Raw genomic sequence first — 121,896 nt, 5'->3', positions numbered from 1 at the left:
ACATGGCCTCCAAAGATTAGCACGCATATGGATTTTAAATTGTCTCACTAATGATTTAAATATCAGTCATTATTCAATTTGTTTTCAAGTCAGTGAGTTGAATTCTCCCAAGAGAAAATATATATTTTTCAAATATTAAAAAATGTACCTTCACTTTTCTGGGTCCATCTGATTTTGCATGAGGAACTGACTGTGGGGTGACAGTGTTTTTTCCATCGAACACTGAGAAAGTAATTGTTTTCAATCTGCATTCTCGTTTTTTGGAGCACATTTATGTTCAGGATGTGAAAATACTACCAACCCTCAAAGAATTCCAAAAGTTTGACGCATGGAATTTGAACACGACTGCAATCGCAAACCCACAAATGTGTCATATTAAGTTGCATACCTGTAAGTGGTGCATGAAAACTCTGATTCAAGTATATTTCATGTAAATTAGTTTGAATTCTTACGACTTCAAACAAATTTGTGCTCATAAGTTTACATACCCTGGCAGAATTTATGATTTCTTGGGTAGTTTCGGTTGTCATTATGATATAAAAAGAGTAAACACAGTTGTTTGACAATAAATGGCTTCACCCAACCACTAACCATGAGTGAAAAAAAAGTTTTTCTCTTATCTTTCATATTCTCTGAAAAATGGCCAAAAAAAATCCCAAATTCTGCCAGGGTATGTAAACTTATGAGCACAACTGTAAATTGGCACTTTTGTAGATTCAGCTGCAATTTGCCTCCTAAACAGTAACAATGCTAGAATTAGCCTCGCAGCAGTGTTTGATCAAGTTACCCTCAAGGTTTAGTCATTTTCAAGTCTTCATTGCTTTGAGTTTCCCTTGTAAGTAATCTTGGTCCAATCATAGGACCAGGTCTGTCCAACCAGGAAGTGACACCCAGCTTCAGCTCTCCAACCAGGCACCGACATGTTGTTGTGGATGTACAAGTCGGTCCAGTCATGGGAAGAAGTGTCGCAGGAGGTCCTTCTTGTTGACCTTGCCCATCTGATTCCTCGGCATCTCCTCCACCAGCAGCAGGCCTGTGGGAATGGTGTAGGGCGCCATGTGCTCCCTGCAATAAGCACTGATGTTAATACACTTAAGACTGTTTACTGCAGAGGAAGATAAACACAGGCATGCACAAGGACACACACACAACAGCGAGCTTAGTGCACACATGGATGGGAATACGCACACATATGTACAGACACAAAAAGGATAAACAAAACAGAAAACAATCGCTAAACAAAGGCTAGCCCTGTGGCAGAGTGGTGGAGATAAGGAAAGAAATGTCCTTCATGCATGCTGCAGCTCTCCTCTCTAATACCCACAATTCGCCTTCCAGACACAGACAATTCCCTTCGTACAAAACAATATAATCACTGTGAGATGAAATAAAAAAAACAAATAATAAAAAGGAAAAACAGAAGGCTGCGATAATTAAAAGTGTTTTATTTTTTCTGTTTTGAATGCATGGTTGTTACGTCAAGTCTTGAAGCCCGAAGCTTTTCTATTATCTTCTAACCTAGTTTGTTTGTTTGTGTCTGAGTGTGTGTGTGTGTGTGTGTGTGTGTGTGTGTGTGTGTGTGTGTGTGTGTGTGTGTGTGTGTGTGTGTGTGTGTCCCTGTGTGTGTGCGTGTATGTGTGTGTGTCCCTGTGTGGTTGCAAGTGAGCATAATGACTCATACTGCTGCCATCAAACTCTCCTTACAGCAGATGTCTCCGTCTCTCCGTCTCTCTGAGTCACTGAGTAAAGTGTGAGTGAGTATATGTGCGTACATACACGTCTCTGTAATGGGGATTTGCTCGTGTCACCAATTTCTCTGGGGCAGTGCGTGTGTGTGTGTGTGTGGGTATGTTTGTGAGTGCATGAGCGTGTGTGTGTGTGTGTTGACGACAGCGCGGGGTGCAGAGGGTGTGATAGAGATTCAGACTGACAGCTGAAGCCAGGGCACTGAAGAGTGAGCATCCATCTACTTGTTTATGTCTCATTTTATCTCTCTCTCTCCCCGACAACCCGGCCGCAGCAGTGGGCCGTGTGCTGGCACTGCCTGTCTGCTGGCAGCACCCCTGGCAGCAAACACTGTGTGTGAGAGTGTATGTGTGTGTGTGTATGTGTGTGTGCAAGTGTGTTAACCCAGGTCACAGGCAGCAGTAGTAATCCACCATGTTGGACCAGCAGGCCACAGCAGTAGCATCTAACGCCCCCACACCATATGGAGCCCAGAGCCCTGACACACACACACATACGAATACACACACTCACACACACACAATGCACTAACAGAAGTCAGAGATGTGAATACACGATAGTGATGGGTGGAAAGATACAAAAGTAGATGATGCAAAAGGTGGACAAATGATATTTTGAGTGGAGGAGGAGGAGGAAGAAAACGCCACAAAGAAGAGGAGTGTTTGTGCTTTTAGTCCATCAGGGACTATCTGTTGAGACAGACAGTTCTAACATTTAAAAAAGGGACAGAAAAAAAAATAATGGCATTGAAGACAGAGTCCTCTGGAACAATAACTTCTGCTTCCCCCCCATATAATTTTTTTAGTCATCTCTTGTCTTTCATTCAGCGTCCCTCATTAGTCATCCTCTGGCCTCTCCTTCTCCAGCTTCCCTTTCCATTGATCTGAGGTCCTCAGGTCCGGTCACTATGGGGATGTGTGCTGAGCCGCTTTGAGAGCTGCAGAGTTTGCATTAAGGGAGACCTTAAGGAGATCTCATTTGTTTACCACGTTTGATAAAAGGATGAGGAAATTATCCCCAAGAGAAGGTCAGCACTGCTTTGTGAAATTGGGAAATGGTGTCAAGTTTGTGTTTTGGTTTATTTCTAATTTAGATTGGTGAAACAGTGCAAAGTCTCTCCTGGTGTCAACGTTTAAAAGAGTGAGAGGAGTTTTTAAAAGCCTGAAAACTTAAAGAATAATTCTGAAAGAAACTGAATGATGAGAATAAAAATACTCAAAATGACGTCTCAGTACCTAGCCCAGATCTTCAGCTCAGGCAGACTCATGCTCCGCCCCTCCTTCAGCTGCACCACCGCAGTGACCTTTGCACCCCAAATGGCATCAGGGGCCCCAATGACAGCCACATCTACAAGAAACAAAATCCATAAAAAATTTTAATACAAACATGTCACTTAACTTCAGCTGATTGGATTTTGTATTAGGATCCTGCCAAAGATATGTTTTTAAATGACTGATAATACTTGGATTTAAAGCTTTGACTTTTGTCTGTGATTACAGTGTGTCTACATGAACAGAGACTGTGCTGCCGTTCTAGTCTGTTTATTGAATAATGATAATAATAATGATAATAATAATGATAATAACAATAATAATAATATTGATAATAAAATGAATATAAATAGCAATATCAATGTAATAAGAATAACAATAATAATAATACAAATAATATAAATAGTAATAAATATACATAATGATACATATAGATAATAATAAATATGAATATGAATATAACAATGATAATAATAATAGCAATTATTTTTATTTTTTTTACCAATAAAAGAAAACACAATTAAAATGAAATTAAGTAAATGAGAAAAATATTTTATAATACTTTTAGAAAATTAAGAAATTAAAACAGAACAGCAGGGGATTAAGAAACATGAAAGCCACAAAAAGACAGAAAATGAGACGTTAGTAAAAAAGGTAGACCAAGAAAGATGAGAAGGACTAAAACAAGTTAAAAAAATGCTAAAAAAAACAACAATAGATTTGAAAGAAATAAAACAAAGCTAGAAGAATAAAACCAACCAAAGATTAGACATTAAAAGAGAAAATATATCAAATATCAGATATAAAATCCTGCCTTTGTGTCTGTCTGCCGTGTAAGGAGGATTAAAACACGCTCAGAAATCATCTCCTGTAAAAGCACATTGAACATTTTTTTTCTAAAAGAGATTTCAAAGAGGATCAATATGTCTGTTCTCCTCTGGGAGGTAGTTCCAGAGGGTCTGGGCTCTGACAGAAAGGCTTGCTCTCCTTTGGTCCAAAGAACAATCCATTAATTTTAGGGGACAGTTTAAAAAATCCCGGCTTAGTCATAAAATCTAACCTGATCTTCCAGTTTGTTTAGAATAACTGTCACACTGCTTAGAATTAAGTTGTAGATTTGTTGTAGATGCACCTTTTTAAAAGGGCTGTTTGACCTATCATAGATGTGAATTTTCCAGTTCCCTGACACACAAACCAAACAGTCAAATATCTACAGTCTGAACTTCTCTCACCGATGATGTCTGGATGAGACATCAGGTGGCGCTCCACTTCGAGAGCACTGATCTTGTAGCCGCCGCTCTTGATGATGTCGACACTGGTGCGTCCCATGATCCAATACACGCCGTTTTTGTAGACCGCTGTGTCTCCTAGAAGACCGGGCAAAGAGAGGGAGATTAAGAGTTTACAGGTGTGTTTGGTCTTTAAGTAAAATGCTAACATCTCCCTGTTAACACGCTTTGGTTTTCTTTTACAAGCATTTTTTAAACCAAACTGCACTTGACAATAAGTTCCTCTGATTTCTGTGAATGGTTTCCTCCAGCATTAAATATTCTGCCATAGATCTTCCCTTTAAACTTTTTCCTTGGTGCAGAAAATCTTAGTATAAATACCCAAAAGCAGAAAAACCCAGCGTATATAAGACGATGTGTAACTCATGTCATAATGTAAGGTCAGTGAACATGGTTGGAAAGAAGGTGTGTGTGTGTGTGTGTGTGTGTGTGTATGAGAGAGAGAGAGAGAGAGAGAGAGAGAGAGAGAGAGAGAGAGAGAGAGAGAGAGAGAGAGAGAGAGAGAGAGAGAGAGAGAGAGAGAGAGAGAGAGAGAGAGATGGTGTCTGAGACAAAGTGCACTGGATGGATGATGGTTTAAGATCCCCTCCAATCATCCTCCAGAAACACACCCTCCACACATAAACACACACACTCACACACACAAATACAAACACACAGGTGTCTGGGGGACAGGTGCGGGGGGAGGATGAGTACAGTATGTGGGACGAGGGGCTCAGCTGGGCCGGGGGGATGACGAGCAGAGGAAATGGGTCAGTATGGATGAGTGGAGAGAGACGGAGGGGGAGAAAAATGGACAGAGGAGGGAAGGAGCGCACGAGGAGAAAAGACAGAACAGAATGGTGTCCTTTTGGATTATTACAGGTGGTGCGTCTGCAGCTGGGGCCGGGAAATGGATGTGTGTGTGTGTGTGTGTGTGTGTGTGTGTGTGTGTGTGTGTGTGACATTGTGATGAGGTTAAGCAGGTGCTGTGGCTGAGGTAGGATGGTTGAATAAAGGTGGTGCAGTGAGAGGTCAGTAAAGGTCAGGGTTAGGGGCTGCAGCTGTAGCTCAAGGAACGCACTGTGAGGACACGGAGGATAATCGACCGTCAGATTTCAAGGTGTTCTCATTTCAGGAAGACTTAACTCTACCAAAGCAAGAGGAGTTTTAAAGCTAAGTGTTATTTTTTATATCAAGTACCATTTGATCTGATCATCTTTATTTTCTGGCAAGCTTTTCTGCCAGGTTGAGCTTTTTTACAAACACTCCCCTCAGCTGAAGCCTGCACCTGAAATATGAAACCAAAATAGAAAGAAGTGATGGTGTCTCACCCTGAATCTACATTTCAGGGGAAGGATTTGATTTTGATGTTGGTCTGTTTTCACTGCCATCTTCCATCTGTTCTCCACTTCATCATTTAATCTCATTTGTTCTCCACTCTAACCCCGTATCCCCCTATCCATCTTCAATTTCACTCCCAATTTTTTCAGTTCCCCCCGCTCCAGTGTCAGCCAAACACACAGCACTATGTTTTCTCCTGTTTCCGTCTCTCCACCTATCTTCCCATCGTCTTCTTCTTCCCCCTCTTGCCTCTCCGCTTCAGCATCAATGGAGGGCCCATCTGTTCCCATACATCACGCACTTCATTTCAGTTTATTAGCTGGGATAAATCATAAATATTTCATTATACATCACGGGCGGCTGTCGCCTGCACACCGACAATTTATCACCGCTGCCCTCTCTGCCGGCTTGCCACGGCGGCTATAAGCTTTCCAGTCTATTAAACAAGATTGATACAGTGTGTAAATTTAGATATTGGGAATTTCTTCACAGACCACTGCTCCGCACTGATAGGCCAGGGTGAGAGGGGAGAGGGGGAGGGAGAGGAGGAGGGAGGAGAGGAGCTGGGTTGGGTGTTAACAGGGCAGTTGCAGATTCTTCTATTCTCCTCCTTTTTTTTAGGATGAGGGGACAAAGAAAAAAAGTGCAGGAAGGATTCAGACTCTGCCTTGTTGCTCACCTCTGTGGAGCAAATAGAAATAGAGTAAGAGCAGTTAGGATGCACATGATACGCTGTCAGCGTGTCATACATGTGCATGCATGAGTCATGAAAGATATAAACACCATCACATGCAAGGATTTCTAAATGCAAAGAGGAATCAGTATTAATGGAGCAATATGTGACAGAGGGGTTAAAAAGAAGCACTCAGACTACATAGTTGGAGTGAGTCTGAAGTACTTCTACAACACTCTTTGACCTTGTCTCTTTGAGGAGAGGGAAATAACGAGGGATAGAACAGCATGTTTGGAGAGAGGCACAAGAGGGAATAGCGATTGGAGAACACAGACTGATAAAAAGAGGAAAGAAGGGCGGGAGAGAGATTGTAAGGAACTGTGTTACTAGGACGCACACTCACAAGCTTGTACACTTACACATACAAATACATACTGTATGTACACACACAACACATGCATACACACACATATTCACACACAAACACTACTTCAGGCATCAGAGACTCTGCCATTATGTGTTATGGCGTCTGAGGCAGATATGGCCGAATGGCTTTCTTAATTAAAACGATAAGAAGCCTAATTGCACTGGGCTTTCATCTCATTCGGAGGCATTAAAGAAAGTGAAGGCACACAGTGTGGAAAAATAAAGAAATAAAAACAGATCAAGACTTCTACTGGAGGATGGAGGGCAGAGGAAACTTCCATGATGTCTTTCAGAAAACAAGAACACCACGTTTGTTGGCTCTGCAGCAGAGTTCATTATGTTGCAGCGTAATTGAAATTCCCTGAAAATGAACACTAAATTATTTTAAGTCATTAATTATCATATTCTGACCAGGGGGAAAAAAAACAACACTGTGCATGGCAGCGTGTTATCAACTTCTTTTAAACCCAGCTACAGCAATTGTTCACGGTGCTGTGATACAAAATTGACTTTAGGGGAGTTTCTACTGAAGTGTAACGTCGTGACAGAGGTTTGGTTATGGGCCTTCACTCCTGTGCCTTTTCTCTTCTTTTTTTTCATTTTTAAAGAAGTCTACCTTGCTGTCATTCCTGACAGATTTCATGGTAGAAAAAAAACAAACATTAAATTAATGAAATTAGAGGGGAAAAAATGTAAGGTATATAGAATAGAGGACCGGCTGTTGAGAAGGTAACCCCACATGTTTAACCAAATAAACTCTAAAAAAATAAGATGTATCTACTTAGTATAAAACAACCATGAAATATTTAACTGTAAAAAAATACAAAAATACAAATCTAATAGTATAATATAATGTAATATAATAAAATAAAAAAATAAAAATTCTATAATATAATATAATACAATATAATGTAATGTAATATAATATAAAATCATATGATATGATAAAATACACGATAATATAATATAAAATAATGTAATAGAATGGAATATAAAATAATGTAATATGATGTAATATAATGCAATTTAATATAATTTAATGTACTATAAAATAATACAACAAAATATACTATAATGTTATATAAAATAATGTAATGTAATAAAATAAAATGTGATTTAATGTAATATAATAAAATACAATACAGTACAATATAACATATTCTAATATAATATAACATATTCTAATATAATATAACATATTATAATATAATATAACTTATTATAATATAATGTAATATATATAATGCTATATGCTATAAAATAAATAAATAAGATATACTATAATATAATATAATATTAATAATATGATATAATGTAATACAACACAATATAAAATAATATAATATGAAATAATGTGATATAATGTAATACAAAACAATATAATATAATTATAACATCATATTATATCATATAATGTCATATAATATCATATCAAATAAATAAATTGGATTATGCAAAGTCTATTTAATATGAAGCTATAAGACTGCATGTGCTTTGGCTGTGACACAGCAGGTGAGATCCTCCCATCTGCACCAACATGCTGCCTCTCTCCCGTCACACAACACACTGTTTGCCTTTCTCCCTGAGTACCCACTCATCTAACTCTCAGAGCTGGCAGGGAAGCATCATGGGAACTCCACAGTCATGGTGCCATCTATGTTACCTTGAAAAGTACGGTCTAGGAGTTTACAAGATTACAAAAGCAGTGGGGTGTTATCAGTGCTTTCCAAAGTTATCAGTTTATTTTTATTCATGTCTTGTGTTTTTTTTAATCTTTGATTGGATACCAGGATGAAAACATGGAAGTGTTGAGGCTTTAGTTGACACCAGTGTTGTAGTACTTGAGCCCAGGAATTAGACATGGACATGAGTATTGACTGCATTGGATTTGTGTTTTCTACAAATCCAAAAGGGTCCCTTCCTTGCAGCTTCATACAGTTAATCGTTTGGAAGTTAAACTGCAGTCATCTTTCGAAATACTCGTGGACTCAAGCTTGATTCTTCTGTGGTGACCCTGACTCGGCTCGAGACATAACTTGGACTCGAGTTTCGGTGACTCAACTTCAACACTGGTCCAAACAAGTATTCAAAATGAGATGGACACACACGCACATGTAGTCTAGACGTGTTGTTTTGTTTGGACAGAGTGAAGAAAAGGTCAGCGTGTGACATATGACAAAAGGCCAACATCACAAAAACACTTCAGCCTGTCTGCCACCAGCACGGCTGCTGGAGGTGTTGGTGGAGGAGAGAGGAAGCCAGAAATGCACAGAAACAGTTTCTGTGGAGGTGACAGAAGCCGTCCATTAGCTTGTCAGGACAATCCGGCCATATAACAGATTCCTGCGGCTGCTGAAATAGACAGAAATAGCTGTTATATGAGTGTCTGGAATTGAATGGGATCTGAGTGTGACCTTGATCTAAGTACCATGTACTTGTTTTTTGTGTGAACAACCCACTCAACCCTGGAGATGTGGCTGGCATGTATCCTCCTGTAAAGTGCACTTTGAGAGATAAAATGAAAACATGTCCACAGTCACCTTATTTTCTCATCCTCTTTCCGACTTTCTCAGACTGACAAACAGTTTAGAGAAGGAAGAGCTGCTTTTATCCGGGGCTAGAAAATACACCGGGTACTTGAGACGTTGGTCGAAATTATAAAGTCTATTACATGAAAAGTTCTGTTTTCTCAGCTTTCAAAGGATTTTAAATTAAAAAATAAAGTTGGAGCCGTAAAGCCTGAAGTGCACTCCTGAGTCAAGGTGTTGCTTGAACACTGTGAGAGTTGTGTCAAATCAAGTCAAGCTTTTTGAATAATGTTTCATCAAATACAAGGTTTGAAGGGTTTTATGCATCAAACTTAGCTACAATATTAAACAAGTACAACCTTTGAGTAAATGCAAAACAAACTGTGTTAGAATCAGACTTTCAATGCAAAATTAGTTTTTTACATTAGCGCATCATAACAAGCTTAAAACTGAGACCCTGAAAGACGTGCTTGTTAGAGATGTCAAGTGCTAGCTTACATTCTTAATGTTCAATCGTTATGTCTTTTTCACAAGTGTCCCTCACTGTGAATATCTGCTCTAAAAAGTAATAGAGGCTGTTTCTTCAATGTGCTGTTTATCATCTTGTCTGACACCTACCCCCTCATAATAATACTAATAATACTACTACTACTACTAGTAGTAATAATAATAATAATAATAACTGATAAGACTTGTATGGTGCTTTTCTAGGTACTCAAAGACGCAGTACATGAAGTATGAAAAAATCAGATAAAATAAATAAAACACAAAAAACAGATGGGGAGGAAGTAGAGGTCACATGTTGTAGGCTTTTTGAAGAGATAGGTTTTTTGAGTTGATTTTTAAATGAGAGAACAGAGTTCCAGAGAGTTTGGGCAGCGATGGCATAGTCTCTTATTGCTGCTATTATGCAACTGGATTTTGCAATCTTGTTAAGGATGGCCTTGGTTGCTTTATTAGATCACAAAGAGGCATCACTGTTCATACAACTTGGCTGTTTTCAAAACCTCCTATTATACTAGCAGTATTTACTGATTTGGCTAAAATTCACTATGTAGAGTGTGAACAAGAGGAAAATCTGCAGTACGCCAAAACTACCTGGATGTCGTACTGCTTTGGTAAAATTTCACAGTATGCAACAGACCAGTCTCCCTCACGTGCGGTTTCCCACAATGCACAGCGCCAACGTTCCGCTTCTTCTTTTTCCGTTTATGGCAGGGGGCACTCAGTTCTTAGGTGCTGTGAAAACTATTAAATTCCATATAAACCACTTCTTAACTTTTTAAATCATAAGTGATGCCAAAGAAGCAGTTTCACTATCAGCTTGTACGTTGTTTACTGTTGCTTTCCGAAACTGGAAATCCAACGACGCCCGACCCAGCATCCTGCAGAACAGATCCAATGAAATACATACTACCTTCAAAAGCAGTGTGTAGTACGTAGTGCATACTACATTTGTAGGTAGTATGAAGCATATCTGACCTCATAAACATCTACGCCCCCTCCAGAGTACTGAGGTCTGCTGATCAGACGCGTCTTGTTGTGTCAAAAAGCCGACGAAAGACGAGGGGTGACCAAGCTTTTTCAGTGGTAGCTCCTAAACTGTGGAATGAGCTACCCACCCAAGTCAGAATGGTCCCCACACTGGATAATTTTAAATCACATCTTAAAACTCCTTTTTACTCCCTGGCTTTTAATACAGCGTGAGAGTTTGTGTTGGTCTCTGTTTGTCTTTAAATTTACTGTATTTTAAATTTTACTATTATTTATTTCTACTGTTGGTATTTGTTGTGCAGCACTTTGGTAACCTTGTTGTTTTTAAAATGTGCTATATAAATAAAATAGATTGGATTGGATTGGATGTAGCAGGCGGTTTCAAAAATGACTGTAGATTCATAACTTGCTAAAAGCTCCTCACAGGAGCTTTAAAGGGTTATTCTGTGACTTGTAAATTTAAAAACTTGTGATTCACTTTTGGTTTTCAAATAAGCAGTTTTTGAAGGTTAGAAGTGTTCATGATTTACCCGTTGTTTCTTTAAACTTTGGAAGCTGGTAGCTCAATGAGATATTATTTGTTGGCTAGGCTCAAATCTGCATCATGCCTTTCAGTCATCACTTAAATCACTGCTGCTTTATTGAAAGTGTCTGTACTGTGAAAATGATTGTGACGACTGAATAAATACTACTTGTACTATTTGGTTTGTGAAGGTTGCAGCCTGCCAGATTGGTCCTCCAGCATTTTCCGAATGATCAAATAATGACAGTGCAAATATTCAGTTGGCAGATTTAAAGCTAACTCAGGGTCATCTTGACAGATGAAGGTGATGGAGCGTCAGTATTCATTGAGCAGAACTACATAAAACAGAAAAGAGGAGAGGATTGTCAAGAAAGTCAGATTTTGTAGGATTCAGCTGCTGTGAAATCAATCAAGTTTTAAAAATGATATCAGCTCATCTTTAGTTAGCCTCTCTTCAGCCTGCTCCTGCTAATTCTGTTTTCACAATCAGAAATCACTCCTAAATCTAGAAAAGTGTTTAGAGTGAACCAGGTTGCATGACCTTCTTCATTTTGAGATAAGAGCTTCCATGCTGTACTGTGACCCTCTGTAAACCAGCTCTGCAGAAAACTAACTTTTGAACAGTTCCAAAAATTAGCATCTACACAAACTCAGAGTTCTCTTTACCTCCAGGAATGTTAACATTTAGAGACGCTCTTTGACATGCATGTTGTGTTTGTGCATCTCCAAACTAGCTTTATGAAGAGCTTTCAGGGAACCTGACGAGGAGATGCCTCTCCTCCTCCTCTGCGAGAATGCACAAGTGGAGTCACAGTCTTTCACCACATTCAACACGACCTGAGCCCTCACAGCACGGGTTAAAGCTGAGTGCCCTCCATCACCGAGGAGAGGAGAGTCTTATCTGCACTGGGCTGAGAGAGGTCTGAGTGTGAGTCATGCCTCTTCGTACTGTGACTGTAAACACTTAGCATATATGAATATTAATGCGCCACATTAAAGCCCCGATGACTAGATGGAAGAGTTAATGAGGATAAATAACAGACAGCCAAGCAGTGAAATCTCAGCTCTGACATTATTTATCATCCTTAACTTTTGTCACAGCTCCTTTTTTGGCAATTAATATCGTACAAGAAAGCACTTTGCACTTGGATGACTGATCTAATTTGTTTAATATAATGCAATTAAAGAAGCTTGAATTGCTTTATGTTAATGTTACTGATTATATTCCTTGCCGAGTTGCCTCTCCAGCAGCAGATAACAAGCTGAACTTGAGGATTGATGTCTGTCTCAGATCTGGCATGTTCATCAAGCGAGCTACTTAACTGCAGTTTACATGCTCGCTCTCTGCTCTGAATCACACAAATCTGATATTGTGATCGATGCAGCAACTTGCAGAAAGAAAACAACAGTGAATGTAAAGCCTGATAACGGAACAAAGCACATTTCAGAACTCAGATTGGCTTGGATTTTTGCAAAAGATCACAAGTTCATCCTGCTTTTGAGCGGAAAAGTTGAATGAATCATGGAGGAAATGTTGCATGAGTATCTTCTTCAGAAAAAATGCTAGCTGCTTCAACAGTTTGCCAAAAAGCCCTGGAGTTAAGTGTCTTTTATGGAGCGTTATTGCTAACAATGCATACCTGCAATAGGTGTTCATAAAACCAGGACCAGCATGTGTTGACACCACGCTGGATGTAAACGTTACAGGGATGTCTGGTCTTAACAAAGTGCTTGCAGGGTGGTGGGTTGTTGCTGAATCCCATAGGGAGCTCTGACATTGGAGTCAGGAGGACACCATGTGTCTCAGGGTGAAATATGACATTGGGAAGGCAGAGAGGGAAGGGATGGAGGCAGGGAAGACGAGAGCACAGCTGGGAGGTAAAAGAGCGGTGCACAAATGACTAGTGATGGCTCTGCAGGATATGAGCCACACTTCTGTCTGTCTCTGTCTGCGGACGGTTTACCCTGCAGACCTGGAGCTCACCTTTATAGCTGGGGTTACATCTCACACATACAGACAGGGAGGGGGAAGAATGCATGTTTTAACACAATCTACACATTCTCAGCTGAATGTGGATAACTTCTTGATCTTAGATTTTTAAAAATTTGATGTGTTCATGCTTATGTTTGTTTAAAGCTGCTGTTGGTAGGAATGGTGTTAAAAAAAGGTTGCTTTTTTCTGCTGGGTTTGGAGAAAAGGTCATAATACTCATAATACTCATTGGCAAGTGGAGTAATTTGAGACTATTGCGAAATCTCTGCATTTTCCAATGCTTTTGTATCAAGCAATGTTATTATTCCCCTCGTTCCCGTTATGACGGACCAATCATAGCTAATCTCATATCCTCTGCCCTGATTGGTTAAGAGGTGGCCTCTACTACGTCCTCCGATTGGTTATGAGTCCGGCACTATCATGACTGCACACGCCAATCTGTGTTGGGGGGCTAAGAGGAAATCTGGTTTGGAGGGGTAGTGTTGACATTCGAAGTCCCTCTCTCTGAACAGATGTTTACTCTGTGACTACCAACAGCAGCTTTAATGTTATATTTTAAATTGGATATTTTTTGACAAGGTATGGCATTATGAAATTAACCAGATATTGGATCTACAATTAGATGTTGGGCATACGGGCACCCTGCGGGGGGGTCAAGAGGTCTGAGCCAGATCCGGGTTGCAACTCGACACAAAAAAGATTCAATGTGTGAGTCTTAATCCTTGGGAAGAAGTTCTGAGATTAATCGAATGATTAAAGGGTTCATTTCGGTTAAGACAAGACCAGTTGTGATTCTGTGTCCGGCGGGACAGTAAGACTCTGCAAGTTACGGACTTCAGAGCAGTGAGGTGGCTGATCATTGAGAATAATCCCTCCTGATTTAAATAAATAATAAGACCCAACACTATTTACTATGTACGTTAAGTTACATAAGTACAGAGAGAGAGAGAGAGAGAGTAGACCAAATATAACTGGCCGCATATAAAATTTAAATGTTTTAAGTGTTCGCTGTATGTTTTTGTTGATTGTTACTGGTTTTGTTTTGTTTATTAACTCTGTAAAGCACTCTGAATTGCTCTTTGTATGAATGGTGCTTCATAAATAAACCTGCCTTGCCTAACATGCATGATTTGTTCAATCAAACCTTGTAGGAATAAAACCTGCTTGAAGCTTAAAAATCTGCACAGCAAACATGCAAATAAGCTCGGCAGGTGCATCCCAAAACACTCAAGCAGATTGTTTTAGTTGAAACAACAAAATTTAAAGCTGAAACTAAAAAACACTTTACCTCACTTACTGCATATTCTTAATTTAGCTCTCTCATGTGAGCAGATTATGTAGGAATAAGCTCTGTAGGGTGAGAAACAGAGGTGAATCAAGGAAGATTTAACTCCCTTGTTAACTTTCTGCCTGTGTTTTTTGTCTCAAGTGAAATGATTCAATAATTTAACTCCAGATAAGACAGGGTTAATAGTCAGACCCCAAACACAATTTCCTCTACACTGCCTGCTAAAAACCAAGCCTTCATTATTTATCACTCAAATGCAAAATTTGAGAAATGGCTAATGCCCAAGCTTCCCCCTTGTCCCACAAGTCCTTATTAATTTATGTGTTCATACATTTATTTATGCTTTATTTCAGAACATCTTAATCCATTCTGGGAGGAGAACTGGGCTCTTTGTTGACGCACCACTTTGAGTTTCTCTCTCTTTTTTCTTCTTATCTCTGTCTCCCCTGGCTTTTTGTGTTTACATGCGAACATGAAAGGAGACAACAAAAGCCCGTGCATCGCCGTCAATTTGAACCGAACCTCTGCTGCAGCTCTGGACAGCAAACAGACTGCACAGCACAATGAGTGTGAAAAGAGAGGGTTTAAAAAGGCAAGAGGGATCAATGGTCTCAGAGATGTTTGTGAAGATGAGTGGAAGGAGGGAGAGAGAGAGAGAGAGAGAGAGAGAGAGAGAGAGAGAGAGAGAGAGAGAGAGAGAGAGAGAGAGAGAGAGAGAGAGAGAGAGAGCACTCAGGAGAAGGTGACAGCTTCCCTATAGAGCTGCCAGTCATGCTACACAGCACCCGCTCGCACAGAGAAGACACCTCTCGCCAGCTGAGAACTTATTGATCTAAACTCTCACACTCCTTCTTCACTTCTTACACTCCACTTTTCTCCGGCCTTCCCTTCCCATCAGCCTGTCAGTCTCCAAGATCTGCTTTATTTTATTCTCAGGCTTCATCTTCCACACGAAGCAAACTGCAGAACATTTTTTTTAACTGCAATGGATCTTCAGTTCAATAAAATTCTGCAGGGTGACTTTAAAAGATCTGTTTCTAGACAAGGTGGATGACAGGAGAGGAGCATGTCTCTCTCCATTAAGAAGAGCTTCTCCATCCGTCTTTGTTTAAACTGATGAAAACAACTGAAGCTGAGAAGGTTTTTGCTTGGCTCTGGTTGTGAAGTTGATGCCCTTATTTAAAATTAAAGGTGACAAAAGAAGGAGGAAAAGGGCTTCATAATTACTAGGGATGATGATTGATATTATTTTATTGATGCCACGATTGATTCTGCTTATCAATCTGATTCGTTATCGATTCCTGTTGATGTCCACAGCCTGCATGCTCTGTGATAATGTAAACATAAGAAAGGACATACGTGCCGTCACTGCTCTGCTGAGACAGGGTTGATTTGTTGGCTGATGTTTTAGTTTAAAGTGTGACCCTGCTAACTGGTGACTTTTCAGTCAAATGAGTCTTTCATTAACTAATAACTTAATGAGTATGAATTGTTATCATATCAAAAAAAGAAACCAGGCTTGTTTCATTTAACTTCCTTTAATGGGCAGAAACCTTGAGCAGAACCAGACTCATGTTGAACAGCCATCTGCCTCGATTGTGTTGGGTAATATCTAAGCCATCTAAACCTTTGATTGAAAACTTTTCAGATATTATAAAGGAACTCCACAGATTTTACGCATTAAGATGAAGTGGCAACCTGCGGTTTAAAAATATTTGTCTAATGCAGAAGTGTTAAAAACTGCAGTTAATTGAGTGTCCGCTTGAAGCTGGCTCCTGAAATACCAGAAACCACATACACACCAATTCAAAAAAGCAAATCTTTACAGCAGAAATAAACATGTTTACAGCCTGGTACAAAAGACTGTTGGCAAGGAGGCTCAAACTCTGCCTCTTTACGTCACACTGGCTCAACAGCAGCAATATGGCTGAGGCCGCCCATTGGCCTCAAACAGCTCTTCAGAAACAGATGGGTGACGTCACAGATCCTACGTCCATATTTTATACAGTCTATGATTAAGAGACACATTATGTGGATCTGCTCTCCATCTATACATAGGTCAGGTGACACAAGATGGCAGTATATTTTCTGGAATATTAATTTTATCACAATAAAAAAACATTAAATTCAAATTCCAGGAACTGCAACTATTTAACAAATCTTCGTTTCCAGTTTTTCAGCTGAATGTAATGTTGTTTCCTTCCACAGTGTGGGAGCAGATAGGGTCAAGAAGGAACATTTGACACTTCAATAAGGTTCAGTTAGAGTGTATGAAATTTTGCTTGTACTCCAAAATTCGTGTTATACTTAGGGTTGCAAAGGGGTGGAGCATGTCCGGTAAATTTCCATGGGAGGTTAAGCTGGGGAATTTTGGAAATATTCCAAATTGGAATTTATGGGAATTTATGGGAACTGAGGATAATTTAATGGAAAGGTTTCATATCCAAGAATAAATATTTGTTTTGTTATAAGCAGATATCCATCCAAAATAATACAATTAAAACATATTTATTTGAAAGTAGAACTTTATCAAGTGTTAAATATTTCATTTAACAATCATTTTTTTCATTAAAGACCAAAATATGAATTTTAAGGTAAATATTACTCACCCCCCTGACCCAACCCATTCAAAAATTAGCAAAAATGTAATCTCTAAATGTTAAATGAAAAGAGCCCATCTCCCTCTAAAAAATTCCCATTCAACATACAAATAAAAAGTGCATGTAGGGGGCGTGGTCTCAATATCCCTGCAGTAAGCAGTGTGCTATGTGCATGTGATTGAGGAGTTGTTATGGTCCTGATTTTTTTGTTATTTGCCCTAACCCTCTCTCTCTCTGCCTGCAGGTTGCATGGGTAGGGGCGGGGCCGGTCTCCTCAGGAGTGAGGCTCATCAGGCACACCTGTCCCTGATTTTCTCATCAGCACTGGCTTCTTAAGCTGCCACCAAACACTCCTCCAGTGCCAGATTATTTCCTCTAGCCGCATGCTCCATGTCCCGTTGTAGCCTTGCTCCTGAGGAGATTCAAGCCAAGTTTTCTGTGAACTTATCTCGAGTGTTTTCCAGAGGATTGATTCCTAGTTTTTTTGTTTGTGAGTTTTTTGATAGAACCTTTTCCCCCTTTTTGGGTGATTTTGTGTTACTTCCTAGTTTTGTACTTTTTCTCAGTTGTTTTTACCCGCAAGGCGCTTTAGTTGAACCTTGGTTTTTTGCTTAATAAATATTTTTTTCTCTGTACTCTGCATTTGGGTCCTGGTCCTTTGCTCAAGCCGTAACAGGAGTAGCATAGATATTCAACTGTACTTGCATGAAATCTGGTTGTTTTAGTCAGGATTATGCAAAAATATATTTTCCCACACTATATTTAAGTTCCCTATTAAGAGCCAACCTTCAATTTAATAAATTACTGGTTTTATTCCTGTTTATTCCCATAAATTCCTGTTAATTCCCATGGAAAGTTTCCTACTTTGAAAATTCCCGGTATTTTACAACCCTATTTATACTGTATCAAGTGAATTTTGACAAGAAAAGACCATAAATCTTCAATCGCTCTCCTGAAAGTGTTTCATTTCTCCACCCTGACATGCAGGTTAAATCCTAGAGGCTGTAGAAAAAAGGTGAGATACAAAAAGCTCTGCGGGAAAGCAACGAGAGATCATCGAGAGTGAGTGAGGGTGACACAGAGTGTTGGAGAGAAAGGTGGGGGGAGTGTGAAATAGGCAGCAGGTGTGAGGGTAAAAAGGGTAACAGTGTGAGAGGAGAGGTAGGAAGGTAAGAGTCGGTTAACTGCATGAAGTCTCCGTCTTACACTCTGCCCTCTCAGCACATCCACACACAGAGTTTGTGTGGACATGGTGGGGGTGTGTGTAAAGAGACAACAGTAACTTGTGTGGGAGTTTATTGTACACATGAGTATGTGCTTTCCTATACATCAGCTGTCTTACTGTGCACACATGAGCAAAGAACGGACAGACTAGTAACAGAGACGTTTTTGTACTTAGTGAGTCCACATGAAATGCATTGGTTGGAAAACAAAGAAGAGAGGTGTGTGAGAGAGTTTGTAGTGATATACATTTTTGACAAATGGAGGATCACGTTTTTCATGCATCACAGGAGCTTCTTGTCTTGAAGACCATCGTTGCTTCAACAATGGGAGGGGTGAGCAGACATTTCAATCAATCAGAATCTAGCCGGCTACTGTAATAAGACAGTTCTTGTTACTTCTTGTTCTGTATTACTATACCGGTGTATTCTTCCATTATATTATAATAAGATAGTTCTTGTTACTAGACCAGTGTGTTTTTCTTTTCACCATGACATGCTTCGACTACAAACTTCCTGCAGTCTTCCTCAGAAGAGTCATGTGCATTATTGAGATGCTGTCAGCTGATTTATAAAGGTTTGGTTGTCCCACCTGAGCCTGCAGGACGACCATGCCGGTCTAGGACAGCATCCCAGGTGAGTGACAGCATGTCATCTCTACAGCCTCTCTTATCTAACGCTGGTATCTGTTGCTCTCTGAGTGGACGACCACTTCCTTTTCCCATGATGTGATTTTCTCTCCTCAGTCTGTCTGCAGTCTGAGATGGCTGATTTTAGATTTTCTTGGTCTGCTATTTGCTTTCTTATATGTTTGCCTGCTCCAGATGTTTCAAACGACTAAACCTCTATAAATCAGATTTATCAACGTCATGTGACTCTTCAAAAGTAGCCTGAAGAGAGTTCGTAGTAGAAATATATCAAGGTAAAAGAAAGAGCACTGGTCTAGTGACAAGAACTGTCTTTATATAGTATACAGTGTCAGACCTGATGAACCTTTTTGGACCAGAATCTGACCACTTCAAATTTCACTACTGAAACCTAGTGATCTAATTTTGCACTCCTGTTACGTTGTTGGACTAAACAAGGGAGAGCAGCGAGATTGTGCAGTTGTTTTTTTCCATACATTCTACTTCCTTATCCCTTCTTCATTATAGTTGATGCAACTTCACCAACAGGTTTTGGTGGTAGCCTCAAGCACAGATAAAAACTGGGTCACAGAGGTCTCACGAGCACTTTATGTCTTGTCTTCAGACACAACCGATGCTGCAAAGTGTTATCACGTGAGGTAATTTATCACATTTCTTGCACCTCTTTTGAAAATCTGTGGAGTTCTTTTATGTTTTCAATCAAAGACTGAGATATTTTCCCAACACAGTCTCAGCAGATGTGTGTCTAACATGAGTCTGGTCCTGCTGGAGGTTTCTGCCTGTTAAAGGAAGTTTGTCCTTGCCACTGTAACTTGCTAAGTGCTCTGCTCATGATGGATTAAGATGAGATCTGACTGAGTCCTGTCTGTAAGATGGGACTGGATCTTATCCGGTCTTGATGTTGGGTCTTTGCAGAGCATCTTGAGATCACTTTTGTTGTGATATAAATAAACATTGATTGATTTGAGCTTTCAGAGAGCTTTAACTGTCATCAAACATTTCTTAAACAAAAAAAAATGAAGAAAACTTTTACTTTTGAGAGCCAGGATGCCAAAACACTCCTCCCACTTCACAAGTCTAAATATATAAATGTGTGTGTGTTTGTGTATGTTTGTGTGTCAGTGTTGGTGTGTTTAAGTTGGCATCAGGGAACAGAGGCAGGTGGGTGAGCAGGGAAAGTGTTAGAAAGCTTCCTATAGAGTAGTCCGCTGTGTAAGTGTGTGTGTGTGTGTGTGTGTGTGTGTGTGTGTGTGTGTGTGTGTGTGTGTGTGTGTGTGTGGCTTGAGGGAGCGGTCTGTGGGGAGCTGATTGCACGGGCTCTCATTATGTGGCCGGTGGCTGTAATGGAGTGTGACAGCAGCGTGCTGTGCTCTGGATCTCTGTCCTTCCAGCCTGCAAAGCCAATTAAACACACTCTGCCCTGCTCTCCCACCGCCTCACCCTGTACACTCTCAATCAATCAATCCCTCCTTCCTTGCTTCTTCTAACCCCCTTTTCCCCCTACCGTCACCATCCTTACATCCCCACCTTGTTTCTCCTCACTCTGTCATGGGTCCTTACATGCCACCCTTCACACGCAGACTCTTCTAACCCCTTCACCAACACATTCCTGAGCTCCATACATCAGACTTCTTTGCTCCTGGCTCTTATCTCCTGTTGTCTACATGACAATTAAAAGCTGCAATTGCTTTTATCCTCCCTCCTGCATCCTCTAACCTCCCCTCACTCCCCTCCAAGTCAACCTGTCTCCCTGTGGCATCGCAGTAAAGCAGAGCTGCTTTGGTAGGGTGGCAGGAAGAGAAGTGCTGGGCTGCAGGGAGGGAGAGAGAATCTGATGACAGCTTCTGTGTGTGCTGCCACACACACACGCACACACACACACACACACACACACATGACCTCACACTCACACTAAAAAAAGGAAAGAAAGAGAGAGGAAGATGAGCGAGGGGGCAATACTTGGTTTCTCAAGACCCAGAGCAGTCACAACCACTTAGGAGGAAAAATGCCCTGCAGCACCGAAAACACACATAGTCCATTTATCACTCCCTCATAGTCCCCCAAAATGTGCACACTATCATATACCATACACACATACTCTACTCATGTGTGTGTGTGTGTGTGTGTGTGTGTGTGTGTGTGCTTTCTGGACTGAACTCCCGGTGTTTAAAATCGAGCTCTAAAAGTGCAGTTTGCAGCAGAGACGAAAAAATCTTTTGACATGTTTCCTGCTCTCGTGAATCCTTCTGACAGCTCGACTCATGTAGATGCAATTAGTGGCAGACTTCACTCCCTCCAGGGGGATGCGTGTGAATGACTGGGTGCATGTAAAGGTCTGGGGTGCGAGTTAACAGAAAAGGGGAGGAGGAGGAAGAGGAGGTGGAGGAGTTTGGTACCTGTTTTGAACCAGCCGTCGTCAGTGAAGGACTCTCTGGTGGCTTCAGGTTTGTTCCAGTACTCCTTAAAGACGGACGGACCTCGGACCAGGAGCTCGCCTTCTTTGCCCTCCAGACCTGGACGCACCTGGACGTAGACAGGGAAAGAGATCAAAATGAGGAGTTCAAAAGACAAAAGTTCATAATCTGTGTACATAATTATCACTCTTTTTCAAATTTCAAATGGCTGATATTTTAAATTTATACATCAGATTAAGCTGTGACTGGCTGGATTACATAATGAGGTTGTCCACAATTAGTCTGAACTACACTACCAGTTAAAAGTTTGGACACACATTCTCATTCAAGGGTTTGTATTTATTTAATCATTTGAAACACTGTAGATTAATACCAAAGACATCAAAACTATGAAAGAACATATATGGAATTATTTAATTCACAAAAAAGTGTTAAAAAAAACAGAATATGTTTTATATTTTAGATTCTATAAAGTAGCCCCCTTTTTCCTTCATGACAGCTTTGCACACTCTTGGTATTCTCTCAGTCTGCTTCATGAAGTGGTCTCCTGGAATGGTTTCTAATGAACATGAGCTTTGTAAAGACTTCATTTGTAGAATGACTTGCCTTCTTAATGTGTTTGAGACCATCAGTTGTGTTCAGAGGTAGGGTTAGTACACAATGGATAGCCCTATTTGACTACTGTTGTAATCCATATTATGGTAAAACCAGATTATTTCATAGTTTTGATGTCTTCAGTATTAATCTACAATGTCGAAAATAATTTAATTAAACTAATAATATTGAATGAGAAGGTGTGTCCAAACTTTTGACTTGTAGTATAAAATAACTCAGTTGAAGCTCAGATTTGTTCATCATCTCTGATTGAAAGTATCCAGAATTATTGCTATTTTTTCTTATTTCATTTGGCTTTTATTTTGAAAGGACGCATCAGAATGACCTGTCTGTTTATCTCTGCTTAAACAAACAGCTCACTCGATCACTTCTGAATCACTTCCTTTACTTGGTACATTCCTTTTTCCGTCAGAATCTGACATTTGTAAACTTGTTTCAGGACTAATAAAAATGTTCCGGCTCTTTTAAAAGTATTTCAGATTTTGTAAATTCATTTTCTTGAATGTAAATTGAATTGGCCTTGGTAAAAGAGTTTAATGTAATTTTGTTTTATAAAATGCAAAAATGTTTTCAAAAATGTAAATTTGTCTCCAACTTTGCAAAAGTGTTTCACCCTATGTAAATTTACATTGCACTATCCAGCCACTGTAGTTACACACTTTGTATATTTCCTTTTTCCAGTTCAACAACAACACGTCTTAAAAAGCTTCCTTTGTTTGCTTCATGTATTGATTACCTGAGTCTCTCTGTGATTGCCCTCCACGATTGTGGTGTTGATTGTGTTATTCATGACAATTCGGACTTCAACACCAGGAAGCGGCGACCCAACAGCTCCTATCAAACAGAAACACACAAACAACACATGACTACAAAGAGAAACAGAGCACTGAGAGCTATATGGGTTGATTTTGTCGCTCTTGTTGAAGTCAAACATTTATAAGAGCAATAACTGCCGGTGTGAAAGTCATGAACCTTCAGTGAAGTATTTCTACCTCAGTGGGAGTGGGCTATAACCCCCTGTCTGCAGGGCATAACAGGTCACTTAATGGTTTGCTGAGCTTGTAAAACACCAAACTGAAAGCCATTCGTCTCAGTCCCCAGTTAGCTTACTTGGACAGTAATGGGATTTCTTTGACATCGCCTGATGCAGCTGTTTTTTTTCCTACGATATCAAGAAAACTCTTCTTTACATGTGTTGAAGAGTCTGAAAACAGATACCAGGTCTGGAACAGATCCAGGATACCCTAATTGATCAGTCACATACAAGTTCTCTAAATGACTCTTAAAGGGCTATTCTATTTATCTCTTGAGAGGGGTTCCTGGTCAGCTCAGCCCCTTTGTTGAGAAACCTCCAGGGGATCCAGAATGAAAGCTAGGCTATCAGCCACTGCAGATGGGGTCAACTCAATGTAATGCAGCTAATTTTGACACACTCCCACCCAAACACTGTGGGTGTAACTGTACACTAAATTTAGAAATGTTTCAGTGCTTGACTTTGCCGTCAGGAAGCCCATTTCTTGTAGCATTATCTGCAGATGAGACACAGACACATGTGTTCTTACGCCTGCAGTGCACTGATCAGCTGTTCAGGTCTTCAGGCTTTTACAGAGACAGAAATACAACCAAACTAAAAAAAATGATATATTGTTTACTGTGGACACAAGAGGACAACTTGAACATGAGGACAGAGACAAAGAATGAGACTTGGAGGACCAAAGGAGAGAGGAGTGAGGGGAGAGACTTCTGTGCTACCTGTAGAGTAGGAGAGATCTTGAGTTACCTGGTGGTGCAGGTGTGTTAACTGTGAGTCCATGCCTAAGAGTTCAGAGAGCTCCTGCTGTCACGATAGGGACTTGATAACAACACCCTGTTGTACTGAATGATGCTGTTTTACCGACTTTCTTCAGTTTTTAGAACTTAAATCAGAAAACCAGAAAAGCTGAACAGAAGTGCATCTTCAAAGTGAGTTTTTGGCTCTCACAGTTTTTTTTATTGCTTAATGACACAACCCATGGTAAGCACAGTATATTTACCTTATTAGAATACACTGCGTTAGGTGATTAAGGGGAAGACTGAGCTGAAATAACAAGCTCTGCAGCCATTACTGAGTCACATCAGCCAGTAGTGCAAAAACAAATAAGCATTCTGATGGGGACAAAAAATGTGCCACCAAATGTTTCTAAAAACGAGCAAATACCTAAACCAACATTAGTATTTTGGCCAGACTTTCTTATAATGAGCTAAATTGGGGAGTTAGTTAGTTTATTTTCATTCATTGTGTTAGGCTCATAGACTTTATAATTAATAAACAAAGTATCCGTGATGTCTCCCGTCTGTTCTGAAGCATTGTTTTGAAGCTGATCGTTGGCGGTTGCCATATTGGAAATGCTGAACTCAACCTAACTTCTATTGAGCTAGTGTGAGGTAAAGAGGCAGGCTTTGAGCCTCCTAGCCAACAGCTACAGTGGACCCGCCTGTCAATCAAGTCATTCATGTCCTTATTTGGGCAAAAACTGGTAATCTTAATATCTTCTGAACTGTCGCATTATAAAAAATGTCACCCCCTGTACAGAGTGTGTCGATAGAGAAAGTAGCTACTCAGCCTGAAGCCGTTTTTTTAACCAGGCTGTAAACATGTTTATTATTGCTGTAAATATCGTCTTCTTTGAATTGGTGTGTATGTGGTTTCCGGTGTTTCTGCAGCCAGCCTCAAGCGGACGCTCGATGAACTGCAGTTTTGAACACTTCTGCATGGGCTTCATATTTTGAGACCGGAGGTTGCCGCTTGGTCATGGACCAGAAAGGTGCCCAGCCGTATGAACTTACAAGACACACCAGAAAAACAAAACAAGATAGGAGCAACAACATAAGAAGAAAAAGAAGACAGGATCGACCAATTAAATTACTGCACATGTCTAGGAATGACCAGCGATTATACTTCAGACATGGCAATAACCATAACTAAATCAAACATAAAGTATTCTCCAACATGACTGAACAGCACTTTGAGTGTAAACAGGTACTGAAGTCTATCTTCATCAGACATTTAAAACAAATCAGAACAATTTTCTTACATTTTGTTAAAAATATGACATCTAAGATCGTGATATGATGTACAGTAGAACAAAAAATGAGAGAGAAGTTGACCCCATCTGTAGTGGATCATAGTCTGGCTTCTGTTTTGGTTCTCTGGAAATTTTTCAACAAAGAGGTCGAGCTGACCGGCATCTCCTGTGGTTAATACACCCATTATTGATAAGGAGTAATCCACTTAAAAAGACTACCCCTCCAACTGCAGCTTGCATGGCATTAAGTCATCCACACATTCACAGTCACAACCTCAATCTACAAACACTTATACCAATGAAACTCCACGCAGCTCTAAAACCATTCAGTGAAATAACAGTCTCCACTTCTGCTCCGGTTTAACACCATATATGAATAAAAATCAGTCCTGACTGCACAGCAGAACTACTGCTGAGTGCTTGACAAGGCCTTTTATTGCAGCACAGTTGCGTTAAATTGTATTAAGTGAGCCGACAAATTATGAAATAAAATAAGAATTGAGAGCCAGAAACGCAGGGGCTGTTTATAACTGCCTGGAGTGGGAACATTTGAGGGAAACCACTTATCAGAAATGTGCGAGAAAAATGTTACAGTTTAAAAAATCCCCCGCGTACTGACATCACCTGCTGTCTCCATGGACGGACGTGTGCAAATGTGCAAGTGTGACCTCCTGAGTTAAGTAATTATAGCAAAGAGTGCACTGGGGACGCACACAGAAAGTCTCAATGGTCTTTATGTGTGTGTGCATATGCGTGTGTGTGAGTGTGTGTTTGTGTGTGACTGCCTTGAAGGCTCTTATGTCATTTCACAGACCGCTGCTCTCCCAATAAAGAGCAGGTCAGGTCCTGATTAAAGAGTGATTCTCTCACTTCATATTGATCTAATCCACTCCAGTCCTGATTGGCGATGTCTCTCACACACCCATCATTTGCACTCAGTCCAGCAGCGAAAAAACCCACCGGGCAGGGAAGTAACCAGGCTGTTTCTCAACAGACAAGCAGGATAACAACGAGCTAGAGTCAGAGGGCCTGAGAGGCAGAGTGTGGCTGGTATAATGATCACTGCAAGGTGACCTGATCCGGACAGAGCCAACAAGGTTAATTGAGACCTCAAGAACAAAGCGTATGTGATATCTTTTTTTCATAGGAGTCACAGAAAGGAGAGGATCAGGACATCTTTGTTATGTTCAAGGACATTCAGCTGGAAAACCTTCTTTAATTTCCTCCTCAACATTACAACTCTCTTTTTTTCATCCTCTACAAAACCATATGTGTCACTCTATAGTCCTAAAACCAAATGAAACACTGTCGAAACCTTCTGGAAAAAGGGTCCCTCTTTTAAATCAAGAACATCAGGGTCATTTCACTAATTGATGTCAAAAGCCTACACAGTTTTTGCTAAATACAATATTTTTTCTTTCACTCAGCAAAAAGGAACACTCTCCCTCCACACATCTGCAACTCTGACTCATTTAAAAATCAACTCAAAACATACCTCTTCAATAAGCCTACGATAAAAATTATAGTTAGAGCTGGGTCAGGCTTGGACCAGCTCTTAGTTATGCTGCTATAGGCTTAGACTGCCAGGGGAACTGACACACTCTTCCTGTCCCATTAAAGTTACTAATGATAGACATTTCTGGAGTCCCTGAGCTCCCTTGTCTCGTAGGTTCCTCTGGATCTCTACCGTAGACGTGCCAGACTCCAGCTGCTACAACTGCTACTATCCATCTCACTACTATCATCTCTCTCTCTTCATCTCCCTCTATTCCTCTCTTCAACTCGGTCTCAGCAGATGTTTGTCTAATATGAGTCTGGTCCTGCTGAAGGTTTCTGCCTGTTAAAGGAAGTTTGTCCTTGTCACTGTAACTTGCTAAATGCTGCAAAGTGCTCTGCTCATGGTGGATTAAGATGAGATCAGACTGACACCTGTCTGTAAGATGGGACTGGATCTTGATGTTGGGTCTTTGATAATCATAGAACATAGAGTACGGTCTAGACCTGCTCTGTTTGGAAAGAGTCTTCAGATAACATTTGTTGTGATTTGGTGCTATATAAATAAAGATTGATTGATTGACAACACGTGACCTCTACTCCCTCCCTATCTTATACCTTTATCTGTTTTGCACATGATATAAAGTGTCTTTGAGTATCTAGAATAGCAAGTCGTATCAAATTTTCTTTTTTCTCTCTCTCTCTCACGTCACAAGTTTCCTTCCCAGGAGGTTAATGAAAGTCTTCATTATTGTGTGCTTCAAATGACATCAAGCTTTAGAAGGATCGCATTAAAGAGAACAAGGGACAGTCTGTGACGCAATTTCTGTTCTCAAGGACGGTAAAGGACAGAAAGGGGTCTGAAAAGTAGAGAGTAAATAATGGAAAAGATAAAAGGGACTGCTAAGTGATTTAAAAATGATATGGAGAGAAGTAGGTCGAGCTAATCTCGCATATTTACATCTCAACGAGGGAAATATGACCCAGAAAGCTTCGCTGCTGTTAATCTGGAATGTTCCAGAGCTGCACGCTACACAACAAAATAAGGCCATTTAGTTGCCATAAATACAGCAGAATGTATTAATGCAACTGCTATCAATAATTGTATCAAAAGCTGAGTGGTCTGCTGCATAGTTGGGGGAGGATGGAAAGAAACGAAAGCGTGAGTAAGAGAGGAGGAGAGAGGAGGTGACTGCACTCTACTACTCTTCTGAGAGTGTTTCCTATAGTTTCTATTGATCCATTTTAACCTACTTAAAGACAAGACAGGAGCACACCGACTCAAACAGGCACAAGCTCATGTCTGCATAAACACACAAACATACACACACATCCTCTGACGTCTCGGCGCTGCAGCAGAAACATCAATAGAACAACAGACCTCTTGAAACCATTCTTAATAATCACCTGAGAGGAATCAAACTCTGCTGCTCAGTTTATGCTCGACATTACCTGACAAACAAACAAAAACAATACCCCGACAAAACTGCAGACAGAGGATTACCCAATCCACTTGCAAGCTAATTAGCTTTACCTGTAAAGCAGAGGAGTTGGCTGGGGAGCAGGAGAGGGAGGGGAGAGGCAGATGAAGAGGGGAGGACAGGAGAAGACGAGAGAAGAAAGCAACCACTATTTCTCTGACCTCATTTCCAGACCTTGCCTTTGTTTTTTTGCATGTGTGAGGGAGGTGTAGTTGGGATCATGGGGTTTAATCTGACATCACACCAGAGGGAAACTGCCAACAATCAAACACAACACATGAAGCTGAAGTACTGAATCAAACAGCTGAGGGAGGCAGAACAACATCAGGACTATTTTTAGACAGGAGAAAAAAAGAGAGAAGACAGCCAACACAGGGTCACAACAAAAGTTTACCTCTTTGGCTTAAATAAAAACTACACTGTAAACCCGAGCAGTACTTCGAACTCATAGCATTAATGGTGCAGCACTCAAAACCAGCTATTTAGTTGAACCAACAATTCATTATTGAGCTATCCGAATGATCAATGTTGTTTTAATTATATGTGGATCCATTTCATCGAGTTAATATCCATGTCCAAATAACAACTTTTGAGTGTACAGAGGGACACTGCATATGACATCATCAACATCACCACGTAAGTCTTTACACACTTGAAAAACCACAATGGCTTCACGAAGCGGTAAAACTAAACTGGAGACACAAGGATTCAGAACTACAAAATAAAACAGGAAACACAAGACTAGACTAAGAATACACAACAAGAGACATGGGTCACTAAACACTCAAGGGAGACAAAGGATAACAAATACAGAATGAACACGGGGAGGAACCAAGGCGGGCTGCACGGTGGTGCTGTTGCCTCAAAGTGAGAAGGTTCCAAAACATGCTCACCAGGTTAATTGGTCCCTCTAAATTGCCCGTCTGTGTGAGTGTGTGTGTGAATGGTTATCTATCTCTCCATTTTTGTTCTGTGATAGGTTGGCGACCTGTCCAGGAGGTACCCTTCCTTCCACCCAAAGTCAGCTGGGATTGGCTCCAGCCCCCCGTGACCCCGAAACAGGATAAGCAGTCAAGATAATGGATGTTTGGATGAAACCAAGGCATGAAACACAACGAAAATACTAAACTGACCAAACCATGACACGTACTCAGTTTCATCTAGTACGTATGAATTAAAAATCTAAAAAAATGAACTAATACATTTGAGTTTGGGAAACTTGAAAATTAAAACAGAAAAAGAAAACAATGAACTAAACTGAAATCGTATTTTATAATTTCAGTTATACTCAAAAATTGTATTTTGGCTACTTAAAAACTCTTATGTAATAAGTTCTGACAAACATTTTGAGTAATTTCAACTTGTTGGAGTTTACAGAAAGCCAGTGGAGAGCAGTAGCCCTAGTGTCATTGAACCGGTAAATGAAATACATTAAATATACAAAATAATAAAAGCATTATCAAACATTCATAGAAGAGCTGCACCACCAATAATTTACTCCCTAAATCAACAGACTAATGATTCTACATTTCTATGATTTCAAGCCAGACCCCGACGTTTGTCAGCACACATGATCACACTAAGTTTCAGTAGCCTGGGTGATGATGATAAACTTTCTTTATTGTGAAAGTTTACAGGATGCTTCCATGAGTTTGATCTGAAGGGTTTTCATGGTTCTCATTCTGACCTCCTCTCCTGCCGTCAATCCAGCAGTCCTGGCCTGTAACCTCCTACCTGGGACACGTGAGCCTTTGAGTGGGTTGGACAGTGCCATGCCGATCTCCGTCATGCCGTAGCGTTCCAGCAGCGTGTGTCCTGTGATCTCCTCCCAGCGCTGCAGAGTGGGGAGAGGGAGAGCAGCCGAGCCGGACACCATCAGCCTGTAGAGAAGAGGGACTGAGGTGGGGTAAACTCTTCAGGCTGAGCATGACCCACTCCGAGATTATCTGACTTTAAAGGAAAGTTTCTGATGTTTTGAATACACTGTGACTCTAAAATAATGTTCTCATAGAGCTTAATGACTAAATTCTGCTTTATCTTAATTTGTCACAAAGCATGTATGCACACACACACACATGTACTCGTGCATCCACAAACACATCCCCTCATGAGTAAGCTGTGTGTCACTGATCCCACAGCCAGTACCTGATCCTCTCCTTGCAGACCGCTTTGACAAAGTCCTTGACATGAGGCTGTGTGAAGTGCTGATCATAGTACTGGATCAGCTTAGAGTAGATGGTTGGCACAGCCATGAACACATTAACCAGGGGAGCCTTGGAGCTCAACAGCATCTCCCACACCTGAGACACACAAACAGAGAAATCAAGGATGGAGGAGTGAGGAGAGGAGATAAGGTGGAAACATGACGAGTGTATCTAAAATAAATGTACAGTAATCATTTGGTTTCACGGTCACACATCTGAGAGTAGCATTTATTCTTTTATTGATGCAAATGGCAGAATACGGTCCAGACAGCCGCCTCACACTGAAGCTGTCAACACAACGTAGAAAAAAGGGAAGAAAAGAAGTGGAGATCTGTAAAGGTCAGCAGGAAGAAAACAGCAAAGTGCTGTAGGGCAGAGCTGACATGTCGGCCAGTTAAAGGCTTTCTGTATGGCTACTTTTGACAAATGTGCTTTTTGACTGCTGCAGTGTCCTCCACCACACACACATGGTGCTCTCCACACACACACACACACTTACACAGGAGTTAATGGACATAAACATACATCGTGAACTACATGTACATATAAAAATACACTTCAAATATCACATAAACTCACTAACTCAAGGACAAAGGCATCTTAAAGACCCAGCCCCGCCCACTTTACCTCATCCCTGTCTGTCTCTCTCTCTCTGTCACACACACACACACACACACACACACACACGCACAGTCTGGGCACACAGCAGTAGACGATGGGAGGATGGGACGACAGCATGAATTAAGTGAAGGTGAACGACAGCTTCTCTAAGTCCCGTCTCCCCCCCTGGGAGACAAATGCTCCTCCCCAGCTGTCTCCCCTCCCTCTCCTCTTCTCTACGTCTACTTAACCTCACTTCTTCTTCTTCTTTCTATCTACTTTCATTCCCCAAGTACTTCTTTTTCATTCTCTACTTTCATCTCTGACCCCTCATCTTCCCTTCATCTTTCTTTCCCCTCTTGCTCCCCTCCGCTCGCTCACTCTCTCTCTCACATTCACTTACCTTCTCTCTCCATTTCGTAATTTCCTGCTTCGCTGCCTCTGCAGTCTCCCTCTCTCTTATATTTTCTCACACACACACACACACACACACACACACACGCACACAAAGAAAAATGCAGTTTGTGTCATCATCTGTCTCACCTAAAGAACCAACATTCTTCTTAATGTGCCGACAATTTCTAAACTCTTCCCTCCACTTCTCCTTCAGCTCGTTGTAGACTCCCCTAATCTTTTATCTGTAAACTTCCTCTCGCCTCCTCTCGCTGCAACAAACCGACCTAACCAAAATGTATGAACAAAGCTGGAAATATAAAGATTTGTCAACAGCCTAACTACATCTATATCTAATTTCTCACATCTGTACAGCCTGAGTTTAAAACCTGTGTGCGTCCACAGCTCACCTGTGCACACACAGAATGAAACTTTGCACCAGGAGAGGGATTAGTAACCGAGGGTGCCCCGACCGTTCTGGGTGGTGTCTATCAAGTGCAGTGGAGCGCTTCCACAAAGTCTAGTCTGGAGGGGAGAGGAAGGCAATTTATGTCCGTCAAAGAGCTGGCCTCCACCTGGGGGACAGGATGTGGTGAGAACCCAGAGCGATGGCCTGCATCCTAAACAACTCTATGAGCTGAGATCAGCTCGCCGCTCAACATGACACTAAAACACGGACACTCCAACGCGGACACCGAATCGCCCTGAGAGGAGCTGGATGTGAAATATTAGTGTTCCATTGAGTTGACAAAAAGCAGCATCAGTGCTTCGTTAGAGCTACTTTTTCATTGATTGGACTTTTCCTTTGATCTGTTTTGATTCGACTAATCTCTCACCGTGTTGTATTTAGGATAATCATAATGATCACCACCATGTTTAGCATGTTATGGTCATTCAAACTCTAAAAAATGTGAGGAGACATCAAGTAAAACATTGTCTATTGCTAGGAGCAGCAGGAGCACCATGTTTTTTTATCTTAATTTAGCTTAGCATGCCTATTTGCTAAAAAATACAAAGTTTAGCGGCTTTATGTTTCTGTTCTGACTCTGCATTTCATCCTGCAGGTGAATCAGATGATTAAGACTACTTAGAAGCCCAGAGAGAGGCCTCTCCTTCAGGGATCTTGTGCTTTTGTTAATTTAGTCTTCAGTTGATCCATGTTTATATAATACTCTAAGTGGTCAGATCATTTAAGGTGTTTTCTGTTACTTCATTTGGGTCATTTTGAGGGTTGTTGTTAACTGTGGTTGTATGACAAAGTAATGTTACAGGTTATTAATGTCTGTTTACAGATTTATTTAGCGTTAGTATAGTTCAGAAATTGTTGTGGTAAAGCATATAAAAATTATAAATGGATTTTGTTGTTTTAGATTCTATTTTAGCTCCTTTTTTGATGAGAAGACGCTGTCTCTTTAATATAGGATTGTGTGTGGCACAGACAGTGGGAGGAGTCAGTGGGAGCTAGACTGGTTTGGAGTCGCACATTTTTTTTTACCGTGTCTGTCTGGAATATTCTTTATTAGAATGGAATCAAGCATCATTTGTTTTTGCTTTTACATTATACAACAGCTCAGGAGTGAATGATTGCTCTGGATGCAACAGGGAGACACGAGCAAGCCAGACATCCAGCTAGCAATGCAGTTTTGTCAGCTACAATGATGGAATGTTAAAATGTATGAAAACACTGAAACTTTGAGTTTATGATGGCGTCAATTAAAAAGTAAGGGGTGTTAATCAGATTTTACAAGAACATAAATGTCAGCAGAAAGCTTTTATGGAAGTCTTTTACATTTTCATATCATTAATAAACACTTAAGGACCATCAAATCCAACGAGATTCAACCCATGGGGACTGAAGATGTTAGTGCAAATGATCTCTAATATTGTAGATAATAATTGTTACAGTCGGGGTCTTGTCCCACCCCGTCGGGATTCCATTTCCCATAACCGCCTTCTACCCATACATTAAACCACTTATTACCTGGCTGCTAACTTAAGATGCAAAAAACTTTGATTAAAGATTGTTTTATTGATGTAAAATGATATATGTTAACAGTTAAAAACAGTCCCAGTGATTCCACGTCAGTTAGCGTTCCATGTTGATGGATTCTTATCTGCCTGTTGCTTTTGATTTAACATGAAACTGTCCTCATTCAGCTCTCCTTCTTCTCTGAGCTCTGCGGTTCACACACCTTTAAAAATAAACGAGGCAAATGTCACAACTTTGAACCCTGCTGCTATCATCAACACCGCTCATGGTTTAAGTTTCTTTGTAGAGATCGCTAACCTAAAGTTTCTCTCACCTGCTCTGCTCGTTGATCATATTGCTGGACAGGATCCAATATAAGACTATCTGTAGCCTGCGGATTGATTTGACATGACGTGTGATCAGTTTGTCTCTGGTGGTGCTCATACTAGTGAAAGTTAATAACCGGTGTCAAGGGGCTTTGACAAATCAGAATCAAGCATATTACTCAACCGGAAGATCAGTAAGAAAGCTGGGTCATACGATGAGATAACCAACCTGGCCGCTGATAATCTCACATCACTGTGTAGATAGAGGCGCCTTTAAGGTTTTTCATTGGATGATTGAAAACTCTGAGCTGCTCATGCAGGAAAGTGAATAAGAGTGAGGGTAACACCAACGCTATAAGGGCTCAGCTCTGAGGATCAGCAATGTCTGAACAGAATTTCATTGGTTTCAGTACAGTAGTTGACTGACAGACTGTTCAGAGACACATTCTCATCTATAGAACTAAAAACTAAAAGTCAGTCCAAACCAAACTTCTGGAATATGACATTTTATGACTGCAAAGTAAGGAGTGAGCATGAGAGTCTTTCCCTCTCACGAGTTATCTTCACAATACCTTCAATATTTTATGAAAGCTTAATATTTCCCTTGTGTTTTAAAGGTGCTGTAATGAGTCAGTCAATGGTGACCCGTGCTGCGTGTGACTCGTATCTGCCCGTCAGACTGTAACAGCTACACTTGAAAGAGACTTATCTGCGATTTACTGGATCACAATTCCTGCACTGAAAATTTCTGTCACTATCTCCAGGCGAAATCAGGAAAAATCAATGGCGGCCTCTGCTGCCTAGGCTACCCTTCAGAGATCTGAGGGGATAGAAGAGACAGACTATCGATCACTTCATCAATGTACTGTAACTTCAGGAGGAGGAGAAGAAAGGCTTTTTTCTGAGGCTAAGAGGAGGGGCTTTGTGGGTTGGTACACAAGGTCAGGGATAACAGCTGAATACTGATAGCTATAAGAGTGCAGCAATACCAATGTTGACAGATACCTATGTCCTTTAAAGACCTTTACTTTCCATCTACCTTCACTGCCATTGAGCTTTAGAGGACACACGAACAAAACACACAGACATACAGGGAGAAAAAGTGTGCATCCATACTCCTTTATGTGCCAAAAACACACCTACACACATGCACCCACACACAAACACTTAGTACCCCATCTTCCCCTCCCTTCTCAGGGCCAAACAAGCACTATCATCCTTCAATGTCAGCTCATCGATTGATCCGCTGCTTAAGCCCCTGCCGTGAGTCGGCATTGGTCAGATACAAAGCCACACAGGGCAATTCATCACTGAGCCCCAAACACTTAGTTTGACAGTCAGGGGAGGGAGGGAGGAGGAGACAGAGGAATAAAAAGAGGAGAGACTGATAAAAAGAAAAGATGAAGCAAGGAGAAAGGAAGGAGAGGAAAAGTTGAAAGAAAAAGGAAGACACTGAGAAAAAAAGATTTAAGTGAAAAAACCCTCCAGCATGCAGCTTGTCCATATAGGACTCCTGAATCTAACATGCTTCACTTAGTTACACTTTCCACACATTCCGAAACGTACATCCTGATCACAGCCCCTCCGCTCAGAGCTGTTAATGAAAGTTTAACTGACACAAAACAAAAGAAAGAGTTAAGGGCAGCAGAGACCTTCTGAGGATGGAAGTCAGGCAGCATGAAGCACGTGGCTCCCACCCAGAGGGGGCACAGCAGCTTGTTTACGATACCATGGACATGGTGCAGAGGTAAGGTGTGGAGGATGACGTCATCTCTGGACCACGCCCACTCTGAAACCAGAGACTGGACCTGTGGGTGAGAGGGGGAGGAAAGAGAAGGTCAGCTTGTCATCTTAAAAAAATTCAACACAGGACACTCGTACTGTCGCAGAAATGTTAGAAATGTTACGCATCTATATTAATGTATTGGCAACTAAATGTTAGTAGCACAAGTGTAAGAAAGATTTCCCTGCAGGTAGAAAAGAATGCAATACTGTGCAAAGTTATTGCAGATAACATTTATTATAAATAAAACATCAAAACCTATTGCACTGTATCCCTTCTTATCATATTGATTGTATTGCATCGTATCGTATCGTGTAGATCGTATCATATTGAATAGGTCGTATCGTATCCGTTCAAAGTGATTGCAGGCGTAGTCAAATTCTAGAGTATATTATTTGGGACTTGTGCTTAGTCCACATGTGGGTTTTTTTTAAAGGTAGCTTTTAGTGTGCATTTCAGTGTTTCATTGACACGCAAACAGAACTTTCGATCACCAAAAATAGGGTTTTCAAAACCGCCTAATATGAAATTTTTGGAATAAGTTGACGTTAGTACCTCAATTTGCAGAAGGCGACTTTAATTGCATATTTAGAGGGAAAACTTGCTGTTCCTTGTCATTGTACTGCAGTGTTTGGATTCATCACTGGCTGATTTATACTTCTGCGTTGAATCGACGGCGTACCCTACGCCGGGGGTCCGCGTAGCTCCCGTACCTACGCAGAGGCCTACGCACGTAGCTGACGTGCACCTCCTCCAAAATGTAAGGGCCGATTTATACTTCTGCGTGTCCCCTTACACAGCTTTAAGAACACAGCTCACAATAGCTACTTGCTCGTGAGGACGCTCAATATGTGTGCGCACTATAGACTGTAAGGTACGCACAATGTTCTTCTAAGGTGACAGACTGATTACACTTTATCGCCACCTGCTGGCAGGGTATGCTTATGTGAGCGTTTTAAACCATTTCTGCATCGTTGCGGGGACAGGATTTATTTGAACACAGAGGAGAACCTCAATTTTCAAAAATACCAGCCTATGTGTGGACTACGCCATGAAACCACTTTACTGCATTTATTAGGGCTGCATGAAATTGTTATTTTTAAGCATGTAGCAGAATTAAAAGAACAACAAAATTAAAGTTGAAAATAATTTTCCTCAGAAATGCTACATTAATAACGACATTAGTTAACAAGATTTTAAGTAATGTCAATATCAAAAATCAAGTGTTGTCAAACTAGTCCAGAATTTTCACACAGAAATTAGCTTATTTTTTTGTTGAGCAGTCAATTGAAGCTGCATAGCTTGAAATTACTAATGTGTATTGTACACATGTGGCTTTTATTGCATTTTATCACCGCATTTGGGTTCCTCTTCATATATTATGAATAATAAAATAAACTTAACTAAAACTAAACAAATTGTAAATTGTTTTGTTTTATACTGTCTTATCTTCTATTAAGTTTGTTTTATTTTTGTTTCATTTGTAAGGTGCCCTTGAGTGTCTTGAAAGGTGCCCTTAAATAAAATGTATTATTATTAGTATTTTTACAACAGAGAACATCCTCTATTAGAGCGTCCTGTTGAATCAGGAAAAATGTATAATAATTTTGTTGCCACAATTCAATTTGGTGATAATGGAGGGCATGGAAATCAAAGTCATCCTTGTGCTCTTCCATCACACTTGTATGTTTGTTACAATGGAACATCTTAAATGAATTATGTGTTAACAGGCGGAATCTAAACACTACCGCTGAGTCGTTAATGCCATCAAGTGGAGATTTGTACGTCATTTATTACATGACATTGTACAGGCTGTCCGGTTAGGATGTCCTGTTCTCTGTACGTTTACGCAGCAGAAAAAAAAAACCAAGTAGCTCGTCCTGTTTATTACAGAGACACTTCTGCAGACTGTGAAAAGGAAAAATTTAACAAATCACAGCTAGAAATTGCTGACACACTTGAAAAGCACACATGCATGCAGGGTTCAGACCTCATGTTCACGTTTGATCTGACAGCCCGTACTCCACATCATAACACCAACGAGAAACTCACAGAGTTCAAAGTCAATTCTTCTCATTGTTGTGTTTTCTGATCACTCCGATAGCATTCAGGAGCTGTGTGGTACTGTTTATGACGCTGGCACCACTAACACTGTTTATGACGCTGGCACCACTAACACTGACGGAAAGAGAATCCAATTTTCCATTTATGAAAAAAGGATTTCTTGCTTTGTGAGCACCATCAGGTGTGTAATAACCAAAATGACACACACTCAGAACATGATGCGGTACAGGTGGTCATCTTAAATCCAAGTTAAAAATTGGAAGTGATTCAGAAAATCTATTTTCCTTTCAATTCTGTCTCAAGTTTTCTTTCACATTAACCTGACGGAGGAGCTTTCAGGGATTCTGACAACCTGATGTTGTTGCCTTCCAGGAACACAGACAGACTCACTTAATCACTCACTCACTCACGTCCCTGTGCCAGCCAGAGACAAATGAAGCTCTGCCGTCTTTTAGAGTGATTTAATTTTCCACACTATCGGACATGTAGGTCAATTTGAGCTTCAAAAACACTGGAAAATCTTCAGGAGATCTTTAATGGCATAAATTAGTGATTATACTGAAAGCTCAACTGGAACAAACGAGAAATGATGCTAATCAGGGACTGAAATACGGGTGTGGGGGTGTCTGAACACTCATTGCTTGGAAAAAAAAAATTTGCATCTCATTTAAGTGTCTATATTTGTTAGGTATGTGGAGCTCACTCCATATTCTCTGCTTCACTGCATGAAGTATTCTGTAGCGTGATTTAACTAAAGCAAACAAACCCTGACTGGAATATTATTCAAGTGAGGTATAGCTTTTTTTTCATCTTAATGCAAAAACCTTTGTGTACAATTAACATGACAGTGCCCGTTTACCAACACACCTTCAACAAGACGTCACAAAATCCCAACTCCAAAATATTCTAATGAGTTTACAACTTTGCCTTAATCAGGTTAAATCTATTTATCGTCACACATACACTATCAGTCAAAAGTTTGAAAACACCTTTTCATTCAGGGGTTTGTATTTATTTTTATTATTTGAAACACTGTAGATTAATACTGAAGACATCAAAACTATGAAAGAACATATATGGAATTATTTAATTAACAAAAAGGTGTTTAACAAACCAGAATATGTTTTATATTTTAGGGAATGGGACTGCACTTTGAGACGTCTCACGTAACCTGCATGACGTTATGTAGCTCACCTCAGCTGTGTTAGGAATTTATATTCCACATTTGTTATTTTCCTCAAAATGAAGGTGATTAAGGGACAGGCTGATTGATTGCCATGGGAGCCAGGCTCTTACCATACAGACTGCTTAATCACACAATTTTAAATATATAAATATAAATGATACTGTTTATACACATACACTACCAGTCAAATGTTTGGACACACCGTCTCATTCAATGGTTTTTATTTATTTTAATTATTTTCGACATTGTAGATTAATACTGAAGACATCAAAACAATGAAATAATATGTTTTTTACATAATATGGAGTACAACATTAGTCAAATAGGGATATCCATTGTGTACTAACCCTACCTCTGAACAACACAACTGATGGTCTCAAACACATTAAGAAGGAAAGTCATTCTACAAATGAACTCTTGACAAGGCTCATGTTAATTAGAAACCATTCCAGGAGACCACTTCATGAAGCAGACTGAGAGAATACCAAGAGTGTGCAAAGCTGTCATGAAGGAAAAAGGGGGCTACTTTACAGAATCTAAAATATAAAACATATTCTGGTTTGTTTAACACTTTTTTGTTCATTAAATAATTCCATATATGTTCTTTCATAGTTTTGATGTCTTCAGTATTAATCTACAGTGTTTCAAATAATTAAAATAAATACAAAACCCCGAATGAGAAGGTGTTTCCAAACTTTTGACTTGTAGTGTAGCTGTTGGCTAGAAGGCTCAAAGCCTGCCTCTATACCTCACACTAAGTTTGTTTGAGTTCAGCATTACCAGTATGGTTCCCGCCGACGATTGGCTTCAAAACAGCGCTCAGGAACAGATGGGTGAAGTCACGGATACTACGTCCATTATTTATACAGTCTATGATTCTACTACATGCACAAATAACCTTGATATGGATCCTTGAGTTTTTTATTTTTTAATTCCAAAATGCTAATTTGCTACATTTCAATTTTTTGATCACTTATGTTGTTACTTATTGACACCAATATGTATGCATCTGCAGTGTGCTAATATCAGTTTACATCAGCCTGCACAACTGAGCTCTAATATCAATACCCCTGAATCACAGCCTGCCATCAGTGTGTATCTATGCACAGCAGAGTCATCATAAAGGTTCTGACTGCTACACACAGTTACTGTGGTTAAAAAAAATCAATCTAAATCTTTGAAACATATAATTTATAGTGTGCTTATGTGACATAGAGGTTTAAGTAAACAGAAACAAAGAGCATATAGCTTCTTTGCTAACAGCCCCGCCTGCTCATTATTTTAATTAGCCGCAGCTTTAAGTGCATTAACACCAGCTGCACCTCTCTCTGCTGTGTCAAAGCTGTGAGACAGTGTTTCTTTTTTTCTGCTGCTAATCAACATGTTCTCTCAATGAGAGCTATATGGAATCATAATTTAAAAGACAACATTTACCATAGCTTGTATGTTGCTGTGTGTGTGCAGCACTCCCTTTGGTCTCCCCGTGGTCCCGCTGGTATAGATGATCATAGCAGGTCGATCAGCCCAGTCTGTGACATCCCCCTGCTCCTCTCTGGTATCCGTCTCGTGTAAAGTGTCCAGGTTGGAAGTCGGCGGCAGCGTCAGGCATGGCAGGCCCATCCTTTGTGCCAGTGGCTCCAGGGTTTCAGAGTAAGGATGCCCCGCCACCAGCAGTGAACTCTGGGAGTCTGAGATGATGTACTCCAGTTCAGATTGAGGGTGTTTTCTGTACAGTGGCACGGCCGTCCCACCACTCATCCAAGCCGCCCACTGTGCAACTGTATAAGATGCATCGTTCTCACACAGGAAGGAGATCCGTTTTCCACCAAGACCCCCAGAGCCAGAGTTCAGAGTGGTACTAATTCTACCTGCAAGACCTACGCTGCTGTAGTACAGCTGCTTATAACTGTGGCTTCCACTACTGTCTATGATAGCAACCTTATCTCCGAATGCTGGAGCTCTGGCGAACACTGGCCTCTGGTTTATCCTCGATAAGGGTGCTGTAGTCCCTATGTGAGCCTGTCTCTGAACCCCACCGCCCAAATTCCATTTCTCTGGCTTTAAAAGGCAGAAAGTTCTGTGAAGAGTGGCTTTACAATGAGGTAAGGTCCACTTCAGAGAGTGGCATGAAGCAGCAAGTCCTGACAGCATGCTTTTTAAACGTCTGTCCCTCAAGAGTTAGAACTTCTGAATGGCTCCATCAGCAGTCTTTTTCTGTCCGCTTGCACACTGAAGCATCTATGAGGGTGCAGGAGAAATAAAGTGTGTTAGCAGAGATTTATGTAGCAGAACAAACAGTTTACACCTTCTCCTCAATGGTGAATAATGTAAGAATGTGTCTACTGTATTAATCAATTCAGCTACCTGCCTCTTTTCTTTCAATGACATAATTATATAATAATAATAATAATAATAATAATAATAATAATAATAATAATAATAATAATAATAGTTTATTTATATAGCACTTTTCAAGACAGGAAACAAAGTGCTTCACAATGTGTAATAAAACAAGAAGAAGCAGTAAAAAACTTAAAAGCATACAGACTTATAAAACAGACCCCTTAAAATCAAAGTTAAAATTAAATAAAATCACACAATAGAAGCTTTCCAGTAAAGATGTGTCTTGAGTAATGAAATAAGACACCGGACTGTCTCTCTGCAAGTCTGATCTCCTCTGGCAGGCTGTTCCAGAGTGTAGGAGCTCTGACTGAAAAATCCCTGTCCCCCTTTGGTTTTCAGTCAGGTCCTTGGAACAGCTAACAGAGCACTGCCAGAGGATCTCAGACTGTGTCCAGGTTCATAAGGAGGTAAAGCTCAGAGATATAGAGAGGGGCAAGTCAATGCTGAGCTTTAAAAGTTAACAAAATAATCTTAAATCAATCCTAAAATCAACAGGCTAAAATGGGGGTGGTGTGGGTGCATTTTTTAGTTCCTGTCAAGAGACGAGCTGCTGCATTTTGAACTACTGCTCCTACTGCTTGGAATAAACTCCAGGAGGACTTGAATCTGTCAGATCTTATCTCTCTGGACATCTTTAGGTCCATCAGAAATGAAAGACAGACCCCAGAACAGTGCCTGTGTTTTTAAATTCTGTTTTGTTGTTGAGTTGTGCTATTTATTTTGACATGTGCTGCTGACCTCTTGTCCAGGTTGCCCTTGTAAATGAGGTCTTGATCTCAATGGGACTTATCTGGTTAAATAAAGGTTAAATAAAAAAACAATTTTAAAAAAATATTTGAAGGCGGTGGATTGATTTCTGACTGAGACAAGTGTACAGAGAGTTACAAAAGTCAAGATGGGGTTCTGCAATCATATTGAATGCAGCTTGAATGTATTTATTGTCCTTAGTAAACAGAAAAACAGGCAGATTTCTTAAGGAAATGTTTGTACTTTTAAGACTACTGGCATTATAAATTGTTGAAATAAAGGATTTAAAGGCAGGCAGGCTGATTTTCAATTTTAAATATGGATAATATTGTAAAACAGTGCATTTAGGCTATACAAGTAATTATATCTCACACTACTTACTCGTAGTGTGCTAGTAGCAAACAGGCTTTCAATAATATCTTTTTAACTTTTTAACTTCGTTGTTGTGTTGATTCTGTCTGCCTATATTTTGTTAGTTTTGATTTTGTCTGCCTGTGTTTTGTTAGTCTTGATTTTGTCTGCCTATATTTTGTTAGTTTTGATTTTGTCTGCCTGTGTTTTGTTAGTCTTGATTTTGTCTGCCTATATTTTGTTAGTTTTGATTTTGTCTGCCTGTGTTTTGTTAGTCTTGATTTTGTCTGCCTGTGTTTTGTTTTGTTATTGTCTATCGTATGATTTGTAGCTGTGAGGTTTTAAAGTCTTACTGTGTATGTGTTGTGTAGTTACCTGCCTTGGGACTATGGATGAACTTAAGCATCTGTGCTAAGTCCGGCGCATTTACGTTGATGCTCAATGCATTAATGTTGATTAATGTGCATTGTCCCAGCTCAAAAAACAAATAAATGAAAATGAAATATAAGTAATGATGTTAATAATCAAAATCATAATTCATAAGCAAAATATGATATTGTAAGGCTTATTGTGTAGACTCTGATAAGCTCTCTACAGAGTCACATAGGGCTTTAAACAGCAGCTCTCACAGTCTGAATAATTACTTTGGTCGATCATTTTAAATCCATTTGATGTGTGAAATAAACACTTTTGATATTTTGGTAAGTTGAAGACATTTGTCAATTTAATTTAAAAAATAATGTGTATTGTCACTTTAATGTTATTATGTTATTTTATGTCCAAACCTTGTTAACACCCACCTGTTTATGTATCACTTTACTGTACATGTAATATTTATTGTATTGCCCTTAGATTTATAAAAAAAATAGAAAAGAGTTCACTGCATAAAAACAATAATCGCAGCAAATTTCACGATAAAATGAAGCGGATGAATCTGCAATAACTTAATGTATCGTGTGCTTCGAGTGACTTGTGTTGTCGGAAGAGTTTCAGATTCAGTGCAGTGAAATTAAGAGATTAATAAAATGAGATTACAGATTATTTACAGAAGTAACAACCATTGTAGGAAGACAAGCCCGACACTGAGCGGCGGACCAGTGACAAACAAAGAGGATTTAAAGTCCTCTGTTGACAGCGAATATACGAGTTAATACTTCTGAAGTCATTTATTTGTATATCATATTAACCTTACCTAAAATAGTAGCCGGTACATCTTGTAGTGAAGGACAGTGCAGCCGAATTTTACTTCCGGCATAAAACAAACACCGCTTCAAAGGTTCCTACCTCGTTCTGATGCACATTTTCTGCGAGCTCGGTTTTACTTTTAAAAACTACAGTTTTAGGACATTATTTGTGACTTTAAATATTTTATTTTTAATTATCCAACAAACCTACTCGTATGTAATGATTAATATGGAAATTATATTATCTTATGATCTCAAATCTGCATGTAATTATTGTATAAGAGCATACTGCTTTTTTATGCTTTTTTTTTATCTTGATATTTTTCACTTACTTGTTACACATGATCCAATCCTTGTCAGCTAGTTGCAAGGGGACAACAGGGAGCTGTTTTCAGGTAATGTTGTCATTGTTTATAAAGCCACTGTCTTTCTGTTGTTGTCTGTCATCCGGTGGTTCTTAACTCTGGCTTTGGCAAGACCCATCCCCATTTTGCAGACCTTATGATCAAGTAGCTGGGCTGCTCTTGGGAAGTGTTGATAGAGGAAGGAAGAGTGCAGCATATATGCAGCTACCCCACACAGAGCTGTGTTTGGCTTCAGATCCCATGCCAGTCCCACCACTCAGTGTGCCAACTAGCTTGGCTCTGGTTTCATCATCACAGTGCAAGTGGGCATATTCAGCCGCCAGCTGGCAGTCGCGGGCCTCAGATAAGAGAATGGTACAGACATGGCACACGTTCAAAAAGTTTTCACTTCCCTCCCCAAACCCCCTACACTGCAAACAAGGATGGCATGTTCCTATCAAAATTGGAGCCTTTGTTTCAGAGAACTCCCCTCCACTCTCAGGAATAGTATCGTCAAAGACCACTCGTTCCCTTTAGTGGGGAAAACGCTATTCATGGGGATGCTATGCTACTCCAGCAGCTATGTAATTTCCAGTGAATCCTTTATGTGCAGGGCATTTACACAGTCTTTTGTCTTTTTTATGTAGATGCCTCTGCCGCTTTTTCTTATATTTGAACCTAAAAAAGAACCGAATGCGCACTCCGATGGAACGAAAATACAGCACGGACAACCCATGCTTTTGGATTTGCTTCCTGGAAGTTGGCCATATTTTTGACATGCGGGACTGGAATCTGAGCGTCTGAGAGACGCTTCTCATCTTTTGGAGCCTTGCAGGGATAGATGAAAAGCGGCTAAAGGACGTTACATGTTTGTCTTTGTACCAGGTTTTGAGGAAAAGACATGGCTACCGCGAGGAATATTGGTTACAGTTGCGGCGAAAACATGATCAGATTGAGTATCTAGCACAAGCTCGCATTCTGCTGCAATGGCCTGCTGCCAACACAGCATTCAGCAAAGACCACCTGAAAGGATCTCGTCACTGATGGGCAGAACGGCCGCAAGCCGGCGCCAACTCCTGTCTTGGCAAAGGACTGCACTGGAGGAAAAGAAGAAAGAGGGAAAGAGGGGACCCCCCACAGATCTGTGAGAGAGCCTGAGATGGTAACACAAACCATGGGGAGTACCCAAGCATGTGTCAGGTTGGCATCAATGTGAGAAAGTCTTGGCAAGCTCTACGTTCTCTCCCCTCCCACCCCAGCTCACACACAAACACACTGTTGCCCTGCTTGGAACACATGGTACATCAGCAGCGGCATCTGGCCGCGCTGACTCCTGGCAGCTGCGCTTCGTCTTCGCCAGTTGGGAGTCTTGGCACTGCCACTTCATCAACTACCTGTGGCTCCTCCCGGGTAAAAAGGCGAGCGATGAATTATTCTGAGGCTGCAGCTGCAAACTTGAATTTCATCCAAGATATTCACTGTAAACATATGACTGCCTCACACAACACATGCCACCCACATACTAATGCACGGTTGACAACATGGCTTGTGTTCTGCGCAGAGGGACTCGTGTGTGCTCATGTGATGGTACGGTTCATTTGAGGTGAAAGATGGTGGAATGCTCTGGGATGATTCTCTTCATGTCTAACACTGGAACAACAACACGCTCATTCAAAGAGAACCTTTCAAAGCCTCAGTGCTACAAAACCATGGTGAGCAAAGACAACCATAAGTGACAGTAAGCTATTATTCAGAGGTATTTCACTTAAGGTGCTGTGGGCTTTATCTGGCTCCTCTTTGTCTTGGGAAATGGTGTTGAAAGATCAAATCAAAAGGCATCCAAGGATTACATTTGAAAAGAATTCCCTTCCATTTACTTTATGATGAACCAATGGATGGGTGACCTTTCAACTCAATAATTATTTCCTCACATTCCTTTTTTAATGGAGGTTTTGACAACCAAGGACATTCACCAGGAGTGCTTTGAATGCATTTGAGCTGTGACACAAAAGAAGAGTCAAACAGCATTGTCTAAAGATTGCCTCCTATTCTTGATTTTAAAATTCCAACGCTATCTTTGTGCGAACATTACCCTCACCAAGATTCTATTTTTTTTACAACTTGTCATGGAAAGTCAAAGATCATAAACAGAACAATGTAACCTAACTATTTCTTCTTACACCAGCAACTGCTTTGGATTAATCTCTATTATTGATGAGATGCATTCAATGCCACCTGTTCTCCATATGTCAGATGATGTGTTTAGATTCTTATGCACATTAAATTGATGTTTATACGTCATAAAGAGGCCCTTATACGCACAAAAATCTAAAGTTTCTACATTCTCCTCTGTTACAGTTTGATCGCAGCACTGTGTAAAATTAAAACAATGAGTTTATTGTGATCACAGTTGCAGTATTAAATGAAAATATGGGCGATGACATAAGTTATTGATTGAATTTATTCACAGGAAGCAGAAGAAGGAAAGCATAATGCCGAATTAAAGTTAGGTGTTCTCTACACCCATAGACTTCCTCCAGAATTCCTTGTTTGCTCTCGGCTACTTGAGCTCTGCATGACCCAGACAGATATCAAAACTTGTTGTTCCAGCATGTTTTCTTCTTGCCTTGTTTCGAGAGAGAATTTGCCGGCAGTGTTAAGATGTTAAATCTGTCAAAATTTGACTTTATCTCCTCCTTACACACACACACACACACACACACACACACACACACACACACACACACACACACACACACAAACACATCCACATATTCTCTCACTTTTCTGTGGGTGTTAGTCATCTGACAGTGACCCAGTGGGAGTTTCTTCTCCATCTGTGTCGGTCTGACCCATTTTAGCCCTCGGCCACGTCCAACTGTTCCGTTTCCCAAACATATGTGCGGTGGCGGGGGATAAGCGAACCGTTGCCGCGCGGGACCTGCAGACACACACAGCAGAGATGACACTGGACCCTGATTTCCTGTCTGTCTGCTTCCCACAGCATATGCCATCATCAATACAGGCCCCGAGGATTCACACCTTAGTGATTTGAAGAAATAGCAACACAGCTACTGCCTCTCTTTCTCTTGGATGTTGTTGTTGTACATTTTATCATGTGGTCGACTGAATTTATAAAGATTTATTCCTGTTAGTGCAGCGAGTGTGTGTGTGCGCTGGACAATATGTTCCTGCCTTCACTTGGTCACCATCATGACTCTGCATCTCATTCATTGCTTAACCTCTCTTATCCAGACTTAGCCCATATTTCCTTTGTTTCTACCAGCCAGCTCTTGATGGGGCACTTGACTTAGAGGACAGACTGGCTTCACTTTCTGTGCAGATCATAACACGAGCCAGTGAGGGCAGAATAGGCCAAACAGAAGAGGGATTGGGGTTTTTCCTTTTTTTTTTTTTTTTTTTACTCCAAATGGTCCATGTTGGCAGAAGAGACGCTATCATTGCACAGAGCCAGGACCCACTGGGGACTGTGGGGTGTGAGGCACATATGGGCAAACAGGCTGCTGATGAGCTGCTTACATGAGCCTCTCATCATGGCCTTAGAGAGAGAGAGAGAGACGTCTCCACCAGAGGATTTGAAGAGGCAATATACTGTTGGTGTGCATTGTTTGGGTTGGCACAGGATCTTGGATTCAAGCTGAGATGCTCTCCCTTTAGGTTTCCATTAAATGTCATCTGAATTAATTGAGGATAAACACTGTATAACAATAAAGGTTAAACGAAATGCCTGCAACTTGTTTTGTAATTTACACATTCCCTGAATAACTGGAGCAGGCGGCGTGGTCAAATGGACGGAATAAAGTTGATTTAACTGTAGTCTTAAGGTAACTCACCTTAAATAAATGATATCAAACTTCCTGACCTACTTGCTGCAATAAGCTTTAGATTGCTGTGGATTTTTTTGATGGCTCTTCTTCACTAATGCTTTATCGATTCTCCTCTTTCCCTTTTAACTCACACACATGAAAATGGAAAATATTGCGCTACACTTCCGCCCTCTTGTCTTATTCAGCTCACTAACCCCGTCCTTCTTCTACAATACGCTGAAAGGGGTTAGAGCATCTTATTCAGTCAATCATGCCAGAGTTGCATATGGTTGCACTTTATTACATCCAGATGTAAAGGGAAATATTTTGTTAATCTGTCTTCCAGAAAAGCATGTTTGATTATAAATAGATGTGTTTAGCTTATGCAGCTATGGGAGAAAGACACTTACACTCACCATTCATCCTCAATTTATTTCTGCTTTCATGCAAAGAAACTTGGCAGCCGTCTTTCTTGTTCCATCTTCTGCAAACATGCACATACTACAGGCTCCCCCACTGGCCCTTACACACACACACAAACAGAAAGACACACACACATGCACACTTTCAGAGGCTGCCAGGCTGCTTGGGTGGTGTGTTGTTCTGTGGGAGACGGTGCCATATGTTGTCTAGCCTCCCAGGGAGGACAGAGCCTACTGCTGCACTGTCGTCCTGCCTCTGAGGGGAATCTTTGCAGTGAAACACCTCGCCTACTCATACTCCTGAAAATTCATTTTAATGCATTTTGTGCTTTTAACTTCCCAACTATCCACAGTCTGGATTTTCAAGTCGCCACCGCATCACTTGCTTGTGGGAAGTTTTGAATGAATGTTCATCTTGATAACTTAGTCTCCAATCACTTTTGGTGTTCATTGTCTGACATGCACGGTATGTGTGCACTTAGCTCCCAGCCTACTTGTTGGATGACAGGAAGTACAACCAGCAGTAAAGTGTGAACACTTCTGGCAAACTGTAAACAAGTAAAGAGCTGTTGAGATGGATTGCAGACAATGGCTAACCTTGCAGGGAGAGGACCTGTCAATGCCTCTGCACATCTGCAGATCTGCAAATTCATTACAGCCGAGCAAAGTGAAAAAAAAGCTTTTGTTCAGTAGTGGCATCTTGGATCTTTCAGAGCCCTTGGATTTGTCCTTCTTCTCATTTTCAAGAAAGGAGAGACAGAAATATGTAGACAGAAAAATTGAAGAGTGCAGAATGTGTTTGGATACCTTTGGCGAGGAGTGCAGGAGGTTGATAGGTGTGTTTGTTGAAAAGGGGATGAAGGAAAGAGTGGGTGTAAAAGTGTGTTTGTGCATTGACTTGAGGGGTAGGGGATGCGTGTTCAGAATTTATCTTATCTGTGTGTTCATTACTACTTTGCATTTCAGGCAGAGAGCTTGGGTGCTCCACTAAATCGCAGGAAGGATTGTTAGACACGCGTGTTATTAATTTTTTCAGGGTCCCTGTGGCGTCTGTATGAATCTTAATGCTGCTGACTGGGCTGCAGCTCTATCGACTTTCTTTAAAATATGAAGAAGCTTTGCTGGAAGCGCCTGGGGTCATTAGCTGAAGAGTAGGCGCAAATCCCTCACCGAGCCTGCTCTGGCTTCGCCATGTTAAATGTGCTCTTAAAATATTCATAATCATACTCTTGCCTGCACACACGCACATGCACACATGCACTCTCCCACACACACAAGTATGCACAAAGACAATGCACCAGGGACAGAAGGGGATCAATATTAAAATGTATTCCTGTTTTGGTGTGCGGTTAATTAGCTGCGGTTCTTTTAAACCATGAAGTTTGAGAACAGATTAACAGTATCTTTTGGTACACATGATAATATTTACTTCTGCTCCCTCCGTGAGGACAATGACACAATGCATATCAGTGAATGTTGACATATGGATTTCATTAATTCATTATTTACTGTTGCTTCTTCTTATTTCACTAAAGCATTTCAGTATCAATTTATGGGGAGTGAAATGTGATGTGGTTTCTGGTTCACAGATACATATTTATGTCTTTACACTGCTCAAATGTGTACATTATATTCTGATGTCTGTAATGAAATGAAGTAATTTGTTTTCACTTAATCACTTTGAGCAAAAGGGATTCCAGCATTAGTCAGCTGTTGTATGTTTATTTGTTTCATGTGTAACAATGAGTTGTACATGTGTTTGGAGAGCTCTCTGATTCCTGTTTGGGAGCTCTGGTTTTAATTATCCAATCACAGCTCTACACTTCCTGCCGTCACAGTTCCTTGCCAATCCTTGAAGAGATGAACCTTAAATCATAGTCACAGTGCAGTGCAGTCTTGGTCAAGTTACTGATCAAAAACTGGATTTGATACGCTGACGTTGAACGGCATTGACTGCAATGTGGTGATTAACCTTACTTAACCTTGATTTATTTAGGAAGTCTTTGAAAGAGTTTAATCAGAAGATAGATGATCTGCCATTCTTCTATTATGACACTCTACGACACACATGTAGAACAACAGTTCCAGTTCAAATTTAGAGCCAACACTACTGACTGCATTTAAAGGTGGATACCGGATATTCATTTCCTGCTACTGCAGAAAAGTGAAGCTGAAATACCACGAAACAGGAGCTGACATCTTGCACTGGTGATGACATTCAGAGCCAGAGTCTGTGCATTAAGAATCTTGTAATGCTTGTAGAGCTGTGTACTGACATCGTGCTCTATCCTCGAACCATGACACATTTAACTTACAGATAAAACAGCAGAGATCCCTCAGGTCAGACTAGTACACAGTGTAACAGATTTGTGTGTCTGTTTAAAGCAGAGACCTTCAGTTTTTCTAATTCCATTGACTCTTGTGCACGTTTTTCTTTAACATTTCAATCTGCCATTACTCTTTTGGTGCATGCAGCGCTGGAAGGAGCCCCAGTTGTCAATATCCCTGTCAATCATCAATTAAACTCCTATAAAGAGCATTAAATTGTTTAATTATTAAAAGTATATACTTTGACATACATCAGCAAAAGAAAAACAACTATGACAGTAATTTGTTTGATTTTATTGCTTGAATCATGTCCCATCTGTTAACATTGAGGAGACAAGTTTTATGACCTATACCACAGTCAGTCAGTAGAGGGGGCTATAAATGTCGTTACCATTGACTGTATGATAAATGGACGTAGTATCTGTGACGTCACCCATCTATTTTGAAGCCGATCGTTGGTGGCAGCCATATTGGAAATGCTGAACTCAACCTAACTCTGTCCAAGCTAGTCAGAGGTAAAGAGGCGGAGTTTGAGCCTTTTCGCTAACAGCCACAGGGTGCCCGCCTGTCAATCAAGACAGCAATGCCCTTATTTGGGCAAAACTCGTAAGTTTAATATCTTCAAGAATAACAAGTTATAAAAAAATTCACCCCCGTACAGTGTGTGTTGAGAGAGAAATGAGCTATTCAGACCTAATCCGTTTTTTGAACCAGGCTGTAAACATGTTTATTTCTGCTGTAAAGATTGTCTTTTTGAATGAGTGTTTATGTGGCTTCCTGTATTTCTGCAGTTAGCCTCTAGTGGACGCTTGATGAACTGCAGTTTGTAGCACATCCGCATGGGCTTCATATTTTAAAACCGGAGGTTGCCGTTTGGTTTTGACTTCATTTTCTAAGACATGTTGTCTATTTTATATACAGTGTATGATAATTACTGTAAAACATTAACAAAAATTAAATTAATTGAATATGTGTTACAATACAAGTTTACAATTTAGAGATGAATTTATTTAAGTTGCATATCCAGCATGGACCTGATACATTTGTGATTAAGCTTGTGACCCTAAGACGACTATCATGATTCAGTCACTCGCTCTAAATCTAAATGAGCTCATCAGGGTCTAATCTTAGCATTCGAGAGCCCTCGAGAACAACAGAATTCAGACAAGTGATTCTCAAGCCATTAAAATACATAGAACATTTTAATAAGCCTGTTATATGTTTAAATTCTCAAGAAGTCCTTCAACTGCTCTTCATGCACACAGAAAAAAAGTTAGCCATTGTGTGTGTGTCCTAAAATTGGTTGTCATAATTTGTACAGTAAAGAGATCTTCACTGAACTAATCATTAGCTGGATGCGGACATGACCGTGCTATTTTTACTCCGCGGGTAATTTGAACAGGGGTTAAGTTACGTCCCATCAAAGGAGTCCAACATGTGCGAGACAGGTGCTGCGATGGAGACCAGGCCAAAACAATCACGTTGCTACAGAAAGGCGCAGGCTGCCTAATTGATGCCTGTTTGTGTGGCACGCTGCTGGACAATGGATCCAGGCTGGCAGATGTATCAGGGGGGGCAATGATACACACAAACCCACTGAGAACAATAGCCAGGGAACAATGGGAGTGGGGAAGCACACGTGTTGGTTTGTGTGTGTGTGTGTGTGTGTGTGTGTGTGTGTGTGTGTGTGTGTGTGTGTGTGTGGACAGATCAAGGCAAAACGATCGAAAGAGGGAGGTAGGGGGATTTATGAGTCTATAAGTTACTGACACTGAATGCTCTTCAGTGTGTCCTTGCACCCTGAGCACAGAGGTTTATCAGTGAGTAAAGGGAGTACAAATTATTGGTGCTGGCATTAAAATTCAGTATCAAGGTGTTGTGTTTTAATACATTATGATTAGGCTCTTAACCCCAATTCATCATGTTGTCACAAATGTAGGAACAAAAGTAAAGATCAAATAAATATTTCTTTTCTTTGGTAATAAAAATAACTGTTGTTCATACCTTTAAAAGTAAAAAAACAACGCATCACAACTACACTATAATACATGTTGCACACTGTTTGATCTTGCAAACATATTAAGACAGACATGATTAAACATTTGAATGAGTCATTTTTTTAACATTATTTGAACATTATAGTACTTCTCATTAAAGTGTCTCAAAAGGATCATAATGTTTTCCACAGAAGCCCTAAAAGGACATGATTACATTTTATCTTCTCAGTTTCCTCGTCTTATTTTTATCGTTATCTTGAGAAAAGAAAGCTTGTTATCTCAAGATCTCAACCTTTATTTTTATTTTTTGGTGATAATGGGATCATTTATCTAATTTAATCCAGAGAACGAAGCTCCTTGTACTGGCTCCCCCAATGTCTGCCATTCCTATTGTAACGTGAGGGTTCAATGTGTGGTAGTTGGATCACTCTATTAATAAGAAGAAGCAGGATGGAAACAGATAACTTTCTCAAGAGCACTTTACTTTAGCCACACTGGATCAGCATGACAACACTTCCTTGTCACTCTTTCACATGTCACAGAACAAACCAATGAGAGACTAGGTTAACCGAGCTCCAGGTAAATGTAATTAAAACCACAGAAGAACATTCAACATGTTTTATTCCCAACTAGAAGATACTGTAGAAATAATTATAACATCATAAATACACAAATAATAACTTAAATAAACTTGTATCTAAATAGTTACCATATAAATAATTTAAACATATTCTAACCTTAACTAAAATTCCAAACTGACTTTCCTATTAAAGCTTACACTATCTTGTCTCTGTGCAAAACTATCAACCTATCATAGTGAGTAATGAAATATATTCATAAAACCTAAGGCATCAAACTTAATCACATATTTACCTTAAATTAAATAGCAATAAATTAATTAATTCAAGTAAAAATAATCAAATATCAAGCCATGTATATAGTTCCAACACTTGTTGTGTTTTTGATCTTCAACATGAGATAAATGTCTCGTAACAAAATGTATTTTCATTCTTTCCTGAGGCAAAATGTTCTAAACAATGTTTGTCAAAAAACAAAACAATTAAAGAAAGTGATAACAGGCCTTTCCTATTATCTGAATTTACTTAGTTACTCTATGTATAAATGTTCTCCTTTTATGTTTGGTATGGAAGCCCTAAAAGGACATGATTGAATACATTTCCTATTTCTCAGTTTTCTCGTCTTATTCTTCTCATTATCTTGAGAAAACATGAAAAATAAATTGTGATCTTGAGAAAAAAAGTGAAATCAACTCGTTATCTTGAGAAAACAGAGAAAATAAAATGTATTTAATCATGTCCTTTGAGGGCTTCTGTAGTTTTCCACGTCTCCTGGTTTCTTTAATTCAAAGAGTTTTCAATTTTCATTTACTTTATACAGATGTTGTATTTTTTAAAGACAGGGACTTTAAATAACTGTTTAAAAAAATGCTTCCTTTTCTTATCTCCCATTTTATCATTATTGTGAGACCACTAAGCTGTATGTTGTGACACCTTGAATCCTGTCCCCAGGCTTGTATTCACACAGATTCACAATTATTGTCACTCTTTGGGAAACAGAACCTTTCTTACAGAGGAGGAAAAAGAGTTGCAGGATTTTTTATACGAGAGTGACCATTTAACTTTCACTACAGAAAAAGGCTTCATCATGATCTGACTCGAGAACCCCCCCCCCGCCCCTTCTTTTCCCCTCACCCTGTCCAGCGGTATGTATTGATCTGTGTGTAGCTTAATGTTGGTCTTTATGGCTACACTGCGGTTAGACAAGCCAGTAGGAAAACTACTTACTCCTGCCCACTGTTATAACTGAATCAATCCATTAGGTGAGTATTGAAACTGTGGTCACTCTCCACAATATTTAGTGATTATATATGGCTACAAATTGAATTATTCAAAATGCGATTCAGTTATAAGCAGCATGTAAAAACCCAGATAGAGATGGATGTTTTCCTCGGGCCACAATGCATTACATCTATACATTAAATTGGAAATGGGAGCCATGACATTAGGCCATGAGGCGTAATTGCAGGCTGCTCAGAGACAGTAGGGCCATGAAATAACTGAGCGTGTGTGTGTGTGTGTGTGTGTGAAAAAAGGAGTGAAAGAGAGAGAGGAGTGCGTGTGTGTGTGTGTGTGTCTCTCTCTGTGTGTGTGTTCCTGGGAAAGTGACTGCTGTTTGGCTTGCCCCCTTGTCCCCTCTTCCAAAAGACTGTGAAATCAGAAATTAAACGCTTCACCATCGTAGAGCAATTCAGCCTGATATGTCTTCCCCCCCTTGTAATTGTTTGTTTATTGGACCCTGTTCAAAGGCAATATTGTGAAGGTCTCTGCAGGCTCTGGGAGCTGGCTTGTATACTGGAGGAAGGTCACAGCATGTCAGTTAGCATAAGTGGGGAGGTAGCAAAGACATTAAGACAGAGAGAAGCAACAAGAAATGACTGAAAAAATATTGCATATATTTATTTATATTCTTTTTTTACTTGTTATACAGCTGTCTGTGTTTGAATGAGGGCAGAGTTATATGACCTGACCAGCAATTACAAGCTGCTGGGATGGTGGCAGCACAGACCACATCCCCTCCAACTGACCACAGGGGTCGTGACCAATGTGAACTTTGACCTTTTACTTTGTAGTCCATTGTCCATTTCCATCCTAGTCCATTTGCTTTTCTCGGTTCAGTGTTTTGCACAATATGAGGAGGGGTGAGAAACATGGCGTGGCATAACATTTTGTTTAATGAGACGACAGAGGAGAGAGATTAAAGAGCTGAGCAAAGAGATACAGTGATTTAACGATTCAAGGCAGAATGGAGAAAGGCGGGATCAGAAGGGACGTGGAGCAGAGGTCAGATGTTTAAAGATGCAACAACATCGCTTATTTTTAAATCCAGGAGCGATCGGTTTTAGATTGTCTTGATAATTTAAAATAGACTTTTTCCTAAGGAGGAAATTTGGACTTTTACATGAATGAATGAATATTTTGATAATTAACAATTTTAATAATCTTATTTATAGAGCACTTTAAAATAAACAGGTTACAAAGTGCGTTACAAGGGCAGCATAATAAAACAAACAGGTCATAAAATCACACCAGGCTCAAGATCAAGAAAGAAAACATATTTTAAAGACATAATATAATATTTTCATAATATTTTCCATTTAATGCATTAAAGGAGACCAAAAGTTGACAACTTGTGTGCATTTTCAGTCAACATATCATCTTTTAATCTCGCTTTTAATTTGGAGTAATTTTTATTTTTAGCACTGGACTGCATTATTATAATTATCCATATTTACTTATCTTATTCATTTATATATTTGTTTATTTATTGTATTCATTTGATCTTTTTAACTACTGTATTGATTTTATTTTTTAGTCTTTTATCTATGCTTGTCTTTTATTATTTTGTATTATTTATATCTTTTGTGAAGCACTTTGGGCTGCTTGCTTGTATATATGATAGGTGCTGAAGCATGGGATTAATTTTTGTCCGTCTGTAATATAATCCAGAAACTCAGCACTACAAAAAAGGAAAATAACAGAAGCAGATTTACTCTAAATTGTATTCCTTGATCAAATATCATTCTATGTCATGATCCCTGATTAGTACATTTAGGTACAGCCTCCATTCCTCAGTCAGTGCTGCCAGGGTCAGCACAGAGTATTTCTTGAGTATTTTTGAGTGAGCGCGCCAATTGTCATTCTTACAGCTCCAATCATGTTGCCATCAAATTCCCTTTTAACCTGGATAATAGCTGTAAAGTAGTAACAGCTTCATTCACAGAAGCACCAGTGAAACAAGTGTTTTGATCTCCAACCTAAGATAAAGTTGCAGTGTCTTACTTACATTTTAGAGTACATGTTCTTAGTTTAATGCTGCTATTAAGGTTGTATCACTACGTGTGACATCAGCAGTTGTAGCCGTGTTTATTTTACGGCACTACTTCTTTCTGTTTTGCAGTGAACAGGCTTCGACTCAGTTTGATTATCAAGCTCAAGGTTTTTATGTGGATTACAGTGCTATTCTTTAGGCAGAAGGATGCACCATAAAGGCATACATTTACAACTGATGCATCTTGTAAGGAATGAAACATTAAGCCTCTTATAAATAGACACAGAGATATACAGACGTGGGCTCAGTGACAGCTGCAGGGTCTGAGAGCAGGTGTGATGGAGGGATCGAGGAGACTAATTTAGCCATACACTTGTGGTGCTAACGAGACCTCTACCATGTGCTCAGACACACATGCACACACACACACACGCATGCATGCACACGCAGCACAGTACCAATCATCTGTTCCCAACACTTGCACCCCCACTTTTTGTGTTTCTGCCTGTGTGTGTGTGTGTGTGTGTGTGTGTTCGCTTGTGTGTGTTTGTGTGTGTGTCTGTGTCTATATATATTTGTGTCTTCTTACGTGTTTCTAGGTACAAAAGCCATATGAACTCACCTAGACACCTGTCAGTTGTAGCTGGAGAATAATGGCAATGATGTCTGATGAATAATTCAACTTTAGCAGCAACTTCTGTTGAACCTTCTCAGTGAGGTCACCGCACCTTCCCTCCTCTGCCACGAGACAACAATACACTTTTCTTTTTTCATATGACGATCCTTTTCAGACAAATTGATATCGACTGGTTTCCTTTGTTTCAGCTCTTTTTAAGTAAAATGAAGAGAGAACCACAAAACGCATTCGAGAGTCACCAAAATGATAATTAGAAAATATGATGTGCCTGCCTCCGAAAAAGTTAATGAGAACAAATTAGTGTTTAGTGAAGGGAATCAACTTTAATTACTGTGAAATAACAAATCAAAATCTTTATTTGAGTTACACTATATCCTCACATACTTTTTGATCCAAATAAACAGTGATTATTCAAACAGTCTCACTACAAAGGGTTCAGTTCCCTTAATTATATTGAAATTTTCAAAAAGGGGTGTTTCAAGGTTTAGTTTTTGTAATCACATGTGTCCATGATTATATTTTGTTAGTCAAATGAAGGGAGAAGTTATTGAGGGAATGTTGCTCAAAGCTGAAACAGAACAGGGAGTCATGAAAATAAAATTCTGGCTCATTAGTTTGTGAGAATGTTTCTCACTTGTCTTATATACCACATTTAACCTTTATATAACCAGATGAGAACCCATTGAGATCAAGACCTCTTTTACGAGGACGACCTGGCCAACAGGTCAGCAGCACACGTCCAAATAAATAGTACAATTCAATAGCATGGAGCATATATACAGACAGTATCAATAATCAATAATTTAAAAGTGCAATTCTTGAACACAAAACAACGTTTTTTAAAACACAGGCACTGTTCTGTGGTCTGTCTTTCTTTTAAGATAAAGCCTAAGGCGTCAAGCGATATAAGATCTGACAACTTTAAGTCCTTCTGGAGAGTATTCCATGCAGTAGGAGCAGCAAAACTAAATGCTCTCTTACCTAATTCTGTCCGAACGTGAAGTAAAGCTTTTGAATACAGCTAATCTCAAAATTGAAAATCTGCATCCAAATTTGGCTTCAAATTATGTATGTATAAATTAACATTTTGAGCCACGTGTGAACATCTGTAAATGTCAATGAAATATATATAGACAACCAGAAACCTGCAGTCACTCCCGGTTTCATTAACTTTGCATTGGTTTCCCTTTATCCACAAGCAAAAAGAAAATCTTTCATGAAGAGTTGAAGAAAATTTTGATTGACTGTTTAGAAAATTCAAAGCACTTAGTATCATATTCTTATAGTGCTTACTGTACCTGGCAATAAAGTAACCTCCTTCCTGATGGTTTATTTTGCGCAAAGTTGCATTCCCTGCTCAGGCCTTGAACCCCCTGTTTTCTATTAGTGTTTAGTTATTTTGCAAGTCATTTATATCTTCGCTGTAGCATCACTGCTATATAAGTAATTAAGTAAACTAACAAGTGCAAGGCTGCACACGGTATAACACTGTGGTAAATCACAAACAGCCACAACAAGCTCCAGATTATGAGTAAATTAAAAGAAAATAAAACAAAAGGCCCGCGCAGTGAATCCATATTCAATCTTTGCTAGTTTGCCACAAGCCAAGGCCGTACAATACATGCTAATGAGTTGTCATTGTTTGAAGCCTGAGCCATGGAAATGAGAATACACTGAGCTGCGATGTGTGAGATGACTGTGAAATCTGATCGAGGAAACAGACATACAGTAGGAGGCTGAGCCCCTGGGTGCAAAGATCTCACCGCAGCAGAAATGTAAAACAGGGTGGAAAAGGTGTTGCTGCAAACTATGATGTGCTACTGTGTGTGTGTGTGTGTGTGTGTGTGTGTGTGTGTGTGTGTGTGTGTGTGTGTGTGTGTTTGTGTGTGTGAAGGGTTAGCTATGGATGGCAGATGTCAGACCTCCCAGCCCCACCCCCGCTCTGGGGCCACCTGTTGGACTGAGGCCATCTGGAGGGTGGGCCATCTTTCTGGACTGATTCTAGGAAGGTCTGACCCAGCATGCTGACCGATGATACATGATCACACCACATGACAGGAAACGTCCTGCGTGTCTGATGCGTGTCTGTCTGTCTGTCTGTCTGTCTGTCTGTCTGTCTGTCTGTCTGTCTGTCTGTCTGTCTGTCTGCCTGTCTGTCTGCTGCGTTCTCCCTATTTATGCAGTGTCATTTCTCTGTTGCAGTCTCTCTCCCTCTGATCTTTTTTTCTGTAGTATCAAGCAAAACAAGTAGAACAACTACTATTGATGCAGGATATATTCTTTAAAGTTCACTGCAAAGATGTGCAATGAATCATGACAATTGAATCAAGTCTCTGAAATCTGCCAGGTGAAAGTGGGTGTTCATTTTGTTTATTTGAAATATAATGGAGGAAGATTTTTTGCACTCTTTGACTTTACAGGAGGAAAAGCACGGCTGAATATTCCCATCAAAAATTAAACAGCATGGTTTCTCTATATTACAGTTATTGTTTTCTTAGAAAGTTAAATATAAGCTGAACTTTGTTGATGTAAGCAGTGGGTAGGGGGTAGGGTGATTCTTGAGCCTGGTGGGACAGTTCAGGGTGTTTTTACCCTTTTCTATCCATTGTAGCTCTGTGGTGGAAGGAGGAGGAGAAGGGAGGCAAGGGACTCAAGAGGTTACAGGATACTGTGGACCAAGGCACCAAAAATAAATACATAAAGAAATAAGGAAGTAGAGAAATAAGGAGGTAAAGAAATAAAGAGGTAAATAAATGAAGAGAAAGGAAAGAAAAAGAAAGAAAGGAAAGGGAAAAAAAGAAGAATGAATATGTCAAATTAAATAAACTAAAGTAGTGGAAAAAAGAGTAAAAGAGTGTGTGTAAGCAGTAAGTGCAATAATCTCCACTGTTAAGAGTGCTGCAAAATGTATCTGTCATGGTTCAGGGAAAGGTAAAAAAAAAGCATCCTTAGCATCCTGGTGAGCTGGTGTTTGTAGCTCAATGTGTAAGCAAAGCAGATCAAGCTAGATAAAAATATGATAAGTATATTTGTGGGCATTAAAAAAATAAACTTATGTCTCGTCAAGCTCTGTGAGTGATGCTATAAATTTGGTTAGCTAGCTAGCAAGGTGCAGTTGGTGCTAAGGCTAGCATAAACGTGAATGTGGCTAATGCTAATGTAGGCCTGTGTTATGAATGTAGCCCATAGACTGTAAATAAAAAGCCCTGCATACAGCTGTGGTTCAAGCCGCATACAAGCTGTTTAAGTTCAAGTCCTGTAATTTGGAGGATATTATTAATTACAGTATAAAGTTGTCAGGTCTATTAATTTTATAAATAAGTTCATGAAAAATAACTGAAATGTAGGGTCTTAGTTAAAGAAGATCTTAATGGATATTTAAAGAATGATTGAATTTATTTTGAAAACAGTAACCCTTTTCTTTTTGTCCAGCTTGCCATCTCCATTGGAGTGATTTTAAATCAACATCAGTCATCAGCTTGGACCACCTGGCTCAAGATTCCTTTAAAAAGAGGGAGGTAAGGCCTGTGAGTACACTCATTACACTTTTTTATTTGCCTCTTTTAACTTTGAAAGGCGTCCTGGAATCTGTAAGGGCTTGTTTATGGAGTGCCATGTACCTGGAGTGTAAAAAAAGAGATTAAAAGTAATTAACAAGTAATTTAGGTGTTTTTTGCCATTGCCATTAATATAGTTTTGATATAGATTAGACTACAAGCAATAAGTACAGCCCAAAAAAATAAAGTGGCTGTGTCTGGCTGCAGGTGACATATGCATCCTGGTACATGAAGGCAACACCAGCAAGGCTTTCTTGGTCAGTATAGTGCACAAAATGAACAAATTGCTTTCAATAACATTTACCTCAGACATCCAAACACAATGTGACTGAAATTTCCTTCAACTAAATCTCTGCAAAAGTTTTACTTGCCTTAAAATGGACTTAAAGTGTCTTTTCCCACGTTGACATTTCAGGGAATGTGGCAGACATAAGCTGTTCAGGTAAGTGCTTTCATGTATTTCTTGGCGTTGTTTTTTTTTATCCAGCCTTGTAGAGTGGCTATCTGGCACTAAACCCTCACACCCCAGATTGTAGAGGAGGTATATTGACAGGTTGTGGAGATTACAGAGACATCACTCTGACAGAAGGATCTAGTGTGTTTCTGCAACAGCCTGCATTAACGGGTGAAAGAGATGTGTTAAAAAAAGAGGTGTGCATATTCCAGAAAACTGTGCCAGCAATTAACAACTGCGCTCAGGTAGAGAAGTGGCCTGATGGTTGCATCAAATCTGAGAACCCCACCTGTTCACATCAAACCTCAGCGGTGGCATGCTGTTGCTATAACTGAGAAAATCACAAGATTTAATGCTGTGATATGTCACTATGCAAGACATGCCACTAAGCTTTTCATGGTCTTGAACTTAGCGAGCAACAGTCTTGAGATGGTTGTTGTTTGGCTTTAACCGTATAGATAATGTATGCACTGGGTGATTGTTTGTTAGCTTTTTACCCGTGACTTCCACCAGATCTGCGTCCGGTCCGTCTGTGATCCGCTTTGGTCCTGCTGCGAATGGAGCACAGAGCAGGACCGCCGGACTGCTGGAGTCACGTGATTGAGGTTTTCCCGTGGTAATCACTGAATCAAGGATTCTCTTCCTCCTCTCCTCATCCATGTTGTCTTTCTGGTCCTCTGAAAACCTCTGACCTGTTGACTCCAGGCCTGGCTATGCTCATCATGACGGTTTGTTGTTGTAGTTAAGTGAAAAACGATCTGGTGATAACACAGTGTTTTATTCTGAAAATTAACCGGATGTTTTCATTTTGTTTTGGTGTCTGACTTCCTGTCCCGCTCCATCTGCTCTGTTGAGATTGATGTGACGTGCTCTGACATCCAGCAAAAATAGAAGTCTTGCGTATCTGATCTGGAGGGATCCGACCTGCTGGATCAGAGACGCAGCCAGAACGCAATGGAGTGGATCCAGTGGAAGTTAACACATTGACTAGAACAGAAACTGATCAGATCCGGTGCTGTGACAGATCGGAGACGGACCAGACACGGATCCAGTGGAATTTGGCCAGATACAGATATTTAGTACGACAACATATTGCGGTATCATTATCTTGTCACACCCCTAATGTCTATGCATGCTTACCTGAGAGAACACTGCCCACCGGTCCCTATTAGAAACAGCTACCTCACTCATGAATCATGTAATGTCGACATCAACATCCTTTCACAGGCCCTTTTGGCCATAATTCTCCTGTCAGCCATCACCTCCACAGGGTCCAGGGTCTTCCCTTCTATTTTAAGGCTTCTCACTGAAATTTTAACAAACGCAGTTCACTCCTTTAATGCCACCAGATTGTTAGAGATCCAACTGAGTAAAATTCCTTTTGGTCAAGAGGGCTTTGATTTGGCATCCCTGCAGAGTAAGTTTGAATACCATTCACACAGCTGTCAAAATTCAAGCTAGGTTTAAGGCTACATGAATAACTTCTGAACAATGGAAACGATTTGAATGAACTTGGCAAAGAATACCCATGGCTCAATTTAAAAAAAATAGTGAATGTTAAATAAAGAAGGTTTCAGTGTGAGCGGTGGAAAAGAGGTGACTTTTAGGTGTATGGAGCGTTTTATAGTGTGGAGGACTCTGCTTATTTTTTACTGTAACTATAGGGGAAGGCAGTTCACACAGCACCCTTCATATGCATGATCAATTTTCAAAGCAGTTCCAGTTAAAGGGAGGAATACGTTTGATTTTACACCATTGAAACAGATGCTGAATATGTGTATTATCTTCCTCATACAGTACGAGCAGCAGCCATAAGATCTCTCCTCTATGTGGAGGGTTTGTATCATAGTGATGCTGAGTTTGACATGACTCCAAGGCTTATTACAGCACTCACTGATTATTTATGAAGACACGTGTGTGTCATAATATTCAGACGCACACACATACACTAAAGTGTTAGAGTGTTAAAGCATATGTCTGTGTGTGAATTAGGCCTGGAAGTGTACTGTACATATTTGTGTATGTGTGTGTGTGTGTGTGTGTGCCTAACCCTGCATGTGTGTGTATATTATTGCTTGTCTATTTTGGGGTCATATTTGATAAGCCCCTGAGTGATGTGGCAAGATGAAGTGACAGTTTGTCAGAAAGCGGGTCATGGGGCAGTGACTGTGTGGGCGGCCCTCTACTCCTCTGCATCGGGTATAATTAGGCACTCATTACCATATCAGTCAATTACCAACAACCACTCTGGGTGCTTTCTCTCAGGAATCTGCCCTTCTGGACACCAGCTCTGAAGAAGAGCAGTTTTTTTTTCCTGACTGCAGAAGTAATTATTTTTTTCCCTGCCTCTCTCTCTCTCTCTCTCTCTCTCCCTCCTTCCCCTTATTATGATTGCTACCGGTAAAACAATGGCTTAGGTTTTTTGTGTTGTGTTGTGTTGCTGCGGGCACCATCTGTGGTGGTGAGGGGGAGGCACAACAATACCAGGCCATATGGTCAGGGCATCAGCAGCGGGCTATATCTGCTCATCAAGTCCTGTCATTGTCATCAGCCACTCTGCACATACACTCGTCCGTGTTCATCTGTCACACATGCACACGCTCACAGACATGGGACTGACACAGCAAGATATGGCCGTATACTTATTTATGAGGGGGAAGATGAGGTTGGATGAGCAGCTGTCTTATTGAAGCATGCAGAAAATATTTCACACTCATATCTTCTTCCTCTTTGAGAGCTCTTTTGTTTTTGAGTGGTCGCTGTAATCCTGCCAAATTTTCTTGACTTGTTTGTTTATTTTTTCGCCTGTCTGCACCCGGCGCTGACGTGGCATGATCCTGATAACTTCTAATCAGCTTCATCTGCACCAATGAAATAATTTGTCACCTTAACATCAATCCTAACCCGCCATCAATGATTGGTGTCGGGAGCTTGGGGCTTTTTTAGACATACCCATCTGCTGTCTCGCACCTCCTAATCTGCAACAAAGTGCATACACATCACACACACACATATGCGTACACACAAAGCCTTAACTGGTGCCACCATTCTGTCCCACATATATTCATCCCAACAATATGCTTTTGTAGCCTCAAATTTGCATTCATCCGTCAAGCATTGGTGGACAATGAAGATTAATATAAACTGCATGAGATCTGTTTTCATTCTTCCTCCATTTGGGGGAAGTACCTGCCGTTCTGTAATGAAGCGAATCCATGTGATTCTTCCAGGTAAGAAGCAGGGATGCTGGCTGTTCTGTTCTCATCAAGATAACAAGAAGATGCAAAAAAAAAAAAGAAAGAATGGAGGCAAATAAGGGATGGGAAAGAAGAGAAAACTGCGTTAACTTTACACCGCATAGAAAAGAGGTGTGAGAAGATGGTTAGATACGGGTATTAGGTGCAACATAGCAAAATAATCATGTTATATTGAAAGAGGACATGAGGGCATGGGCCTGAGGAAAAACCAGATTACTTGTGAGAGATCTTAAAGCGATAGACAGGCAGAGAGAGAGAAAGAGGGAGGGTAAGGGAAGGACAAAGCTGAAGGCATGTGAAAGCTGAGATAACCGGTTATCCCCGCGTCATCTCACTCTGCGTTTATCTTTGTCTGCCTTGCGCTGTATCTCCCCCCCATCTTCCAGTCTCACCGAATAATAGAAACCTTGAAACAAAGCCCGGTGTGACTGTGGTTTTTAATTGGCCTTCAGAATCCGTAATTAACACAATGCTTCAACGTGGAGATGACACATTTACCGACGTGTTGAATTTTACTATATGATGCGTTTTGCAGAGGGAAATTGTAAAAAGTGCATTCCACCTTTAAGCTGATTTATTTGTTATTTGTTCTGCTTTGTGTAAATAAAGTAAACAAAGAAAAAAAAGAATAAAGTGGTGTCAGGATATGAAGGGAACCCTCTTAGATAATTAAAAAATGCTGGTTTTGGGGGAATAAAGACGGGTTTAACAGATCTGGCCTCTACTTCTGACCATTCCGCCTCACTGTTAAGCAGGGAGCCCCATGTGGACGGGATAATACTCAGCAGATCACAGGGATTGGGATATTGTTTATGGGATCATCTGAACAATAGGCAGGGGAGCTCTCCTCTCTGCTCCCTATCTCTGTTTTGCCTCAGGCTGTGAAGAACACTGCCCTACACCCACCTCTCTCTCTCTCTCTCTCTCTCTCTCTCTCTCTCTCTCTCTCTCTATCTCTCTCTGCACTCCTTCAAACCAACACTTCTCCTCATCTTGACCTATCTCTTCCTGCCCCTGTCCCCATTCCCTTGCGTCTCCCTCAAATATGTCCCCCCCTGTCTCCTCTTCTCCTCTGCTGCAGCAGCCAGAGACAATTTCAAGGCCTTGTTGTTTTAGACCAATCATCCTCCAGCGCTGTCTCCCCTCTGGTCACCTGGCCCTGCACCACAGCAGAAGGGATTTTTTGGGGGCTGACAGTTGCCCCTGGCGAAGGGATAACAGAGTGAGGGACAGAGTGGGTGATGGGATGGGATGGAGGATGAAGGAGGGGCGTTGCAAGGCCGCCTCAGTCTGTTACAGCCCTGGGACACAGCTGGACTCCCTCTAGCCTCCTGACTTGTGGGGGTCAGCCTTGTTACCGCCGCCATTAGGCCCAAATCCTTGGCCTGGAACAAGACCAACGTCTGTGAGATCTGCCCAGGAGTGAGGCCTGCTAACTCATCCCTGCTAATGTAGATCAGAAAACAACCCTGAAGGTCAAAGAGAAGCTTATTGTTGTTTACAAAGTTGAACTACTTGAATGGAGTTTATTTTTCTCCATCATTTAGACAAAAAATTTTCTTTCCTCCAAGACTCAAGAAAGAAAACAAAAGATTGAGGAAGGAAAGCAAAGAAGGAACACAATCGAGACTTCTCTTCCTGATAGTGTCTAACTTTCTGAAAGTGTAACACAAGCTTGGCAGCTGTGTTTTGCATCTCTGATTGTCTAACACATATTTCCTTTTTATCAAATTTCCTGAAAGGTGTAATTATGTCGGCCCCCTTGAAATATCCCCGGCGTGTTCGCTCGTGTTCGTGTGGCGCTCGGCACATATAATTTAATTTGAATTCATTACTCCCCCTCCTGTCAGTTAATATATTCATGACTTCCAATTCCCTCAGAGCTGTCCCACCACCTGGAGTGTCCTCCCTCATCTGTGTCACTCCTCCCTCCCTCCTCCTTCTCCCTCCCTCCTCCTTCTCCCTCCTTCCTCCTCCTCCTCCTCACCCCTCCTGGCCCTGCAGGATCCCTGGGGGCCCATGAAGGGGTGTTAGGGCCAGGGTCACAGAGGCTGGGGGGCCCGCTGTCATTAGGGTGCAGTGGAATGTGTTAGCAGGGACCAGCTGGGACCAGCCGGCTCTGTCCTGGGCCTTTCTGTGCTGGTGCTGCTGGTGCGCCTGGTGTGTGTGTGTGTAGTAGGGAGACCGTGACACCTGCAAATAACAGTGACAAGACAGCAGACGTGTGTTTTCACGCTGCTGTTTTCGACTTTGTTCTGCAACATAATCCGTGTTTTTCAGTCTTTGAAACCGCTCAGCTGGGGATAGCAGAGTTCTGATTCGCGAGATATTATTACTTTGTTCTTATTTCTACGACTTTGACAGAACTAGGGTTGAAGTCTCCAGATTAAGATCCACATTTAATATTTATACTTATTTGATTCTTGATACAACAACAAAACAGGCTTGCAGCACTACCGGGGGTGTGTGTATTGTTGGGTAAATATTGGAAGTTTGCAGAGTGTGAGGTAAACGTGAATCTGTCACATGCAAAGCAGCAGAAGTAGAGATAAGGAGTCTTAAAACAATGACAGTAAAACCCTTTTAAGTTCCATGTGTTGACTTTTTCCCCCTTTGTCCCGCTCTTTAGGGTGATCAGATGATTTATTTATCCTCAAAAATATTACATCACCCAATTAATAGCTAACTGAGTAGTCACATTTCGCCGCACTTTCATGGTGGAAAGGACGGAGCTTCAGCTTCAAAATCCTCCTCTCCTCCTTTCATATCTCTCTCTTTCTTTCATGTTGCACCTTTGTACCAGCCTCTCGACCGACACTGACTGAATATGTCCCTTCTGTGTGGTAAATATTTCATGGCGGGGAGCAGCTCGAAGTTTGATCGTTGCAGGGTGCCGGTGTAGGAGTTCAAAGGAGACGGTGGGCCCTCTGACAGCCAGCCAGAACAGAGTGAAGGAGGAGGAGGAGGAGGAGGAGGAGGAGGAGGAGGAGGAGGAGGAGGAGGAGGTGGAAGGGAGACTGGAGGAAGACAGGAGGTGGAGGGGCGGGGGGAGAGAAGAGAAGGAGAAGGGGGAGGAGGGAGACGGGGAGGGAGGCTCTGCCTTGTGTGCAGTTTAAATTCAGCACCACGATTTCCTGGACAGCTCCTCCGGTCCTCAGCGCGGTGAAATAGAGGAAGTTGGGCAGTTTTTTATTGAGGCACTTTGAATCAATTTCTCTATTAAGACTAAATGTATTTTTATCCATAAATATGATTAATAACCTTTAAGAGGGAGTGAGAGCAGTAGACTCATTCCTCATACTAGTCATTAGATTTAAATGAATGAACGAAGGAGTGTGTGTTGCTCATACATGTGCATTCTCATCCTGCAGTGTGTGTTTTTGCATGCATGTCTCAGTATATCTGTGCATGTGTGTATTAGACGAAGGAGAGGGGGGCTTCATTATTAATCAGGGCCCTTCCCTTAGTGTGAGAGCTGCTCACACTCCATGGCTTAATGACTGAAAATGAGCCGTAATTATGGGCTGTCAGTCCAGCCCCTGGCACCCCCTCTGCTCCTCCATCTCATGGGTCCATGTCCTCCCCTCTGCTGCACCACACCCAGCCTGCCATCACGTACCACCATCACTTATCACATGTATCTCAGTTACCTACCCAGACACCGCTCCTATTCAATTTCAGACCAGTTTGAAATCTCTGTTACTGGAAATAATTACATGGCAGGATAAAGAGATGAATGCAGATGTCTCAATCCTTTTTTTCCCTTCCAAATAGCACTGCCTATCTGCATCACGTCATTTTATACACTCCTAACACATCACTTTGTAAGACATGAAACAGACTGCATTTAACTGCAGAGGAATAGAATGAATAGAATTTTCTGTTTCTGTCGTTCAAATGTGGAGAAACAATCTGGAAACAACTTTATTTGGACGCAAAGTTTTGTGAACTTTCTTTCTTTTTTCACAAGAGCCAGGCCACAAAGATGCTGACAAATTAAGGATTGATGTATGTTTACCACTGCACAGTATATATTTATATACCTCCTGTTTTCCTGTTACCCGTCCCTTGTCTCTTTCCCTCTCTCACATCCCCTTCCTCTTGCTCTGTGCACTTAAGCTCATCGTTATGCGGCGTGTGGTTTGTCAGAGCTGATGATGAATCTGTTTATGAGTGGGGAGAGCTGATTTCCCCTGAGTGGTCTCTCTCTCTCTCTTCCCCTTTTTTTCTCTTGCTCTTTTTCTTTCTCTCCTTTTCTTTTCATCAGTCCATCCTATCAAAGAGAACCCCCCCCCCCCTAGCCTTGTCCACCCCTGCTGCAGGGTTTCACACCCGTCTGACATCAGTATTTAATTCTGGCCAATCCTTACCTGGAGGGGTCAGTGACCACTGCGCCACACACAATGATATGCAGTTAATACAGTCCTGGTTTTCTTCTAGCAACATGTAGTCTTTTTTTGGGGGGAGGGGGTGCCTGCACAACCCTGCCACTTGCATCCCTTTCATCACACTTAGTAGTTGTCATAATGTCATCTTTTCCCTCCTGCAGCAGCGACTGTGAGGGAAAGCATCGGGTTGTACGATGAATGGATTGCAGGCAACACACCAACACAAACAAGGACAAACAGCCACAGTCAAAGAAACCCCACATCTAACAATAGAACCCAACAGTGCACTGAAAGCTGTCATGCATGAGTAATGTGTTGCTTGTTTAAGTCTTCAGCATCTCTTACAAGATGGCAAGTTTAAAAATGTAGGCATGTTGATGTTACAGACAATACAAACCATTTTGTCTGACAGGTCCCCCTCCTGGGCCTTTCAGTATTCGCATGCTGTTTGAAATCTGCACGCAAACACGTACTGCATGCATACACACAGACACCTTCACACATACATACAGACACACACACCTACACACACACACACACACACACACACACACACACGCACACACACACACACACACACACACACACACACACACACACACACACACACACTAATATCCCGGTTGGAGGTGGTGGAAGTGCCAGCTATTATCAATTAATCTTTGCTGTGTTTTTTCTGTTGCAGAGAGTGCTACCATATGGTTCTCTGTCAGCCACTGCTTTTAATTTACTCCTTGCGTCTGCTGTGAAAACACACCAACATCCTATCTAAATTGCTGATTTGATAGAGGGAGTACAGGGAGATGTGAAGGAGAGCACTGCACTGTACACTCACTTTGTATAATAAATGTTGTGCATGTGGGGAATCGTGGAAGCACTTCTCCCGTGTTACTCAGCACAATAATGTGAAAATGGTCGAATAATATAGGAAAGAGAATTCAAATTGTACTGATATTTATGGAGAAAACATTTAGCTATAACTAGCTACCAAACATTATATTTATCTTTGAACTGGCTCTGTTTGTGTGCCTGTGAGTCCATGTACCGGGACCAGGAAACTCCTTCTGTGAGTTAACATCCAATCACTGCCCGCTGTGTTAGGGGGTGGGAGGTGTTCTAAGATTGATGATTTTAAAGTCAGAGCTTCAAGTGTCATAAAAATGGCTTGCTTTTAACCTGGCTAGATCAACATGCTAACTTCCTTTGCAAAGTTAACCTAGTAGGGACCAGGGGCCTCATATACAAAGACTTGCGTGGACTGAAACATGGCGTACGCTCAAATCCAGAAAACGTTGTACGCACAAAAAGATCAAGATGTATGAATCTGTGCGCAAGGATCAACAGCAGTAGAAACGTGCGTACGGCAGCCATGGAGTTGATGTGAGGCACCGCACATTTCCACAGTCATTTCACTCTTGATACACCTGAACTTTGCCGTGAAAAAGAGCGTGCGCCACGTTTTTGTGCGTACGCACCCTTTGTACATGAGGCCCCAGGTAATGTTCAGAGTTCAGCTTTGAATAGGCTGAAAAGTGCCGGCCTTTCAGTATTTACGACATGACTATGTTCTTTGTGAGCAGCTAAAATAATATGAATATAGAAACATTTGAATCTATAATTTTACATTAATAAAGCCATGAAACCAAGCTTTGCAGTTTCAGTAATGTACTATAAGCATTACATCAATCAATCAATCTTTATTTATATAGCACTAAATCCCAACAAATATTTCCAAACACACCGTACTCTGTGTTCTATTATTAACAAAGACCCAACACCAAGACAGGATAAGATCCAGTCCCATCTTACAGACAGGACTCAGTCTGATCTCATGTTAATCCACCATGAGCAGAGCACTTTGCAGCATTTAGCAAGTTACAGTGGAAAGGACAAACTTCCTTTAACAGGCAGAAACCTCCAGCAGGACCAGACTCATGTTAGACACACATCTGCTGAGACCGTGTTGGAGAGAGGGATAGAAGGAGATGAAGAGAGAGAGATGATAGTGGTGAGATGAATACATGACTGAGCCTCTGCATTCAGTTAGTGTTTGCATATCTATAGCAAAAGGCATATGTTTATTTATGTTGTATAATACACAAGGAATGTGTATTAAAAGTTGTTTGGGTTTTTTTGCTTAAAAGTAAAGAAAAAACTTTTTTTTTCTCCTTAACCTCTCTGTGTTTTTGTAACATTTCCTAAAAATGAACCGAACAAAGCCGAAAACCACAACCAAAGGATGGTGGTACATATTGAACTGTCTATATGAGATCCTAATATCTACCCATCATCATGTTTTGTTGTGTTGACTCACACCTTTGCCTTTTCTGAGTATTGCACATGCTAGTGTTGCCAACTCCTCAGTAAGGAAAGTAGCTATTGGCTGTCCTAAAAGTCGCTGCTAGAAGTCACTAAATGACGTCATCTCTTGATTTAAAATATTTCCATGTGCTTGAAATTGTAATGGACGCTGTAGGAGAGATGAGCAACGTCATTGGAGAGTCTTTTGAAAAAAGAGTTGCGAGAGGGTTCTGAAAACGTGCTAAGTTGACATCACGGGAGCTTGCATGTATGAGATTAAAGTGAACTTCAGTGTAGACAAAGTTTAGGAAAGTTGAGAAGAAGGAAGCTACCATTTATGCTAATTTTCAAAATTGCTTATTTCCATTTTAATCATCTGAGAGTCAGCTTCTTGCTAGCTAACCTGAGTATAGTCTTTATTCTTAATTGATGGAAACCCTATACCAAGCACAGCTCAATAGCTATTATAACCTGTTCCAAACAACCCCACTGGCTGCATGCGACCTTCCTGAAACAGCTTTTTTGCTCTCTCAAATGCAAATATAAGATTTAACACAAACATATCTCTGTGCATAAAACAATGACAGAAGAAGAACATTGATTCACAGATTTCCATCATAAACATCACCTTTTCTTGTTTCTCTTATATCAGCCACCTTTTCACAATATGTCTTAATATTCCTCATCAATGCTGGAACAAGATAATGCCTTTGGTTTGTAGGTAGACTTGATAAGTGCCAAAATCACGACAAGGCCCGGTACATTTCCTGAGAGCGGAGAGCATCTTTGAATGTATCTTAATTAATAAATTGCTTATTCATCAGCTTGAATGTAGGCAGAAAATGATTTAATCAATCATTACTGGGTATGTTTGAATGATTTTAGCTTCTATTAACATTCAGCATTAACATCCACAATAGAAGCAGTGGATAATTTCTTGTTTACCACCTTTCCTATCAATTAAATTAGGCTTTTTGGCCTTTCTATTCAAATCCACTATTGTCCTGACTATTTCAGCGTTAATTAGCACAGCTCGAAGTGAATAGCTCAAGGTTGCACACTTCCAACCGCACTGGAGTGCCATACACTCCTGACATTTTATGAAGAGATGGTGAGACCATGGGGGGGTGGGGAGTGGAGCTGTTCCCTTCTGCCCTGCTGTGTGTGGGTGTAAAGAGGTAGAGGTGAAGAAGGAGAGGTCATATCTGTTGTAGAGGAGGGGTTAAGGACAGAGGTTTTTTTTTTCTGGATGTGATGGTCCCAGTTGGAAAAGGAAATATGTGGGTTGGAGTGATGGTGTAAGGTGAATTTGATTGTGTGAGTGTGTGTGAGTGCCAGTGTATGATGGATGAGGTGTGCTCATGTGGTCTCTCACCACAGATATTGTGGTCAAACAGACGATCCATCAGTGCATATTGGACCAGAGGAATCCTGCACTCCCATCAGTCCTGTGCGCCGCAGAGGAGACATGCAGTGTGCGCTGTAAGAGAGAAGTGTGTTATGTTCTTCTTTTACATACACAAATATTTAGCTGTCAAGATGTAAAGCATAAACTGGGTCGAGTGGAGCTTCAGTAGTTAATGATACATCAAAATGCAGGTTAAATGACTGATAGAAATCATGAACATGTTTAAAATAACACCTCTTTGTAAGAAGCAAAAACATACATATGACAAATTATGTCAGTGAAAGATTATCAAGCTATATGAGTGTTGGTAGTCAACAAAGTTATTTTTCATTTGTTTGGCTTTAAAGATATTCAAAGAGATGTATGATATTCAGATCTTTTGAAACACTTTTTCATTTTTAAGGTGCAGCGGTTTAAATGAAAAAGGATTACTTTCTGTACAAAGAAATATAACAGGAAAAAATATATATATATTGCAACTGTCCATATCGGGGAATTGAAATAAAATAATATTTATTTAAATTTTGAGTTCAATTCCAGGCTGTACAGTAGTGCAGTGGGTAGCACTGTTGCCTCACAGCGAGAAGGTTCCTGGTTCGAATCCCCGGCTGTGCAGGTGCCTGGGATTCTGTGTGGAGTTTGCATGTTCTCCCATGCATGCGTGGGTTCTCTCCGGGTACTCCAGTTTCCACAGTCCAAAAACATGCTTACCAGGTTAATTGATCACTCTAAATTGCCCGTAGCTGTGAGTGTGTGCGTGAATGGTTGTCTGTCTCTCTGTGTTAGCCCTGTGATGGGTTGGCGACCCTGCCTCCCGCCGAAGCCAGCTGGGATAGGCTCCGGCCCCCCGTGACCCCTAACGGGATAAGCGGTCAAGATAATGGATATATGCATGGATGGATGCATGGATGGATGCATGGATGGATGGATGGATGGATGGATGGATGGATGGATGGATGGATGGATGGATGGATGGAGTTCAATCCAGTTGTCTTGAAAATCTTAAGAGAATTGTGAGTGAATCGTATCATGAACCAAAAATTGTGATTCAAATCAAATCGTGGGTTGAGTGTATCATTACATCCCTACTAGTGAATACAGGAGTTCCACTTTATCCTTATGTAAGCGTATATTTATGACAAACTTATCAAGATGCATCTTGCACATAAATCCCTTGATATGGACCTACAGCCGTTCACTGTAGGATAGCTCTTATACGAGTCACAACATCATTCAAGGAGGTCAGACTTGTCCAAAGCTTCTGGGGTCTCTCCTTTCCACAGTAAAGTACGCTCTCAGCAGCTTTCTGTATGTGTGTCACACAGAGAACTCCTGGTGGTGCAATAAGATAAAATATTTTGTGAATTCAGCCCCGGGAAGTGACACGCAGACAGTCTTTTATATTAACCCGGGGATCCTGGGAGGTTTACATGAATGGGCGAGGATACAATTTAACATGACAGTGAGATGGGGAAAGTGTAATGCATATTTGAGTGCATTTGAAAGCTAGCGTGACTAAGGGCATGTTGATGTTGTTAGATGATGCTCTACCCCACAGTTAAATCAGCATAGCTTTGAGAGTTGGTCCACTTCACAGACTCTATGCTGTGTGTTTCATGTGTGTATGTGTGAACCAGTGAGTGGAGAGTGATCCACACATTAAACTGAAAATGTAAATTATTCCCTGAAAATACTTGTTTGTGAATTCATGATAAACCACTGGAATATGGAAGATTTGTGATAACATACCCCAAAGATTTCACCTATGATTTATTTTTGTTTTATTTGTATATGATAACAAAAATTTACAACTAAATATTTTATATAATCTTTTTAATAAAAACAAAAACTACAATTACATTGTTCAACTCAACTTTATTTATACAGCACCTTTCATTAAAACATCCATGCAGCCCAAAAGAACAGAGAGACGTAAAAAAAAACTGAAATTGGTAAAATAGCAAAAGTCATAATCATAGATAAAATACTTAAAAATCTAATCAAATCAATTCAATTAAATTAATAAAATTAGTAAGAGTAGAAAGCAAAATAAAAAAACAGTTGAAGTTTAAAACATCATATAAATACAACAAATAAATAAATAAATGATAAAAAAAAAAAAAAATGATTAGCTAAAAAAGCCAGATTAAAAAGGTATGCCTTAAGTTAACTCACTTAAAGCAACAGGCTATGAGTAATCTTAATTACATATCAGGACTGGCAGGGTCCCCTCTGATGCTTGCTCCCATCACTTGTCCACTTTTTAAAATATATCACCTGTTATTCGTAGGGCCCTATGATTTTCATGATGCAGAAATGCACGGACAATACGTAGAATTTGACATTAAAAATGTTGAATCGTCTGCATAACACTGAATATTGTGGAATTTGCTGAAATGTGGGTGTGATTTCTTTTTTTAACTCACCCAGCACCTGTTCTAAATGAGAGTCTCTACTGTATTTTAGCCGCTTCAGCTCCCGTTGACATCTCTGTGTGTGGCCTGTTCCAACTCGGGTGGAGACAAGGTTTGTGGTGAAGGGCATACACCTCTCTGCCACTGTTGAATCACCTGTGTTGATATTGTTTTGTTTTCTAATGTGTTTGACATGCAAAAGGAAATCCACCTAAAAGAGTCACAGATGATGTTTTCATAATTACGATATTAATTAGAGGATTAAGAGTTATCCTTAACAGGATGTAAAACAGCGACAGTTTTATTAGATGTTAGTTTCAGAGTAGCATGTCGTAGCACCAATCCAATCCAATCCACTTTATTTATATAGCACATTTAAAAAAAACTATCAAGTTTAGCAAAGTGCTGCACAGTGAGGTAAAATAAGTCAAAATACACAGAACATAAAACACTGTCATAAAATAAAATAAAGGATTCATAATAAAACATATAAAACACTTAAAAATAGTTAAAACACACACAAATAAAAGAACAGATAGAGACCACACAACTCTCATGCTGGGTTAAAAGCCAAGGAGTAAAAATATGTTTTAAGGAAGGATTTAAAAGTCATTCATGTTGGGGACAATCTACATGGGGGGGAAGCTCGTTCCACAGTTTGGGGGCCACTGCCATGAAGGCACGGCCACCCCTGGTTTTCAGCACCATCAAACTGTTGTGAAGTATCTTTAGAGCTGTCCTGATACAAAACCTTCAGAGGGAGTATGCAGGCAGAGAGCAGCAGCAGTGATGTTTGGAGCGAGCCTGTAGTGCTCAGGTGCTCGTGGTAAAGGCCAATCATCACAGGGTTAGTTCTGCCTAATTAAAGGATCTCCATGATCCAGAATACAGGACAGACTACCCTGACCCTCACTCATCAGCTTTCCCAAATCAGGTCTCCAGCTGCGACAGCATTATACTAGCCAAGAAAGAAAAGTGGTTTTATTTTCTTTACGTCTTGATGTAAAATCCATGCAGGACACGGGATTATGAGTTTTGTTTCCTATGCAGCCTGACTTCTTGAATTGTTTTTAATTATCCTTGTTCTGAACCTGACAAAGGTTCCCTTTGAGCGTACGTCTGAGTGAGAGTAGAGTAGTTTTTGTCATTGATTTCATAGATCAAAATAACGTTGTGTTTACTGTGAGTTGTCAAAACATTGCCAGAGAGTGTCAAACATGTCTCTTTGCAAAGTCACAGTGAATTTTACACTAAGACTGCCGCAGAGATGTCATAGACACATGTCTGCTTTTAAAATGACAACAATGAACGCAGGTGACAAAAATATGTAAACCTAAGTTTTTTAATTTATGCACCAAAAAGAATAATATCCTGACACAACAAGCAGGAAGTACGAGTACGTTTAACTGAGAATGTTGTTAAATACGTCCAAGGATGTGTAGGTCATAAAATCCTTTCTTTACATAATTTACCCCGGTTCAATGAACGTTTTCTCATTAAACTTTTCTGTTAAAACAAAAGAGTAATTGAAAACAAAACTTTCACATAAATAAACTGCAGATTTACAAGCACTGAAAACACATTATTTCCTTTTACAGGTTGAGTCACAAAGAGCCAGATAAATGAAGTGATTTCAAATTGCTGTCTTTTGTGTCTCAGGTGGCTGCTAAAGCAGTCATTCTGCTTTGGGTTTTATAACTAACCTTGCAACTACTAAATTGCAAAAAGAGGGTTGGTTTTTTTGTTCTTTAATAAGAATGTCAGATGCTTTCTAAAGTGGAGAACCTTGAGGTGTTTCAGTGTGGTGAACTTCACTCTACTTTTCAGGATATTCTCTTTACATCAGATAGGACTGGAGATGCTGCAGAAAAACAAGTACTTCACTACCGAGCATACAGTAGGTGCACAACAGCTCAACTGCAGTTCGTAAAGCCTCCACTAGAGGCTGGCTGCAGAAACACCAGAAACCACATACACACCCATTCAAAGAAGACTTTACAGCAGAAATAAACATGTTTACAGCCTGGTTCAAAAAACAGTTTAGATCTGAATAGCTCATTCCTCTATCAGCACACACTGTACGGGGTGGAATTCTTGTATAACTCTGTATTTTCAAAGATACTAAACTTAGGAGTTTTGCCCAAATAAGGGCATGGCTGACCTGATTGACAGGCAGGCACCCTGTAGCTGTTAGCGAGGAGACTAAAGGCCCGCCTCTTTACCTCACACTAGCTCGACAAAAGTTTGGTTGTGTTTGGCATTTCCAATATGGCACCCACCGATGAATGGCTTCATAACAGGGCTGCAGAAAGAGATGGGTGACGTCACTGATACTACGTCCATTTATTATACAGTCTGTGGCAATTACTGATAGGCCAGTCTAAAAACCTCCATATGTGGCAACAAAGTAAAGAAAGAATATGTGACGTTTTTTCATTTGCAAGGTTTTATCTTAAAATTAGCTAAAATTTGTATATATATTTTTTACAATAATGGATAAAATGTGCAATTTTACATCATTCTTAATTTGTGTTGTATTTTGGAAAGCGTTTCGGGACCCATCTATCATTGTGTTGTGACCCCCTCAGGGGTCCCAAGTTACCTCCACATTGGGAACCACTGTTCTAGTCTATTCTTTTTATTGCATTTGAAGTTTTCCTTTTTCTAGTGTCTAAAGGTGCCTTTACATTTCTTGAAAAATTGTATGGATATACCATAGACTGTATAAATAATGGACGTAGTATTCGTGGCATCACCCATCTGTTTCTGAGCGCTGTTTTGAAGCTGATTGTCGGCAGGAGCCATATTGGAATTGCCGAACTCATCCAAACGAGTGTGACGTAAAGAGGCGGAGTTTGAGCCTCCTAGCCAACAGCTATGTGTTCGCGTGGTTCAGTCAAGTCAGTCATGTCTTTATTTGTGATAAAACTCGTAATCTTAATACCGTAGCGTTAGAAAAAAAATTCATATAGAAATTAGCTTCGTAGACCCAAGCTGTTTTTTGAACCAGGCTGCAAACATGTTTATTAATGCTGCAAAGATCGTCTTTTTTTTAAATTGGTGTCTATGTGGTTTCCTGTGTTTCTGCAGCCAGCCTCAAGCGGATTCTCGATGAATTGCAGATTATAACACTTCCGCATGGGCTTCATATTTTGAGACCGGAGGTTGCCGCTTGGGACATACATGAATTTGAAAGTCTTTCCTGTTTGTATTTATCAAACAACTTCACTTTGAGTCGCTTTATGCAACTTAAGGAACAACTATGTTCAGTTGTTTCTATGGACAAGGCAGTCGCTGTCTGCATTTAGACTTCATTCCACACCTCAAACTTCTGACCAACAACAGCAATCGTTTCACATAAGTTTGCTTCTCCTCACAGAAAAAAAATGTTAATTAAATAAACGTGACCTGAATCCTTAGTTATTAGACTCTAAACTCTTTGCACAGGTAAGAAGTCCCTGAATGTGCTTACTCTTTGTGTAACGCTGTAGTATCAATGTTCTTGTCTGGCAGTATACTTGATCTCCTCCACAATGACAGCCTCTCACACTTATGATCTGAGCCAAAGTGTTTGGACCGCTCCAACTGTATAGTCATAAGAACAAGGCCACCGTCATTGTGCCGCTTTGCATTCTGCCACATGCATTATGCTGATGACTGTTCCCTCACCACGCTCACATTTCCATCCTAACAGCTTTTTCCTCACATTGAGCACTATTGAACTGAGCTTTCAACCCCCTGCTTCCACCTTGCATACATACTAATATAATATGGAGGTGGACAACTCTGTGTTGTGAGCACCATTATCAGGCATGCAATACACTTATTCAGAGTGGTTTCTGAATAAAAGCAGCACAAAAAAACACAACGACTCCCTCACAGCGGACATCTAAATATATTTAGCCTTGCCAATGTGAATGCAAATGATCGCTATGCAAAGTGGCTCATATACAAATGCAGTGTGAAATACATATTTGATCACACATAAAGCTAAACTTGGAAAAAGGTGACCCTGATGTTGTGCAGGATTTATTTTTCCATTTGAATTCATCATTTAGTTTGTTTTGTACAGACGGGGGCCGCTGGTCTTAAAATCAAATTAGCAAAACAAATCAACCATATGATGCGCAGGCTTGCTGATTGCTGCTGTTTTTTTTCCCTTCATTTTATTGGCATTTTTTCCTTCCTTCCCTGCTTTCCTCCTGAAGTTGCAGCTTTCTCGCCACAAGGGTCCCTGTGGACCGGACCAGATGTTCCAGGCAGCACACTTCCCCACTCTCTGCCTCATGGAATATTCATGGGCAACCAGGCACCGCAGCACAGCACAGCACCACGCCGCACAGACCAGAGACCACTTATTTATTTATTTCATCACCCTGCTGCCTGGCTGTCTGATGCACAACAACAGTTCAGCATATGAGAGGATCTTCTCACCTTCCTGTTCCTCTCTGAGTCACCCAACACAACCTCTTTCCTTTAGAGTGTTTCTTTTTATTGGCACAGATACATAAACACACCAAACTTCATATCTGTGGGTATTTTCATGGCTCATCCTAGGTCGTCCTCCTCTTGTCTTTTACCCTGCTCTTGATTCCTCTCTCTTCCCCTCACTTTTATTAGGCAGATGGGCGGGTAGTGAATGGAGTGTTGAATAACTGATGTTTGTCTGTGAAGCCTAATGGTAGTGCTTAAATACGATGCCATTATTTACAACCCTGCCTAATGCATTGGGACACTTAAATTCTTTGTTTGGTGGTGATAATTGGGCTAAATGCTCCACCGTAATGCATCCTGTTTGGCTGTTATGGGATGTTTTTTCATGATGGATCGGCTTGTTGTTTGGGCAGAGGTTTGGAAGCCATTAGTTATTAGCAGATGCCAAGTAACATTTGTGATTCACCTCTGTGGCAAGGCAATGGCACTCCTAATCTTTGCATGAGGAACCTGGAGGTGTCATTTGTGCTTCTTATGCTTAAAAACATACAGAAATGGGGGCGCTGGTGGCCTAGCGGTCCAAAGCCCCTTTTCCACCAAGTGGTTCAATTCGGTTCGTCTCGGTACGGCACGCATTTTGTGGCGTTTCCATTGACTAAAACCGGGACAGGTCCCCAAATTACCGAGCCTTACCGTCCCACTTTTTGGTACCATTCTGTTGGGGTGCCAGACATACCGATCCAACCCCAGAAGGTGGAGCTAGAAACACTGCAGTCCGTTGATTGGTCGAAAGAATCGTCACTTCCCGTGCAACAGCGGTAATAAAGAACAACACATAACCCCGCCATGTTTAAATCTCCAGTGGACTTCGGGAACATAATTTTTTGTTTGGAAAATGGCGTCAAGAAACAGCGTTCCATGGTTGAGCGCGGAGGTGCAGACTTTCCTCGCATTTTTCTTCTTCATTGCATTTATTAGCAGGGTACACTGTGTCGCTGCCATGACGTCACACTATTACGTAGCAGACGCGGCTATCGGCATCTGGCTTACACGCCACCAACCAAGTAGGGCACGGTTCACTGTGGAAAAGCAAACATTATCAGGCGTTACTAATCAGACCCGTACCAAACTGTACTGATCCATACCAGACCGCTTGGTGGAAACGAGCCATAAGCGCCCCGTTGAAGTCCTCATATCAGAGGTTGCCGGATTTGACTTCCGGCCGGTCGACCATTTACTGCATGTCTTCCCCCACTCTCTTACTCCCCACATTTCCTGTCTCTCTTCAGCTGTTCTGTCAATAAAGTCAAAAAAAGCCCAAAAATACAACTTAAAAAAAACAAAAACATAAAGAAATAATTCTTTAAGAGGGAGCAAAAAGTTCAAGGGAGGAGAAGGATCATTTTCAGTGCAGCAGAAAGACAAACCAGCTTCCCGGGTACAAAAGGAGGCCGGGAGGCACAGAGCCAGGCGGTACCTCTGCTCCACTTGACTGCGGTCCAAAATGACAGCTGACTGCTGCCGCACAGACATCATGGACGAGCAGATGTGGCGGCAGCTTTCCAAGAGCAGCAACACTTGATCCCTCCTTTCTTCGACTCTTCTTCCCTCTCCTTCTCTTTCTCCTCCCTCTTCTTCTACTTTTTCATCATGCCTCAGAAAAGATACTCTGCCCGTCTGCCCGTCTGCCTGTCTGTCTCTGTCCAACTCAAACTCATCTATCTTCCTCAGCGCTCCACTCTCCGTCTCGATTGCTCATCTTCCTCCCCTCAGACTTTCCTTTTATCTTCTCTTTCCAGTGAAAATTGTAAAAAAGGCAAAAAGAAGGATTCTGCTTCTTATGTCGAGCAGTTGTTTAGTTTCCAGAGCTGATCCCCCCGCAGTCTCCCAGCATGCACCTGCACTAAAGAGGTTATTCAGCTCTCTCCCAGCTGAGGCACAGCTGACTACTCTCTGGCCCACATCCGACACTATTTCCACTCCAGCTAATCAAATTGCTTTTACATCATCAGCTAATTAGCAGCTAATATAATTCTTTGATTTCAAGCAGCTGTAAACATTTTATTTTTAACATGAGGCTGTAAATACCACACTGAATGTCCTTCTCTTTCCTCCTTTCTTACTTGTGTTTTCACGCCGCCTCTGCAAGTGTGTGTATCAGTGTTTACCATCTCACCCCAGGTAGACTTTGTTCTGATCACTCAGTGTTTATGGTCTCTGGTCCAGGAGATAGTAATCCTCGCGCTGCAGCAGGGAGAGGAAAGCAGGGCTCCTCTGTGGGATGAGTTTATCAGGAGTGTAGGTCAACTAGGCCAGTTAATAATGCTGTTATCTCGGAGGCAATGAGGGAGGAGGATGAGGAGGGAGAAAGGAGAGAGATGTGGGATAAGAAAGAGAGGGAGGGAACGGGAAACGAAAGTAAATAAAAGAAGAGGAAGAAGAGGCAAGGGTGGGGGAGGACAAGAAGTGCATGAGGGAATTAGCCCATGGTTCAAAAGGAGCTGTGCCCACAGAGAGAGAGCCCTGCTGGGTCTGTGCAGGGGTGGGGGGTGGAGGGGCAGGTGGCAGTCTGGAGGGCTGTGTATATGTATTTATGTGTGTGTCTGTGTCTATGTGTCTATGTGTGTGTGGGTTTCTTTGTGTGCACTATGCAAAGCCAGGTCTGCCATATTCAATATTCCTGTCAGCCTGGACTTAGAATACCAAAACAACCTGTCTGGGAGTATACAGATGCTCCTGCCTCTTCACACCTTCCTCCCCCTGCACCTTACCTCCTCCTCCTCCTCCTCCACCTCCTCTGCTCTGTTTTTCTCCCTTCGCTTTCCTCACACATATGGTCCGCCGTTCCAACTGCTATTCCTCTGACAAATCCCATATTTGTTTCTAATGGGGGTGTAAGTCTGAATAAAACATTTGTTTTGAGAGATCACTGATGTGTGCTAATAGATAAATAGCACTTCTGCAGCATTTTGTCTGAGGCGACAGAGTTCTCAGCAGTCGCACAGATGTTGGCTGTTGTAACCGAGGCAATTTACACATTTTGATCTCCGTCAGTTCTGGTGAGTTAGAGGCAAAGCTGTCTGTTGCTGAAGGCACAACTTTGCAGATAAGAAAGTAACAAGGTTTGCAATCTCTTGTGTAAAAACTAAAAAAAAACTCAGATGTATTTTGGACTTGTGTCTTTTGTGGATTTGACTGGGCGGCGGCGGGGGGGACGAAACGGTAACATTTCTGTGGATTTCTCTTCCTTGTTCCCTCTCACATTTAGACAAACCTCATAAGATATGCTTGTAGTGTTGAGAAGAAGGCATGCTCCGCAGAACAAATGGTGTTAATTTGCCGCGCCTCTCTGAAGCTGCACATTAGAGAGAAGCCTTCAGGGAGAGAGGGAGGGAGGAGGAGATGTGGGGGTTGGGGGGGTGGGTGGTTGGTTGGTTGGGGGGGGGGGGGGGGGGGGGGGGGGGGGCACAGCGGAGGGGAGGCGGTGTGGGGAGAGGATGGAGGGAAGAGGAGGAGGAGGAGGAGGCAGCAGCTGTGCTGGAATTAATGTCTGCATGCCAAATTAGAAACACCATGCATCTCCGTCAGAGATTCACAGAAAAAAAAAATTAGGGAGGGGAGGGAGGGGAGAGGAAGAAACAGAGAGTGAGACAGACATAAACATAACAGATAGATAGATAGATAGATAGATAGATAGATAGATAGATAGATAGATAGATAGATAGATAGATAGATAGATAGATAGATAGATAGATAGATAGTGTGTACATGCATGCTTATAATACAAAGATTGATCTCATAAGCAACCTTTAGTCCTCCCTCATCCCTTTATCTCTCCACAATAACAAGGTCTCTGCAGATTACCCATCATGCCTCAGTCACACCTATGTGTTGTTTAGGTATGTGTACCACATGCCTCGGTGCTGGCTGGTTGGAAAGACTAGAATATATATGTGTGTGTGTGTGTGTGTGTGTGTGTGTGTGCCCCAATGTGTCGTTGATGGAACACCCTTGCAGCAGCGGTGCAGGGCTGGTGGGGGCCACCGGTCCCAGTGGTGCCCCCTCGGGACAGAGCATGCATAACATTATCAGGCAGGGGATCAATAATGAGAGTACAGGCTCTCTCTAATGATAGCTGCAGGCCACAGGGCCATGGGCCTCGGGGTAGCGAGCTGGCAGGACAGCCCTCATGAATACAGGATAAGACTGGAGGAAACTGTGTGTGCATGTGTGTGTGTGTTGTGTGTACAGGTTGAGTGTGTCTTTGTGCATGTGCATGCGCCTGTATGGGCCAATATGGGTGAGAAGTATGTCAGATGAAGGACACAGAGAGCAGATGGCTGGTTGGAGCTGTATGAACACCTCACCTCGTCTCTCTCTGCCCCTGTGCATCACTTAGCCTGGAGTTTTTCCTCTGCTGCTCGATATGGATCCTTCTGCTCACGCACCTCAACACTTAACTCTACATTTAACACACACACAGCATACACTGTTTGATACACAATGATATTTGTACCCTCAGATTCTTTGTAAGGTTTGCTTCGTACACTTTGATCCCTGCGGTAAATGCACTGACACATGCCTTGTTAACTATTTTCTGTACAGTATGAGTGCAGGTGCATCGTCAGAGCTCTGTAAGCATCATATTCCTCCTCGCAGACACAAGCTGCAGCAGGTCACACAGCAGCGTGATCATATAGAGCGACAACAGGAACAACAACAACATGCTCATTAGCTCACTTCTGTTTTTTTCTCTTTCTCTGCTGAGCTAAATTAACCATCCCATTTCTCTTCTTTGTGTGTCCTCTGCAGAAAACAAAGCCATGTGCACCCCCCCATCACACCCCCGACATACACCCCTCCTCCACATCACCCCTTCCTCCCTTCCCAGCCGCGCTTCCCCTCCTCGCTCCCCACCCATCCTGTCATTGTAAAGTGTGCGTCTCCTGTCTGACCGTGCTCCCCCCCTCCCCTTTTTACCCACACATCACACCTCCCGCTACACCCCCCCATCTCTCTTTCTCCCCCTTCCACCATCGCCTTCCTCCCTTACCCCCAACCCCCTTGCTCCCCTAGCACACACCCACCCTCCCTCTCTCTCTCTCTCTCTCTCCCTCACTCACCCTGCTTTCCAATCACCCCCCGGGAGGTGACATCTGCCGGGATGTGCTCGGCTGGTTCCAGATGCACCACCGCCTCTTCCACCGCCGCCACCCGAACGAGTGAGCAAGCGAACGACACCCCGGCACTCATTTCAATTCCATCACCCTCTCCCAATCATCTTGCCTCTCCCCAGTGCAACATTAACGAGCCTCTTTCATTTGAATACATAATTAGCCGCCCGAGCACTCTGCTTCGCTAATTTTGAGACAAAAGGATGGAGGAGACGAGGGGGTGGGCGGTGGGGGTGGAGGGCGAGAGGGTGGGGGTGGCATGTGGGATGAAGAGGATGAGGCAAATAATGATAACAAAAAAAAACATTTGCATTTTAATTCAGAAGCAGAGGGGATTCTTTTTTTCTTTGTCTTTGTCTCCTTTCCTTTGCCCTTGCTCTCTATATCATATCGATGTTTCAGATTATACTGTTTGTTTTCTTCTGTAAATCATTTAACTGTATTTTAACAAGACTTGATTTGCCTTTAAGTTGCTTTTTGTGTGTGTGTGTGTCTGTGTGTGTGTGTATCTGTAAGTGACAATGCATGCAATGTGCGTGAGTGAATCCATCACCGGCCCTCGGGGCATGCAACGCTCCCAAGCCAAAATAAACCCCACTTACTCCTGCACAATAAATCATTCTTCTCAATGAGCTGAAGCCAGCTGAGACGCTCCTTAGTGCATAACAATATCGTCTACATTCAATAAACATTGCTCCGATTGCCCTCACTGTGGGTGAGTTCACTTTGTGAGATAACGGCCTTGAGGCTTTTTCAGTGGGCCGACATAAATGAACATGTATCCAGCTTATGACACATTCCTAACTTGAACTCCCATAATGACCTCCGTTTGCTCTTTTGTATGTTTCCTGTGAGTATACATGTGACTGTGAAAAAAATAGGAAATGCCGAGAGACAGAATCGGGAGAATGGAGATCAAAAGCAACAAAGTAGGCAGAGGCAGTGCCAAAGAGAGAGGAGAAACACAGTGAAAAGAGGCTGTGTTCCACTATGTGTACTTATGCAGCCTGTGAAAGTGATGTCGTCTCTTTTCCTTCTTGGTGCGGTGCCAGGCCTGGCCTCCTGTCAGCCATCGGGGGAGCCAAATGACAGCTTTGATCCTATTAGGATCGGCGCCAAATCAACACTTTGCTCATTAAGGGCCTGCACACGCCAGCTAACAACGCGCCCGCCTTCTACGCCGACCCTCCGTGCCAAGCAGCCGTGCCCTGTGCGCGCCAACTTCACCTGTCATCACTGGGTGAGCGCGGCAGCATGCAGGGCACACTCCGCTGACTCAGCGCTGACTCAACATACTCAATATTTAACAGTTTCAGTGCAGATTTGGTTTTTTTTTTATGTGAAGAAAATCGCTTTAATGATGGTGCTGGATACTGTTATTTATACTCAGGCAACATTTACTAACATACACAGCAAGGTCACTTTTGTAAACATGATGCTGCCTTCATTACCTGCTGCATCTTAACCGGGAAGTTGGCCTCAGCATTCATTACAGCATCAAAAGTAAGCAAAGTGTGTTGTATTTTAATACTGCAGATACAGCTTTAACATAGAACATGCACAGATCCAGCTAACTAGGGTGCAACGATTTATCGATGAAAAATCAATAACAAAGTTAGCCTCAGACAAATCAATGAGTTGTTGGTGACATCATCACACATTTTCTTCAGTGCAAGGCCATAAGATTATTTTCCGGACTTGCATTTCTGAGAAGTAAGACATCCTGCATCATTACTATTCATGCTGAGAGTGGCGCATGTGACAAAGCCACCAGGAAGCAAGAGGTAAACAAAACATAGCTAAATAAATCACAGAGGACTGAGACATCTTGCATCCTTAATATCTCTGCTGAGTGTAGCAACATGGCAGCGATGGATGCAACATCATCACATTTAAAAAAATGTATATATATTATTGTTTTCTTCATATATTTTTTATTTTGTATGCAACAGTGAAAATATATAAAAGTGCTCAATATTAAACAGAACATAAAAGAAAAGAAAAGGTAATTTTTGAAACTAATAATCAAATAAAGTTATTAGGTATAGACTACATTATACAAAAAAGATTAGAAAAAGAAAAACAAAGGGTTGGACTATAAATGACGATCATAAAACAAACAAAACATAAAAAACTACAAAAAATAACAACGCATTTTTAATTTTACACATTTTACGCAACACTGCAAAGAAAAGAGCTTTCTGAAAGATCTATGAACCTGAACTTGCTTTTCCTGGGAGTGCGTCTAGTGCGTTTGAAGACATTCAACTTAACAGTCCAAAGATAGAGCCACGTGGTCTTACTTGAATTAAGATTTAAAATGGCATGTTTAGAATTTAAAGAGTGACGTTAGATTTAAAAGCTGATCACTTAAGAAGAAACATTATGTTAGCGATCATTTCAATATTTGATGGACAGATAGAATAGCTAGAATAGTTAATGATTGCAGCACTGCAGCTAACTTGTCAAAGACTGCCTTAGACTATAGTATTATACTGTAACATACTATAATGTCAAGAAAGCTGTAAGAAAACAAAGCAAGACATGGAATCGAAAAACCAAGGCTTGTCTGAGCCAACCAACACCCTACTTTAAACTTGTACCAACAAATTAAATGAGCCTCATCCTCTCTGCTGTCTTGTAATCTTATTTTTCTTGAGTCACCACTGTCATCTCTCTCTCTCTTCATCTCCCTCTATCCCTCTCTCCAATACAATCTAAGCAGATGTGTGTCTAACATGAGTCTGGTCCTGCTGGAGGTTTCTGCCTGTTAAAGGAAGTTTGTCCTTGCTACTGTAACTTTCTAAGTGCTGCAAAGTGCTCTGCTCATGGTGGATTAAGATGAGATCAGACTGAGTCCTGTCTGTAAGATGGGACTGGATTTTATCTGGTCATGATGTTGGGTCTTTGTTAATAATAGAACACAGAGTACGGTCTAGACCTGCTCTGTTTGGAAAGAGTCTTCAGATTTGGGGCTAGATAAATAATTCCTTAAACTACAAAAAGCAGAAGGAACAAAACTTTGAGATGACTAATCAATGTCTTTGCAGGATTCTTGTCACTCTTCACTTAAAGCTCTCTTAAGCGTAAAGTCGGTGCTTCATCATTCATCTGAAGTATCTGACTCCTACACATCCCAGAGCTCCTACATGCATCCACACAGAGATACACTCAACCCACTGTGATCAACCATCATCCCCTCCCACTGGAGCTCTCCAGGTGACACTGTCATGCTATTGACATGTTATTCACTATTGACAGGCTGGAGGCGGGGTCAGGAAGGTCAGAGCTCAGGGTGTAGGTTGACTTGACACACTCTTGGGAGACGAACGCACACACACAGACGCACAGAAGATGAAAGCTCAGTTCCATCTTATTTACTTCCTGACCCCAATCTTTATGTCTGACCTTTGACCTCTACCTGGGGGAATATACATATAGATCCTCCCCGCCTCACTGCCTTATTGAGCTACAAAAACGCTGGACACTTACACAGATACCGTCCTACCCATCAACACACACACACACACACGCACACACACACCTACACACACACACACACACACACACACACACACACACACACACACACACACACACACACACAAACACACACACACACACCGAGATAAAATACAGAAATCTGAAAGCTCAGTCTTGGAGATAGAAACAAGTAAACAAAAATAACTTGAGAATAGTTTTGATATTTTGTTGTAAACAATACTGATCTTGTAGTTTCCTGTATGCTTGCATTTTTGTATCACAGAGGTCTTATCAAAGAGTTTAACTGTTTCAATGCAATCAATGCAGCCATTGTTCTCTGTTAGATTTCCCTACAAACATACACTCTCTTGATTCATGCTAACGTTGGTTTTGTTTTGTTTGGTGTGTCTTTGTTTAGAATTTGGACTTCAGGATTTCCCGTATTGTCATGAAAGGGTTAAGTCCATTTTCAGTGTGTTGTCTGCTCCGCATCAATGTACATTATGTACTCCTAATTTGCATACTGCAGCGCGAGCTCAATTAAAATGAACTTTTAATTTCTTACAAGTAAATTAGTTTTGCATGCGATGCGTGCAAATGTCGGGATAATGGGTGCTTTTTAATGAGCTCACAAGCTGAGTGCGCCCGATCGACTCCCGGGGTGGAAGAGAATGACGCAAGGGACACAGCACCCAACCACCTTACCTCACTGTCACCACCCACCCTTCAAATGTCTTTCCCCCTTTTTAACACTTCTCAATCTGTTTAAACCTTTCCTTTGCTTCCCGACACACCGTCACTATTTGCATCTCCTCCAACCCTTCTTTCTTTCCGTCTCTGCATGCCTCTCATCCTGTCTTTCAACATCTCTCCTCCATCTCTCACTCATTCTTACCCCCCTCTCTTATCATCTCTTGCATTTTTCCCTCCCTCCAGTCTGCTCCTCCCAAAGCTCTAATTCATTCTCCCCTCCTGCTGCTCCCCTCTAGGGTGCAGAGGTGGTCTTTGTGCGCTGAGTGCTGCTGATGTCAGGCCTGCTGAACAGGTGTGCAGACAGAAAGAGCCCCGTTGTTGTGGCGGGACGGCTGGGTAAACAAACGCTCCAGAGGTCTGTGCCACATTGTCGCACACACACACACCTTTACACACAGAGTCAGGAATCAGATGCACACTCACACAGATATCTAACGCCGTAGTTCAGGGGAGTGGGAGTGCAGAATGGAGTTTAACGTGGCTGTGGGCGACACACAAAGCTGCATTACAATGCTGAGGCGACACACACACACACACACACACCTGCGAGCACACACACGCTATTAGACCAGAAAGTGTGTCACTACAGTGTGACCCTCGCTGTGCTGCAGGTGCTTCAGGCCAGGGAGCCACTGAGGGATTATCTGAGAGCCACTGCCCTTGCCACACACACAGACAGACACACACACACACAAACACACACACACACACACACACACACACACACACACACACACACACACACACACACACACACACACACACACACACACACACACACAGATGCAAACTTTGTGCCTCCAGTGCTCTGTGCTGAATGGCTTTAGTCTCCCACAAGTCTTTTATTAATGTGTCTTTTTACTTTCTCCCTCCACCTCTCCTTTGTTTCCTTTCTCCTCCTCTGTCTGCATCTGTTTCTCTTCATTCTTCTCTGTATCCCACCAACATCCTCTCTCTAGGCCGCCCTGTGGCTCTCCATCTCACCCACCTTCCCTCAATCTCCCCTCTCCGCCTCTTTCTTTCTCCCTCTGAGCCCCTCACCATTTTTTTTTTTGCATTCTGCCCTCGCTGTCTTGCTTTTTTCCTCTCCTCCCTCCTCCAACGTGCAGCACAGCTGTGCAGAGGCAGATTAGTGTGTTAGTACCTGTGAGGCAGAGGCACGGCAAGCTGCATGCTAAAACCCAATCAGCTAATGCTGATAAAGGAGGCGGGGTACGGACATCTGTTCACACAAAACACCAAACTCATTTGAATCACAAGATGAAATGACTCACATCTGCTGAATTGGAAAATATATTTTTGCCCTCCTTGTTTTAATTTGGGTGGAGGTGGGGATACTCCAGATGCCAAGGTGAGGTTTCTGAGTGACAGGCCTCGAGGACAGCAAAGGAGGATGTCTTTCAAAATCCGTCTGTGCATTTATATGTAGGAATGTGCTTTTTATGAACATATTGTTTCTGCTGTATGAGACGCTGAATGCAAAACTGACTCTGACTTATCAAGAGAGAACACGTTTCTATATTTGGGAGCGTTTTGTGTTGTAAACACGCCGGTATGTGTAGTTCATGTGTGCTTGTTTCACTACTACGCAACCTGCCCAATAAATCAGACTGAAGCCGGATTAAAGGAGTACTGATTTAGCATTATGCCCCTATAAAACTGTCAGACTCACAATGACAAGTTGAAAAAAGGATGAAATCAATGTAACAGAACTAGAAATATTCTCCTGTGGGAGGCTGCTGGAGTGGAAGCACAATAAAGCAAAATCACACAGTCGTCTTTTTCTCCATCTCAGCCTTGTTCAGTCAGTTGGATATTTATAGGTGTGGTATTTACAGACATCACAAAAGCATAAGTTACTCTGATTTTCTAAGTTATATTTTTCTGACTTCATTAAATAGGACAGCGGAAGAGAGACATGAAATATGGGGAGTAGAGAGCGGGGGAAGACATGCAGCAAATGGTTGAGGCTGAGAGTCGAACCAACAACCACTGCAACAAGGACTATATTAGGAATGGGCATTTCTAGCCAAAATATGATTTGATAATCATTGGCATCTATTCGACGATTATTCGAATAATCAACCCCACCACACACACATACAAACACACACACACCGGTCCCATTAACAGCCTGTTTGTGTGGTAGTCACGTTAACCAGCAGCAGGATGAGGTGTTGCTAGTAGCGGGCACTGTCAGCGTCTGTCTCGATCTTTATGTTGGTGTTTCTGTGACACAGCTTCGCGACTGCCGCTAATTTTTCTTCTTCTTTTGCTGTTTAATCCCGTTAGCATTCTTCTTCTTCTGTTACTTAATGCGGTTAGCAAACAGCTTTAATACGCTCTATAGCAACTGTCTGGCGGTAATACTGTATCACAACAGGCACCGGTAAAAACGATGAAAATTGTACTTTTAAAATGAGAAAATATTATCAAGTTACTCTTCGATTTTTATAAAAGTGAACAAATATTTGAATATTCAAAAATCATTGCCCATCCCTACTTTGTATTTGGGGCGTGTGACTCTAAGTTACTCTGATTTATCAAAATGTGTACAGATATCCAGATTCAGCCACTCTACTGGGTCATTGGTCCACTTACAAAGGCATAAAACTGAAGTTGCATGACAGCTGATTGATAAAAACATACTTCATAAAGGTTTTTAAATCAACAGCAGTTATTCCAGAGAGCTGTTAGCAGAGTTGCTTGTGTAAAAAAGGTGGCATGTCAGGTTGAAACTATAGCTGTTTTCTGAGGCACATACCTTGATTAGGTGCTGCTCTCAGGGACAATCCACCTTACTTCACAAAAACACACATTCAAGGATTTTTATTCATGAGTGCACCGGCTTATGTGTCAAACCTTAACCTTCTCTCTTTGCCTCTGCACATCTTTTTTCTTTTCCACTCTTTATTCTATCTCTGAAAACAAACACACACTCACACTCACACTCACACTCTCACACACACACACACACACACACACACACACACACACACACACACACACACACACACACACACACACACACACACACACACACACACACTAGTTTTTCTTCCTCTCTCTCTCTCATTCTCTTGTGCATCTGGTCAATTAGCATTTGACCTCATCCCCACTTACAGGCACTAAAACTCAACACAAGTGTTTATGGGCCAAACATTGAGGGAAGAGTGTGGCTGTTGGAGATTCTGGATGCGACTGAAGGACATGCTGCATGCACGCAGCTCTGAAAACTGACAAGAATTTAAAGAAACCGAACACATCTCTGATTCTACATCAACATTTCTAGTTTTAAATCCCATAAGCATGATATCAGACTCATGAGATTTCAGAGATTATGTGTAATAATACATCTCACTTCTAACAGGGCAAGACACAGGGCCCTACTTCAATCAATCAATCTTTATTTCTATAGTGCCAAATCACAACAAACGTTATCTGAAGACTCTTTCCAAACAAAGCAGGTCTAGACCGTACTCTTTGTTCTATTTTTAACAAAGACCCAACATCAAGACAGGATGAGGTCTAGTCCCTTCTTATAGACAGGACTCAGTCTGATCTCATCTTAATCCACCATGAGCAGAGCACTTTGCAGCATTTAGCAAGTTACAGTGGCAAGGACAAACTTCCTTTAACAGGTAGAAACCTCCAGCAGGACCAGACTCATGTTAGACACACATCTGCTGAGACTGAGTTGGAGAGAAGAATAGAGGGAGATGAAGAGAGAGAGATGACAGTAATGAGACAGATAGTAGTAGTTGTAGCTTTTAGCAAGTTACAGTAGCAAGGACAAGCTTCCTTTAACAGGCAGAAACCTCAAGCAGGACCAGACTGATGTTAGACATACATCTCCTGAGATTGTGTTGGGGTTGGAAAGAGGGATAGAGGGAGATGGGGAGAGAGAGATGATAGTGGTGAGACAAGAAGAAGAAGATTACAAGACAACAGAGAGGATGAGGCTCATAGAATTGGTTAGGTACAAGTTTGGAGTATTGTATTCGTATGTGAATTAACTGATGTCACATCAAATTTATAAAAATATTTTAGTGCACTTAAGCCTTGAAATGAAAGTGGCACATCTACATTCAATAATAGGCACATTGCAACATAACAGAATATGAACCATAATCACTCCACAGTTCAATAACACTCTTTGTATTTGATTGATAAATTGACGCACTAGCCCTTAAACTTCTAAATCAGATTTGCAACAGTTTGTTTCAAAAAGAGGAGTCTCTGAATGTCTGTGCAAACACAAAATGATCTACAGTTGCCACAACAGTTGTGAGAAATGCTCTTTTATTCCATCATGCAAACACAATGATTTAGTCTGATGTGTGCAATGAGTCGGACCTGCTCAAGAAGGCAGATTTTCTGGTTTTGTGGGCGTTTCTCTGCAGCGAGCAGATGTTGGTAAAAAATGTGTCAGATGCAGATGTTTTGGAAATATTTCAAAGGGATTTTTTTCATCAGAGGGTTTTATGACAGCAAATAAATAGAAGACCTAAATACTTTAAATTTGTATTGAAGATTAAATACAACACAGCGAGAGAGATGTAAACAAAGGGTCTGTTATTCACAACTTCTGAATTTAAACTTCAAAGACTTTAAAATATCGCCTCAGATTTGATTAAATAGTGTAATAAAGCAAATAAATAAAAAAGAACAAAGACAGAGGTGGGGTGTGAGTAGAGGTTATGTGTTGTAGGCTTCTTTGAGGATGGAGGTTCATGAGGTGGTTTTTAAATCAGTGAAGTGAGTCAGAGTTGCAGATGTTTGGACGGAGAATTCCAGAGTGTTTGGGCAGCGATGGCAAAGGCTCTGTCCCCCAAGGTGCGGTGCTTGGACTTGGTGATTGGGGACAGGATTTTGACATCTGATGATCTGAGGTGGTGAGATGGGGAGTGACGTTTAAGGAGGTTGGTCAGGTACGAGGGGGCGAGGTTATTGAGGTTCTTTGTAGGTGATGAGCAGGATTTTTAAGTTTGGAAGTTATGAAGGCATGGTTGAGTGTTTCAGCAGCAGAGGAGGAGACAGAGGATCTGAGGCGTGCTATGTTGCAGAGGTGGAAAGAAGGATGTTTTGGTGACGTTTGTAATGTGTGGTTTGAAGGGGAGAGTGGGGTCGAGGATGATGCCGAGGTTGCGGACTGCTGGGGAGGGTGTGACTGTGTGGTCGTCGATGCTCAGTGAGAAGTTCTGAGTGGAGGGAAGGAGGGATTTGGGGCCAATGACAATGAGTTCAGATTTATTGCAGTTTATGAGGAAGTTGTTGCCCATCCAAGTTTTTTATGTCAGTGAAGCAGTTTGTGAGGATGGAGAGGATGACAGGAGTGATGGTTTTATTACTGCAAAAAGATTTAACTTATTATAGAAGCACTTATAAGTGTAGTGTTCTTTATATTAATATATCTTTCAACAGTTTTAGATTAAGCTGCTACGATCACACAACAGGATTATGGTGTATAATGAGATTAGAAATAGACTCATAATAAGTAAAACTTCTAAGAGTATTAAAAAGGGTTAAACAATGTGCATTTAGTAAATCTTGATTTTATCACAAGAGGAAAAAGTGCTGAAACACTCATGTTTGCACACGTCTGTCCGTCCATTTTCTGATGGTCTGTTTGTCTGAGCTGCTCCCTGTGCACCCTCACATGCTCCAGGCATGCATATTTTCTTTGTACATGAATGGCGATTAGCACAGCTCTGCCAATCACTATAATTTACATTAAATTTGAAATTAATTTCACACTTTTTTTCCTCTTTCTGTAATTATGTCAACAGCTGCTGTGAAACCAAGCTGCACACACATGAATTTTAATGGCTGTTTCTTTTAAATCCCTCTGAACTTGGAAGAGGAAAAAACACAACATTATGGCAATATTTCTGTTCTAAGCTCGCAAGGATTTAGTGTTCGGGAGGGAAAAAGAAATTGATCATTAAGTATCCCCTGCTTCAGCCCCACAAACCACAGAACTGTCCCTGCATCCATCTGGTTGTCCATCTGTCTGTCAAACAGCGTTGAAACTTCGGAGTCCAGCTGAAGGCTTTTTGTTTTTACGCAGCAACAATTGAAAAACAAAATGAACCAGTTTTCAGTTCTTAAATTAAAAGAATGTTAAAGTTCTGATTTTATAGTTTTCTAGCTTGTTGTATTTTTTTATTTAGTTTAATAAATGTCTTAAAAAGGGCTTACAATTGAGAATCAAATTGACAAGAAGACAAGTATTTGCAAGAAAAAGATCCCTTCATCATTTTAAAACCATCCATTGCTGTTTGATGATCTCTACAGTGACGGCTATTGAGTCATTTACAATACCCAGTGCTCTGTATTATACGATGCAAAGACCCCATGCAGTGCCGATGGATTTACTCTGCTGTATGCTTCTGCTTCTCTCTTAATCTCCATGTCAGTGTTAAGGCTTTAAAGAAGCACCTGCTAGGCCCCCACACTCCTGTGCATTAACAAACCTGGCCCGGCCCTGCGTGAGTCCTCCTCCCTGCTGGGACAGACATTAGACTATTTACCACTGATAGAAATGTATCTGTGTGGGCAGTTTGAATGTTTTATTGTGTTTTTACATGAAAGAGAGAGAGAAGAAGAATGGGAGAGAGGAATGGAGAGAGTTAAGAGGGAGATAGAAAGAGAAACAAGAGAGAGGGAAAAAAGACGGAATGAGATTTGGGGTCGAAAGGTCAGGGCTGAAGTGGTCAAGCTCTCATCTCTACACAGCGGGGGACCACAAACCAGCGGCTCTGCAATTACACAGCCATTAAGGGCAGGCAGAGGGAGGGAGGCCCCAGCCCATAAGGCTCTCATACAGGGTCTCTATGGAAGCAGAACAGGGGCCTGGATCTTCAATTCAACAAATAAACAAAAGGGAGAAGGCGAAAATCAACAACACACAACAAAGGAAAATAAATAAATCAACTAGGCAGAAAAAAAAGGGATAAATGGGGTTAAACTCCATAAATACTGGGTCATGAATCCACTTTGATTCATTTTATATCAATCAATCAATCTTTATTCATAAAATCTGAAGACTCTGTCCAAACAGAGCCGGTCTAGACCGTACTCTATGTTATATTATTAACAAAGACCCAACATCATGACCAGATAAGATCCAGTCCCACCTTACAGACAGGACTAAGTCTGATCTCATCTTAATCCACCATGAGCAGAGCACTTTGCAGCATTTAGCAAGTTACAGTGGCAAGGACAAACTTCCTTTAACAGGCAGAAACCTCCAGCAGGACCAGACTCTGCTGAGACCGAGTTGGAGAGAGGGATAGAGGGAGATGAAGAGAGAGAGAGAGAGAGAGAGAGAGAGAGAGAGAGAGAGAGACAGAGAGAGAGAGAGAGAGAGAGAGATGATAGTGGTTGAGACAGATAGTAGTAGTTGTAGCAGCTGGAGTCTGGAGTTTACCAGCGGGTGTCCAGACCTGCAGGTAGATATAAGATTTGTTGCTTTTGAGAAAACATGTTATCAATTCAATTCAATTCAATTTAATTCAATTCAATTTGCTTTATTGGCATGAAAAAAACATGTTGCCAAAGCACACAAGATTCATACACATACAGTACATTATCTTTGATTTTAACGTAAAAGGGGAATTTTAGAGAGTATTCACACATGCACCAAAGTCCTTAACATTTCCTGAAAACGAACGGCTTGATTTTTAATCACACTTTATGTGTAATTTTTTTCCTGGCAGCCCCCTAGTGAAATTTCTGTGTACCAGTGTGATTCGCACATAATGAAGCTCCTCCATATTCTTATTCTCTTCTCCAGGACTTTCTTTTACACTAGATTGTTGATATTCTGAATATGTAACACTTTGCATTGACATAAAGGCAAAAAAAACTATCAACATAGCGTCAGTGTCTGCCTCACTCAGCTTGTAGGATATCTTGGAAACATTACAAAGATACGTAACTTCAGCATTGCCTTCCAAGTCATGTCCCCTTCCTCATTCAGCAGTAGGGATGGGCATTTCAAGCCAAAGTGCTATTCCATAATCATTGGTATCTATTCGACGATTATTTGAATAATCATTCGAGGTGATGCTAGTAGCGGGCACTGATAGCGTCTGTCTTGACCTTTATGTCTGTGTTTCTGTGACACTGCAGCGTGGCGTTTATGTTTGCATTACAGCCATGCTCAGTATCTGGAAATACATTTATAGTAGTGTGAGATTCAGAAACAGAGAAATTCATTGCAACTGTCGCTAATGTTTTCTTCTTTTGCTATTTAATGCAGTTAGCATTCTTCTTCTTCTGTTACTTAATGCGGTTAGCAAACAGCTTTAAGATACTCTGTAGCCACCGTCTGGCGGGAATACCGTATTACAACCAGGCAACAATAAAAATGATGAAAAATTGTACTTTTAAAATGAAAAGATAGGGCACTGGTGACCAAGCGGTCTAAGCGCCCCATATACAGAGGCTACAGTCCTCGTCACAGTGGTCGCTGGTTCGATTCCTGGCCGGTCAACCATTTCCTGCATATCGTCCCCCTCTCTCTACTCCCTATTTCCTGTCTCTCTCCAGCTGTCATATCAAATAAAGGCAAAAAGGCCCAAAAAATATATATTAAAAAAGTGAACGAATATTCAAATATTCAAAAATCATAGCCCATCCCTATTCAGCAGGAAAAACTCAGCTGTGAGGGACGTGTAGATATTCAACTTTGAAAAATTCATGTGTAGGTTGGAAATTTTCCAAATTTTCTTGAAATGTATTGGCATGCATATGTGAAAGGGGCTCCAGATTAACAGATCAACATTGGCATCTTCATCACATTTCTTTTCCCCCCGCCTCGCTCTATCTGCCTTATACACACACACACACACACACACACACACATACACTCTCTGTTCTTTATGCATGTGTGTGTGTTAAGAGTGCAAAGCTGGGATATTGATGTTAAGTCAGTTGATGAAACGAGCCGGTCATCAACCCCTTCACAGCTGCCTGCTCCTCTTGAAGACTCAATGGTAACCAATCAGAGCGAAGATGTATTGATTAACGGGGTAAGAAAATGAGGTGCTGCTGTTGAGTCGTGTGCACACGAAGACGCCTCGCAGGAGCAAAGCCCAGGTGATAATGATTGTGGCCTCCTCCGCCCTCCCTCCTTGTCTTACTTCATCACAATCATGCTGGTCTTACACATCTCCGCCATACCTCCAGCTGCTCTCGCTCCATCGGTCTCTCTGTCTTAGAAAAACACACACACACACATGCATGCACACACATTCCCTGCATGTCTCTCAACATTAGTCACACATATTTCACAGAAATAAAGCACTAGGAACAACGGCACACTCCTCCTCTGTAATCAGATTTATCTTTTCAGATCACATCAGGATCTCCAACAGGAAGTCAATGTTAATTAAATAAAGACACAAATTAACTAAAATAACATCTTCTTTCACGTCACTCAAAAGATGCACGAGGAGTAGACCTAGAAACTTTAAAAGATGCTCTAGTTCTTTATATAACAAGTTCTGTATTAAAACACAAGATTACCCACATTCAGAGCATTTTCAGCATTAACTGACGCTTTGGATATTACTCATAACGTCAAACATAACCTCCACTGTTTTTTAATATGCAGGGTAAAAGCCTTTTCTTGTATCTGTCGCTGCGTTCCAGATGAGTTTGTTAGAAAAAAGCCACATGAGACAAGTTGAACTGATGTCTTTCGACTTTACCTTCTCTTAAAAAATTATCAAGACAAATATTTAAAGTTTGATGTAGAAGAGCAGATCTTGGTATTGAAGCCCTGTCAAGTTATAAAAACACGGTGTGTGTTTTTTATGGAATACATGAATGATAAAGGGAAATAAAAGTTTTGGGGGTCCAGCGGGATCATGTTTCTGCTCCTGCAAAATGAAGAGAGCTCAGCATACAACAGTTAAAATGAAATAAAGCTGCAGTGGATGGAATTTTTACATTTGTTTCTTCAGTGGTCAATGTTAAAAAAGTATTAATGATTCAAAGAAACCTTTACTAGCAACTCTCAAAAGTCAACTGTCATCATGACATTGCTTGTTTTCTCGCACTAGTTTTCAACACATCACAACAGAATCGAATATTGACAACTTAAAACAAGGAAAGCTGAAAATCTGCACAGTGAAATGCTGGAAGTAGGGACTGAAGGCTGGTGCTGCTAGCTCTGCTAACGTTAGCTGCTCTGAGCAAACCATAAGACACAATTTACCGCCGTTGCGCTTTTCCAAAAAGGTATTTTTCCCCAAATAAATCTTGAGGAGGAAGCGTGGTCTTATATTTTGGGCAGGCTTATATTTGAAAAAAAAAATTGGTGAATTGATTACGTCACATTGAGCTGCTCTTGGCAAATCTCTAGACATAATTTACCACTGATTTGCTCCCCAAATAAGTTGTTTTTCCCAAAGTTAGTCCTAAAGAAGGAGGCATGGTCTTATATTTGGGGCAGGCTTATATTTGAAACAAAATTGGTGAATTAATAACATCATATTGAGCTGCTATTGGAGAACCATGAGACATAATTTACTGCTGATTTGCTTTTCCAAAAAGGTATTTTTTCCCCAAATGAATCTTGAGGGGCAGGTGTGGTCTTATATTTGGGGCAGGCTTCTATTTGAAACAAAAGTGTAAGTTGATAATGTCACATTGAGCTGCTCTTGGCAAACCATTAGACATATAATTTACCACTGATTTGCTCCCAAAAGATGTTGTTTTTCCCCAAATAAGTCTTAAAGGAGGTGGCATGGTCTTTTATTTGGGGCAGGCTTATATTTGAGACAAAACTGGCGAATTAATAAGGTCACATTGAGCTGCTTTTGGCAAACCATGAGACATAATTTACTGCCGATTTGCTTTCCCAAAAAAGTACTTTTCCCCCAAATGAATCTAAAGGGGGAGGAATGTTCTTGTATTTGGGGCAGGCTTATATTTGAAACAAAAGGGTTAAGTTGATTACGTCACATTGAGCTGTGTGTAGTTATGTTCCTATTTTCATTCAATTCAAAAGGAGTCCAGGTTGGCAGGGTGGATAACTTGAGACAGCTCAGTTCAATACTTTGATCCCTCCGTTCATCGAATGAGCCAGTTGAATCTGTTGGCATGGGATCTGGATCCCCAACTGAAGTTTGACTATCAGGGTTTTTCTTGGCATGAGAGACTCAAAGTCAGACCCAGAGCACAGAGGAGAGGTAACACATTTTGCCAGACATGGAAAAAACGCATCCTGCACCAGACGACTGGATTAAGTTGCGGAGAAAAGGATAGTTTAAATCTGCATATCCGTCCCCATGTGACCACTGCTGTTTTCTCCTTAACTGTGTCAGCGTGTTTCAATGTGCAATTCCCAAACTTTCCCAGTTTACTCACTGAGACTATAGCTCCCCAAGTGTTAATGATCAATGCAGTCTTGGAATCAAGCCCTTTTTGTTGCACTCTAAGTCTGTGCTTGTGTGTGTGTGTGTGTGTGTGTGTGTGTGTGTGTGTGTGTGTGTGTGTGTGTGTGTTACTGTGATCTCCCAGATGATGCTCAGCACAGTGATGGATCCTAAAGGAGTCAGCTCTTTGTTACAGACAATTAAACTCAGCTCTGGTCTGTGCCCCCTGCCAGACAAACACACACACTTCCACCGTTGTGCGCAATCCACCTACACACACACACACACACACACACACACACACACACACACAGAGTGAGAGAGAGAGACACGTGCAAACACACGTACACAAGAGAGAGTGAATAGACATTGTATCAACAAAAGTGAGGTTCAAATACCACTCAACCTCACAGGGGAAGCTGCTGACCTTTACCACAGCCGCACAGCCTGTCCCTTTCCTCCCGTCACTCTATCACTCTTTCCTCCTCAACCAAGAAAGTGATAAGATGCTTATTTTATGATGATAAATTCATCAGTTGTCACCTTAATTTTCTGGAGTTTGGTCAGCTGAGTCAGTTTTTCCAACAGGAACTCTTAAATTTGTCGGGACAACTAACCGTCATGCTCCTTCTTTCAGTCTCTGTACACCTGTAATGCATCCCACTAGTGATGAGCGTGAAGAGGGGAAGCCAGTGCATGAGTGCGATTGCGCCAACCGTGCATGCAGCCTGTTACAGTCACTCTTGTTCTTTCATTCTGCTTTCTGATTTTTCTTCTCTTTCTTCATCATACTTTGTCAGATATTTCTCTGGCAGTTTCTTGAAGTTGTGATCTCTTTTGGCCTTCTGTTGGGGAGAGTTGTGGACTGTTTTTCACAATGAAATCACCAACTTTAACTTTTACTTGCATTGCTTTGTTTTTGTTTTTACCCATGCTCAGCTAGTTGAGCTGAAGCCGGCTGGCTAACCGCTAGTTATTCCTGCAGAACACTGGAGATTTAGGGCGCATAGAGGCAGAGGAGGCATAAAGCTACGAGGGAGGAGAGCTGGTATAAGAAGAGAGAGGTTTATGGAGAGGAGATAGAAGCTGTGTCTCTCCTCTCTCATCATGGCCAACATGAGACCTCTGGCTAATAAGATAGACGTGCTAACAGGTCTAGCCAGGAGTCAGACGGAGTTTCACGGATGTAGCATGTTGTGCGTTCTGTATTCCCAACCACAACGTCTCCATTGATGGCTTCCAGACTGTCCGATGGACCAGGATAGCACCGAGAGCGCTGTGGGCCTCATATTATCTGCACAGGGAAATCTCACATGTCATACTGATAGCTGTTTACAACCCGACTACAGCGTCCAACGTTCTCAACGCTGCCATAGCCAGACTCCAAACAGACCATCAGAGTGCCCTCTTCCTGATCTCCTGGGACTTCCATCATGTATTTATTTTCTACATAGCTAATTTTTGTATTTGTATGACTTATTGTGTATAGAGCAACTGTAATGACCAAATTTCCCTTCGTGGGATAAATAAAGTATTTCTGATACTGATTCTGATTCTGAAGAAAGAGGAAAGAGTCAATAAGACAAACTGGAAAACAAGCTGAGAGAGGATGACAAGGACTCAAACGCAGAGGGAGAGGGACAGAGGAGGAAATGGGAGGGAGGAAGGAGGAGGAGTTGATAGTTTGAGGGGTCGAGCACCACCTGGTATTCCTTTACAACAGAGGAAAATGCCTAGAGAAATGATAATAAAATAGAGAGAAGTCGCAGAGCCTTCTGTTGCTGACAGGAGCTGAGTGTGTGTGTGTGTGTGCCCTGCGAGAGGCTGGCAGTGTGTGTGCGTGTGTGTTGCAAGTGTGTGTGATGAATAATTCATGGCTGTTCATTAAGGAGAGAAAGTGTGAGTGAGTGATTGAGTATGGGTGTGTGTGTATGTGTGCACCCTTCGTTGCTCTGCGCCACGTCGCCTGCCTTGTGGCTGCCATCTGGCTTCACGCCATCAGAGTGCCACCCTCCAAAGCCCTCGCTCCTGCAAACATGGCAGGAGAGGAGGAGGTGGAGGAGAGGGAGGAGGAGGAGGAGGAGGAGTGTGGGGGTGATTTGTAGGGTGAGGGTGGAGAGATGGGTGGGGGGGTTGGAGGGGCAGCATGTATGGATGCAAAGGAAAGGGACACAGCCTCAAGTTAACTTCTCCGTTTCACTGATATCATGTGACGTCCACAGTCTGGTGAGGAGAGCTGTGCAGTTGGATGTGAGGAGTGATGACAGCCCATCACGTATGATGCAAAGTGATGCACTGTCATGTCAGCTAACATAGACCTCTTCCTCACTTTCTCTCCTCTTCTGCTGCTATTCATTTAACAAGCCTTTTGATAGGAATCAGCTGCTGCTTTGTGCCCTGGGTCTCTTTGGAGCATTGGCTCACACAAGCTGCTTACACTTAGTTAAAATGTTTCATTAAGTGTTGTAAATAAAACTTTCTCGAGAGCTTAATACCTCCAAATAGAAGAAATCCATCTTTTCCTTGCACTTTGAGCCCCAAAAATTCTGCAAGAAAAATTGCACCGTGACGTAAAGAGTGGTTTGTTTTTGTTGTTATGCTTACGGAAGCAACTGTCTGCAGTGTTTACCTTCAGGTTCTTCAATCTATGCAAAGTAAAAGACAAATCTGACCTTAAAGAGGAAGAGAGGGAGCAAGAGATGTTTCTTCATCTTTAGTTGAAGGCTTTTTTGGACCCAAAGTTTCCTGTCCTTTCTCAGATGTCCTTTTCAACCCTCTTGGCCTCAAACGGCTCTTAAATGAAATGTAAGTGTCTCATGTAATTTGTTGTGGTGTTGTGATGTTACACGCATTTGCATGTAATTTCACGCCATGCCTGTTGAGCTGTACTGTACAGAGATGGTCTGTCAATCAATATACATGCAAAGACTAGGAGAGACAAAAGATTTCAAAAGGAGGTGGAAAGGTCAAACTAATTAAATATGTCACACGTGAGACTGCTGTCAATGTGCTGTGAGAGGAAGTTGACCTTGACTTGTGTATGTTAAAGCACAAATTTTATACATTACCTCCAGCAATTAAGCTGTTACATCAGACTTCCACAAGATCTGTGTCCGGTCCGTCTCCGATCCGGTGCGGTCCAGCTCCGTGCTCTCTCGTCGATCAAGACCAGAACACAGCTGGAGTCATGTGGTAATTACTGAATCAAGGATTCTCCTCCTCCTCTCCTCATCCATGTTGTCTTTATGGTCCTCTGAAAACCTCTGACCTGTTGACTCCAGGCCTGGCTCTGCTCATCATGACGGATTGTTGTTGTAGTTAAGTGAAATACGATCTGGTGATAACACAGAGTGTTTTATTCTGAAAATTAACCAGATGTTTTCATTTTGTTTTGGTGTGTTAGAATGACCCTTTAACGGCTGGATGATACAGCAGGCATGACGAACAAAATCACAGGCGGTGGTTCAGGTGTACCACAAACGGGTTTATTAAACAAACAGCCACAGCGACATCAGACACCAACCAACAACGACACAGACAGATTATAACTGGCACCTTTTATAGTGTGGCACTAATTGGCCTCCTGGACCAAACCGTCTGGAGGTGTTCACAAATTATTTATTCTGCTCTCCATTAACGTAAACACCTTCCCCTGTTCCTGACTTTATGTCACCAATATTAACCACATTTTATAATTCCCACATTTCCTAAAATACATCTAAAACATGCCATTTAATTGATTCCCCTGCACCGCTAAATTCAGACTCCCCCCTGACCAATTTGTGCTCTGGTCCCACCCCGGAACCTTTATCTGGGTGTCCGTTCCTCTGGGAATCTTTTAACCGGAACACCCTGGAGCGGACACAGACACAACCACGCACATATTCATAAACACTGCACACATGATTACTAATTGCTGACGTTAAACATTGTCTCGCGGAGCCTTCTAACTCTCCTCTCTTCTCCAGGTGGAGCAGCGCCCCCACGCCGGCAACCCCCGGACAACCACACCTCAACCACACACTATGGTTTGCCTAACTCCGGCTTAATTCCTTAATCAATAAATAACAACAACAACAACAAATGTGCAAATACGTAATGTGCAAAGATCGCTAATAAAGTGCAAGGTGCCATCAATACTGTGTGTTGTTTATTAAAGTGCAGTGAGCCCAAACTCTTGTGCAATATTTACAACACAACAGCCGTCCATCATGAGTAACGAAGGGCTCTTCGTTACATGGTGCCTGACTTCCTGTCCCGCTCCATCTGCTCTGTTGAGATTGATACGTCATGCTCCGGCATCCAGCAAAAATAGAAGTCTTGCTTATCTGATCCGGAGGACTCCGACCTGCCGGAACTTAACGGAGCGGATCCAGTGGAAGTTAACACATTGACTAGAATAGAAAACTATCAGATCTGGTGCAGTGACAAATTGGGTATAAAAGTAATTATTATGTTATTATAAGTACAGATGTAGAACAGCTTGCTTAAAACGTAAGACCATCTGAAATCAGGGTTTCTCTGTCAGACTCTACATTCCCAGATTTCACCAGGTAACACTTGTGAGCTCAACATGTAGCTGATAGAAATGAAGACATCTGGAATCATCCTTTGAGGATGAAGCTACATAATCATGCACTGCCTGTTTAGACACTAATATGTTGACACAGGTATTACTGTACAGATCAATTCCTGAACACAAAGACACACATCTTTTATGTCTTCCTTCTTTCACCGAGTGGTCCCACCAACATCCCCTCCTGTAGCAGTGTTTGCTCTGCCCACACACTGCCCTCTGCTCATGCACATGGCTCTGCCTCTGACAGATGAAGTATGTACTGTATGCTATGTGTGTGTAATCAACACAAGCAGCTATGGTTGCAAGATAGTGTCCCGAAATGAGATGCCAGGTGTTAGTGTGTGTGTGTGTGTGTGTGTGCGTGTGTGTGTGTGTGTGTGTGTGTGTGTGTGTGTGTGTGTGTAGGTGTGTGCGTGTGTGTGTGTGTGTGTGTGTGTGTGTGTGTGTGTGTGTGTTTATATGTGTGTGTGTAGTGTATGTATTTGTGTGTGTGTCCATCTGGATGGGTCCTCGGGGTCACAGTAATCTGGCACAGCAATCTCGCACTGTAATCATCTCAGTGCCCAGCAGGTGGTCCGGCAGACGGCTGGGGAGAAAAGTTTCTGCTCATTCTCGCTCTGCAAGCTCGGGCCAGTCTGCCATATAGAAACACTGGTGGCATGAATACGGAAGACATATACATCAATGTGAGCGAAACAAAGCTCGTTGTGAGAGGAAGCTGAACCTAATCTGACTGTGAGCGTCTGTGGGGGACATGCAGTTACTCCAAATCTAAACCAGGTCCAACTGGAGAAAATATCTAAAAGTGGATGCACATTTTTATCACATTGTTATCTATTGCTGAGAGATGGCTGTGATGATTGTACTGTATGTCACATGATGCATTTTATAGATTCCTGACTGATTGAAGGTGCCACTGGTTGCAAAAAAACAGCACCTGTTTTAAATTTCGGTATAGAGAGGACACAATGAGACTGTGGTCTCTTTTCTGTCTACTATCCCTTAGCACAGCAGCTTTGGAAAAAGGGTACATGAAGACTTAAAGGTCTTTTGGCGATTGTTTGTGGAAGGAGGAGATGTGTTGAGAGTAGGGATGTACATTTTAAGTATTTTCCGTGATCGATTTTTGGAAATGTTAACGATCAATTATCGATTAATTGATAAAAAAAAACATTATTATTTTTACGTCAAAAACAAGGCCAAATACGTTGTTTTACCCCTAAATTATATTTTCTACAGCAACAAAATGCATCTAACTGACAGATTGAATACGGGTACATGTTTGACACGCAGAATATCAACGATCAGGCTCATAGAAATATTCTCCGCGGACATAGTCTTATAAAGTGAAGGCTCATAACACTAACAGAGAAGTACTTCAGACTCACAGTGTCCAGTTTTCTGTCTACTCGTTCTTATTGAGAAAAATAAACATGTGTATTCGGTCAGGTGTCAGGCAGGAGCGCAACCAGGTCACAATCAGTCCAGCTGCAGAAAAGCCCAGACGGCTCTGATGTTGCTGGTCTGCAAACATAGCGTACCTGAATTTCCCACCGGTCTTTTGCCTTCGTATCCAAAGGTGGAAATGTCATGTTTATAGTTATGAACCTTTGTGTCCGTGTTGTTGTTGGCAGCAGTTTTGTATTGATCTTCTTTAAAAAAAGCGTACGTGGAGACCTGACTTGCAGCCGCAGCCGCCAGCTGAGCGGCTGCGTACGCTGCTGCAAGGCTGTTGACCAAGTCCAGCCGGACAACCCACATCACTCCGATTCTAGCTTCCCTACATTGGCTTCCAGTTAAATTTAGGATTCACTTTAAAGTCCTCGTTTTCGTGTATAGAGCTCTGCATGGTCAGGCTCCTGAATACATCGTCGACCTGCTCCACCCCTACCTTACCAGTAGGCCACTCAGGTCTTCTGACCAGGGCTTGCTGGTTGTCCCTCGAGCGCGCTTAAGAACAAAAGGTGACCGTGCTTTTGAAGTTGTGGCACCGACATTGTGGAACGCTCTTCCTGTAAATGTCCGTTCTGCTATATCTGTTGTCGCCTTTAAAAAACTTGTGAAGACACATTTATTTAAACAGGCCTTCGACTCACTGTGTTCAGACTAATGTTCTATTTATGCTATTGTCTGTTTCTTTTAATGTGTTGGATATTTTCCTGTGAAGCACTTTGTGATTTTATTCTGTGAAAGGTGCTATACTAAATAAAATTTACTTACTTACTTACTTACTGAGCGTCTCCGCTGTGCGCAACACCTTTAACAACTGAATCACATCCAAACTTAAAACACCTCCCTGTTAGCTAAATGTAATATGAGACCACATGATGTTTGTTCCACGTGACGGAAAATTGATAACAAAAATGTGTGTTTCAACTAATTTCTTAACAATCAATTAATCGATAATCGATTAATTGTGGTCATCCCTAGTTGAGAGTAAGAGACGGCGATGAGAGAGGAGAGAACTAACACACTGAAATTCCTGCTTATGTCAGTAAATAGCAAGTCTGTCCATCTTATTACTTCAGCCCTTCGTCCATAAACATCTGCAAGGCGTATTGGGAAAACTTATTTGTGTAGGTGTCAGCCGTTTGGTGTTTGTATTCATAGTTTTCAGTCAAGTGACCAGCATGAAGCCTGGAGGTCACAAAAAATGTAGTGAAAATGACGTCTTCCATTGAACGCTCTAAGGAGCTGCAGCTTGTTAATCGTCCATCATATATATATCAGCAGAACTTCACGTTGGTGATGTTTACATTTATTCAAACAAGAATCCTTCCCTTTACACTGCTGCCAGGATGAACGTCTATAAAAGTACAGACAGATAAATTAGTTTGGATCCGGTCGGCTCAGTTTGAGGTGTAGAGTGAGAAACTCTTCCTCATCAAAGCAAATGTGACTGATATCATTCATGCAGAGGTGTAAAACCATCTCTACAAGCCTCAACACTAAATATGATTCTCTCCTCACCTTACCTCAGACCACTTTATCACCAGATAATGGACGTAGTATCCTTGACATCACCTGTTTCTGTCATCTGTTTCTGAAGCGCTGTTTTGAGACCAATCGTCGGCGGGAGCCATATTGCTGCTGTCGGGTGATTGTGACATAAAGAGGCGGGCTTTGAGCCTCCTAGCCAACAGCTACAGTGTTCCCACCTGTCAATCAAGTCAGCTGTGCCTCTCATTGGAAGACTCGTAATCTCAATATCTTTAAAAGTACCACATTATGAAAAATCCAGACTACACTCATCTTTTGTACCAGGCTGTAAACAACTTTATTTCTGCTGTAAAGATCGGCTTTTTTGAATTGGTGTGTATGTGGTTTCCAGTACTTCCGGAGCCAGCCTTAAGCGGATCCTCGATGAACTGCAGTTTTTAGCACTTCTGCACTGGCGTTGGAGTTGTTTACATTGGTCCACGCACACCGACCATGTCAGAACGACATTGACTAAACATACATGAATTAAAATACTCTGTGTTTACTTCAACTCACTGATTATAAAATGTTTGCTAAAAGATGTGTAGCCTTTGATCCTTGTTTTGTTCCCTCAGCAGGGACAGTGGAGTGTCTAATATAATGAATCCACATCTCCTCCTCTCAGGACTTTCTTTCTCAGATGAGATTCTTAAGAAGCAGAACCCAGGCTCGTCTCCTCGTCATATAATTGAACAACAACTGTCAGACATTTAAAAAAGTTTTTAAACACGTAGTTGGCAGCAGAGTACGCTCATTTCCCCGTAGCCCGTAGCAATAAAAAGCCTTTTTTGCCCTCCAAAGGGGGCGGGTCCATACCTGTGTGACATCCCGTGAAAATTAAGCTAGCTGCAACTTATTATTGTACACCTTTGTGATACATTTCTATGGATCCAAAGATCACACGCAGTCTGAACCAAGGGGGACAGGTCTGACCGGGTCACAGTCCAGCTGTAAAGTGTCTATTAGTCTTCACGGTCCAAGACTGGCAGTGTTTTAGCATTAACAATCTTTTCATCATTACTCACTGTAAACAGGACTATTTATACAGAGTGATGCGGCTTCAGTTACATTTGAAAGGATTGACCTGATACAGGGAGAAGTTCATGTAATAAGAGACACAAACATCAGTGTAACACAACATTTTACCGTGTGTCCTCACATCTGAAAACATATTTCTCGATAGCTGTTTACCTCCAGGATGAAAGCGCCTTATACTCCTGTAATGGAAAGGGACAGATAACAGAGCAGAGAGGATAATGATATATATTCTACCTTAAGTTCCTCCTTTTCTATTTAGCCGTGGAAGGTCTTAGCTCAATAGTATAGCTATTTCAGGAGATCCAGGCCTTATCGTGCTACCACACACAGGGATAATGAACTTGTCCTACCCTGGTACATTATATACATCTCAGCCTGTGTGTGTGTGTGTGTGTGTGTGTGTGTGTGTGTGTGTGTGTGTGTGTGTGTGTGTGTGTGTGTGTGTGTGTGTGTGTTCTGTTTTAACTCAGGAGGGAAGCCAGTCTGTTGTTACATTGTGGTGAAGGGCGCTTGGCTATCTCTACCAGGCACCTTTATCACATCTGCACATGTGACACCTTTCAATAACCCTCAGTCCCCACCTTTTTCTCCTCTGGGCTCTATAAAAGAAGGCCAGAGAGATAAAGAGTGTGTGTTTGTATATGTGTTAGTGTGCGTGTTGTGTGTTTGTGGGAGAGAATTAAAAATTGCGTGTCTGATAGAGGGAAAAGGATGGAGAAAGAGAAAAGGGATCGCAGGAATGATAACATCACTTACTTTAACTCTTCCTGTCCCATTAAAGTTACTAACTATTGGGATGCTGGTGGCCTAGTGGTCTAGGCGCCCCACATACTCGTAACATAAACGACAAACAGTTCAACCGTCTGACCAACAGTCCACCATGTTGTTGTTTTTTTTTTAACTTTGCATGTTTGCAGTTGTTCCAACATTCCCAGGTCTTTGCATTAACTTTTGATTTTGGAAAGTTGCAAGGCTCCAAATGCTTGATTTGCTCTGGTTTACATTGCAGTTTTGCAAGAAGACACAGATGTGCAAGAAGTCGAAGGGCTGGCTATCAGGAGTGTGAATGGGCAGAGTTTAGAGCAGAGAGCCAGGCCTGTTGGCCAGTCTCCAGCGGGGATAGTGGGTGTCCCCGTGCCAGCTGGCAGCCTGTCTCTCCCATCTGTGGAGCCTAGGAGAGTGTGCAGTAATCTCCTGGAGACAGCAGCTCAGCCCGGGCCAGATTTAAAGGGATACGGCCAGCTGGCCAGGCATGGACAGGTCTGTACCAGGGAGAGAAAGGAAGGGCAGGAGAAGGCCACAAAGGCGGGGAGGGGATGAGTGAGTGAGCTGTGATGAAGCAGGTCAGGTGTAATGGGGAGGAAGATAGGAGAGCTGAGGATTGGTGGTCTGGGAGCAATAAAGAGCGCTTATAAGAATGATTATGGTCCAGCTGCCAGAAAATAATACGACAGACTGAATGTAATGTCCCTGCCTTTAACAGCCAAAACTACAATGGCTCTTTGGTGGCTGCAGTAATAGGACAAACATGTACCTGTGTCCATTCCTGGCGTATGTGAGGTTATATCTCACCGCTCTGTCGCCTTTTCCCACAGTTCTGTGTCACCAGACTATAATGCAGATAATTGAGGAGAGCGCTCTGTGCTTACTCCAGTAAAAGAAATAAGACAAGCTGCAGCCCAGGCAGCTCCTCTTAGCTCTTGGTGTACTCTTCTCTGTGATTGTTGCAGATGGTAATCAGAGCCCAGCTGGCTCGACGGCTGCAGCTTAAGGCCTGCATTTCAAAATAATATCAGTCTTAGCAAGTTAGCTTTTAATCCAGTGCTTAAATTTTAATAATAAATTCTCCTGAAGAAATTTTTTTTTTTTACTAATCTCTAACTCAGATCAAGAGGTTTAAAGAATTCTTCAACTCTTTGTTTCTCTTTGTGACTGCCTGTGTGACTAAAATCCAGTGTAATCGACTTTCTCTTGCAGAGTGGGAACCAGGTGATGGAAGAAGAGTGTTAAGAGGCAGACAGAAATGGACTCAAGTTTGCAGCTGGGGCCTGACTCTTCATGTTAACGTGCAAGTACAAAAAAGACGCTCACACACACTCACATGAAAAAACATGTACGGCAGCAATCAAAGAAAGATGTCACATATGCACATCGAGTTGCGCTCCTACGTGAACGATATCTGTGAACAATATCTTGTACACATGCGTCTGCAGGTGTTCTCAACTCACACACTCTCACATGCAAACACAAAGACACACACATGCCTGAGGCGATCGTAGGAGAATAAGCGGAGCCATGCAAATCCCCAGATGTGCAGGAAGACAGGGGGAAGATGAGGAAGAGAGGATTGTGAGGAGGAGTGGAGTGCCTGGGAGGAGGGGAGGGGGGTCTGATAGAGGGAGGACGAAAGGAGGGGGTGTGCTGGGGACGGCCGGGTGTTTACTACTGTTTAAAAGGCAGTGGGTGCTGTGTGCAGATTAATAAACAGGAGGTAATAGCAGAAGGACTCTATATTTATTTTTTATCTTAAATGTTGCTTGTTTGTCGGGCTGGATGAATATTGACTGTGAAATTGGGATCAGGGGCGACACATGCCAGTGCTCGGCCTTATCTCTGGGATGCAGGCGGGCCTGGGGCCGTTATCGCCGTGCCACAGTGGCGTGCCGGCACTCCAGCGCTCTCAAAGCCGCCACATTCCCTTTGTATCTGCCTGGAGAAGCCTGTTTACCTTTCACTGGCTTGATATTCCTATTAGAGCCGCTGACTATTTACTCACTGTCTCCTCCTCCTCCTCCTCCTCCTCCTCCTTCTCTCCCTCCATCGGGCACTGTGCTGTCTCTCATCTCCTCCTCTGTCTGTTTCTCTCTCTCTCTTTCTCTTTGCCTATCTTGCTCTTTTTTACTGTTTGTCTCTTTACTGGATATCTTTTTGTCCTGCCTCTGCCTCTGACCTTCAACATGACATAAAGTTCTGGACGCAGCTTTGCCTGCCAAGAAGGAAACGGCTGGGAATTAAGGGACTGCTTTTTATGCAGCCATGACATTCATAATGAGGCAGATTGCTTGACACCGTGCTCAGCAGGAGACTGTCCTTACCAGAAAAAGGACAAAGCTGGTCATGTATTCAAACACTTCCCAAACTATAAAGAGGGCGACTTTAACATATGAGTTTGTGCTTCTCTCAATCTCACACCAGCTGTTTTATGGACATGTGTTTCCTTTAACCATGAAAAACACAATTAGCAATTCTTTTTTGGAATCATTCTGTGGGTCATTTAGGAAGATACTGGAAAGACTCTTATTTTGAAGAGATGCTGTATGGCACATAAACTCTGCTTGGACCAATCTGGGTTCTAGTTGTTTTCTTGCCTTCAAGTGAAGTAAGGTTCTTTGAAATCTGCTGCTATGATGACGTCAGCATAGAAAAAATACAAGAAAACTATTAACTAATTATTAACTTAAAAGTTACAAATAAAACCCCAACAACCCATATGAACATATTCTTATATTTTTTGTCTCCTGAAGGATATTTTTGGTTCATGTTGATAATGGCGCCTCCTGTGGACGAAAAAGGGACGTTTTTCCTTTTTGCGTATTCGTCCTGTAAATGCAGAGGAAGTGTTTTTATGTGTCTCATGCAAACACAACTAAGATATTTTTCAAAAGAATAAACCTATCTGGGTCCCTATGATTTCCGAGTTCACGGAATCGTGGACGGAATCGCAGAGTTGGCCAATAAAAACGGAATCTACTGTTAAACGCGGAATATCACGAAAATTGACATAATGTGACTGAAATGCTGTCATCATGAGGAGAAGGAACGTTTGTCTGGAGAAATGTTTCCGGGGATTGCTCATTTGTGGCACCACCCGTGCATCTCCTCATAAACACCAAGCGGCAAACTCCGGTCTCAAACGATGAAGCCAATGCGGAAGTGATATAAACGGCAATACATCGAAAATCCGCTTGAGGCTGGCTGCAGAAACACCGGAAACCACATAGATATGAATGGGAAAAAGACGATCTTTGCAGCATTAATAAACATGTTTACAGCCTGGTTCAAAAAACGGCTTGGCCCTACAACGCTAATCTCTCTAATGGCACACACTGTACGAGGGGGAATTTTTTTTTGTAACGTGACGGTTAAGAAGATATTAAGATTATGAGTTTTGCCCAAATAAGGACATGACTGACGTGACTCCCGGTCGGGAACACACAGCCATTGGCTAAGAGACTCACACTACGTCACACTCTGCCTAGTTGAGTTCTGCATTACCAATATGGCTGCTGCCGTCGATTTGCTTCAAAACAGCTCCCAGGAACAGATGGGTGACGTCACGGATACTACGTCCATATTTTATACAGTCTATGATAAACACTCACCCGCCCCCTCCCGAAATACACAACATGTTGAAGCGGCCACCAGATACCCTGGCTAAGTCTGCAAAAAACTATGAAACTCATTTCTTACTCCAAATACAGAGCTGAACAGTTCCAAACATATTCTGCAAACATACTGTTGACTGGAAACTTAAAAAAATGTGTGATGACCACTTGTCGTCCAAAAGCCATGTGAAAAACAGAGAGAAACACTGTGCTGCTAACCCTAGCCAGGCCAACCTGTAGTTACTTTTTGCATTTCATTAACAGACATTTTATTCATTGACACAAAAAGCACACACTGTATGATGGTAAAATAAGTGTAAAGAGTAAAAAGCAGAATTCTAGAAAATTGAAATGGAAAAAAAACGAATTTGGAAAAAAATCAAACAGATTTCATAGGGCCATACCTATCATACACATCTTCATCTGTGACTATTTTTACCCTATGCTCATATTGTATAAATCACATTTCTAAGATAATACATAAAACATGTCCCTCAGCGTGTTGCTCTGCAATACTGCAAAACTATCCCTCACTCTAGTCAGCAGTGCCATGTCTTTGCCAGTAATAGCTCCAGTTTTTAGTCCCGCTACATTTTCCCTGCTTGTTTGTGCACAGGAAATTACGACTATGATACAATGCTACCTAGCGGACCAATCACAGGGCTTGCGTTCTGCACCGAATCAATGTGTTATAACATTTTAAAGGAGTAGCACGTCAGGCTTTTGTGTAGGCACAGGGATATGCAAACCTACAGCTTACTGCGTAGAGTTGACAGAGTATAAACCTTACTTTAGCCATCTTTGCTGAATTTTACAGGACGGATAAGAGCTTAAGGCAAAACATTGAAACTCTGTTAATTCAAAAACTATATTTGTTTTGATTTTTAAGCAAAAAATGTTTTATTTATATGCGTTCCTGATGTATTATATAATGTAAAAAAGATAAATGTGTATATCCGTTGTGTGCTATCCTTTATGCCTACACTAACTGAATGCAGAAGCTGTGATGTTGACGAAATGCCATGCATGTACAGTAACACTTAAGCATGCATAACATGCTTAAGTGTTACTGTACACGCATGGCTTCGTTTCGCAGTTTTACTCAAATAAAATGAGGTTTTCAAATTTTTCTGTATTCATTTTATTTGAGCTTAGGATCTAAGCTGCTTGCAAAGATCATTGTCATGTCATGTCATGTCATAGAAGCTAAAAGGATGGTGTATTTCAGCGTATTTAAAGCTGACCATAAACTGGTCTCATCCAGGTTAGCTTAGCATGGTGATCTAGCCAGAACCAGCTTCATGACACTGAAAACTTTGACTTTGAAATCAACAGATCTGAATTACCCTTCTATTTTTTATTCGTAGTTCATCCTTCAACCTTTTTACTAACATCTTTTTACGTTTTAGTCACACTCAGTCCAAACGCTGACAATGCTACGTAGTGCTTCTGGTGTTTCATGGCATATACTGCCATTCACTGGATGTGACCGCAGTGACTCCGCCTACCTCGAGGTCATGTGAACACCCTCTATTTTTACTCCCCCCACCTTATCCCTGCGCATGGACTCACAGGCACACAAACAGAGCCAGGTCAGAGAGAAATATAATGCATGGATGGAATTATAGCAAAATATAAATTCAGAAGCGTGTATGGGACCTTGGATTCTGCACTGAATGGTTCAATATTATACTGAGAAAATGCAACCTATTTTTCATCACTGCTTTGTAACATTACATTTTTCTTCAAGAACTTGGATGGTAAAACTCTTAATTTTATGCAGAATATTCACACATAGGCATCTTGAATAAGTAATAAACACATAAAAATCTATATTAGAGTTTTGACATATTTAAGAATGTAATTTTGGGTAATGTTGTTAATTCAATAACTCAGTTTTGGTTGAGTGTCTCTTAAATGGTGTACAGTTTATAACAGCTCGACTAAGCACTTCTGAGTTTACATGCATAACAGCTTGAAAACACCTGTTTTGGCACGCTTAGTGAAATATGTTTGTTGGAAAAGTATTTCTACAATCCAGTGTAACATCAGGCAATTAGGGATTTAAGAGAAATCATATTGCAAAAAATGTACCCACCAAAAGGCACCAGATGTGGAGCCAGCCCTAAAGTGATGATTCCCTTAAACAAGTTACTCTCTTTCTTCTTCCATGGTACGTTAATATCACCAGACAGCTGTGAACACCAGCTTTTAACTGCATCACAACCTGCAGGCAAATCTGACTAACTCAGAGAGGCTGTGGGTTTGGCAGCCAATCATTCAGTTAAAGCTTTGAGACAATTAACCAGCACACCTGTGACAGGAAGATCAGTAACAAAGGTAACACACAACTTTTTTTTGTATGACATTCAAGTGTCTAACGATGTCCTCTCCTGAGGGAAGGGCGCCTAGATTCCTCCAGTGATGACTGCCTCTCCACTGACTGCAATCTTCGTGGCAGTTTTTTTTTGTTTGTTTTATCTCTCTCCTCCATGCAGGGTGCTCTGAGGGGCTTGAGGCATAGTGCGCTGCATGCCATGCCACGAGGTGGGATAAGGAGCAAACAAACACACGGGCAGCGCTTAGCAACCCCTGATCAGAGTGTCTGCCAGGGTCCTGATAAGCTGACAGGCAGGAGAGGACAGGGAGAGGCGGAGGAGCTGGTTGGGGTTGTGGGGATGTGAGACCATTGACATTGGGGTGTGCTTTCTCTCTCTCTAAGCTCTAATGGCAATAAATCCCATGACAGCTCACAATGATTTTATTATAACCTGGAAGGTGCTTGAGGAAGGAGTCTCATTGTTGATTTCCATCAGATGCCAAAACAAGAGAGGGGATATGTTCTGTCCTGCACCCCCTCCAACTTGACTCATCTGCATGGAGTCTCCTTTATTTACTGACTGATGGGGCCAGCCGAGTGCTCTCTTACACTGCCCACTGATGGTTCCTGTTACTTTACGTGACATTTACACCAACTATTTTGCTCAACCAAAATAGTTAGTTACAAGGGGGGTAGTCCTGAGAGTCCACCATGGTTCAAAAGGAAAGGAGTCTCACTACCCTGCAGCACCAACTCTTGCACTGGTTCTTGTACATCTTCATATTCCTAGAACCAGCAATGAAAGCTGTGTGACCATGACACTGAATGATACTCTGAGTTAATTTAATGTTAAGTTGATCAAGGTGAACATCTGAAATACCTGGGGAAGTACAAGTTAAAATAAATTCCTTGCTTACAGAAAGTTTAGAGTTTTGATCAGCTGGTTGTTACAGAAGAGATGTAGGAAAATCTTAGGGTTTCCACGTTTCAAATTGCGTCTACTCCACATTGACCATTTCTTCTCTTTCATTGTTTAAAGATATAAAAATTAGTAAGACACTGGACGTGACTTGCTGAAACAATGTGAGGTCTTAAAATTCTTAATGCTTCAGTACCATGGCCCCAGACTGATACACCTCATGTAGTGCTCCCCTCTGGGATAATACAGGATATGTTTTATAATTCATGTCATCCACTTTCAGAAAAAGTTGAATCTCTTGGTCTATTTGTAAATCTGCCTGTTTGCTGATGCTTCACCATAGCTCTTTTCAAACTGACGGTGGGACAAAGTCGTCTCAATACTATGAATGCATCAGAGGTGACAGAGGCGTTACAGAGACAAGACAGGATCATTGTGAGCCAGCAGAGCAGGCAGGGTGCAATGCCGTAACCCCCCCCCCCCCCCAAAATGAAATCACCTATATTACACCATTCTGAGATCAATATGATATAAAAAAAAAACGTGATGATGGGTGTGGACTTACACCATTAAAAGGCTGAGGGGATTGCAATTCCTGGAGGGCTGCCTTTCTGGAGTCCCTGAGCTCCCTTGTCTCGTAGGTTCCAATGGGTCTCTGACGTAGACAGCCTGCTGCTGCAGACACGCCAGACTCCAGCTGCTACTACAACTACTACTATCCATCTCACCAATCATCTCTCTCTCTCTTCATCTCCCTCTATCTCTCTCTCCAACTCGGTCTCTGCAGATGTGTGTCTAACATGAGTCTGGTCCTGCTGGAGGTTTCTGCCTGTTAAAGGAAGTTTGTCCTTGCCACTGTAACTTGCTAAATGCTGCAAAGTGCTCTGCTCATGGTGGATTAAGATGAGATCAGACTGAGTCCTGTCTGTAAGATGGGACTGGATCTTATCCTGTCTTGATGTTGCGTCTTTGTTAATAATTGAACATTAAGTGCAGTCTAGACCTGGTCTGTTTTGGAAAGGGTCTTCAGATAACATTTATTGTGACTTTGTGCTATATAAATAAAGATTGATTGGTTGATGTTCTGTGGCTCTGTAAGTAGGCACAGTGAAGTTTTATGCTAACACACTAACCTTAAGCAGGTGCATTTTTACCAGGTTCAAAATCTTAGTTTGTCATGTAAACAACCAAACATTTCTGATCAATACTAAACTCAAAGTGCAGTTTAGTTTTACAATCACATATTGAAGGGAACACTTACTTACTTGGAAATCCACCAAGTAGTTTTGGAGAAACTTCCCTTGAAGCCACAAATCCTATGAAGACTGCAGAGTAACCTTTCATTGCAATCCATCATAAAGAAGTTAAGGTACTTAATTCTGGACCTCGATGGCGGACTGGCCCTGTGACCAAACACAACTGCATGATGTTACAGCTGATTAACTCTTCTGTAAATTAAGAACGCTACCTTAATCTTGTATCAGAGCACACAGTTCTGTTGAAGAATAAACAAAGCAGAGAAAGTATTTGGAAAGCTTTTTGACCCAGGTCTGTTTACAGATCAGTGAACCTTAATTGGCTCTGTCAGCCCGTGTTCACTTCCAGCATATCCATTTCGATACTGAGACAATAACAACATTATGGAGCTCAATAGCTCATATTCCTACGTGGCAATAATATCTAGATCCCCCCTCCTCTCAGTGCAAATCAATGGAGTGGGATGGCCTTTGGCTTCATTTTTCATCTTTAATATTGATTGCTGTTCTACTTTGGAGTGCACTGTCAGTCCAATTACGGAGAATTTAATTGATTTTTCTTCACAAGCTGGGTTAGATTGGATTGGTTTATGCAAAGCAGATCAAACAGAAGTACTCCCTGGACTCCTGTCTATGTGTAAAATACAGCTCTAATGAGCAGGAGCACCCTCGCACTTTCTGCATCTCACCCCTTTCTCCCCCTGTAGTGTCTCTCTCATCCCACACACTCCGTTTAAAAAAAAAAAGCAGCAGTGGTTACTATTTTGATAATCCTGCAAATGTCACAGGAATAATGATCTGTAGTACACTGTTATTTAAAAGAATGAAACTGTTCATGGCTCCAAACCATCCACTGTTGTATTTTCTCCCCCGGAGAGAGATGAAACTTGAGCAAAGAGTTGATAATTCATACAATTATATGTTATGAATAAAGAAGGTGTCTCCTTAAATTCCACAATGACCTTTACAGGAAGCCTCCTCTCATGAATTAAACATGACCCTGAACACAATATGTCAGACAGCTAGACAAGGCTAATTAGCTGCAGGTAAATTGTGAAGGCCTCGATCTCTTTTGCACTCTCGCTCATGCATACACACTCGAATACACACGGAGCAGGGTGTGTTTACTTTACCCGGGCTGTTGTCATTCACAGTGTACAGTTACATCTACAGTACTATAATTTGTACATAACCTTGGGCTGGGCCTAAAAATAAAGTCTGGATTTATGATTTTAATCTATTTTTCTTTAACGTCTTTAAAGAATAAACAACAAGTGACAAAGAGATGATTCAAAACAAGCCTCAAGGCAGAGACCTTGCAGAGCCCAATCATTGTTGATATAATAATGCATCCTCAGGCTGCATAGTTCGACTGGACCATGTCTGCTCTCGTGGAATAAAACAACATCCCCTCCAGCTTTTTACTTCTAACGTTTCTCCTTATAGTTGTAGCTGGCTCAGGCTTGGACCAGCTCTTAGTTATGCTGCTAGAGGCTTAGACTGCCAGAGGAACTGACTCACTGGGATCCTGTCTTATCCTCTCTCTCCTCTGTCTGCCTGTCACTTACTTTAACTCTCCCTGTCCCATTAAAGTCACTAACCGTAGACCTTTCTGTAGTCCCTGAGCTCCCTTGTCTTGTAGGTTCCTCTGGATCTCTGCTGCTGTGGACACGCCAGACTCCAGCTGCTACAACTACTATCCATCTCACCGCTATCATCTCTCTCTCTTCATCTCCATTTATCCCTCTCTTCAACATGGTTTCAGCAGATGTGTGTGTAACAGTCTGGTTCTGCTGGAGGTTTCTGCCTGTTAAGGGAAGTTTGTCCTTGCCACCGAAAACTTGGTCTCTGCTCATGGTGGATTAATATGAGATCAGACTGAGTCCCGTCTGTAAGATGGGACTGGATCTTATCCTGTCTTGATGTTGAGTCTTTGTTAATAAGTACGGTCTAGACCTGCTCTGTCTTGCGTTAGCATGAAGTTGTTGTTGTGATCTCAGAGTGAAGAAGAGTTGTACTATCTTGGTGTGTTGGTGATGATTAAAGTTGAATACAGAAGAAAACTGTTACAAGAGATATTGTAGCCCGCTTATCAGCCATCACCAGAAGAACTAGAGAAGGTTATTAGCCGGTCTTTCAGGCATGATATCGATACAGCTTCTTACATTTTCAAGAGACCAATGCCCGGTATTTTGAACAAGTATGCATTTATTTTTTTCATAACTCAGCAGTTTAGAAGATATTAAGATTATAAGTTTTCCATAATTAGATGCAAAGCTGACTTGATTGAAAGGCGGGAACACTGCAGCTGTTAGCGAGGTGGCTCAAAGCCCGCCTCTTTAGCTCACACTAGCTCAACAGAAGTTAGGTTGTGTCAGCATTTTCAATATGGCACCTGCCAGCGATAGGCTTCAGAAACAGACGGGTGACGTCACAGAGACTATATCCATTTATTATACAGTCTATAGAGGAAACAAGACTTTTCCCATGCTTTGTTTCCAGTCTTATGCAGCCTGGCAGTTGACAGTAGTTACATTTTTGACTGACATATAAGAGAGCGCCGTCAATTGTCAGGTCCGTGTATCTGCAGGAAAGCGTCTTTGAAAGTTGAAGGATTATCAAACAGTGAAACATTCGATCTGTATAACTGAGTGAGATTTCAGCAGCTTGATGATGCTGACAGTTATTGTTGGAAGCAATGACTGATACTCGTGCTAACATTAGCACTCCATAAAAACAATGCTAGAATCCCTCAGTGGCCGGCACTGTACACCTCTCATCATTCCCCATTTAATCATTTTTTGCCAGAGGGCAGTGAGATCATGTTTAATGTATGAGTCTGTGTGTGTGTGTGTGTGTGTGGCAGTGTGTGTGTGTGTTTGGTTGCCACAGCGCAGTGGAAATGTGTTGTCTTATAGCAGTCTATCACTTGTCTCCTCACTTAAATCTCTACTTTCACATTCCTGGAGGCTGCTATTGGAGCTAACACCCCTCCTCTTGGCACCTTTGCACTGCCTGCAAGTGTGTTCGTGTACGCACGTGTGTGTGCGGGGGAGAGAGAGTGTGACAGAGACGATGCTGTCTTCAGTGTCTCTGGGTGCCCCCTTGCTGAGCTGTCATCACTCCCTGGCACCGGGTACACAGCACAGCTGCAGGGGAACCTCTCTGCAGGGAACCTTCGTTTCCATCTGTCTCCAATTCACAGTGGCACCTATTTAGAGCAGCTCGGCGGCTGTGCATGCCACGAGCCACGAGAGAGGGGGGGGGGGGGCTGGTTCTGGAGGAGGGGGGTCAAGAGAGGTGGGCATCGAGATTAGAGGGTTATATTTGATATGTGTGTGATAAATGTGTCATTTATGACTTTATCATGCTAATACATCAGCTTCAATGCAACATGATACATTTTTCATTTCACATCCAACGTAATCAGTTATTTTATCACTTATTTTGAAGATATGATCAAATGAAAGAAAGATTCATAGAGCCAGAATCAGAGTTTGTTTTCCTGACTGCTTTTCTTTATGAAAGCATAAAATCATTGTCATATCCCAACATGCATACTTCTTAAACAAAACATTTTTAAAAATGAAGGAAAGTGGTTCAGGGATTTGTTGGGCTTTAAATACAAACAGAACATAAATTGCAAAATATATCTTGAAACAATATCAGCAGTAACCCCATCAGTTCATATCAGTTTAATATTACTCTGGGCATATATTACCATCTGCGTGTGTGTGCATGTGTCCATATGTGCTTGTGTGTATACACTGTGTAACCCTGCACTTGTGTCTGTGTGTTTGCGAGTATGAGAACGGGGCTTAATTTAGCAGGTGTGCTTTGACAGTTCTTGAATTGGTGCCAAGTCTGCTGTGCGAAGGATAAGAGAGAGGAGGCGCTCAATGTGCATCTGTGTGCAGCTCGACTGTGACAGATGAGGACGGTTTAACTTCTACAGTTCTGTTAAGATCTGGAGGTTTTTCTGGTGCTGCTTGTGCCAAACAGGTGTGTGTTTTAAAAACACCACAGAGAGAAGAGGTGAACGAGCCTCCGGTGACTTATTTGTCTGGCTGTGGTGTTTCCACTGATAGGGGGAGGTTGCCAGCGTTTTTTTCCTTCTGCATGTGGGCTCAAATTTGTTGCAGTTACTCCAGTTGGAAGTGACTTTCCCCTCGAGTGTTTGCATTCATCTGGTGCCACTGTGGGTGAATGTAGACAAACACGAAATATAGTCACATCCATATTCTTTGGTGACGCTTGATACAAAACAACTTAGCAAAGAGACGGAAACATGGTGCAGTGTTTTGCCCTCTCTATGTACTGACTCATCTGAACAACATGATAATAAGCCGGATTATTTCTGAGGTTAAAGGGATATTTCAGCTCTTTTGAAGTGAGGTTGTATGAGTTTTATGTCACAACAAATGTTGGTCAGCTCGGCCCTTTTAATGAGAAACTACAGGGACAAACAGCATGCAAGCTAGACTACAGTTTTCAGCAGACGGGGCTGGTTCTGCCACATGATTTAGCCAGTTTTGAAGGACTCTGATCCACGCACTAATCTCGTTTTACGTTTACACTCTACTAAGACTATTTGCAGACACAACACAGACATGCTCTTCCTGCAGCTCACCTGCACCACCAGGTAAGTGAGAATCTCTCCTGCTCTCCAGTTTATCACCAAAGTCTTTCCGCTTTCTCCTCCG

The 121,896-nt window shown here is 41.4% G+C and overlaps 1 protein-coding gene across 1 annotated transcript; it reads right to left on the bottom strand.

The window, feature by feature from the left end:
- Positions 1-603: 603 nt before the first annotated feature.
- On the bottom strand, positions 604-43,395 carry acsf3 (acyl-CoA synthetase family member 3). Its single transcript, XM_034678701.1, has 10 exons — positions 43,309-43,395; positions 40,050-40,853; positions 35,235-35,390; positions 30,236-30,390; positions 29,825-29,970; positions 22,787-22,884; positions 21,418-21,544; positions 4,250-4,384; positions 2,982-3,093; positions 604-1,065 (listed from the first exon to the last, which is right to left on the bottom strand). The coding sequence occupies exons 2-10, from the start codon at positions 40,764-40,766 to the stop codon at positions 951-953; spliced, it is 1,761 nt and encodes a 586-aa protein (XP_034534592.1). The 5' UTR covers positions 40,767-40,853; positions 43,309-43,395; the 3' UTR covers positions 604-950.
- Positions 43,396-121,896: the final 78,501 nt, after the last annotated feature.

Source organism: Notolabrus celidotus, chromosome 3, assembly GCF_009762535.1.
Source record: "Notolabrus celidotus isolate fNotCel1 chromosome 3, fNotCel1.pri, whole genome shotgun sequence".
NCBI lineage: Eukaryota > Metazoa > Chordata > Actinopteri > Labriformes > Labridae > Notolabrus > Notolabrus celidotus.
This window is presented reverse-complemented; position numbering and strand designations above follow the sequence as displayed.

What these genes read in the sequence shown, in the direction of transcription:
- acsf3 (XM_034678701.1), bottom strand. Translation starts at nt 40,766, where the DNA reads ATGCTGTCAGGACTTGCTGCTTCATGCCACTCTCTGAAGTGGACCTTA. An exon ending in CTGACTTCCATCCTCAGAAG is followed by an intron (nt 30,391 to 35,234) that starts GTCTCTGCTGCC and finishes TGTGTGTCTCAG; the next exon opens with GTGTGGGAGATGCTGTTGAG. An exon ending in GTCTCATCCAGACATCATCG is followed by an intron (nt 3,094 to 4,249) that starts GTGAGAGAAGTT and finishes TGTTTCTTGTAG; the next exon opens with ATGTGGCTGTCATTGGGGCC.